The following is a 138022-nucleotide window of genomic DNA, read 5'->3' on the forward strand; positions in this document are numbered from 1 at the left end:
TAAGGGCTGCAGTAATCTAGGTGTATCGGTTTTCAAGGAAAGAATTGTCTATGATATCGATCTAGCAAATCATCACCTTGTGTATGGACTGTACAGAAAATACTTGCTAAGACCGCACATTCTGTAAAGGCAAACCTGCAGTAATTGTGTCTCACTGCCTTAACTTCCACCACAACAGATAAGGGTATAACAAGTATAATATTTTACTTCTTGCAATTGGTGCAAAATCACCAATCCTACAGCACAGGCTCACCTGATGAAGCTAGCACACTCCCCATCACTATCTTAGGCACTTACGTGGCCCCCATTCCATAGAATCTGAGCACCACCCAATCTTCAATTAAATGTGTGAGGCAGGGAAGTGCTATTTATCCCCATTTTACACATGGGGAACTGTGGCACAGACTAAAGTCCCGATCATCCAAGGTATCGAGGTGCTAAACTCCCATTGAAATCAATGGAAGTCAGGAGCTTAAATGCCTTTGAGGGTTTTGGTCCACATGACTTATCCAGGGCAGAGTAGGGAACTGAACGCTGGTCTAGCAAGACTTAGGTGAGAGCCCTAATCACTGGCCCATCCTTCCTTACAAGCCTTCTGGCACCTTTAAATGGTAGTTTTAAAAAAAATCTTTTAGCCATCTCAGGCCTAATTCTCCTTTTCAATGCAGTTTGTGCAGTTACTTACACCAGTGAAATGGGGGTGTTACACTCACTTTGCCCTGCATGCTTGCTGCCTGGGGAGCACAGTTTGAGGCACCATCTTGCACCCAATTCTCTTGCTTAGCCATGCTAAAGACAGGGATTCTCTGGCCCATACTCTGTTAACTTGTCATTATGTAAGCGGGGGAATGGTCCCGCTATTGTGGGGAACTTTCCTGGCTTCTGCACTACCCCGGTGAAGAGGGCTAGCGAAAGGATCCGAGTCCTTGCTCCCACTTCCTTTACCCAGAGGCCTCCCTGCCCTTGAGGACTTCCCTTCCACTCTCCTGTCTGGCAGAGTCCTCATAAACCCCGACAAGGCTGGGCCCAGGATTCCTGGGGGGCTCGACCCCCAACCCTGCGGTGGTCACCCAGGACAGGGGCTAGGGTGTCCCCACTCCGGGGTACTCTCTCTGCACTGGGCACCTCCCTGACCCACTGATCATTTCATACAATTTAAAGCAAATACAAGTTGTTTAATTAACAATTAATTTTAAAAAAAGAATAAGGAAAAATGGGAAAGGTTAGAGGAAAACACATCACCCTGCTCTGTGGCAGGGAACATTACAACCAGTGTCTCTGGAACGTCAGGGCAGTTCAATCTGTTCCTTGTAGGTCCCAGGCCTGCTTCTCAGGCCCTGTCTGTGCTGCAGAGACGCTGTGGATTGGACACTTGCTCTGGCGGTGGCCACACGCTCTCAGGCTCTAGGTGGCAGGACCCTTTTTCCCAGCGTCGCCCCTGCCCAGTCGGGGTTATGATCCCCCTGCAAGTCTGGCCTGCAAGGCCTCTTGGCTGAGGCGTCTCCCTGTGCTGGGCCCACTGCCCAGGGTCCCCCTCACTCTCCCCAGCTGCTCACCGCACTCGGACTGCACACGGCTCCGGACTGCCCCAGCCCCAGCTCCGGACTGCTCCAGCCTCAGCTCCAGCTCCGGACTGCCCCAGCCCCAGCTCTGGACTGCTCCAGCCTCAGCTCCAGCTCCGGACTGCTCCAGCCCCAGCTCCAGCTCCGGACTGCCTCAGCACGGCTGCTGCTGCTGCTCTGCCTTCAGCTCCCTGGGCTGCTTCTCTGGCCTCTCTGGCTCTGGTTGCTGCAGCTCTGCTCCCAGGACAGCTCTGCTCTGCAGGCTGCTTCTGTGACTCTGCTCCCAGCTCTGACCTGCTTCCTGGCTGCTTGTCTGGCCCCTCTGGCTCTGGTTGCTACAGCTCTGGTCCCAGGGCAGGTCTGCTCTCTCCGGGCTGTGCTCTGGCTTTTGGGGCTGCAACTCTGCTTCCAGCAGCTTAGCTCGGGCCCCTGCACTCTCCTTAGCTCGGCCCCACTCTGTCTGACTCAGGCCATTCCAGTTTCCACGGAGGACGGGACCCACCCTGGCCTCCTGACTCTCTGATTAGCCTGCCCGCCCTGTCAATCAGGCTGATCTGGAGCATTGGCCTCTCCCCATTGCCCCTGGGGACTGTCAGTCTCAGGCTCCTGATTTGCCATCGACCCTTCCCCTTTCAGTGCTGGGAGCTAGCCAACCAAAACACCCCACTGAATGTTAGTAAGGGGGCAACAGTCCCCTTACATTTATATGATTGTGATTAATTACTGTAGTTAAGCTTTTTTCCCTTTTCATGTACAGTCAATGAGAACTTGATTCTAATGACGTTCTCTGGGTTTAATATTGTTTTACCTAATAATAAAACTAGAGTTTGTTCCAGTAGAAAAGCTCTATTGGGGGTTATGCCTGAATGTGTTTCCACCAAATAGTATAGCAGCACATAGTCTTGTACCCATTAAAGTTAATGACAATTTCTATTGGCTCATTAACAAAATGGCATCCATATTATCATAACCAGGCCAGGAGATTATGATGGGATGTAACATTTATTCACTGTTTCTGCTGTTGGTAAAGCTGCAAACACTACAAAAAAGCCAGGCTAATCAGTGACCTGTAAATTGGGTACTAGATGTTAGACTGTACACTGTATGAGTGTGTGTGAGAGAGAGTATGAGACAGCATCTATTCATAGCATATGCAGCTGTAAAAATGTCAGAGGGTCAAAATATTGCAAACACACAATGCAGGACAATGTTGGCACAATACTAGAGTCAATATCCTGAGAACATGTTTACAAACACAAAAAGGCACTAGGTGGAGGTGCTTCTTATGAGTCTCATCTGAGGTGATAATTGGCTGGTGTAAAAATGGTCTTTGCTCAGTATGCTAAAATCCAGTACAAGCCAAATGGTCTGTTGTACTCTTCATTTGCAGACAATGAATTTTGGCCTTGTTTATCTAAAATAATTATTGACAGAGAAATTATTAAGCTAGATTTCCCCCCCCCCCCCCAAGATTGAAAAAGCTTTACCCATCTTGCTGGGGTTTCATTGCCCATTGTTAAGTCAGCAGCCAGACACCGCTGGATTGTGTCTGAGCATCTGGATTCCTCTAAGGGAGAGTCAGAGCTTCCCTGTTGTTCTTCCTCTATAACTTCTCTGACCTTTATTCAGTCCCCAATCTCCTGGCCACCAATCCTTATTTGCCATTTTCAAATTACCTCCTGAAACAAATATATTAAGTGCATGTAAGACTACATGACTGTTATGAACATGTGCTTTGGAGACCACATCACTGTAATCCTATGGGGTATGTAGCTATCAAGTGGTGATGATGACTGTACTACACCTTTACATTTCTAAGTACTCTGTGTGGGTAGAATTCAGCAGCCATTTTTATTACCAGAGATCAGGGTGGACTGTTAGAGGAGGCAGAGGCTTTGTCTAAACACAAAAGTTGCACCAGTTTCACTAAAATAGATGTTTAAATCCATCTTATTAAATGGTGCAAACACTGTCTGGACACACAAACTGGTTTACAGATGGCTTATATTGATTGATTTGAACTAAATTGATATTGGCCAGTCACAAACTGATTTAGATGTGTCCATACAGAGGTTTGCACTAGCGTGACAGATTTGGAGAATCTGTTCAATTTATTTCAGAGTGGTAGCTACGTTAGTCTGTATCAGCAAAAAAGAACGAATTCTCTGTATGTATCATCAAGCTACAAACTCCATTTTGAATGTGCAGCTTGTTTTTTTCTCTGTGTGTCCGCCTATTCTTTGCCTCCATTTTTGACTAAAATTCCAGCATGGGTAATGGCAAAGGCCTAACAATAGAATTGTTAAATGTTGAAGATTAGCTGTCTAATGACACAGAAGTGGCTGCTGCCCCAGGGCAAACCAGTTTGTCAAGTCTGAATTCAGGGGGGAGGTTGCCTTGGCAACAGTCACCTGGCAAAGGTCCATGATAACCTGGGGGGGCTGATTAGGATGTCACCTGACAAAGGAAACTGAAAGTTATAAAAGGGCAGGAGCTGCTCAGGGACCATTTTTCTCCAGCTGAAGAGATAAGGAAGAAGCAGCCCAGCATGTAAGACCCTGCCTACCTACTTGAACCCAGATGCCACACCCAGGGGAAGGCCAAGCCAGCATGAAGAGAAATATTTGTAGGGTTTATTATTATTTGTGTAGATCTGTGTAATTCTCGTGTAATTAAGAGCAAATAATGTATTAAACTGGGCAAAGCTACTGTGTGCGTTATATGCTTTACAACTAACACATGCCTCCTGTCACCTAGAAAGCTCACACCTCCAGTGGGAGTCTGTCAGAGCATGTCTTTAAGTTGCTAGATCTCCGGGCCTAAGGCAAATGGGCTGGGGGGCTCCATTTCTGCACAGGTGTAACAGACTAAGGCTATGTTTTGGTTACACTAGAGAGTTTACAGTGGCACAGCTGCATCGGTACAGCTGTGCTGCTGTAAGCTCTCTAGTGTAGCCATTCTATGCGGACAGGAGAGAGCTCTCCCAGTGACATAATTTAATCCACCCTCAACAAACAGCAGCAGCTATGTCAGGGGACAAAGCACTCCCGCCAACGTAGTGCTGTCCACACCATTGTTTATGTCAGTGTAACTTATGTTGCTTAGGGGGGTGGTTTATTCACCCACCTGAGCAACATATGTTATACCAACATAAATAGTAGTGTAGACATAGTCTAAGAGTTGATGCCTAGGAAATGTGCCAGAGAAGCCAAAGGAGGAAACCATGCTGCAGCTTGCTGAGACAGGAAGCTTAAAACCCCAGGGATCATAGGCTTGTCTTCCCCTCACAGCAGTCTGGAGGATGCTCAAGCAGAGCTGTGACAATTGGTGTATATAAAAGATGGATTTACAAACTTTAATTAAGTCTATTGTGTGTAGACAAGACCCACTCTTGGAAGAGACATGGGCACTCTCATAGAGACTATATATATGTCTTCTTGTTTTGGTCTCTTAATCTAAAATAAAAGTTTTTCTCCTTTTTCAAATATGTAAGAGCCATTTCCATGGCTTTCTCAGACACTTTTCAATAGAAACAGAGGCTGAGCAATTATAACCTAGATAGGAATTACCTCCTTGGGCAAACTATATTTAGAGGTGTCACTGAAAGCCATTAAAAGCACTTAAGTCAATGACCTATATGAGTCATGCTGAAACTTCTGCTCTGCTAAATTTCTCCTTCTGGAAGCAGAAACTAAAGCTATAAAAAATTTTTCTCTTTCATACAGAAAAGAATGGAGGGGAAATGTCATGTCATATCATCACATTAGGTTAGAAATTAGGATGAGATGTGTAGAATTTATTAAATTGCAGTTGCAGAAGCCATTTATATATAGGTGGGATGTTAAAATTCCAGCTCTCATGTTCTATTGCCAAGGTGCCAAGGCTGCTATTGCAGAGCTAACTTGACTATTGTGAAGAGTCCCGTGGGATCACTAATGACCACAAATGGTTGGGATCTCAGTCTTAAGTGCCACCTGAAAGACAGCACATCATGGAATCCCCTAGCAAAATGCTGGGGCATTGGTTCATTCCTGACTCGGAAGAGGAGAGATGCTACCTTGAACTCAGAAAAATGGTCTGTCAGTTTAATTTTTTTTTAAACAAGAAAAACAAATTAATCTCTCAACTGCCTATGACTAATTGTTAGCATGGGAAAGAATCAACCTATTACAGCATGTGAATTAAAAATGTTTGCAGCTAACAAGACACAATGTTCTTCACTGTTTATTCATTCTAGCTTTTGTTGCCTACCTTTCCCATCCCTGGATTCATATGATGTCTATCTAATTGTGAACTCCACAGGGCAGGACAGTGTCTTTTTACTGGTCCATAAAGTATCTATCACATTTTATGATGAATAAATAATATAAATATTAATGGTTTTGTCAGGTATTTAAAAATGTTGCTTGTAACTTTTAGTTTACTTTGCTGTGTGTTCTGTTGAAGCAGTCTGCAGCTCTGTTCTGTGTCTATGCCACCATTTTAATATAGCATTAGTAGGTAATTATGCATGTAAGTAACATTAATTGCAGGCACAACCCCATTGATGACAATGGAACCCCTTGTGTGAGTAATGTTATTCACATGGGTAAGTGTTTGCAGGATTGGGCCCTTAGCAATAAACATTGCTTTGTGTGATGGCATTTATGACAATGCTTATCACCCAACATGAAGAAAGAGGGGGAGGAAGAAAGCACACTATTTCATCTTTTAAGTTGCAGGAGACCTTACCCACTCCATCGCATGTCACTCTTTTTTTTTCTTTTCTTCCCACACTACTATCCTCCCATTTCCTTCCGCTACTACAAAGCTCTTCAAAGATCAAAGTCGTCATTGGCCATGAGTTTGCACAGCATTTCTATTCTGACACTGGATGGAGGCCAACTGGCATCTGTTAAAACCATCGTCAGAATATGCTTAATTAATGCTCCCAGTTCAGTAGTTTAATAAAACACTGGAATTGACATGATGCTGACTGGCTGATGCCCAGTGACGGGACACTGCAAAAGCGTAGCCATGACTTTGATGTTAGCAGCTGTTTTACTTTTTTTCACTGTTAATCTCCCTATTGTCCATTTAAAGATGCCTTTGCAAACATAATGAAAATAGGTTTCAGAGTAGCAGCCGTGTTAGTTTCATTATTTTAATGAAAATAAACTTTTGAAGATGTCTCTTCATTTATTATTACTTAATTATTAAAAATCACACAGAATGCCCTATATGTTTACATGGTGCTTTACAAGCAAATAACAAGACATGTTCCCTTCCCCAACTTGCTTAGAGCTAAATTCTGCCCTGATTTATACACTCCCTCTGTCCTCAGTGGGATCATGCAAGGTGTAAGTAAGGACAGAATTCATCCCTTGTAGTCTGAGGCTGCATGCAGAAAGCAACTTCTTACTGTGCAGCTAACTGGTTAGTGGTACAACTGGCTAAAAGCACAGTTCATTGTCACACTGCAAACCTAATAATTTGCAGCCAGTGGCTTAGAAATATGCCACTTCTGCTAGCAGCTTCGTCTGGCACACAGTTACTTTACAGTGTGGACCGGCACCCCTACCCATGTCATTGAAAAAGATCAAGTCCTTTCCCCTCCCCTAATTGTGCAGTTAGGCAACCCACAGTGTACTTTCCCATGTACTTTGTGCCTGACCCTGGTGACTTTATACCCCATGCATAAGCTAACCCAGAGGGCTTACATAGCTTGATGAGGTCTTTACAGCAGTGACTCATCAGTCAACCAAACAATGAGGAAGCAAAGACATCATTTGGTGGGAGATCAAGATCCTGCTGGTTGGCCAGAGGGAGCAGAGTATCCACACCAATTTAATTCGGCTAACAGGAAGCAGAGGGGTATAAATGGATGTCTGACCACCTTGCAAAAAGTAGGATCCCAGGCAGCGCGGGGAGAAAGTAATGTCCATAAGAGAGCAGTACCGTCAGCTGAAAGATGTGAGTGGGGTCTCTTGTAAACAACAGACAACCTGTCCCTATTTCAAGGAGCTGGCTTGCGAGTTACAGCGCAATAAAGCAGCCCCGGGCGCCCTAGCTCACTCCCCGTCCACACTGGAAAGGCACGTAGAGCGCTCTGACTCCGCAGCTACAGCTACTCCACCTTGGTTAGTGGAATAATGTTTGCTGCGCCCCAGCTGGAGCGCCGCGGCGCCAGTGTGAACGAGGTATTGCATTACTGCGCTGTGATTAGCCTCCAGAAACGTCCCATAATCCCCTTAAGTCAAGTGGCCAATCTTGTCATTGTTGTGAAATCAGCTGCAGGAATGCGGAAATGCCTTTTCAAAGCACTGTTTCAGAGAAGCTGGCTGCTTATCAACTCCAAGGAAAAAGCAAACATTTACTGTTTGCTTTAAATGAGTGGGAGAGAGGTGGAGGGGAGGGAGAGGGAGGTCTGAACTTACAAGACAGCATGCTGACACACTATCCGCACCCCAAAAACCCACTCTCTCCCCCCACATACACACAACACACTCCCTGTCACACTCCACCCCACCCAACCCCCATTTGAAAAGCATGTTGCAGTCACTTGCATGCTGGGATAGCTGCCCATAATGCACCGCTCCCAATGCCGCTGCAAGTGCCGCAAATGTGGCCACGCCAGTGTGCAAGCAGCTGTCAGTGTGGACAGACTGCAGCGCTTTCCCTACTGCGCTCTACGAAGGCGGGTTTAATTCACAGCGCTCTACATCTGCAAGTGTAGCCATGCCCTTTATAACAGCCCTTAACATATTTGAAGACTGTTATAAGGTCCCCCCTCAGTCTTTTTTTCTCAAGACTAAACATGACCAGGGGTTGGGGTTTTTTTGGTTTTTGGTTGTTTTTGGTTGGTTTGTTTTTAACCTTTCCTTTAGGTCAGGTTTTCTAAACCTCTTAGAATTTTTGTTGCTCTCTTCTGGGCCCTCTCTAATTTGTCCACATCTTTCTTATCATATCTGGACACAGTACTCCAGCTGAGGCCTCATCACTGCTGACTAGATCATGACAATTACTTCCCCGTCTTACATATGACACCTCAGAACAATATTAGCCTTGTTTTGCCACTGCCAGGGCCGGTTCCAGGCACCAGCCCTCCAAGCATGTGGCACCTGGATGGGGGCGGCGCTCACCCGGGGAGAGCGAGGCCCCGGCCGGGCTCGCCGCCCTCCCCCCAGCACTCCGGCCACTGGGGAGAGCGGAGCTGCGGCGGGCTCACCACCCTCCCCCCGGCGCTCCGGCCACCAGGGAGAGTGGGGCCACCCTCCCCCAGTGCTCTGGCCAGCCAGGGAGAGCGGGGCCGCGGCCGGGCTCGCCACCCTCCCCCCGGCGCTCCGGCTGGCTGGAAAGAGCAGGGCCGCCCTCCCCCGGCGCTCTGGCCGGCCGGGGAGAGCGGGGCCGCGGCCGGGCTATCCGCCCTCCTCCTGGCGCTCCAGCCGGTCGGGGAGAGCGGGGCCACCCTCCCCCAGCGCTCCGTCCGGCCGAGGAGAGCGGGGCTGCGGCCGGGCTCGCCGACCTCCCCTGCCACCCTCCCCTGCCGTGCTCCTGGGGCGGCAAAAAAGCCAGAGCCGGCCCTGGCCACTGCATCACATTGTTGACTCCTGTTCAATTTGTGATCCACTATAACCCTGAGATCCTTTTCAGCGGTACTACTGCCTAGTTAGATATTCCCCATTTTGTAGCTGTGCATTGACTTTTTTTTGTTCGTAGTGTAGTACTTTGCACATCTTTATTGAATTTCATCATGTCGATTTCAGACCATCTCCAATTTGTCAAGGTCATTTTGAATTCTAATCTTGTCTGCCAAAGTGCTATCAACCCCTCCCCACTTAGTGTCATCTGCAAATTTTATAAGCATGCTCTCCCACTCCATTATCAAAGTCATTAATGAAAATATTGAATAGTACCAGACTCAGGAAGACCATTTTATATTCAGAACTTTGAGTAATTTTCATGGTCACCTTTGACCCCTCAATGATTTCTCTGATCTTCTCTCTTGTGCATTACTCAGCCTTCCATGCCCTGGGGATGGGTTTAATGATGAGCAAATTTCTAGAGGCTCTTTAGCATTGATTTGAATAAGCATCAAAGCTTCAAACGCTTGGTGAATCCTATCCAAACCTCTGGGATCTGCAAAAGTGGGCAGGAAATATTGCAAGAATATGGGTGAAATCCTGGCTCCATTACAAGTCAATGGGACTTCAGTGGTGCCAACATTTCATTTTCATGCCAGGGTTTTTTTTGCAAAATTTCCAGTACTTCCTGTTGCTGATCCAGTTGGAAACACTGTCCAAGAAGTTGTTCTAATGGTGAATTGGCTTTTCTTCTTTGAACCCAGTCATACCTGGAATGTGAAAGGAAAGAAGAGGAGTAAAGTAAACTTTTCCAAAACATAAAAAATGGGGTTGGCTTGGATTCAGTACGAGAGGGACTAAGGTTCAGGTGATTTATTTTAGGTGATTAGTTCTGCCTCTCTGGATGTAGTGTATAGGGCTTTTCCCCAGAGAAATTGGACCTTCTGAAATTTAGGCTTACAGAATGATCATCCATTTAGCTATACTTCAGTATTTGCCTTCTCTGTATTCACAAATGTGGAACTAATTCCCTGTATAAGGTATTTAATGAGCTTGTCTCCTGGATCCTGCAAAGAACTTAAAATCCTTTTGATGGCATTTTCTTTTTAGCAATTAAAGTCTTATCACTGAGATTTTCTGAGAACAATGGGCCTGATTTTCCTCTTACACCATTTTACACCAGTAAACTGTACTGATTCCAACAGAACTACTCCTGGTTTACACAGTGAGAGGAGAATTATGACTATAACTTCTATCACTATTTAATTATATACCTTGAACTCATTTTCTCTGTCCTTTGCTTAGAGTATTTCACATAATTCAGTGATGCCCATGTTACTGTCAGTAAAGAATTGGTCAGTGTCTGGAATGTTTTCAGGATTCTTTCATTTCAAAAAACCTGTATAAAGTGGAAGTTGCTACCAGTCACTTTCTTCAACTTTATGGTCTTGATTGCATCTTGTCATTGATGCTTTTCTACTGTTTATCTTCCTCTTCTGTCTTGTTGCTGATAGTGTTGGTTAAAGTCTTTCATTATCTCATGTTTAGATAGGTCTACAATTCTGTTTCTCAAATTTAGATGTGTAACCTGTTTATTAGTTGTCCCATCAAAACTCTACAAGTATTAAGATATTCTCTAATTTTAAACTCAGAATTAAGATATTAACTTTGTCTATTGTTAAAGGGTTCTCTCTCTTCCTTAGTATTAAAAAGTTCTCAAACTATCAGGTTTGCAGGCAATGGATGCCCCTTTCCAGCAAACTCCAAGTAGTTCTACCATATCTCTAAGTAGATATCTCCCCGCCCCCCTTATCCCCTATAGAACTCTGAGTTGATGAGTTAATTTTTCTAATACCAGAATTTTCCAATTTTTTTTATATCAGTCAACCATTTTAGGAGTCTCTCCTCTCTTCTTTTCTTCTCTCCTCTCCTCTACCTTGCTGTGATCATTCTAGGAGCAACTAGGAGATCAGTGACCAGTTCTTTATGGCTTTCCTACAACAAGAGTTTTCAGGCATCTTAACAAAAGTCCTAAGGGTTATCTGACAGCTGACACCCAGTTATCTTCCTTATGGAGTCTCCATTGGCTTTACAAAATGCCTTATTTGTGGGGCATGTCCACCATATATAAAGAAATCCTCCCATTTCATTACCTTCTCTCCAGCATTTGCCCATCCTTGTACCATAAATTTGTTTAATTTTAACCATTGTTAAAGAATCTTAATGTAATTTTATTAATGTTTTTTATTGAGGTATGAGGACCATTGATCCATATATTTTCCCTTTCCTTAAGTCTATGCCTATGTCAACTTTCTGTTTATGAACATAATTATTTCCTCTAAGTAACAGTTAGAGATTACTTTGTATAGTGGGAGGTAAGCCTTTGTGTTCATGGATATACTCAGTAGTTTCTCAAATTAAATCAATTTTCTGCTTAGGTTTGCCTTTTTGCGGGGGTGTCTTGAAAAATGTTTCAACTGTAGATATTAGTATCCTGGAATTTTAATGTCTTTTGCAAGTTGTTGTCTTCCATGAAGTGATCTAAATGCATTGTCTCTAAACAGTTTGGCCAAATGTTGATAAACCTGCACGTTCCCAAATGTCTAAACCTCTCAGGTTTATTGTGGGATTAAAAATTCTATATTCTTTACTGTAGACCTGAGAGGTGCTGGGTATGGGCTTAGCTTTCTGAATAAATTATCCCAAATTTCTATTGTTGCTTTCATAAAAGGATGATTTATATTAATGCTGACCTCTAAGATTTCTTTATCCAGGGGATCATGTGGAATTTGATGACACCACAATAACTTTGTTCTATCTCTACCCAGTGCTTAATAGGGTTTGGTGTTAATCAGTACATCAAATCTCTAATCTGACTAGTTTGTAATAGTGCTAAATGATTGGTGATTGGTACAGTCAATCCTTGCATAAGAATGGCCATACTGGGTCAGAACAAAGGTCCATCTAGCCCAGTATCCTGTCTTCTGACTGTGCCCAATGCCAGTTGCCCCAGAGGGAATGAACAAGTGATCCTCAAGTGATCCATCACATGTCATCCGTTCCCAGCTTCTGGCAAACAGAGGCTAGGGACACCATCCCAGCCCAAACTGGTTAATAGCCTTTGATGCACCTATCCTCCAGGAACTTACCTAGTTCTTTTTTGAACCTTGTTATAGTCTTGGTCTTTACAACATCCTCTGGCAAGGAGTTCCACAGGTTGACTGTGCGTTGTGTGAAAATCCTTCCTTTTGCTTGATACAGTCTTTAATTACATGATCATTCTATATTTTCCTCAGGATCCCCTGCTTCATTTAGTGAATGGGTAGTTATTCAATATATGCTTTTATCCTCCTCATTCAATCTGTGGACTTCAAGCCTCATTTACTTTATGCCAGCCAAAGCCTGCATTGAATACAAATTAATAAATTTCCTCATGAGCAATTTTTAGGCTGTCATCACTAGAATATCTGAATGCTTCACAAACATGAATGAATTTATTTTCATAGTCCCTCTCTGAGGTGAGGTCATAGGTGCCGGAAGTGCAGTAGCACCCACTGGCTTGAAGTCGTTTCCATCATATACAGGGTTTACAATTTGGTTCAATGGCTTTCAGCACCCCATTATGCAAATTGCTCCAGCACCCCTGGGTGAGGTGATATTATTATTTATGTACTTATTATTAGTAAAACTACCGTCCTTCTCCAATCCGTGCCCCTCCACTGGATGCTGTCCACCTTCTGGTACCTGCAAGCCCCCTCTCCCTGCATTCTAACCAGACTACCTCTTCCGCCTCTCACTGCCTGGGCACCATCAGTAGGAGCACTGAGATCACAGGAGAGACAGTCTCCCCGCTCTCAGTCTCTGTGCCCAGCTCCACAGCAGCCCTTAGCTGCCAAGAGGAGCAGATGCAGGTTAAAGTACTGTTCCATCCCTGCAGCCCTCCACTGAAACATGCTCAATGTAGTTAGAATCTTTGGAGAATTTAGCTGCCAAATTTTAACAAGTCTATCCTGAGGATTTTTGAGCGGTGACTTTTTTTTGTTTGTTTGAGAATTATAACTTAGCCAAATAAGGATGAAGTTTAACAGGAAGGGTAAAAGGCACATTCCCAATACCAGGGCCAACCTCCATGCAGAATTTCAAATCCTTGCACTGCTCCAAAGCCTGAAGGTGTTAAAAATTCTGAAAGTCATTGAAAGACTATTTTTAATATGGGCAAAACAATGTATTTTTCCCTAATCTGATTCTTGGTCACAGCGGATCCATTTTAGCTGAAACTTTGAAGAAAAATAATGATGAATTTTAGCCTGAATGGTTAAAGTCTGGCAAAGTTAAAAGCAACTGACAATAGGGTCTTTTAATGCGAACTATCTGGCAACTTTAACTATAGGCAGCCTTATCAGTTCCAATTTGTGAATCCTACACTTCTTAGAGTGAATGGGAATTACTTGTGTTCATCAGGAATTGTGAATAGATAGCTCTGTTATTACTTCCATTATTGAGTTAGCTACAGCAGTCAAATGTAGGTCTAATTGATTTTCATTAACTTCAGCAGTGCACCTGAAAGAAAAGGTCTTTCAGCCAAGCCCTTCTGTATTTTCTTTGATGTACTGCAGGCAAACAATATCCATGCTACAATCTTTCATAATAATAAGCTGAACCAACAATGTTTCATTTGTAGGGATTGTAATGTATGAGAAGGTATGCTAATTTCTTTGCAAATATTGAGCAGTGGTTCTAAATTAAATGTTCAGACACAAAGAATCATCTTGTATTTTAAGGATACATTTTTGTGGTTATAAAAATTAAAGCCTAATAGCATTGATTATACCCAGGCAGAATGGATAAAATTTACCCTGTTTGGAAGATAAACCAAACGGATGCATTTAAGTCCTGTGGTATTGACTATTCAGTTTCATAGGGGGGGAAGATAAAGTTTACTTTCTATGCCTCATGATTTTTGGTGACTATGGCCACTGGGATACTTCTTTCACCATTTCTGTTTTATTTTACTAGAGTCTCCAGTAGAACACTTAGGCCCTGATTCAGCAAAGCACTTATGCATGTGCTTAATTTAAATACATTTAAATGTTTTTCCTAATAAGAATGGAATTAAGCATGGTGTGCAAATAGGGGTTTTAGGGCAATCTTTGTATTTGGATTAGTGAATAGTTTTGATGTTACACTCATCACAAGCCCAACAACTTTCTAATCTTCTTAATGCCCTGAGAATATGTATTCATGACCCTTCTGCTGTGTATAGGACAGTATTTCAAAATTTCAGTTATATCACCTGAAGCATTAGCTTCCCCAACTTTGTCCCCAGTCTAACAAAGCACTTACGTATGTGGTTTCTTTAGCCAATAGGACTATTCACATACCTAAAAGTAAATACACGATGACAAACGCTTAAGCAAGATCTTTGTTATTAAGTAGCCTGAATTTGCTGATCTTCAAGGCATGCTGCCAAAACCATCTATCTGAGGAGGACTGAGGGTATGGTGCTTTGGGTTGTGGGGATGGGATAGGATGGATGTATTCTGTTGTATTTACTGGCTGGTATGTTAATTCTCTTGGCATTATGCAACTGAATCACCCTTCTCTACCACATCAAACACAAACTATTCATCTTCATTTAAGGTTCTTCAAAGCCTAAACCCACTCTACTTTTCTCTTGTATACTACTGAGATGTTCCCTGTTGCCTCTGCTCTGCCATTGATGCTGGCCTTCATAGTTTATTTGTTAAATTTCAAAGGAGCACCTCTGAGTTTTCTCCCATGCTGCCCCCTAAGCATGAGAGGAACTCCCTGTAAAAACAAGACCACCTTATAGTCTTCCTTGAAACTGTCCTTTGCCATGACATCTTTTTAAAAAATGGACAGTCGTTAGGCAGCTGGTTTGAAGTCACCACTGCTTTTCATGCTGACAGGTTTTGTCTGATTGTTTCCTCGTGACCCCCCCCCCCCCCCCCCGTCTGCTTGTTGTTTCCATCTGTTGTCTTTTTTCCCCCGATACTTAGGTTTCATGCTTATAAGGAAGCCAAAAGAACATTATGGTCCTTGAACACCTTTAGTGTTGTTCATATGTTCATAGAGAAGGACTACTTTTGTGGTCTTATAATAAAAGCATGGGACTGGGTAAATTTCATGATGTTAACTAATTCCTGGGTTGTATTAAATTCTGATATAATAATTCTTGGATTGTATTGAGCAGTTCCACTTACTTAGGGTCACATAATAGCAGGGGTATTTTTAATCCGTTTACTTCAGATAATTAATTACCCATATTGGCTCCAAAAAAATCATCTACTTTGTTTCTTGTCTCGTACTTTGTTCCTCTTTGTATAAGTTATCCAGGAGAACTTATGACCTCTTACTACTTTTAATGTGATGCCAACTCTTTTCCATTCCTAGCGGAAGTAAAGCCACCGATCGTTTTTACAACAAATGTTGGCTACAACCAACTAATCTGCACCACCTATTTTATTGCTGCTGTGAGGCGTTCAGATCTGCTCTCTATACTTCTCCAGATGCTTTCAACCTGGCATTCTCCAGCTTTTTTATAGTGTTGGCTACATCTTAATAGACAGATTGTACTGTTGGCAGTTCCTTTCCCATTCAGATTTGTATGGATCACCTCCCCTCCCATTTGTAATTGTATAACACACCTGTGGCAACTGCAGCAGTTGACCACATGAAAAATTAATATTAGGAAAGTACTTAGTGACTTTTTAAAGCTATATTTAAATGTGATTTAGCAGCTGAGCTATGCCAGAATCAGGTAACTAGATAGCTCTCTGCAGAGTCTTAGCAAGTGTTACAATTTGAGAACCATTGATCTAAGTCTTGCACCAACTTCCTCCAAAGTCTTGTGTGTCTTTTCACAGTCCCACTCTTTATACCATCTGTCTCTAAGCATGACTATTCACTGAAATACAAGAGAAACCACTTTACATCCTAAAGGAAAAGTCCTTCAAGTCCATGTCTACACTGTCAAACAACTGCACTTTAGCCTGGTTTAGGCAGATTAGCAGTTGCTTTGGTTGTATCATATTTTGACTGGCCAATGTGAATGATTCCAAGCAATGAATCCAGGATTTAGGCCAAACTTCCCCCAAATTCAGGGATTTGTTCCTCTTATGAGAGAGAAAGAGAGAGACACCTCCCCCTCCACTGAAATAATGAAGTTCAGATTTAGATCTTCCTAAGGGTTGGTGTATGTTTGGGTTCCAGTTTGGCCTTATCTCTAGTCTACAATCAGATTTGAAAATACCTTGCTCTAGTCTACCTGGGCTAAAGCACATTTAAAAAATGTCTTTAACATGATTTGCCCTTGTCCCTATTAGCCAACCAAACCATGTTATAATAACCTGGTTTGACCATTACCCAACGCTCTTGCTGTGATAATGCAGATGCTAAGGGGTCTAAAAGAGGAGTGGGTGAACTGTTTTTAACACAAAGGCAACACGGTGATTAATGACTGAGGCTTTGGATCACAAGTGTCCCAGGCCTGCAGCTTTTTCTTGGCAGCCCTGTTATGTTGCCTGTCTCTGGTTACTCTCCCATTGTAGTTCTTATTACACACTTCCTTTGGGTGAAAAACACTTTGTTTCTGCTTCATGCTGGGCCTCCCTCTTGCCTCTGTCCCTATAAAATCAGGGCGACAACAGGAGCAGGTGCAGGCACAATTGGCTATGATTATGTAGCACAGCTGTTGTGGAATAGGGCCACACATGTAAATGTTTTTGTTGCAGTATGGATGGCGCTCTGGGCAGGATAGTGTTAGGAATGCTAGAAGGCAGCAAGTGGCTCTCAGAACATACTTTTGCTATGCCTGTGAATCAAAAGAACTATTTATTTTCTTTTTATGTACAGTCACTTTTACCCCCCTTTGATTTTTTACAAAATTATTTTATATCTGCAACCTTGAGCCCCAATCCTGCAAACACTTAGGCACATGTTTAACTTTATGCTTGACTTCAATGGGATTACACATGTGTGTAAACTTAAGCTTGTGCATAAATGTTTGCAGATTTGGGGCCATAGATGCTAAATTTTAGGCCCCAAATCAGTACTAGACTCTATTGACAGACACTCAGGGCCAAGGAGGAGCCCCATTGACTGCAGGGATCTATCATGAGGAGCTCCTTGCAAGATAAAGGTCTTAGTCGACAGTAGCCTTTGTTTTGGTTTGGAGTGGATTTTAGAACAGAGTAGGTAAATCCCTGAGCAAGAAAATTGGAACAAAAATGCAAATGAAGTTTTCTAATGTTTAAAACCTATGCACATTAAGGCTAAAATAGTCCACCATAGTCATGTTTTTGGTTTTTTTTAAAAAAAAACAATACTCAGATTCCTTATGGCACTTTCTGCACACGGGTTTTCTTTCTTGCTCTTCCCTCTTTTATATTTTTGTTTTTAATGTTGTATACTGTTTTTACCATTTAAACTATAATGTACATCCATTGCTAAGGAACCAGAGAAAATACCTAACATTCCTGTGTTTTAATTGTAGCTCTACTTTCACCTTGTGCAAGTCATTCAGGCCTCGATCCTGGAAGCTGATCTGTGCAGATGGACATTTGCTGTACAGTCAGTGGAACTCTGCCTAGGTGCACGGGTCTGGCTGTGTGGATCAGCTTGCAGGATGGGAGCCTTAAACCCTCTGCCTCACTTTCCTCAATTGTAAAGGAAGGATAATACTGACCTACCTCACAGGGTTGTTGAAATTATTAATAGTTATACCGCAGTCCAGCCAAGAACTCTGAGTGGACCCCTCCATCTGTACAGAAGCCATTGGCTTCATGCAGTTGCAGGGGCCTTCCCACCCACATCACATCACAAGATCAGGGCCTTAATGTTTACCGTGTGCTTTGAAAATGATGTGATATATTATGCAATCAGTTTTTATTCAGAACTGTCTATTGATTGGTTAATGATTGTACAGCACAAAGCTTTGAAGATATAAAAAAAATAAAAAAGGCCAAAGTGGATTTCAGAAGGGAGTGCTATGTAAAAAGTGATGACAAGATATGTTCTGAAAATCAGTATTTAGATGAGTATTACTACTATTATGTTCTCTCAGGATCATATCCACACATGGAGGGAGGACACTCAAAACAGTTGCTCTGCTCTGGTATGGAAGAGAGTTGCTCCACAGCCCAGTTGCCTCAGTTCCTGCCTCAGGGCCCCTCTGTGGATCTATGTGTGAGGAAGTGTTGATAGGGATTTGGTGGGGAAAGGAGCAGAGGTTGCATTTGTACTGCATGAACTTTTGTGCTGATAGGGGATATGCTCGTGGAAAGCCATGAGACCAGGGAGTAGCGACTCAGTTGAACCGGGGTCCAAGACTCGATTCTTCAGAGTTTTTGTTGCAGTGTAGATATACCCTCAGTGTCCAAACCATAGAGTGCGGGGAGGAGACACAGGATTTGTGGAAAACTCTGCAAGGAGAACCTCACTGAGTTTTCTTCTCCACCATCCTGAGTCTTTAGAGATTTTTAAGGCAGAAGGGACCATTATGATCATCTATTCTGACCTCCTGCATAATACAGGCCACAGAATTTCAACCATCTGTTCTTAATTCAGGAACTAGAGTACTTGTGGCATCTTAGAGACTAACAAATTTATTTGAGCTTTCCGGAATTAAGTCACATGGGGCAATTTGTAGAAGGGGGTGAAACTGTGTGCTTTCTCAGTTAGTATCCAAACACCCCATGTCCATTACAGTTCATGGATACGACTTGCATCTGAAGAAGTGAGGTTCTTACCCACGAAAGCTTATGCTCCCAGTACTTCTGTTAGTCTCAAAGGTGCCACAGGACCCTCTGTTGCTGTATATTCAAAGTATGTATTCATAGGGTTGTCAGGTGTTGCAATATTTATCCAGGGCTCACTGTACTATTTGTCCTTTTTAAAGCCCCAGTTCCTGGATTTTGTATGAATACAACTGAAGCTCAGATTTCATTTTTGTTAAAGTAAATGTCTAGCCCTCAGTCATAGAGAAAACCATGACAATCTGAACCCCAAAGAGCAAATAAAAAACCTCAAAATGCTAGTCTTCAATAATCTTGTGTTTTGTTTTGTTTTTGAGCCAATCTCATGATGTTGGAATGCTCGGGGTTGGCAATACCACATGCCAATATGTAACATATTGTAACATGTAATGAGGGATGGGGTGAGGGAGATCACCACTCCAATCAAGGATCTGAAAGCATAAAAAAAAGTCAGATTGCAGAGTCATAAAAAAAGAATCTTTCCGAGTTTATTCTTTTATATCGGCCCAATTCTCACACTTAATAGCAAAACCGTGCTGAACGTTTCCCCTTCGGTTGCCCCGCGGCGTTGCAAATGGTTTCCATTTGTATTAAAGGGGGCAAAAAAAAAAAACAACCCAAAAACAGAAGGGGGGGCACCAAAAACAAAAGTTGCTTGGATGTGTGGAAGGAGAAAGGAGAGCTGCTGCTGTTGCAAATCTTCCCTCCTCCCACTGGCTGCCTGAGCTGCCAATCGGTGCTGTAATCCTGCAGGAATTTCTCCTGGGTTTAACTAGGAGTCGCACTGCTGCCTCCTCTCACACGCAGAGGAGGAGGCAGACGCTGGACTGAGGGAGAAGGGAGCAGATAGCAACCTGCAAAGCTCTGCTCTCCCAGCCGCTGCCTCCGCGCTCCCAAACTTTTGCTCCCTCATTTATTGATGCAGCTGAAACTGTGCCAGGAAAAATAAAATCCTCCCCGGGCAGGAGAGAGACACCCCCCGACCCACCAACTCCGCCCTGTGTCTAGTGGGATTCCTGCCTGCAGGCAGCCAACAAGTGAGAAGCGGCGGCGCCAGAGGCGGCTGCGGGAGGGAGGGAGCGGAGCGGAGCGCCCGGGGTCCCTGCTGCTGCTGCTGCGGGCTCTGGTGGTGGCAAAGTAGCCGGGGATCGCTCGGCGCCTGGGTTTTGCCTGAAGCGGCCGCTGCCTCGCCTGCACCCCGGGAATAATGCGGAGCGCGTGGATACTGCTCACTTGTGGCTTGGTGGCCTACGTGTCCGGGGAGTCGGTAAGTTGGGTGGGAGTGGGGGACGGGGTTTCCCTGGGGGTGGCAGCACCAGCCCTGCGTGGCTTTCTTGGGAAAGCTGCAGATAAACAAGCCTGTACCCCAGCCGGGAACAATATAGTTCCGAGAGGGGCAGGAGTCACTCTGCAGATGTACAGCGATTCCTCCCTCCTGTGGAGTCTTTGCAGTGACTAGGCAAAGTCCTGGGGAGAAAGGGATTGTGCATTAATACCGCCCCCCGTTCTGGTGGGAGACTTTGGTGTGTGTGTGTGTGTGTGTGTAAAGAGACAGACGAGCCTCAAAGCTGCCTTGGGGAGAAACGCGCTTCTTCCATACTGGCTCAGGAAAGGGGCTTTAGCCCTGCTGGGGAGAAGGGGGGGGGGCAGGAAGAGCTGCTGCTACATCTGCTGAGCAGGAGTGTGCTGAAGTCACTTTGATGATCTGTCCAAGGGTGTGTTTTTCCCCCTTTGCGGGGGCTGTACATCAGGATTCGCACAGACATCTGTCGGTAGCCAAAGACTCCCCCCCCCCCCTTAACAACAAAAACAAACCCTAGGCCAGCCCGTGGCTGGGGGAAGCAGGGGGAGAGTGTGTGTGGGAGACTTGACTCTCCTTGGTGTGACCCTCGCACCCTAGAAGATAAAGTTTGGTGTTTTTTCGGGCTCTGCTGCTGCAGAGTTGTTGGTGGACTCGAGGCGAACGTGATAGGATGGAGCTCAGAATTCACACAGCCTTGCCCTGAAAAGAAGTTTGAAAATCGTATTGCATTGAGATTAACCTCGCTGTGTATAATGATAGGTTCTGACCGAAATTACTGTCCTATCTTTTCGGAGGGTTGTAACTTGCAAAAATTATTTCCTTCTCCTGGTTAATACATTTTGGTGGCGCGGAGAGGGGCGTTTGGTGGCACAGTTAGAATGTAGAAAATATGTCTGTCTTGTGCTCTTTCCTGCTTGTTTTCCAGTCAGTAATAGGCTTTTCAGCTGTAGAAACCACCCGGGATTCCTCTGGGCTGTAACAATGGTGCTCAAGGCAGTGGAAGACTTTTTTGGTCTTTAAGTGGTTGCACTGCTGTCTCCTGCTTTTCCTCCCCCCTTCTCCTACCCAAGTAGTAGGAGTTTGGTATTCAGTTGACTCCTATGTTCTGGTTTAGGATCTATATGTGTTTTCTGATTTGCTTTGCAATACACTGCTCTGCCTCTCATTCTTTCTTCGGTTCTTCTGCAGTGAAGGGAATTGTTGCCTTACAAAAAACACAAATCCCTGTTCCTTAAAATGCCCTTGTGAGTTGACGGATTTAGTTACAGCACTTACTTGCCCCAGAAGGCTGCACTTTGTGTCTCCACTACCTACCATATAACCTAAATAAGTTATAACTTTTGAGGTAAAAGAAGACTACAAAAAAAAATGCTCCCATAAGGCATGTTTGTGTTCTTCCTCCCTCCCCCCCCCTTACTTTGAGGCTAGAAGTAATGTTCTCGAGTTTGTGAAATTTGGAGTCAACATGACTCCCTGGAGGGATTTGCTTGCATTCTGTATTCCCTGTGCAGCTTTCTGTGTAACACTTGCATCACAACTACCGGGAAAAAAAATCAATAGCTCAGCAAAGTTGAGGTCTTATACCCTCATTTCTCTAGCACATAAAGTGACGTTGTTTATCTCAGCTTGCCTCTTTTCATTTAAGTATTTTTTTATTGAGAATTTGAGCTTGTCAGACTATTTTATACTTTTGAAAAAAGAGCTTCCTGGCTCAGACTGAGTATTTACCCTTGAGAAACATTCCAGGCAATCTGGTATCTCAAATCACAGTAAGGGAAAACAAGAGCGCCTCTGTGAGAGAAACATACAAGTGGAGCCTCCTCAAAACATGGAGAGGTTTAAGGATGACTCTTCCGCTGATAACACTTTACAGATGTTTTTCTCTGAGAAGCTTAGTATAATGTTGCTGTGTATGCTTTCAAAAACCACAAATGTATTTTCACTAACTTTGGCCCTCTAGTTAATTAAGTCAGCTGCAAAGATTTGAATCTCTTGTAGGGAAAGAGTCACTTTCCTTCTGTCTTACTCTCTCTCTCCATAAAATGGGAATAAGAATACCTTACTAGCATTTGAGGCTTTCACTAATGCTTGTAAAGTGCTTTGAAATTCTCTGAGGGAAGGTGACATGAAACTACATTGCTGCTGCTTCAGTATTTTTAGGGTCTTCAACATTTCTCAATATGAAATTAAAGTACCCTGACAATTTAATTCAATCATGATGAACTGCTCCACGGTGGTAAACAATCTTAACTCATATGCAATATCTTTTGAAAGTGTTTTAGATATTATTTAAATATGAACACAATAAAGAATCTCTGTTTAGTGGTGAGCCAGTTGTTCATGAAAGCCATTTAAGGCTGATATATTCTAAAATAACTAAAAAGATACAACCCAGCATAACTAGTGATTTTAGTTTGTATTATGAAAAATAAAAATTTGACTCAGTTCATTATAGCAAGTCTTTAGTGAGGTACAGTATATTTTAATCCTTTCTATTTAAAATTTACAGCTATAATTGCTTTTAGAAGTGCCATAATTGTGAAGTTCTGTGATGGTGTGGTAACCATTAAAATGCCACAGCAATTAGTAAAGTATTAAGTTTTATGTTTTGCCTTAGGACTATTGCCTTCTTCCGCTATGAGCCATGAGGCCAGTTTGTGGGAATGTATCAGTGCTGCTTGGTTTATGGGTTAATGGAAATGCAGCATAAAGTATCTAGGGGAGCAGTGCTGGCTGCTTGCCTTTAGTGTAGTGCCTTTGCAGCTGGAGGAAAGTTGTGAAACTATTTTATAAGTAAAGGAGGAATAATTGCTCTTTCACTGTGTCTCTAGTATCTGGCTGTAAGTATGTGCTGTCCTCTCTAGTTAAGTTTTCTTAGAGCTATCTTTAGGATTTTATAAACATTGTTCTTAATAAAAATGAAGGGATCTTGGAGATAAGAGGAATTAGTATAGATGTTTAAAAATCTACCATTTCTCAGGGGGCACTATCAAGTAGTTGTTTGTAAGTCTGATTCTAGTAGCTTTCTGGAAAAAAAAGAAGACAAGAATACACAAGAACCTCCAGCATTCCTTTTTTATGGAGATAAATTAGGCAGAATTTTAAAAAGGAGTGATTCTGTTTGCTCTGCACAAGAAATTAACAGTATCTTTTGAATCTATGTGCTGTGCTTTATTACCAAAAGCCCAATGATGCACATGATTGGTCTCTTGTTTTTAGTACAAAATAACACTGTACAATGACATATCAACATTAATTTAGTAATAGATCTCTGCAGTGTGTTTTCCCTCTTATAGTCTGAGTGCTGTGAAGTAAAAATACAGCACAGACTATGACAGTGTGTTTCAGCCATTAAAAGGATAAATATCAGAGCAATATCCAGTATCATTTGAAAAATATTGGATCTCTTAAGAGCTTAAATCTAAAATCTTTTCCTGTATTGACTTGTTGTGTCCTGGTTGCCCGTGAGTTTTGGGCTGTTTGGTATTGAATTGAGAGGGAATAATGATATGGACTTTGGAGACAGATATCTGAGTGAGAGGAAAAATGAAGCAATGAGTCACATGTTAGGTTTATCTACCTAGAGTGTCAATTTTCAGTAAATTTAGTTTAATCTGCTGGGCTACGCTGAGTATCTCACTGCATTTCTAAACAAAGGTTACTTTTAAATCTTGCTTTTCCCGGTGTACATACATAGACTGTAAAGACACATCAGGGGGACCATATTTACTCCAAACCAGAGGGTGGGGTATTTCCTTATAGTGTCTTGTTAAGTATCTGGCGCACCCACGAAAGCTTATGCTCCAATAAGTTTGTTAGTCTCTAAGGTGTCACGAGAACTCCTGTTCTCTTTGCGGATACAGACTAACACGGCTGCTACTCTGAAACAATGCTAACATAGTGTGTCATAGCTGCTCCTTCTTACTTTAGCTACATTTCTGACTAGCCCTATCCCAGTGCTTCATCCATGTATATTTAAAATACCTTGTTAAACATCTGAAATTACTGAACCACTTTGGGTACATCTACACTACAGCGGGGAGTCGATTTAAGATACGCAAATTCAGCTACGTGAATAGCGTAGCTGAATTCGACGTATTGCAGCCGACTTACCCCGTTGTGAGGACGGTGGCAAAATCGACTTCTGCGGCTTTTTGTCGACGGCGCTTACTACCACCTCCGCTGGTGGAGTTAGAGCGCTGATTCGGGGATTGATTGTCGCGTCCCGATGGGACGCGATAAATCGATCCCCGAGAGGTCGATTTCTACCCGCCGATTCAGGCGGGTAGTATAGACCTAGCCTTAGATACTGGCTGTGCTTTGACAGACTTATGCTGGTATGTATTTTTAATATATTTTTAGCACTGTCATGTACTTTGAAATATTTTCATTTGTCAGAGGATAGTTGGGGCTGAGCTAAACTTCCAGGCTTCCTAGTTCAATACATGTTGACTATTTGGCCTTTGGTCATAAACCAATTTCCGTTTTAAACATGGTAGCCATGAAGCCAGCATTGCGTCTAATTTAATACTTGGAAGTCCTTAGGGGCAGAGACATTGTCTTTTATGTCTCTGTAAACCCTAGTCACTGAATAGATAATTATTAGAAAGTAGATGAGAGCCTAATATTCAGGGACAGATTAAGATAAACTCCTTGGCGTTTTCGGATCTGGTCCCACAATTGGATGATGCTTGGACATAGAGGCAGAGGTGTTAGTGCGGCTTGGCTGCCTTCTGTGGTGTGTTTGGGCTGGCTAGGCTGCTTCAGATGGTGTGATGAAGATGGACTTTGACTTGCATGGATCTTCCTCACACCACTGAAGAGCAAATCTGCCTTGGGTGGATCTAGACCTCATAATGATGTCCATACTGGGTCAGACCAAAGATCCATTTAGCCCATTATCCTGTCTTCCGACCGTGGCCAATGGCAGGTGCCCCAGAAGGAATGAACAGAATAGGTAATCATCAAGTGATCCATCCCCTGTTGCCTATTCCCAGCTTCTGACAAACAGAGGCTAGGGACACCATCCCTGCCCACCCTGGCTAATAGCCATTGATGGACCTATCCTCCATGAATTTATCTAGCTCTTTTTTGAACTCTGCTACAGTCCTGGCCCCCACAACATCCTCTGGCAAGGAGTTCCACAGGTTGACACTGTGTTGTGTGAAGAAATACTTCCCTTTGTTCATTTTAAACCTGCTGCCTAATAATTTCATTTGGTGACCCCTAGTTCTTGTGTTATGAGAAGGAGTAAATAACAATTAATTATTTACTTTCTCCACACCTGTCATGATTTTATAGACCTCTATCATATCCCCTGCTTAGTTGTCTCTTTTCAAAGCTGAAAAGTCCCAGTCTTATTAATCTCTCCATGTGACAGCTGTTCCATACCCCTAATCGTTTTGTTGTCCTTTTCTGAACCTTTTCCAATTCCAAAATATCTTTTTTGAGATGGGATGACCACATCTACATGCAGTATTGAAGTTGTGGGCGTCCCATGGATTTATATAACACTTCCTGCCTTTCCCCCCAGTTATACATGTATATCACTGAAACTCAAGATGACCAAAACAAGGCCAGACTGGATAGTAGAGGTGTGGATTTTTAAAAATCCCCAGCTTGTGTTTTGCATCCTATTTTCCTGTGGTTTTTAGCATCTCTGAATGTTGGATTGTTCTCACTTTTTTTAACAGTCCATTAAACATAAATCTAATAGCATTGCCTTTGAATGCCCTACCTGGCTGCTGACAAATTCCTTCTTGATTGGAGATCATTTCTTTATACTAATCAGCAAGGACTCCTCCAGCTAATTAAGAGGAGAGACCTTATGGATGTCTTTTGAATCCCACTGATCCAGTCCTTCATCAGAAGAGGATTGCTACCTTAAACGTTGTGTGTAACTTGTAAAGCAGGGAATCTTGGGCATGCGGAGGAGCCTCTTAAAGGGACAAGCAGGGGACTTTAGGAACTAACTGATACATTGAACAGATTTTTGTATGCCTCTCTTTTCATCACCAATTGTCTTAAGATAGCAGCAGCGGCATATGGATGGCATTTATTAATCAGATTATCCCACCAAATTGACTTTTGCCATTCATTCACTAGTTCAAACATTTTCCTTATGGCCAAGAATTACTAGCTTTATTGAGGCTCAGGCTTTGAACAAAGAGTGCTTGTCTAGTTCTGGAAAAGCACCTTTTTGTAATCTTATTAGATTTGACTGACTATATTTTTTTTAACAGAGAGATGTTGTTTTTTTGAGAATGGAAAGCTTATTCTAGACCCCTGTAAGACACTGCTTGTATCTAATCCATAAAGATGTCTTTTATGCTGTGCCTCTTGTCTTAACTGCAGCAAGCAATAAGTGAGCAATTTGGTCTTGGTTCAAGTCACATTACTAGAGTGGCATGACATGGTTTCCTGTTGTAGCAAGTATGGGAGAACTACTTTAGGCTGTTCTGTGAACAGATTTTGTTTAGTTGTCTTTAGTTCATGCTTACAAGACAAGTGGTAATCTTTACAGACCTGGTAATTTATGCATAGATTACATTGCATGACTGATCTGAGAACATGATTTCTCTTGTTCAGATTGAAACATGATTTGAAGTCTTTTGAATAAAGAGAGTGCATTAATGACTGACCCTGTAACAATAACCATCTCTATTTTGAGTGGTTTTGTTTGTTTGTTTTTTTGAATAGTATGGACCTGAGGGATAATATCAAAAGGATGCTAGATTTTACAGGCAGCAACCTGAAATGTGTGTGCTCTGCAACAGCAGTGGAAAAATTATTGTACTGGAGGACATACTCATACTGAGTGAATTATTTTTGTCTGGATCTAGAGCAGTGGGTTCATTTAGAGTGAAATAATGACTAATGGTGCAGTGATGAATTTGTCCTTGTCAGTAAATAAGCTATTACAGTGCCACATAAGCAATGTTTAACTCAAGTGTGAGTTGGGCATTTCATTCTAAATCCCTATTTTTAGTGCTATACAACAACTTCCCTTTTAGGCTAAATTGTTTCAGCCCAAAGATGAATTTATTTTGGGAAGTTTAGATGAAATCTGTTAATCTATGTTTGAATTATGTGCATGAAAACAAATAAACGCTCTGCACTCTCTAAAGGTGCAGCATGATTAAGTGATTTGCCCAAGATGAAACCAAAATTCTGTGGTAGAGCCAGGAATTGAATCAAAATATCCATTAGGATTCCAATCATTTAACCACAAGTCTAGTATCATCTGTATTTTAAATATTATATGATGTATCTCATGTTCTTGTTGCTATTATTTCATTAGTTTCACAAGCTTGTATTTTTTTTCCCCCGGAGGAGTTTGTATATGATTGAAGGTTGCTTGTAGTCTTTCAGATCTTTTTGTGTATCTAGTAACCATCCTTAACTTCTCACTTGCAAGACAATTCAGAAATGTTAAGCTAATGGGCTAATGTAATTTTAAAAAATACTGCAAATGCATAAATTATGGGAATTGTAGTCCTTTTCAGAGAGCATCTGGATGCTTGACCAGCCTGGCTTTACAGGCATCGGCATCCTAAGTGAAGAATACTTTTCCTGCACTGATATGTTATTATTATCATAGAATATTAGGGTTGGAAGGGACCTCAGGAAAACGAGTCAACAAAATGAGTCCTTCATCAATGTAAGAACAGTTTTCCGGAGGTCTTTTTCAGTCTTCCTCTCCTTCCTTGGGGAACCTGTTTTGCAGGTCAGCCTGCCTCCTTCTGCTGCCTTTAGCGACAGGGTAGGTGTTCAGGTTCGACAGTGGTGAGCATGATATAAATGGCTAGCTAGATAAATAGGTGAACTTCTGGCTGAATGGAACACCTCAGTTGAGGTTTGTGCTGGTCCGAATGTGCTTTATCTCATCTGACTTTAAAAGCAGATCTTGGTTGGGCTTGGTCAGTATTTAGATGGGAGACTGTAGAGGCAAACTATGAGACAATGCTTGCAGGCCTGTGGATTGTCATTCAAAGTGCAGATTTTTCTTTTGCTCAGTTAAGCAATTCTTCTCCTTTTGGATGGAGAGATCCCTGGTTCAGAGTGTTCTGTAAATTGATTCCAAACCAAAAACATCCCCTTTCATTTAATGTCAAACCATTTTTGGTATTTTTCCATATTGTGTGATCCCACAGTCAAATATGGAGTTATAAATACATCAGTTTGATGGGGTTTTTTTTTGGTATTTAAAAAACAAACAAACAAAAATCCTGCAAAGAAGATATAGGAAAAAACTAATTCAGTGTAATGTAAACATACCATAAGTCAGGAATCCAAAGTTTAAGCTTCCCACACTAATATTAAATCTGCCACGCTGCACATGCATTTTGAGGCACACATTTAGCATCATAAACAGTAATGCAAAATACTGTGTATGCATCAATGGGCCAGGCTAACATTGCTGGGAGTATATTACACTTTGTTTCAGTGTAGCAGCCGTGTTAGTCTGTATCCGCAAAAAGAACAGGAGTACTTGTGGCACCTTAGAGACTAACAAATTTAAGAAGTGGGCAGTAGCCCACGAAAGCTTATGCTCTAATAAATTTGTTAGTCTCTAAGATGCCACAAGTACTCCTGTTCTTATTACACTTTGTGAATTTCCTGTGGATTAGGGACATCAAACATATATTCTGTGATTTTATTGAAGTGGGAATTCACCTCGTATTATATAATTAAGTCTGGCAACTCATTGATGCACAAGACTTACATATGGGTCTCTTGTATCAATGGTGAAAGTTATCAATGTAAATTTTTGTGCAGCAAGGGGAGGAGTCGTCCAGAATAGGATGTATGCATATAAAAAAATTAGTGACATGAATAGATTGCTTACATAAAGTTGATGTTAAAAAGTTCTCCAAAAATGCAGTAGCGGCAGATAATGTGTATGGAGAATACATTTAAAAGGGGAGTGGGGGAAGAGAAGAAAACAGTGTCTGTCCCAAGGAAGAGTAGTACAGAATGTTGGGGATGAGATTGGATGTTGCTGCTGCTTTATTAACTCAGTGAACGTTTTATATCTGTCTATTGTATTAAAATGCCATATGCAGCTTCCAGTCTCTGGTCTTCAGTGGGGTTGTTTATAATTTCCTCAGCATGTTATTTGGTTATTTCTCAGCAATGAAGCTATGTTTTTTGACTGTAACATTGAGTGGTTTAAAATGAAGCTGCCATGTTTCTGCAGAAATGATATATTCCAGAGAGTGTTTTATGTTGTTGAGTGTTGAACTAGCTGTGTTTGTTACACTCTCACTTGTGGCTCAAAGTTGGAAGCTGTTTTTGTTTTTAGAAATGTTGTAGATCTTTAAAGTACCACAGAAATCCCCCACAGAACATTGGAAAGACTGCTAGTTAAATAGGCATGGAACAAAATTGCTTTTGAAAAATTGCATTTGGTCTTCATAGCTCTTACCTCTAGCACTCTTGGAAGTTAGAGACAGCATCAGCATCTTTCCTTTAATTCCACAAGGTAAATACATTATACACAGAGGGTAATTTTTGAGAATCTTTTTTGACATACTTTTAAAGTTTTGGTTAAATTACAATGTATATTAAAAAGCCGTATTTAATTGTATGTTTAAAATGTTATCCAGTCCTGTCTAGTTCCTGCTTCTTCTCCTAGGGCAGGTCTACACTACTGCTTAAGTCGATCTAACTTGCATTGCTCAGGGTGTGAAAGACAACCCCTGATCAACGCAAGTTACAGCAATCTAAGTGCTATCTACACTGGCACTGTGTTGGCAGGAGACGCTCTCCTGCCGACATAGCTTCCGCCTCTCATGGAGGTGGAGTAACTATGCTGATGGGAGAGTGCTTTCCCGGCCGCATTGAGCATCTTCACCAGACGCACTACAGCGGTGCAGCTGCACCAATGTAGCGCTTCTAGTATAGTCCTGCCCTTAGAGTTACCCCCTTCTTCAACATCACCTCTGCCCTCCTGAGCTGTAGTGACAGGATAAGTGTTTCGATTACACACTGGTGAACATGGCATAAGTGCCTAGGTATATAAATAGGTGAACCTCTGGCTAACGGAACACCTCAGGATCACGTTTAGAGTGTAGGTTCTTATGGCTGTACCTGACACTGCCTTGATTGATTGAAAGAGCATAACTGGATTGTGCTGGTCTGATTGTTCTGATCTAACCATGTGCATCCTGGACTCAGTCTCCAACCTACTCTATAATATTTGGATCCTCCCTGGGAACTGTTGAAGACTGCAGGGATTGAGGTTAAAGGAGAAGCAATGGGAGCTTCGTTCAATGGTTACCATTTTAAAAACTAAACACTATCACCACAGTACTCCATTCACAGCACTGTATCACCTAAGAATAGTAATGTGCTAGGGTTACTGTGGGGACCTGGGTCTGTACCAGTGGAGTAGGGCTGTGTAAATCATACAGCATGTCTTATTGGTTGTTGTTTGAGACAATGGACAATACATATTTCAAGGATAATATTGTTTTCCATGATGTAAGATAGTTCTATGTATGTGGGCATTAAGGCTCAGCTCCTGTACTGACATGTTCATGGGCAAACTCCTGCATTTATGCCAGTCTCCATTTAAGTACATGGAACTCTGCCTGTGTGAATGCTACTGTACGATCAGGGCCTAAATGATATGTGAGATCACCCTGTTTTACACTACTGCCAAGCTGAAAATATCACTTACCTCCACCGTGATGCTCTGGGGGTCTTTTGTTGCTGTGGTTTAAATGCAGAAAATCTTCTTGTATCCTTGGCTGCTGCTGGATTCCCAGTTACCACTCTTAACTCATACTGTTCTTCCCGCACCCCTCCCATCTGGCTAAGAGATTATGATCTTTCTTCTCTGGTGATGAATATCTGTAGCTGGATAACTGGATTATAATTTTGCATTATAACAAACTTTATCAGGAAGCTGCAATAACCGCATAGGGTCAGATTCTTGTACGCTTACCGATGTAGCACCTTATTTCACGAATAGTCCCATTCAATTCAGTGGAATAAGTTAATGAACACAAGTGTGTCAGACCCTGGCCTTTAGTGAACTCAGCCACCCTCAATACCTCCTTTATAAGATGTTGAAGTATCTTTTCTGAGGTTAAAGTACACTCATGCCTGTGAACATCTTGAGCTGGTACAGTGGTCATACCCTGCCACCTTCCCATCATCACTTGTTTTTATTTTTTAAGCTCCCCATAACCACTTTGGACCTTTGTAGTCTATGGCTGTGGAGACTTCTTAAGTTAGTACTTCTCAGTTTACAAGAAGAGTATTGAAACTAAGAGGACTAATTTCATGCATAAATGACTCCATGTTCAGTATGATATTCCTTTACCATACCAACCTTCGCCCTTTCAGGTAAGTGTTAGAATTTTATATATTGATATACTAGCTGTGCATGTAGTGACATTTGGCACATGGAATCTCAAAGAAGAGTGAGAAATGACCACTTTCAGGAAATGCTATTTGTTCAACCAGGAATTTGTAAAGTACATCTTTCTGCACTCTGTGGCTGTAAAGAAGGCTGGAGTTGGCATAACTACTGTATGATTAAGAGTAACACATTCCAGTTTTTGTGGTCCCTAAGATGAAACTGTTCTGAGATACAGTTGTTCAGTAGTTTGTTTTTGTTTCCTCAGGATTTCTCTATGGATCTGTACAGCCAAAAAAAAAAAAAAAAAGTAAAAGCTTTATTTCTGCTGAGTTAGCTTAATCAAGTTAGTTAACACAATTGAATTGGGAACCCAACCTAACACCTCTGCAACTGTGTTAGCCAGTAGTGCTAGGGGAAGTGCCAAAAAAACAAAAACAAAAATAAACCCAAAAGATGGTGGGTAACCAATGGTAGATCTCTTATGTGTAGAAATAGCTAAGGTTCTCTTGGTGAATTTAACCGTGAATTTTCATACTTTAAACATCAGAATTCTAAGAAATTTTAGATCTTAATTCTGAATAGATTGACTTTGTAATGATCATTGTTTTTATAATACAAATCTAATATAAATTATAATTTGCTCTAAAATCAATTTTTTCTACAATCATAATCCCGGTTAAAAACCCACCTGTTTTGTCTGTCTGAGAGTGTGATTTATTTATTAACTGTTGTTGGTGTATTTGGGGCAAAGAATTAACAAAAGCTGTCCGTAGCTGTTCTATGCATGGGAGGAATGAAGACCCAGGTCGGTCACTTGAAGGTTAAAACTAATGGTTGTGATCCTGATCTTGTAAACTCTTGGGTACATGCACAGGTCTGTGGGAAGACTTCTGTATGTGAGGTTAAGCATGTGTGCATTTGTCATAATGGGGTCTGTAATGCATGAGTGGAACAAGGTAATTTGAAATATATGGCCTATTGTCCATACTTGTTAGTGGTTGCTATGAAGGATGAAGCTGAGTTGGGAAGATGATGTAATATATAACTTGGTGCTTTAGATATCTGGGAACAGATCTAAATTGGGCTACTGAAGTGTGCTTTATGTGGGGATATCTTTGAAGATTACTCAGAACAGAATTTTGACACTGAATGAAGACGGGATTCTCCAAATCCCAGTCTTTTTCACTTGATGCTTTTCCAAACTGTGTGGTAAGTGAGGCAGGGATCCTGCAGAAATAATAGGATTTGATCATATAATTAAAGGCCGTTCATGAGCACAGGGAGCAGAGATAAGGTCACATGTGTATCTTTAATATTGACATTTCCTGACTTTGAACTGTTCACTGCAATCTTGATGCGTAGGTTTTTTTTAAATTTTTTTAGAGAATGTAAGTATATGTAACATACATATTCTTCTCTCAAATATACAGAGGGCCTTTAACTAATTTTCCAATTTTTCTGTGGCAGGTTTCACTCACCCTTTTAACTGAAATGCTGCTTCTTGAATTATGTTCCCCACCCCCTTGTTGGAATCTGAAATATATACAACTCTTTGACTCAGTGACTTATTCTGGGGAATTTAGAAATATAGGCCATTTAATTTTCCACAGGTGGAGAAGCAGGCATATATATATTACTAGTAATAATTAGTGGTATATAAATTCAACTCTTAAACTGTTAGTTCTAATCCACTAAAAAGTCTGGTATAGTCTTCAAATGGACCCATTCAAAGCAATCCTGACCTAGTTTTGTTGAGGAAGTGAGCAAGCCTGCCTTGTCCTGCTAGTCTGTTGCAAAAGGTTTTGATGGTAGATTCTTCATGTCTTAAACACCCGCATCTCGCTGCCCAGCATTTGAACAGAAGCAGCCATTACAAGGCTAGTGTTAAATATAGCATACAGCTTAACAGGAATGACCTTCAATTAAGTGGAAGCAGTCTCTTATTTTGTACTCTGCAGTTGTCAATTAGCTTTTATTATGAGAGACTTGTTTGCTTGAGACTTTTGTGAATGGAAGCCGAACCAGAAGTGTGGTACTTACTACATGCATGAGGAGGAGGTTTTTTAATGTTGTCATGTTGCTCTTTATTTTAATGAGTCTCTCTGAAAAATGGTAAGTAGTTAAAATGATGGTTACTTCATTTTCCACTGAAGTAAAGCACCAAATTCTGGAATGTTAATTATTTGCAGAGTAAGGTCCCCTTTTCTTAGTTTTGTTGTGCATGCTTTAAATTTTTTGATTTCTTGCTAAATAATTCACAACAGTTGTGATTTGATTATGTGTCTAAATATTGCTCAGTTAGGCCATGTCTAGAAAATTTTGTCCCACTTTTCAATAATGGTACGGTTGAATCAGTGCCAGAGTTGGCATAGCTCCGGTGTTTGTTACAAGATGTTTCAAAATAAACACCAAAATCCCAGACTCTTCAACCCTGTCTAAGCTAGTGTTGGTACTGTTGCTAGTAGCAGCCTAGCTGCCAGGCTGTTGGAAAATTATCACAAAATTTTCTATCATAGTCTCAGCTTTATTGTGGTGCATTGCCTTGATTTAGGAATTACCAGTAACCCCATAATTTATAGTTATGAAGGCAATATAAATACTTAATTATTGTTTACACTTTGGTGCTGCTTCACGTCCAGTTTCTGTGCTCTCCCCTTTTTCAAAATGTGCTTCCTTAGGATACCATAATCACAAAATGCCAGTGCTCTATGGTTTGGCTGTGGGGAACTGTGAACTGCTCGATACTTCTGCCAAGCTAATCATTACCAGAATTCAAGGCTGCTCCTTACTGTGCCAGCTCTGCAATATTCATGGGACTGATAGGAGGGAGTTTACAGTGCTCAACCAGATACCTTAACCCTGTTTCAGACCTGTTTCAGAATGTCTTCAGTCTTTCTCCTTGGCAAGCATGGATATTTGATAGTGTTAAATCATGTAAAGCAAATTTTTAAGCAGAGTTGGGTCCCAACCTTATTTGAACACCTTAACCCTTCATCTCCGTCCCCTCCCACAAAAAACTGTTGGAAAATTAGTGTGCAGAGCCAGCTCTAGGTTTATCTCAAATCTTAGGATTTACTGAATAATGACTTTTTGGGGACCAGGTGCAATGTTTTGGTCGAGATGATATTTTTCAAATGATGCACAACACGTTGGGTGCCCTTTGAAACATAGTCTGACTGCACTTGACTGTGTAAAGGATAAAAACAATAACTGTGATTTCAAGGTAGAAGGCACAATGTAAATAAAAATTGATTAAAGCAAGAAATAGTAAGTTAAGGGTGCCTAGTATTCGAAACTAACCTAATTGTAAATTCACTTTAATCACAGTTATGTTACTATTGCAAGCTAGGGCGGGGGAAAAAAGACAAAACACAAACCCCAAACAAACATAGAACCCCATGCCAAATATTTTAATCACAGTGCTTCAATATTGGCAGCATGGTAGTGCAGTTTACTACATCAGTTTTTCATTGGTTATCTTTTTTTCCATGGATATGGCAAGGAAAAAATGACTGTTACTCTACTATGACAGCCTATATAAACATGCATGTGCACTAAAGAACAAATCTAAAAAGAAAAAGATCCTGACTTTCTCTAAGTCATTTCCACACCAGTCACCTGCGTAATGTGTCTGAAACATACGGTCCAACCAACACAGGCTTGCTGCCAAGCAATTTCACTAGGGTAGAAAGAAGAAGGGTTCTGTAGCAGAACTCTCCAAGGATTATCCTCAGCTCAGCAGCTGCTGTCTGAGAGCTTGCTTATGCACACCCTGCATCATGAGCAACTTATTAACCCTCAGACCCCCCCTCAGACACTTACACCTACCCTTAAGTGACATTTCTTACTTTGGCTGCCTAAAAAGAGACACTCTTGTAATTCAAGGGTAAAAATGGCGAGGCGCAATCCGAGATAGGATTGACACGCTTCTCTAGAGGACACTTATTTGAGGAACAATCCTATAAGGGTCCATAGGTCTTTAAACTATATTTACATGTCTGAGCCTACGGTACCCATACATGCAGTAGATTTTTTTTTTTTAATGCATGCTATATGCCTTTATATTTTTGTGCAAATCACTTAATAGGGAATTCCCCGATGATGATGATGATTTAAATGAATGCACACTTTGATCTTGTGGCTTTTTTAAGTCCTTGGGAACTAAACCTGTTTGTTGTGAAGTTTCAGTTGGAACTCCATAGTTGAGTAGAAAGCTAGCTGCAGCCGTAAACTCTGTTTTTGATCACCAGCTGCTCACTGCAACAGCAAGCACAGGTAGTTGAACTCCAGCTTCCTTCAAAGAAAGGAAGATCTTCCTCCTGTTCTCCTTAGAAAGTCTATTGCGGGCAAAGAGTGGCAGAGAAAATTAGAGGAAGGAAGGCCGAACTGGAAAACGTGTGTGTGTGAAGGACTGAGGCATGAGAGCCAGGGAATGGAGGTGAGCCACCACTACCTTCCCATTCATTTTTCAGCAAGTTTAACTCTTGCAGTGCTGTCACTGTTTCTTTCTGAACCCCTGACTAACTCTGCACAAGATGTAGTTTGTTCCCTGTCACATCCCATGCACCATTCCCCCTCCTAGCCTAACAAGTTTTGCCAGTCAAACTTGCCAGAGCAAGAAGCTTGTTGTAATAAGTTTAAATCAAGGTATTTTATTATCATGCATCAATGTGTTTAAAATACTTCAGAAAGAAGGAATTCTAGACAAACTCTTAATATATTGTTTTAAAATACATTACAGTTTAAAATAATGGAATGGTTTAGTTAATAAAACATGTTGCAAAACCAGGAAAAATCTGAGGTTCATCTTTTTCTGCAGAGCCTTAACTCTGACCCTGTCATCCTCCTTACTCATGACTACCATACTCTATCTATATTTTCAATAGTGACTTCAGATCCTTGCCTCATATTGGCCACAGACCCTTCTCCAGTCAATTCATGGAGGAGCACATGGCATCTCATTTCATTTGTGATCAAGAATGTGAAATATTGCCAAAGAGCTACTTCAGAATTGAGAAATGTTATTCCTATTAGGCAGAGAGAGTGCAGGGGTACTGGATCAGAGTCAAGGTCTTAGTAGACTATGAACTCCAAGTTCCCTGGCTTTCAAACATGTAGTTGTTATAAACATCCAATTTAGCCTTTTGTAGTAGCACCTAAGACTGAACGATTGAGACACTAGATTAGAAGGTTTGCTACCATGAAAGCGAGGAAGCTGTTTCTGGAGCTATACTAGTACAACATCTGAAACGGAGCTCTTGTATCTAAGGAATTCTGCTCTGCTAAAGTCTGGAGAAGGCAGGTGGGCCAGCAACAAATGTTCTCTGAAGATTATTAGGCAGCCAGCTTAAAGACAGTGAAAGTAGCACCAATACTTTTATAGCAGGAAATATTTATCTCAAGCTTTTCTAGGAATAGATGGTGAGGTGTTTTAATCCCTATTAATATGGTGTGAGTACAGAATGTCGCTGCCTTTGGAAACCTTTAGTTTACTTTCAGAGCGATTAAATCGTCCAGTTGCGAGGCTGGCTTTTCTTGGGAGGTGTTAATTTTTTCCAAGGGGGGAAGAAACAAACACAAGAGACATGAAGGGGAGAGGAGTTAAATAAGAATATTTTTCTTTCCTTCGGATTTTTTTTTGTTAGTTTTTAGGAATTGGCAGTAGCAGAAGAGTCTGAATACTGAATATTTAGTAGATGATGCTGTTTTTGTTGAGTCTGAACTAAAAATGAACAGGTGGCTTGCCCCATAATAAATGTTTGCTTCAGAATTAACTCTTTATTCTTTCTAGAGGTGGAGGGACTCTTTTTCCTTCCAGTTCCACTTCTATTAGAAAAATAAAATAAATATACTGGGGATATAATTTTTTTTTTTTTTTGGAAGCTTAGGGGAAGAATGCTGTGATTGAGAAACTGTTGTGGTGGTTTACTGTGAAACTCTCTTTGTATGTTTGATGTTCATATCATGCTGCTTATACTGACAGTTTGGAAAAAATCCACAATAAGTAAAAGGAAATACTTTTTGGGAAAGTTGTAAAATGGGTGGTATTTCCCGAAAGAACGGAATGTCTCTCTTGGTGGCGTCATGGTCTAACAAGTAAATATGTATTTTGGTAAGGAGCCTAATGCCGAAAACAACTATTGGTCTGTCCTTAGTGTGTTTATGATCCCATAGGTCTCTGATAGATCACAGATGTCATGCTGACCCATTTTCCAATGGCTGCTTTTTATGGGTGTTTGGCAACCTTAAAATAAAAAATTAAAATACACCGCAGTTCTATCACCCTGGAAACTGAAACATACTTTGTCCACAACACATAGCAACAATACAAGTTAGCACAGCTCTGTCAATGGAACCCAGCATTGTTCTAATGGAACCACTTCCAGGGGTGAGAGGACAGTTCAATGTCCATGTTTTTTCTATCCTTGGCCTCTCTTCTGAGGCTGCCAACAACTGTAAAATTGCAGGGTTCATGTTGGATTGCATACTTGACTGGAAATTTTACCTGCATAGAAATTATGACTCTTGCTAACACTTGTGACATGGGGGAGTACACCAAACCGATCAAGCATTTTAAACCTCTCTTCTCCCAAATCCAGTCAGAGGAAAACACTAGTTAAACTCTGCCATATGGTGCTAGAAGACCATGCTACTGCTAGTGTTAAGTGCTAGTAGTATGTGGGAATAGAGGAGAGCAGCAAGCAACTTGGGTGGGGTTGGGCAAGAGGGGAAGAAGAGAGAACTAGGCAAAAGTGAGGATTTACCATGTGGGAAACGGGCCTTGGAAATGGGTAGAGCGGTAGATTAGGGCCAGTAGCTTGAGTTAAGGTGAAAGATCTTGTCATAACTCTAAATTTTGATCCATTTTTTCCCCCCAGAATTTGTAGGCTGGTGTAACTAATGATCATGTTGGGTTTCTTGTGATTATGATTATGAATTGGACTAAGACCTCAACTTTATACAAGTCCCTGTAAAGCAAGTGGAAGTGGTGACCTGAGCTAATTCAGATGAATAACCTAGAGATGAATTGCTTCAGATCAAGTTACCAGTCCCCTGAGCCATCAAAATCCTAGAAAAATAGCTTTATAATGGAAGCTGTAATTAAGGTTTAACTATAGGGTCAACAGCACTACTGTGAAAGATGGGTGCAGAGTTAATACTGGATTTATGTAGGAGTATACAAGATATGGCACTTAAGTCACACAACCAAGTTGAGGACATATGCAAATCAAACTACATGCATCAGTTTATGTATGGGGTGGGCAAACTTTTTGGCCCAAGGTCCACATCTGGGAATAGAAATTGTATGGTAGGCTATGAATGCTCACAAAATTGGGGTTGGGCTGCCGGAGGGGGTGAGGGCTCTATGTGGGGGTGTGGGCTCTGGTGGGGCTGGGGATGAGGATTTTGGGGTGCAGGAGGGTGCTTTGGGTTGGAATCGAGTAGTTTGGAGAGCGGGAGGGGGATCAGGGCTGGGGTAGGGGGTTGGGGCATGGGGAGAGGCTCAGGGGCGCAGGCTCCGAGCGGCGCTTACCTCAAGCGGCTCCCGGAAGCAGTGGCATGTCCCTTCTCTGGCTCCTACGCGGAGGCATGGCCAGATGCTGCCCGCGGGCTGTAGTTTGCCGACCCCTGAGTTATGTAGTGGTAGGAGAAAACTACTTAATTTCAGTGTGAGGATTAGGGCAACAAGTTGTGCTGGATCATTAAGTTGGGGAAAGCAAAGTTATAGCATTTAGCAAATCTGACTGTCATGAAAGTGCCCAAATTGTAGGTCCACAATGAATATATTTCTACATAATGTAATTCTATAATAAGAGATGGAAATTAGAGTGGTGATGTAGCTATGTTGGTCCCAGGATATTAGAGAGAGAGAGAAGGTAGGTGAGGTAATATCGTGGTCCAATAAAATGAGATGGTACTATCTCATCCACTGTGTATCTCTTATTATAAACAGACAGGGATTAACTGCTTCAGCATGTGTCCATGCAGGAAGTATTCTGTATATACCTGAGCTTACTATGAATCTATGATTTTTTTTTTTTTTATACACCTGTGCACTTTTCAGTGAGATAATTAACTATTTCAGGGACTTGGACATAGTTTGGGCTATCCATTCTAAATGCTTTCGTATAGTAAATATTAGCTATCAACATTTCATAACATAGTAAATGAGATTCTTCTGGGTGCAGCATCAGTTAGGAAGGAATCTCCCCGCATAGTTTTACATAAATGGAAAAATACTTCCCACCTGCTGCTTTTTGCCTGAGGTTGGAATTTCTCCTTTTCCCTGCTTGTCACTTTAAGTTTGGATGGAGATGTGGGTATCCTAGTATTCTCCAGGCAGACAGAAGCTGTGTAGCTCTTCAAGGACAAATCCTCTTAGCAGATGTGAATTCAATTGGTTCACAGTGAGGATTGAAATGGATCATCCATTGAACTGATGAAATAATTTCTTCCCTAGATTTCAAATGCATGAATGTATAAGCTACAAAAATATGGCTTAAAACTGGATTCCTGAACAACTTTTCATTAAAAAAAATCTGCTTTAAGTCTAAACATTCAGAATTAATTGTTTAGGTTTTTTTGAAGGGTTAAAAAAATTGTATTTCTTCAGAAATTGATTCCTTTAAATTAAAGAAAATCTTATAGTAATGCAAAATGGATATTCAGTATTGTTCGTGAAATCTAGTCTCAGTGGGATGGGTTTATTGATCATACAAATCGCATTTTCCAGGATGACCTGAAGGCTAAGCAAGCCCCATACAGACAGTGGGCATTTATCTGTTTTTATGAGGGAAACCTAATGTTTACTTTACTTGACAAAACTGAAAAGGTGATTCGTTCAGTTGATCATAATTTAATTTTGGAGTGATACAGCTGCAAACAGAAATTTTAGGTGTGGGAGCTTAAAAAAATAAGATTGTCTAGGACACTGTTTCAATGACTTCAAAGCTCTGACAATCAGATATAATACTTGGGGAAACATCATGCCTGAAAGTAGGTAAAACAGATAACTGAACTTCTGTTTATAGTTTCCTTGGGCAGCGGTACATCACATACTGTACCAGTGGTATCTGCTAATGTGGTGTCACTGATAAAAGGAGAACCCAGGGGAGAGATCTCTAGTAGAGGTTTAATAAAGATCTCTCCTGGGTTCTCCTTTTATTTTGTAAGCCATCACTTCATTAGTAGATACATTTCTGCAAACCTTTTTAAAAATATACATTGTTTACTTTAGTCACACACACGAATGTTATCTTATTCTTTCTATCAAAATTACATTATGATCAACTGATATTCTTTATAGTTAATCTAGTAAAAGCACAAGAAAGAAATTGGTGAGAACTACTTAAAACATGCCAGCGATATGTATCATTTTAATATTAGTGTTATCTAAGTTAGTGGTGATATTTTTGATGGTTTCAGTTGTCTTAATGCTTACTAAATAATATATGGTTTTTGAGTGAGACGTTTTCCCCTAGACTAAAAGATGCAAGGACCCACATACAGAAAACCTTATCTTTGTTTTTTTTATTGTTCTCTGGATGCAGAATGGAGCAAGTAGCTGTAGACCAAACTACTTTGTTTTTGTAGCTTCCAGTGAAACAAACATATAGAAAATTTATACCAAAGCATGGTCTCATTTAGTAAAGCATTTGCTTATGGATGTGTTTTACCCTAGAATACTTTTTTTTGGAGGGGGGGAGGTGGGAGGGGGTGAAGGGGTTGTTGGGAGCGGGAGAAGAATAGAATTTGTCAGAATTTTTGTTGTACTGTTGTCAAAACCACCCAGACTTTTTAAGGAGTTGTACAAATGTTGGCCTGTAACTGGCACCCCTTGTCTTAAGCGAGCGTATTCCCAAGGTTACCAGTACAGTTTTGCTGGCATTTTAAAGAATGTGGTTTTATTTATTTATTTATTCATTTATTTATTCATTCATTTATTTAAGGCAACTGTTTGCTGGTAACTTGGATGGTTGCATGGAACAAGATTTCTTGAACATAAATTTCACTTCAAAATGAAACCAGGTTATTGGAGTTCACGTTTAAAATGCAAGGAAGTACCTTTTAAACCCTTTTAGCAATTCAGGGACTTCCTGTGCTGATCCTGAGGCTGAGCACGGTAGCTTCCATTGCATTCCTGAAGTGTAAGAGCAAGTCCTTGGGATTTATGGATGCTCAATCCTCTGTCTTACTCCCTCTATGTAAGGGTTCAGATAATAACTTGGCCTAGTGAAATCTTTCTCTCAACATTCTCTCACCTCAACCCACTCTCTTTAAAATAGCTAAGAAACAACTGTTATGTATTCAAGGGGAAAAAATTAGAGAATTGTGCAAGATGTAGTGTTCAGTTACTGGAAATTCAACTTGGGTTCCCTTCATCTCTACAAATTCTGTTAAACTATACAGTATAAAGCAGTTTGATCTTTATAGCTGTTATTAAAGATTCTTCTAGTCTAGGGGTTCTCAAACTTCATTGTACAGCGACCCCCTTCTGACAACAAAAATTACTACAAGACCCTTGGAGAGTGGATTAAACCCTGAGCCCCGCCACCCCTGGTGGGGTGGGGGTGGGGGGACAAGGCCAAAGCCCAAGCCCCACCGCCCTGGGTGGGGAGGCCAAAGCCCAAGGGCTTCAGCACTAGGCAGGGGGCCTGTAACCTGAGCCCCGACACCCAGGGCTGAAGCCCTCAGGCTTCAACTTCGGTCCTAAAACTTGGACTTGGGCCCTGGGCCCCAGCAAGTCTGACAGCCCTGATGACCCCATTAAAACAGGGTCACGACCCACTTTGGGATCGTAACCCATAGTTTGAGCACTGCTGTTCTAATCAATTAACTACATAGAATGACTAAAGTGCTAATTATATAATGGTCACCATTTTTCAAAAAGTCAACACTTGCAACATAGTCTTCTTTTAGATATTGCAATTATTTCCCTTTTCTATCTCCTAAACAGTTGTTTTGTAGGTGTTGTGTTTTTAATGGTGACTATTGTATATTTATTAAACTTTGATCATTACAAATAATTTTGAAGAACGTAGTTATAATTTACTTAGTTCTCACTACTTTTCACCATCCAAATTTTATTTGTTTTGTAAACTGCATCAATATGTAGCTTTGTTTGTCCTTAGAATGAGGCATTATGTACAGCAAAAGTTAATAGTTAAACCAAACCACCTGTTTAAAATTGGCTACCCATTACAGTTCATTCATTCCTCTCACCCGGAGGCTTCCATTTATTTTAAGTCTTTTTTGCTCTAAGAGATTACATCAGGGCTTATGTCTTCAACTGCACATGACCATCTGAACACAATAAAAATAGAAAATGCATAATTCATACTGTAGTTAACATGCATTCACAGCATATAGTATATTGTAATGGTGGCTTTGGAGTATGCTGTGAACTGGTATTCAGAGCCATAGACAAAATAGAATGCATGCTATTGTTAACCCACATTCATAGCATACACAATGATAGCCCGTAAGTCCTTCCCTATTGCAAATGCTTTGATGGTATATTGAGGATAATACACAACACTTGATAGGCCTGTTGGATACACATTGATGTTTCTAGATTTGAAGGAGTCAGTACTGGATCCAATGCCTATTTCATGGACATGAGACCTATCCCTTAGTAGTGTGTTCAATAAAGTGAACATAAAACTTGATTATAGCAAAGGCAAATTGTTAAATGACAAAAAGACAACACTGAAAATGTTTGTTTTTTAAATGGATTCATCTGTATGATTGATTTAAGTTCTACAGAAAGTGAAGATGAATTGGAACTCGGATGTAAAGTAGTTGCATATTGGGTTTGGGGATGGATTTTTGTTTGTTTGTTTTTTTTAATAGTGGAATTTCTGGGAAGAGAGTTACTGTAGCCCTTTAAATGGGTGTATTTTGCTTCTTCCCCATCTCACATCTGGGTAGCTACTTTGGCCAGACATTCAACTGCCTGAATGGGGGTTCCAAAGAGGATGGAGTTGGCTGTTCTCAGTGGTGACAGATGACAGAACCCGGAGCTCATGCTTTATTCATCTAGGGTGAAATGAAAATGTTTCAGAAGGGATTGATTTTTAAGTTCTATTTAATCAAAGTCACATATGCCTATGGAATCCTTTCTCCTCAAGTGCAAATATTATTTTAGTTTCTTGTCCTGTACAGCTGTTCTTAAATGTAGGGCACTTTTTTTTTTCTGGGATGGGGGATGACGACACACACTTCTGCTCCTTAGGTGAAAGTGGCATGAAGACAGTATTGTCATATTGGTTAGTGTTTTACTTGGCGAGAGCCTGCACACAATTCACTAGTGGAAACAGTCAGGAACAAACTGAGCCAAGGAAAATTGAGAGAGTGGAGCATACCAAACAGCTGGAGATATAGGTACTCTAACAAGAAAAAATTATTTCCTGCAAACCTGTACTGATTGGACATTGCTTCATATATGTGATTGTATCAGCAAGCAAGGAAGTAGCAAGAATCACCCAGAGGTACAGCCCCCTTCTCATGCAGAAACACACTTCATCTTATTACCCTGAGCTAAATGTCCTGAGGATATTAGCCATTCAATAGATAGGCTTATTAGAAGAATGGCAGCTCAACTCAGGAGAAATCTGCGGTTGCCATGCCCAACAGGGCACACAAATTGAGCAGCACAAGGCAAATAATGTATCTGAAAAATATTTCTCTACTGGGATCCAAACAAAATCTTTCCTTTTCATTCTGCCTGTGGGATGGGAATACTCTACTATGGGAAGTGAGCCATATTCTCTGCTCAGTTACATCCAGGCAAATCTCAGTGACTTCAGTGGAGTTGCATTGTTGATACAAGGAGAGAATTCAGCCCCGTATATGTTCCAGGAGAAAGTATTTTCATGTTCTAATCTAGTACATGGTTTTTGTAGAACAAGAATATGTTGTCTTAAAATATTTAACATGATTCAGGTGACTGGTACACTAGTCTGTAAGAAATTAATGGATAAAATACCATTATCATGGCAAAGTTCCAAGTCTTAATCAATGATTAGGAAACAGTCTCTCATTTTAAATTGAGTAAATGTCTTTTTTATTTATTTATTTTTTAAAGCTACTGTAGGTTGGACTGAGGAGCCCTTACAGGTGTAGAAGAGCAGTTATTCATGAAAGTAGTCCCATAGGCTTGCTTCAGTGGAACTATTCCAGAGAATGAGTGCTTACAATAGTGAGTAAAGGCAGCACAGTTAACCCCTGTGTTAACATTAGTTTTTTGGAACCTCAAATTACAGTGCTTCCCTGTATCAAGGCAAGAGGACTGGCTAGATGGTGTCCCGCTTAATAAGATGCCATTTAAGAGTGAGTAAATATATTTTAGGGTGTATTGACTAACTTACATACTGGTTTAATTAATTCACTGCAGTAAAATGTGTATTCCCTTTAATAATAAAATATATCAGCTAGCAAGCTTGTCTGTTCCTATTAAAAAACAGCATCTTGAAAATCTCTTTTCTGCCTGAAAAAATTCTTCCCTACTATTGCTGCAAGTAACACCTAAGATGATCATTTGACAAGTATTTCTCTTTTTTTTCATTGTTTGCTTTGGGCACTTGACTATGTTTTCTACATAATCAGTTTCATTGTTTCACTATAGACCTTTCTGATTTGTTTGGATCTATAATGTAGCAAGAAAGGGAAGAACACCACCATAAAAACAGGAACATGCTTGTAAAACCACAGAAAGTGGCAGGGGGCCTAAGAAACAGATGGAATAGTCAATTTTTTTTTTTAAGCTGACTACGTTTCAAGTCAAATAGTGTCCCTTTAGCATATGTCAGAAAGCCTACCAAGCTTAATTGTGTGGGGTTTTTTGTTTTGTTTCACTTTCACCCTTTGAGGTTTAAAAAGTGGTGACCTAATTATCCTGACATGGAATTCTGTTACAAAAACACTAAATGCACATAGAGCAGAAAAAATGTCCTTCCTTTGTCTAAACTTCGTGTTCACGTCACAGATGTGAAGTGATTAAGGAAATTAGAATGTAGGCAATGAATCACTAGGGTTTGATTATTGTAACTTGGGGAAATACTCTACTTGTACATTTGCAATAGTGAATTATCCACACAAGAAACATTTGATCTCTTGCGTTGACAAACGTTTGGAAATATGTGTGGTATCTACATTTATATATTTTTCCTTAATTACTTCAGTTTAGAGTAATTAGGGTTTTCTTTTTACTGATTATTTAAAAAAAAACATTTAAAACTTGAAATAGAAGAACTTGGCAGTAGTGGATATGTTGTGCAGTAAATGGGTGAAGAGATGTACATCTTTAAAGACTGCAAACTTAAATAATCAAATAAAATCCTACTGAAAATTTCTGTTCTTTATTGCATGTTTCGTAATGTAGTTTCCTTTCTATTTCAATAATTTCCTGGCTGGATATTTTATAATTCAAGTTAGTCAGTTTCTTTGGGTACATCTACACTACAGGGGGGAGTCGATTTAAGATACGCTATTCACGTAGCTGAATTTGCGTAGCTGAATTCGACGTATCGCAGCCGATTTACCCCGCTGTGAGGACGGCGGCAAAATCGACTTCTGTGGCTTTCTGTCGACGGCGCTTACTCCCACCTCCGCTGGTGGAGTAAGAGCATCGATTCGGGGATCGATTGTCGCGTCCCGACGGGACGCGATAAATCGATCCCCGAGAGGTCGATTTCTACCCGCCGATTCAGGCGGGTAGTGTAGACCTAGCCTTTGACTCTTACCACCCTTTTGATTTGTAGTAATCACTAACTGTGTAATTTTGGTACTTGCAAATTTGTTCATATCTATTACGTGTGTGACACTTCTCGCTGTGAATAAATACCAGTCAGTTTTTATTGTTTAAGTCTCAGAGCTTTGTCAGCTTGCCAGTGAGAAAAAGGACCAATATAGTTAAGGTCACAGATATGGTCTGGCATTTGAATTACTTGCACTTACTGAGCTAGTGTGATGTATATGTCTTTGACAGAAGCTAACACACACTCCTAAAATAAGCTTTTGAACTTGTAACAGCAAGGAATACAGTAAAAATCAAAGTAGGCCCCAATCCTGCAGTGTACAAAGCATGGGCAGACAGCTGTGCCCAGGCAGGACTTTGTTGAGGTCAGTGTGGCCCTACCTGGGCACAGCAGTCTGCCTGGGCACTGTCAGTTGCGGGGTCAGGGCCTTAATGATTAGGCAAACTGAGAAAATAGTTCCTTTATGAGAGGTTGCACCACCTAACCTTTTGAAATAACTTTTAAATCAGTTTGAAAAATTCTGCTATTGCAGTGGAGAATAAATCACAAAGATAACCCCCTCCTTGCACTCCTCCTGAATTGTTTCCTATTCAGTGTATAAAGTGACATTGTGATGCTCTTGGATGGCTCAAGAGCTTTCTTAATGGCAGGTTAAAATAATTTGGACTCTCTTCCATAACCAAGAGTGACTACATGCAGGGGCTGTACCTGTATGAGTTGGTGAGTACTGTCCAGTTTCATGTGTTCATATTACAAAAACATTTGGTGTCCTTATAGGCAGAAATATTTGATGTATTAATCATAGCAAGAGCGTTTCCTACTCCTCAGAGGTAGGAGCAGAGGTCTCTTTAGATCCCATCTGAGCCAGAATAGTACAAGGGAATTTGCACTGTACCACCTCATTTTAGGGTTGTTGACCTGTTACCTTTCTTGAGCCCCAAATTAATCTAAATGAATGAAGAAAATACAGCACCACTGTAGAGAGTTTTGAGCTCAGTGAATACCATTTTTTATTTCTTCCCCTGACTAGGACAATTTGAGCAGGACAGCTGCTGCCAGTTGACTAGATTTTACCTGTCTCCTATTTGACTGGAGAATAAACTATTTTGCTCTGCTCTGTACTGCAGGAACATTTAATGGCATTTTAACTGATAACAGAATGCACTGTAGGCAGTAGAAATAGATGACTTATACTGTAAAACAGAAGAATCCTTTTACTTTGTTTTTTGTGGCTTCTAACTGAATGTAGTTCCATCTATTTGTGACAAAGGGCAGCTGATTTGTGGGGTAGTTTCCTAGATGTAGCCTTTCCATGTGAAAATCTATTTTCATGCTTTTTGTTGGGGGGAACAAGGAAATGAATGGTAATGGCGGGGAATAGATTTCAAGCATGATATGATATATAAAGAATGGTGGAGTATATTTTAGTGGCCTCTCAGTGAAGAAGGGCAACACTTCAAAATCCAAATATCGTCTTACTTTTTTTTTAATGGCCTGTGCATTTGTGGATTTATGGACCTGTTAAATCTTTCTTTCATTGGTGTGAATTTCAAAAGATTTAAGATGTTCATAAAGTGTCACCGACAGGGCTGTCCTTTAAAAAAGTCAGCTTAACTCGCTGTTACTACACATTTGTATCTGAGATGCATTAATTAATCTTATTCAGAGCATTTCTGCGGTACCCATTGCTATAGTATCTGAGCACCCTGAGAGCAGAGTTACAGCAGGTCTCATCTCCACTTAGAATACTGCATTAAAAAGAGTGTACACTAGAACCTCAGTGCTACGAACTAACTAGTCAACCACACACCTAATTTGGAACCGGAAGTACACAATCAGGCAGCAGCAGAGACAAATATTTAAAAAAAGGCAAGTATGGTACAGGACTGTGTTAAATGTAAACTACTTTAAAAAAAAAAGGAATTGGCACTTTTCTTTTGCATAGTAAAGTTTCAAAGCTGCATTAAGTCAATATTCAGAGGTAAACTTTTGAAATAACCTTAAGATTTTGTTCAGAGTTATGAACATTTTAGAGTTATTAACAACCTCCATTTCCAAGGTGTTCGTAACTCTGAGGTTCTACAGTATATACTACCGACCACCTGACCAGGATGGTGCAGATTGTGAAATGCTCAGGGAGGTTAGGTAGGCTACAAAAGCAGAAAGCTCAATAATAATGGGTGACTTCAGCTATTGTTATATTGACTGGGTAAATGTCACCTCAGAGTGTGATGTAGAGACAAAATTTCTAGATTCCATAAATTGCTGCTTTTTGGAGCAGCTAGTCCTAGCACCTACACTGGGAAAGACAATTCTTAATTTTGTCCTAAGTAGACCAGAGCTGAACCACTTGGTACTAGAGACCATGATGTAATTAAACTTTAAATCTTTGTGGGGGATAATACCAAAAAACTCCACCAGAGTAATATTTAACTTTGAAAAGGGGAACTACACAAGAATGAGGACACTTGTTAGACAGATTAAAAGGAGGGTTAAATGCCTGCAAGGGTTAAATGCCTGCAAAGCAGCATGGGGTCTATTTAACAACACTATAATAGAGGCTCAGCGTAAATGTATACTCCAAATCAGAAAAGACAATCAGGAGGACCAAAAGAATGCCAGCATGGCTAAACAGCTGAATAATGGAGGCTGTTAGAGGCAGAAAAGCATCCTTTAACATTTGGAAGTCAAATCCTAATGAGGATAAGAAGGTGCACAAATTCAGGCAGGTTAAGGGTAAAAGTATAATTGAAGAGCAACTAGCTGAAGATACAAAAACTAACAGCAAAAATGATTTTAAGTACATCAAAAGCAGGAAGCCTGCTAAACAAAGACGGGGGCCACTAGACAATCAAGGTGCTAAAGGAGCGCTCAAGAAGACAAGGCCATTGCGAAGAAGCCAAATGGATTCTTTGCATCGGTCTTCATTGCAGAAGATGTGAGGGAGATTGCTACACCTCAGCCGTTCTTCTTAGGTGGCAAACCTGAGGAACTGTCTCAGATTGAGTTGTCAATAGAGAAGGTTTTAGAACAAGTTGATAAATTAAAAAGTAGGTCATCAGGACCAGACGGTATTCACCTGGGAGGTCTGAAGGAACTCAAAGATGAAATTGCAGAATTACTAAAAGTGATGGCTAAATTATCATTGAAATCAGCCTCTGTACCAGATGATTGACGGATAGATAATGTAACACTGATTTTAAGAAAAAGGTTCCAGAGGTGATCCTGGCAATTACAGGCCATTAAGCCTAACTTCAGTAGCAGGCAAATTGGTTGAAATTATACTAAAGAACAGAATTATCAGATCTATTTGAACACAATATGTTGGGAAGAGTCCACATGGCTTTTTTAAAGGGAAATCATGCCTCATCAATCTGTTAGAATTCTTTGAGAGGGTTCACAAACCTGTGGACAAAAGTCATCCAGTGGATATAGCGTACTTGGGCTTTCAGAAAGGCTTTGACAGGGTCCCTCACCAAAGGCTCTTAAGCCAAGTAAGCAGACATGGGATAAGAGGGAAGGTCCTGTCATGGTTCAGTAACTGGTTAAAAGATAGGAAACAAAGGGTAGGGATAAATGGTCAGTTTTCACAATAGAGAGGTACATTAGAATGGCCATACTGGGTCAGACCAAAGGTCCATCTAGCGCAGTATTCCGTCTTCCAACAGGGGCCAATGCCAGGTGCCCCAGAGGGAATGAACAGAACAGGTAATCATCAAATGATCCAATAAATATATGGTACCTCATCAGGGTCCCCCAAGGATCTGTCCTGGGACCAGCATGTGTGTTCCTGGGAATCTGGGGAACACAGTACTGTTACACTTAAATGAATTCTGTGTTCCACTTACAACTGCTTTATTTTCACTTTCTGTGATACTTTATAATCTATCTTAGTTCAATTTAGGTGCTGTAAGTAAGAAGAGCACATGGGTTAAAAAGAGTTAATGTATACACACCGTGACTGAAATTTAATTCCCTCATATATTTACTCAAGTAAAGATTAATTTTTAAATTAAAATTAAGTGTAGAGAATCTGGTATGTTTTGAACATCATGAACCTTTAAAAATTAAAACCTGGGCCTTGACCTCCAAAGACTAATGTGCACGCTTAACTTTAAAGTGAATAGTCCCATGCATCCAATGAAGTGGGCATTCACCCACGAAAGCTTATGCTCCAATACATCTGTTAGTCTTAAAGGTGCCACAGGACTCTGTTGCATTTTACAGATCCAGACTAACACGGCTACCCCTCTGATACTTAGTCCCACTGGGACTCCTCATTTTGCAAAGATGTGCTTAACTTACACACGATCAACCCTACCATCCTCTGTATTCTACCTAAAATTGTGCACAGTGTTTTTTATGATAACATTATCCAATACCTAAATAAAAATTCATATGATGAGTAACGAGCTGAGAATGTGAAGACATACCCATCAGACTTATATTTTTAACAGTTCTTTAGAATCAGGAGGTTTTTACCCATCTAACAAGAAGTCATCACAGATGGCACAAGTGGTGGAAAAAAAATTGTTGCCAATACACTTCAAAGTCCTCATTCCCGTGAGAGAAATGGGGTCAATTTCAGGCTGCGGCCTGTTTCAGGCTCGGGAAGACCATGATTTACATTGTTAGTGTTTTTGAGACTTTGCAGCCGTAAGTGCTAGAAATGTCACTTTTTTTTTTTTTTTTTAGAGTTCAGTCTTAAATTCTAGAGTACAGTACAGTTCCATGGCTAAGGGTTGATTCTGCGACCACTTAAGGTCTTGGTTATTGGCCCTTTTGTTCAGCACTAACTTGGGTCAGAAAGCAGTTTATCTTATTCCCTGTACTTGAAGCCATCTATCACCCCCATCTTATCTACCTGTAATAACTCTGCTATTCTGAACATACCATGGGCTTTCACTGTCAGTGTTAAAACTAATAAATTGGGGAATGAGATTACAATGCTACTTCATCTCCAGTTTCAATCAGCATGCTGTACAAAGTGTGTTCCCATTGAAATAATTAAGGAGCAGTAAGACTTAGGAAAAGAATGATGTGAGCAGAGAAGGAATCCTTCTGACTTCCAATGAAAAGATGGTAACCCACTGTAACGCTTCTGAAGATGGCAATAATATGCCTAAAAGGAGGTGAAGCAATAAACTGACTTTTGCATGTGTGTTCCCTCTACAATGAATTCAATAGAGCTACACTTCACCAGCTTGGGATCTGGCATGTCTGTAGTGATAACTGAAGAACAAAGATGAGACTGGTGTTCGCTCTAGTAGGTTGGAGATGAATTACTGACTGGCTTTAGAGAGGAAAAATTAGTGCGTAACTAGAACATTTTTAAACTTTCTGCTGTGTTGCAAGGAAGGGGATAGGACTTTTAGCATATATAGCAGAATATTTACGTGGAGTACGTCAAAGAAAACCTAAACCTAGCATGACGTCTTTGACATAAGGATGGCAATTTAAATGTGACCATTGGGAACTATTCAGACCATTTTAGGAGAAACTTTCAAGTAATGTACGTGTTAATCATTGTTGCATGTAGCTGTGGATATTGAGGTAGGAGTTCCCATCATGGATTTGTATTTTCGTGGGCACTTGTGTTTAGCGCCCACTGAATTGAATTGGGTAGCTCAGACCTCAGAGCTATTGTTTCAGGCTTTCTGCAAACTCAAGCCAACGTTGCTGCACTTGTTTACATTCTGAACATGGCAAAGATTTCTTGATAACTATAACAGTTAGGCTCGATTTAAACAAAATTAGAAAGCAAGCAAACAAAACAGACAAAAAAGAGTTGAGGTGCTGGAGACCAAGTGAGAAGCTTGCCAGTGTCTCTTGGCTGGTCATTCTGTGCCGACTGCCAATCTCTCTCACCATTTTTGGAAGCACTGACTTAATCCTTTGCTCAGAAAAAGTGCTGATAGCGGAGTACCACTAATAAATAGTTAATAACTTATCATTAACAGTTTTACTGCTCTGATTTATTCTGTTTGTCTGCACATCAAAAAGTGGTGTAAGGTTTTTCTCTTGGATGCATGAGCAATTAAGATTATCCAGTTTATAGCAGTTGTCTTAGGCACAGCCATATGGCTAGTGTATTGAGTATAACCTTTTCTGTGATCACAAGGCATGGAATAAACACATCTAAGTTGTCGAATATTATCTCAGGCTGTGCCTGCCCTGTAATTCTCCTCCTCCTCCTCCCCTCCCCCACCTTGTGTGGTGCTGCAGGCATTCCTTGCCTCAGTTTCCCTTCTCTCAGGGCCCCTTAAGAACTCCACACAGTCAAAAAGGGTGTAAGACAAAATTCCCCTGCTGGGGTTTTAATTTATTGAATAGAAATAAATGTGAACTAAAGTTTCTCCCCTGGGGCTCAAGAGTTGCACAACGCTCTTCCCTGGGGCCTGTGGAATCTGTGAGCTTCTCTGTGAGCACCTCCCTAACTGTGCCCTATGGCCTTTTATCAGTCCCAAGGTGCTCATTATTCAATTAAATGCCTAGATTGGCTGCTTCTCCTTAAATTAGTTCATCACTGGTAGCCTGGACCAGACTCACCTTAACAGGGCCAACAACCATGTGACAGGTACCTTAAGAGATGTTTCGCTGGGAAGCAGTTCATCTACCTAGATTCAGTAAACTGATGGATGCGAATTTTCTACATTGCAGTTCTTATTCAGATTGAGACACATCATGATCAGTGGTGAGATGAAATGGTCAAGGAGAGTTGTAAATTTCTCTCGATACGTTAATGATAAAATTCATAAGGCAAGTAAGGGTCCAGACATGTGGCTTTGAGCAGTGGTTCTCACCCAGGGGGTACATGTACCCCTGGGGGTACACAGAGGTCTTCCAAGGGGTACATCAACTAATCTAGATCAGTGTTTCTCAACCTGGGTGTCAAGGGATGGATTTAGGGGGGTTGCAACTGCAGGGCTAGTGTTGTGGCAAGCAGGGCATTTGCCTGGGGCTCCATGCCACATAGGACCTTGCTAAGCTAAGTTACATACCTCAGTCCTGGGTGGAGGGGCATGGGCTTCAGACTCCTGAAAGGGGTACAGTAGTCTGGAAAGGTTGAGAACCACGGGCTTAGAGCACTAAAAGTGACACTAACTGGATATGTCCCCCTCATATATAGTGAAATTGAACATTCATGTTTAAAACATAAGCACAAAGTTTATTTGATCTGTATAGGAGGGCTGTTAGAACATTTTAAAGAAAACATTTCAAGAAAACATTTTTATGAATCTTGCTTTTTTTTCCGCCCAGCAGTTCTCCATACAAACTGTAGCAGGATATGAATTAATATATTAGTGAATAACAGAAATTCCTGGATTTACTGTTATTTTGTTACTGAGTTACACAGTGCTTAATACTGTGGTCATAACTGGGGCAATGGTACCCTAAGATAGACCTGTGTCTGTATGTCTATTTCAGGGGTCGGCAACGTTCGACACGTGGCTCGCCAGGGTAAGCACCCTAGCGGGCCAGGCCAGTTTATTTACCTGCTGACGCGGCAGGTTCGGCTGATTGCAGCCCCCACTGGCCGCAGTTTGCCGTCCCGGGCCAATGGGGGCGGCGGGAAGTGGCGCAGGCCGAGGGATGTGCTGGCCACGGCTTCCCGCCACCCCCATTGGCCCGGGATGGCGAACCGCGGTCAGTGGGTGCCGCGATCAGCCGAACCTGCCGCGTCAGCAGGTAAATAAACTGGCCTGGCCCGCTAGGGTGCTTACCCTGGCGAGCCGCATGCCGAACATTGCCGACCCCTGGTCTATTTGGTTACCTTGAATACAGCAGCTCTATTTACAGTCTGAGTTGTGGGGAGGGGCTTGGAGCTAATGGCCTCTCCTGGCTCAATCCTAATGGTCTTTCTTGTTCCCTTTTCACCAACCTCTGTGTTCCACCCCAGAAATGGAGGACTGACAAAGATTTGTAGATACACACTCTTAGTTTGTACCTTAAGCCAGTATAAGTTATGTCTCATTCCAAAGGATCCGCAAAAGAACTTTGGACTGTTCTCTCTCTGCTTTAAGGTCTGACAGATTAATGTGATTAAAAATAGGTCTGACTGCTAAGAGTTTGAACCCCCTAGGTGGCTGACTTTCCATGTAATAAGGCTTTCACCATAATTTATCCTCTCAGCAGTATTAGCTGTGAAAGACCTTCGTTCTGCAGTTGCAGGATTTTTTTTCCTGCAGTTGCTCAGTCTGGTGCCACTCCTCTCAAAATTTTATGATAGCAGAAGTAACTTTGCTAATTCTAAGATCAGAAAGACCTATTGGGCCATCTAGTCAATCTCCTTGGCAAAAGAGGATTGCTCCCTATTATATATTTTCTAGTGTATTTTTTTTCCCTTCCCCATCCAGCCCAATTTCAAAGATCTTAAAGCGGTGAGATATCTATCTGCCACTTCCCTTTGAAAGACTTCCACAGATGTCACCATTAGCAATTCGCTAGCATTTGCTTTAGTAAAAGGTCAGCGAGTGCTTCGGATCCAAGTTATATAGCCCATTTTGGGCCCACTCTGGAAGGGTTCCCAGCACCTTACATGGTTCCTACTGAGCACATCCGCACCTGATCTTGAAGGTCTAGACCTCTTCTGAAAGTGCCTTCCCTGGTAAGGAAAGAGAGTGGTGATGTCTTGGAGTTGAAAGAAATGGAGGAGGCTTGATGGTCTGCAAAAAGATTTTCTTCTGTTAGCTGTGTTCTATCTGACTAAAATGTCAACAGCGGCATTGTTCCAGCCTGAACAAGGAGGTCGTGCTTTGAGTCTTGAAAATCTAATTTCCAGGTGGATGTTAGTACAGTTTCTACACTAAGTATGTAGGTGTGTGTGATAAATATATTTTACAGCTTTTCTGGAAAAGCAGGTTAAGATATGTAAGGGGACTTCAATTGACGTTTCAGCCTATGGACTGCCTGTTTTAAGAAATGTAAAAGCAGTTCAAATAATACTTTCTCTGAACCATGTGTAAAAGACACATTTTTTCCATCGAAAATGCAAAGTCTTCACCTGCAGGCAACTACACCCTATTTTAGAAAGGATTCCCACAAAAGGCTTTGCAGGGGTTTGCTTGCCTTACCATTGAGAGCACATAAAATAGTTATGAAAATATGTGCGATTAGGGAAATTGCAATAACTTTCAATAGTAGTAATTGACACACATTCTTAACTATATTTCTATAACTTAGTATGGACAGCCTACCTTCTCCACCCTTTACATATATTTCTTTAATGTGTTTTTAACTTTTCTCAGTGATTTTCACTTGTGTGAAATATTGAATGAAAATTCCTCCTGTTTCTTGAAGCGTCTTGTCTTTGTTAGGGTATAACGTTTCTTCAATTCATTAAGCTTATAAGAGTTTCTTGGTACTGAATGAAAAGAATTGTAGGTATTTCAGGAATCTATGAATAGCTATTTCATAATAAAGAGCTAATAAGGGGAGAGCATTTTTCTCGGTAATCTGAGTTTCAAGAGATGTGAATACTAAGAGCTCAGTTTATGTGCTCTTTGCTAAAACTTGATACTCTTAACTTTACAAACTATAAAGCTGTGATGTGAAAAGGTAAAAATACAGTCTTTGACAAAAAGATTTAAGGTGAATGTTGAGGTTTAAAAAAAAAAAAAAAGTTGAAAGGGATAGTGTTACCAGAAATAAATGGAGACATTGAAATACCCTCCCCCCGGCAATTTGATAACCAATTTCATTTTTGTTATTTAAACAAGTCTTTTGCAAAATCCATAATACGCCATAAAGTCATAGAAATATCTAGTGAGTAGCATAAATTCGTTCTGATTTTTTTTAAAAAGCAGCTAGAGATGATTATTCTTTCGAAAACCAAAAATGTTCTCTTAAACTCATGTTTGTTCCACATAATGAATCCTTGCTGTAGCTAAGAGTTCAGTAACTCTAATGACTTCCTTTTAGGAAGTGATATTGCTAATAGGAAGTTGTTCAGATAGGTTGGGTTATATCAACGTCTGTCATCTTCTGAACAGCTTGTGCATTTGGCAGGAATTGCTGCATACCCTAGTAATTAGGTGCTCTAATAGTTTATCTCTTTAAAGGAACCACAAATGATAAGGAAAAGGAACCATGATTCTACTTTTTTATTACAGCACTTCATTATATTGTCTTTAAATCAAGAGGGTTTACTTGTTTAATTTTTAAACAAAGATTCTCTTGAGCTGGGTGTTCAGTTTTACTTTAAACCTCATAATAAGCTAATTGTTAGACATTCCTGATTGGGTTGTTTAACAAATATGGATTTTCACTGTACAGTGGTTAATAGTTTTCTAAAGCTTATTCCTTTTTATAATTTTTGTCTTCTGTTAAAATTCAGTATGCCGTAACAATATAAAGCATCCCACTATTTTCCGATTCCACAATTAACATTGATCATTTTAGGAAAAAGTTGTGTTTTGTGGCATCAGGAAAACACATTTTGCCTAAACCTGTAACCTTACTGGAATATGTTAAAAAGCCTAAAACTTGTTGAGACTTTATTCTCCCCCTTTCTCTCCCAAACACTGATCAATAAAAGATTTTTCACAACCCAAACTGGCTGATAACAAGGGAGAAGTTTACACACATACTTTGTAAGTGACTTATAGTTCAGATGTCCACAAGGAGGGCTATATTACAAGTATACCTAGGAAAATAATCTTCAGTTAAATGCTTCCACAAATACAGTACTCATGCCTACATCAGCAACAGATTTAGGCAACAAAATGTTAGTTTGCTTTGTTACCTTTCTGAAAATGCATCAGAAAACTTTTTTTTTTTTAAGCTCAGTTTCAAAAACTTTTTAAAAGATGCCAGCCAAATAAAGGAAAGCTATTTAAAAATAACATTTCCCTGCTTGCTAATAGCACTATTCATTAGAATTTACTTGGTAGTAAAGATCCTATAATTAAAGGAGCTGATCCTACAAGATGCTGGGTGCCTCTTGTGAGGTGCAGAGCACCTTCTGCTTCCACTCAAGAGTGCTGAGTAATGGGTATGCTCGCTAAGAAGCATCTCAGATACTGGAAACCTTGCAGGATGGGGCCAAAAGGTATATAACTTGGATGTGAAGCACATTTGGATGTACACTCTCATTTACCTTTTACTAAAGCAAGTGTCTTGGGTAAGTGCTGTGAATCCTCCTTAAAGAGACTACTCCTTGAAACAGTAGTATGCTAACAAACTCTCGCTGTGTGAGTTCATGCCTATATGTTAAGGCAGGGGTGGGCAAACTATGGTCCCTGGGCCACATCTGGCCCGCCAGCCGATTTAATTCCGGCCCTCGAGCTCCCGCTGGGGAACTGGGTCTGGAGCTTGCCCTGCTCCTGCACTGCAGCCAGGGAACGGGGTTGGGGGCCGCTCAGCATGCCGCAGCTACCAGAAGCAGCGCCATGTCTCCCTCCGACTCCTACGTTTAGGGGCAGCCAGGGGGCTCCGTGCGCTGCCCCGTCTGTAGGCGCTGCCCCCGTAGCTCCCATTGGCTGGGAACTGCGGCCAATGGGAGGTGCAGGGGCAGTGCCTGCAGACAGGGCAGCATGCAGAACTACCTGGCCGTGCCTCCAGGTAGGAGTCAGAGTGGGGACATGCTGCTGCTTCTGGGATCTGCTTGAGGTAAGCGCCACCCAGAGCCTGCACCCCAAACCCCTCCTGTGCCCCAACCCCCTGCCCCAGCCCTGATTTCCCCTCTCATCCTCCGCCCCTCAGTCCCTTCCTGGAGCACCCTCCTGCACCTAAAACCCTTCATCCCCAGCCCCACCCCAGAGCCCGCACCTCCAGCCAGAACCCTCACCCCCTCCTGAACCCCAACCCTAATTTCATGAACATTCATGGCCCACCATACAATTTCCATACCCAAATGTGGCCACCCCGCCATCCCAGGGCTGAACCCCAAAGCCTGAGCCTCACCGCGCCTGGGAAAGTGGGGAACTCACTGGGTGCCTGCTCCTCCAGCATTGTGCCCCAGATGTCTCCAGAAGGGGGAAGGGTCCAACCCCTGCTGGCGGCCACAGCAACCAGCACTAAGGCAGGGCATCCAGGAGCAACAAGGAGGGGAAAGGAGCAGTACTTTGGGGGGGGGCCCTCCCCACGCAGGAAGCTGTGGCCACAAGAAAAGTCCCTGGTGGCAGCATTTCAGAAATGCTGACTAGACCACCTAGAGATTGACGAATCTTGGCTAGGAGCCATGTGGCTTTTAGCTCTTGTAGAGGATGCTCATACACTAAGCTTCAGAGGTCCTAGGTTCAATCCTACCCATTGAAGACCCAGGTCTGTCGGCATTACAAATAGCAAGCTTTATTAGCTTTACTTAGTTAAAGATATTGTGAGTCTTACACATTACTGATATAAAAATGAACTGCATCTGTCTTAACTTAATCAACATCTGAAGACTACATAGGAATTAATATTCTGGGGACCCATTTTTCTATTTCATTTATGAAATGGATAAAAGGCTACTTATTTTAAAATCTTTTTTGCCCTAATCCACTTTATAATCATTACAATACAGCAACATGTCTGTTTTTAATAGAAATAAATGTAAAATAAATCAGTCATGCAGTGATTCTTATACTGCTTATGCAAATTTACAGATTGTCATGGTGTAGTTGGTGAGTAGGTGATGGTTTATGTTTAAGAAAAATGTTTGTTAGGTGTTTCCAAGAACTGGGAAGGAAGGAACTGGTTTCAATGCAGCCATGGTCTGAAATGTCTGGCCTGCAGCATGAGAACAAAAGCCTTGTTATGAATTTTGAGTGCCTTGGAATATGCTTCTACCTTAAAATATCATGCTAGGGTTTGTTTTGTGATTTACTAGCTGAGATCATCAGCACCTTGTTTAGAAGAATGAAACCTACCCCATCTCCACTATCAAAGCATAACATAATCTGGCCAGTAGTTTAAAAACCATTGCCCAGCACACCCAACCTCTCCAGGTACCACCTTATATTAAACTTTCCATTCCTGAGTCAAGTGTCTTCAGAAGTTCACCAAGAATTTCTTCTGACCTCCATTTATATATTGCCAGTATCCTGGATGATCTGCATTCTGTGCATGCCTGATACCCAGGCTGAATTTTATTTTTAATTCTCTGTACTTGGGTATGAAATTCCACAAACTTGGGAGAGTATAGTTGGTTCACAACAGTCACTGAGAGCACTTTACCCCAGTACTTAGCTCTCTTCACTGGTTCCCTGTTTAATATGGAGATCAGATTCAAGATTTCAGTCCTATGATTCTGTGATTCAAAGTCTTCCATGGAATTGGCTCATTGTTATCTGAGAGACCATCTCATCTTGTGTGACCATGACCTCTTATAACTGCTGCAAAAGTTAAGGTTGCAAAGTGTAGCACCCAGATATCAATAAATGGCATTTTTAAATCTTGACTGTCCTCTTTTGTGTATGTTTCTTACGCTTTAGGGTTTTATTATACAGTCATATACTGGTAGGTTTTTTTTAAACACAAAATATTAGTCATTCATTTTCTATAAACTTAGATGCACTCAAAATATATTTTAATCAAACAATAGAGGATTGTTATTTTATTTCTATTATAGTGGCACCTATGGGTCCCAATCCATATGAAGGTTGTATTGCACTGTGCACTATTATTGGGTAGTATAATCTACTCTAGTTTAGATATTTCTAGTGCCACCTGTTTGTAGAGGTGTAGAAATGAAAATGATTCCTGTTAATTTGCACAGCACATAAGATCTCATTCCAAAGTACTTATAATCTAAATATACAGTGTTTTAACTGTGTTTGGTCCCAGGATATTAGAGAGAGAAGTGGGTGAGGTAATATCTTTTATTGGACCAACTTCTGTTGGTGAGAAGGCAAGCTTTCAAGCTACCCACAACTCTTCTTGAGCATTGGCAAGGGGTCTCCGGACAAGTGCTTCCTGTCAAGTGCTTTTATGTATATATATTTTTTAATTGATTAGATTTCATACTGACAATGTCCCTTTTAATTGTTCATAAACACATGGCTGTTTAAATTATTTAATCAAGTACTGAACATGCAGGATAAACTTCCAAATTGGTCATCATCACATGAGCATTGGAAAAAGAAGTTATATGATTATGCTTTGCATGATATACGTGAGGTGCACAAATCATTTTAGGCTTTACTGGTGTAGAAGTTTTATTTGGCTACATGCATTTTCCCTGTTCTTAAAAAGGGGGGGAAGTTTTGATATAAAGCCTTTGGGGGATTGTCATTAGTATTTTCTTTAGCACCTTGGACAGTATTCTTGAGGACCTATTGAGTGACCCCACATAATCTACTCAAAAACTTGCCCTGCCACTCCTGAGTCTCTCAACATTAGAGCAAAGGTTGACACAATATTCTTAATTCGTGTGTTTACGAATGTTCTTTAAAAAGTCACCATAATGTGTGTGCGTTTTTTTTATATGATGGCATATAAGCTTTGACTTGGAATTTACTCATTTGCAGGAATTTTTCATATTTGTCTGAGGTCTGGTAGGCAGGGTGTCTTTTAACTAACTAGTGGCTGGTCCAGTTGTCAGAAGACCCTTTTGCTCTCTACCCTCCCCCCATATTCTCTAACTCCATAGATACTTTCCTCAGGGTCTAATGACCAACACTTACAGGCAATGCAATTCTGCCTGTGTGTACGCTGTACATAGTGGAGCCCTCTTTACAGCAACACTTTGAAGCTGACAAGGCTGTGTATGCCCATTGTCCTGTAGCTGCTGGTGTTGCATAGGTAGTTCTGTGGTGCATGAGCACAGCTGGGATCATGCTCCTTGTAAGGGTAAAGGGCTTTCTAAGTGATTGGGAAAGGTGAGGGGAACTTAGCCTAGTGGGATTCTTGCAGGCCAATGCCAATTACAAAATTGTAATTGTTTTATTCATTTTCCATTCATGGAGTAGGATAAAAAAAACACAGCTAATGACAAGTGAGGATATCCTATACCCATTCTATCGGGTTAATGAAAAGGCCACTTTTGCTGAGGCCACCTCTTCCTTTCTCATGAAAGTGTGCATACTAACACAACTTAAATAGTGAAAATGTTGTACTCTCTCAATTACTGGGCTAACTACATCACTGCTTGTCTCCTTGAGTGCACCCCCTCTCAGGTCTCTGTCACCTTTCTGGGATGGAATCACGTGCCTCTACCACTCTCAGACCAGGCCCCGTGACTTCGGTTCAGTACTCTCAGTTGCTTCTGGAAGCTATGATAGCGGTATTCTACCACCAAACAGCCTCCTTAAAGGAAATTATTTATTTGGAACAAAAGTATTAAAGGGAAAACAGATCTTAACAATAAACCAGTCTATACCTTCACCTGCCTTTCCCTAAGGGTTACCATTCTCTTGATCAGGAAAGGCCCAACTTCTTCAATCTCCCTCCATGGAGTATCTCTGTCAGCCTGTCTCCCGGGCTGCTTCTGACAGCTGGGTGCCCACCTGACCTCCCCTCCTGAGAAGGGCTTTTTAACTGTTTAGCGTTCTTCATTTCCAGCAGTGGCAGAATAGCTGTGCCACGTCAGCCCGGGAGTATTCCATTGCCCTGCAATTGCTTCCTAACTGTTTGCTGGGAACTTGCTTCCCTGCTTGTTTTTCCGTACAGCCCTGTAGTGAGCTAGAACAAGACATTCATACAGGAATGTCTCTGACCCAATATACAATAAGTTGCCCTCATCACCAGGTCATATACAGTGTATTCTGCATTTAGATCATCACACAGCATCTCCATGTCTTTTGTGTACTCAAATTAAACTCAGAAGAGAGAGAAAGGAATACCAGACTGGAGCTCTCTTGCGTTGAGAAGTCCATTGTGGTCTGTAGGTGGAAGAGCAGGCATCAAATTACCAGAAGCTTCAAGCATTTCTAACAGGGCAAACATACCTTACTCTTAAGGGCTGGCATTCCTGTAACCCCTCTGTTCTCCTGTAATTGAAATGTATGTAATTCTTTATGCTGTTCTGTCATAGGGCATGCCTCCCTTGTAGTGCCCCTGCTGAGTCAGTGTGGCACTGTGCATGTTCCCTGTCTCAGTTTCCCTTCTCAGGAAGCCAGTGACTCCATTTTAAGCACTCCTGACACTTGACTTTAAAGCTTGTGGCTTTCAGGGTTCCTGCCCTCTAAGCTCTGCTCCCAGTCTCCTCAGGGTTATCTTCTCTGCTTTTATGCCTCTCTTTATGGCAAGAGCACCTGCACGTCTCATGGAGCTGGGTAATTCAAATGCTTATTGTCTTAAGACTACCTCTCAGTCTCTGTATCTTCGACTTATGGCAGGAGTCCCTAACCCTCCTCTTGGAGCTGGGCTGCAGTTTGTCTCCTTCAGCTGGCCCTAGTTAGTCCTCAGGCTCAGGGCTTGGGGTTTGACAGCCTGCCCCTGCTTGTGTCTGGTCCCTGCTAGCTCAGGGCCCCGCAGGAGCCTTCTTACCCTTTTCATTGTCTGCGGGCATCTGCCCCACTATGAGGGAGAAGACTACATTTATGCTGCTCCCTTTCTCCCAACTCATCCCCAGTTGGTTGGGAGAGAGAGGAGTCTTGCACTGCTTTCTCTGCAAGGCTCCTGGCACCATACCAGGGTTTCCTCCCTGCTTATTCCCCGGACCACTTCCTCTCTCCCAGTATCTCCCAGGTCTTTGTGTCTATAATTGGATCTTTCAGCTCTGAAAGAGCCATGTCACGTGGCAAGGTAGACTGACCATTCGATAGTACTGTTCTTAGGGGGAAAACAGCCCTGTCACACCCTACCAAAGTCTTACATATTTATTGCCCATCAGAGATTTTGTAAGTAGTAACTCAAGTAGTTAGGACCTATAAAATGATGATAATCAGCACATTCAGTTTTAGCAGATTCCTGTAACACAACTTGGTTTGACTCTTCTGACCACCAGCAAACTCTTTCAGTTTCTCATTTCACGTCTGGGAGATTTCTGATGTAAACTATGTTCCATATGTTGCAGTTGTTTAACTCACATTTAGAGCTTATTACCTTTATTGACTCTCTATGAAATTTCCATGGAAAAGAGAATTTTTTTTCATGCCGATTTTGCATGATTGACTGGTTTGTAGTTCATTGCATAATAGAAATGGGATGTTGAATTTTAATCCTTTGATTATACTTCAAGCGCTTTACATATTAGAATGCTAAATTTGTTTATACAGTCCTCCGGGATTACATAACATAACATCCTTTCCTATTTGGTATAAACCTAAATAGTCTTGCATTTTATGGATTTTAATGTAGATTAAATTGCAGTATGGGCTTTATAATGCAGCTACTTCCTCTTGCCTTCCCGCATGCATTCTTTATTTACTTTTAAAACAGTGCATGAGAATTTTATTTCCTCTAGGCGGCCACGTCTTGACCTTCCTAATGATTTGTTTGGGGCATTCTTTTGTGTGCTCAGAGTAGTATTCTTAGTCATTCATTGAATAGCTATACTGGATATAGCAATTGGAGGGTACATTATACTTGCTCAGAACATTACCATGTAGTAACTTTTATAGCAACCACCAAAGAGTATGTAAGTAGCAAAGTGGTAGGTAAAAAGCGTTTTTAGGTGTAGGAAACTTTTTTTCCAGACCACTAATTGTTAACAGATTGAATTGGACATCTCTGTGTGAGTACTTGCAGTGCAGTCATCACAGTGGTATCTGAGTGCTTGCACACTACATAGCTGCATTAGTTGCACTGGTCATATGTGCTCACACAACCACAAGTGTTACCACCTTCTGGTTTTGAAGGTAATAGTTAGTAATTATACCATAACTACATCTTTTCATACTTAAAAAGCTGCCAGAGAAATGAGTGCCACTTTCCAAGTTCAGTGATGATCCCACTATAGTCTGTTACATGTAATATGTCATTACAGACGAACAGGGGTCATTTACTGTGTACCCATCAATTACAAAAATACAGGGCTGTATTCTGAAGGTTTTTTTTTTTTTAAAGTACAGCTTATGTCAGCACTAGGATGCTGAGATTTCTTTTTTGTGGCCACAGTAATTGCTCCGTTTCAGATGTCCAGCGTAGTTGATATCTGAAGTGTACATATGCCACAATATTTCAACCCTCATATGAGACCTGACGGAATTTGTCTTTACAGTTTTCACTCAACATCTTAATCTGTATTTGTGTACTTGATTCTTTTGCTTAAAATTTGACTGACTATTCAATACATTAACCATTGGTTCATGTGTAGTAAAGGGCCAGGAGTGTGTGTGTGTGATGTTTGCCATTCCCTACAGTTAGAGGGCTCTAGTCTTCTGTAGACATAATGAGGCTCAGCAAAGACTATACAGTATTTTATTTGGATTGATAGTGGGAGTTTGTAAAAGCTCAGACTGTGCCTGGGGTGTCCGGTTCAGAATGGCAGGTAAAAAATATAAAGTGTTTACACGAATGTGTGGTTATGTTGCGAGGAAATTGTGCCATTTTAGGGGCAGCTATAGTGTGTTATCGATCTCCCTGATAAATGGTCCCCATGCTGATCAAACAATAGAGTGACCACCCCATTCATTTACAGGCCTTCCTCATACATCAGGCAGAAGTTATTCATTGCAATTTTAAAGTTAATTGATTTTTAAGTTTAATTTATATTTAAAATTATAAATCAAGTGAGGTTTCTAAATATTAAAAGCAACAAAAATCCTTAAGCAGACCCTGATATTCAGAGCAGTCTCAAGGATAATGCATGAGGATGGGTCAGGTGAAGAGCATAGTAACAGTACTGCTAGGGTTTTGTTTCTATTACCTAATTTCCCCCTCTTTCCCCACAGGGTTTAATTTTAACCAGTACTGTGTAATTGAAATGGAAGTTACTGATACTCAGCAGTAGATTGTATGTTTATTCAGTAATGCCTTGAGATGTCTTAAAATACATTCTTAGATCTGTTTTCCACTTCTGCTGAAAGGAGGGAGTACATCATAGGAACTGTAAGCAGCCCTAGGAGCAAAGAAACTGGATTTCATTTAAGTCTTTTGGCTGGGTTTTTATGTGTTGCGCATTAGCACTAAGGACTGGCTACACTGAAGTGAATGGTGGCTTTGCCACTGATTTTTTTTCAGTAGGGCTCTAGGTTGTGGGGACTCTTGCATATGTTGCTCATAAAATCCGTTATCAGATTGTAAGTGCATAGCCACTACCATATTATAACTTCAGATACCTAGTAGACAGTTTTTAGTATTAATCTGCTCTGGAACCCATCCCATGTATAGAAGGGGAGGATGATTTATGCAGTGTTATAATTTAGCTGGCAGAAGTTTAGCTGAGTCTGACCTCTCATAATATGGTGCCATGGCTCCTTTGGAAGCAAGCCGTCCTGAGCGCTGGCATAATTCCAATGTGAGTCCCGTGACTTGACTAGAACATTGACAGCTGCTTCTTAGCGTTAACCCATTTAAAGAAAACTGGCTCTGTGTTGCTCGGCCCAGTGATGTGGAAGTCAACAGAGTAAGTAGCTATTCAGGAGTAAACTGTGTAAAAATTTTTATATTGCAAATACATTTTTGTTGAAATGTTAGCGTGTCACATGGATAAGTGTGTCAAAATAAAAGAGAAATAATAAGTAAGCCCTTAAATCTAGAAGATGACAGTTGTAATGACTCTGGGATTACAACTTTGAGTAAGAAGTCTGGAGAAGCTTCTAAATGCTATGCATTTCATGGTATTTCAGGTCTAAAAACTACCATTGTATAGACAGCACAAGATCACAACATAATTCCCAAATTTTCATTTATCTTCTAAATGATCACTTTTTCAAAGCAGGGCATAATGGTGCACTATAAAAATGTATACCTGTATCAGGTCTCATAAACCCAGGTGTATGCATTTGAGTCATTTCGCACACAACGGGTAGTTACATGAGCTATTGCCTGCATAAATGAGGGGTTTTGTGGTACATCTACTACTGCATCCTGCTTGGAAAACATGACCCCAAGAATTGATATGTCAGCCTTAGTGTAAATGAGAAAATTGCATCTGTTTTGACTTTCCTCTAAGTAATGCTAAGAGCCTTCAGAAAAAGAGAAATATATGTCGTTGAAACTTCACCAGGTGTTGGCAGGGAAGCAATAGGAAGTTCAGCACTAGGACTGAATATTTCCTGGTTATAAATCAGCAATTGCAGATATTTTATTTTAAGTATTAAACACTTTTCTACTAGACTGGTGGAAAGGCAGATTTATGGTTTCGATCATTTGGCTCCCACACCACTGTTGCATAGTGGCACAAATTATGTCCCGTTTCAGCAAGATGATGGTCTCCAGCAGCCTGGTCTAGTAGTCACAGTAGATTAGTGTGGGAATGAGTCAGGAGACTTGAGTTCTACTCCTAGCTCTGTCACTGATCCATTTTATGAAGTTGGGCAAGTCATTTCCCTCTGTAGGCCAAGTTCAGAGGTGATATGCAAAGTGGTGCTAGTTATGGATCAGTAAGGGAGTCTACATTGATTTACTTAACACTACAGGGCTAGAAAAAGGTGTACGTTTTAAACAAGGGGATAGCCTACTTTTAATTTGTACTTTTATAAACTGTTTTTTGTTGCTTTTCTTGCTATATTGCTATACTTAGACTCAAATTCCCAGCAAGCTGAGTCTAACACAAAGGGAGGGGTGGAGGTATAGCTCAGTGGTTTGAGTATTGGCCTGCTAAACCCAGGGTTGTGAGTTTAATCCTTGAGGGGGCCACTGTAGGGTTCTGGGGCAAAATCAGTACTTGGTCCTGCTAGTGAAGGCAGGGGGCTGGACTTGACTTGACCTTTCAGGGTCCCTTCCAGTTCTGAGATAGGAACTGGAAGAAGATATAAGTTAAGCCAGTTTAGTCATGTGGACTCTCATTTGAATTTGGCTCTTAGTTTCCCTGTCATTTAAATAGGAATACTGCTGCTTACTTTTCTACTTCACATTAATCACTTGTAAAGTCTCATATATTATTAGTAGTAAAAACTTTAAAATGCAGTTTAGTCTTGGTAGCAAATGTCTCTTCCTCTGTGAAGTCTCAGAATGGCAGGGAGCAATATGAATGGAGTTTACTTTTGAACTGGATGGAGAAATCCCATTGCCCATCACTTTTAGATCTGGGCTTTTGGACATGTTTCTGGCTCGGGGAGGATTATATTTCTTCCCAAGAGCAAATACTGACAAGGCCCATATAATCTCTATCCTCTTGCTGCCACACAAACTGTAAAGCAACACAAAGATCCATAAGTAGAAAACCGCTTGGAAGGAATATCGTGGCACTTGTGTAATTGTGAAACAGACAGCATTTTGTAGCTGGGTGCAAGGTGAAATTTATTTCATCATTACTTCAACCGACTTACATGTGTAATAGGAGGCAAAAATTAAATATTTCTGTCCTCTGTCTATGCTCAGATGCAGTATGCAAAATAGGATCTGTTTAATTTTTTAAGTGGGATATCTTCTTTGAGTGATTGCACATGTCCATTCCACTTCAGATGTATGTGCGACCAGTGCAACAGCATCTGCACACACCTGAAGTGGAATTGATATGTGCTGCACATCTTGAACAACAGTTATGGAACAGGTTAGTAACCGATTCTCCCCCTCCCCCCATCCCCACTGCAGAGCCATTGGAAACTGAGTGAGTTAGGACAAGTTAACCTCCAATTTGTAGATGCTCAATAGCAAGTAGAGTTGTTTGGAAAACTTTCTATGACAAATGTGACTTTGATTTTTGAATGTTTTTTTGTTTTGTTTTTTTTTGTTTGTTTGTTTGTTTAACCAGCTTTAGCGGATGAGTAACGTATATAGAGAATTGTTCATGCTTGTTTTAAAGTCAGTCAGTTAGTGGCTTGCCCATAATACTGTGGTTAGCACCCCATTGCCATTCTATTCCATTTTTAGATCTAGACTCTGCTGGCCTATTGTGCATTACATTGCGCCACTCTCTCAGCAGTTGCTCTGAGAGTGACAGGTGGCTTCTGCTGCATTAGACTCCATAGAAGATTCAATATACTGTACCTAACCTTTTCCCTACTGCTGCACAGTATTTTGGAAGTTGAAATGACTCATGCTGGATTCCAAGCTGGGAAGAATGTTAGACTTAAGAATGTTGCTTTCACTTTTAAAGATATAAATAATCTAATGAAGAAAAATTATTTGGGTAAAAGTTTAAAGAGCAAGTTCTTACCTTGAATATTTATAGTAGATTCTGAACAGATGGGATTGTTGACAAATTAAAGTTATGTACTGCAGCTTGGTTGCATTATTCTTGGATTCAAATAAATTGTTAGCGTAATTTTTCCTGATAATTCTTTTTTTCTCAAACTAATTTTAAAAGAATGAAATAGAAGCTGGTTAAGGGTTTTAGTTACATAACCTGCTATATTTGAGCCATAACCAGTAATCTGTGCTTTGAGACCATCACACGTTTCCCCAGGGGATTGTAGTGTGAGCATATGTGTGCATACACATAATTAATGGAAGAGAAAAGAAAATCACTGCTGGGATTAGAATCAGGATCTTTATCTTTCTAAAGGGATGTGCTCTGCCATTAAGTTAAATGGATAACTTCAGAAGTATTAACTTGGACTTCAGTTTGTGGAGGCGGTTTTTTGGTAAACTAAATGCTATTATTTATCACCATTGAAGCCTGATGAGATGAATATTTACAGTATAAGTCTGATATAATAGACTTTATTTTTTTGAAGAATAAAGTGCTCTGATAATTTCACAGTATCAGTGTCATTCACTTAAAAAAAAAAAAGTTAGTCTTATTATATTGAAGCAGAAAAAAAACCTCAGTGTGACTTTATGAAAAGACCCCAACTACGCAAGTGAATTTTATTTTCAGCATAGGGTGCTTCATTTTCTCAGTCCTCTTCTTGTAGGATTTGTTCTGCTTCATTCATTAATTTTCTTTTAAAGAAGAATATGGAAATGTTTCTTCAGTTTTGCAAGGAAATTGGTGGTCGTGAATTGTTATGGGCATCTGTCAAAGATGTTGGATGAATAAGTGTCTCTTGAAACATGGTAGCCAATTGTAGAGTATTGCAGATATCTTTTTTTTAAAATCCGATAATATAAAGAGCATTCTTCTATACGGCTTGTAGCGTCCTAACGTGCTGTGACAAGTTATGTTTGAGTATTAAACCAACTGATCTAACTTGTTGAGGAGCTCTTAGCAAAAATCTAATTTTGTTCATTTTATCATGAGGTTGGTCTGTCTTAACTTCTGGAAAAAAAAATTGTGCTATGCTCTTCTAGGTGGGGCTCTAGTCCTGACCAGCTCAAAGTATTTTCTCTGTTAGACGTACCATGATGCAATGGCACAATGTTGGAGCCTACATAGAAGGTTAGCTTTTTTTTATATATATATATATGGAATATGTGTATTTATTAATATATTTCACTTACACACTTGGAATTTTAGGTTTAAGTGTTCCACTCACATTAATGCTGTCTTGCTCCCATTTGATGTTTAAGAGCAAAATAATTTCAGGTTCTTAAATATACATATGCATGTGCATAGCACTGTGTGTGTGTATTTAAAAAAAAGTCTGTTATGCAAGATATTCAATTAAACTGTGTCAATCCAAGCTCTTGTACAGTGTCTGTTAGCAGATCCCTTAGGTTACCGCCTTGTGTTGTTTGGCTTAGAAGTTTCCATGTAGTTTTATTTTTTGGTTAAACTTTGTGTAGATTCTCAGCTGAACAGGTTTGTGTGTTTCTAATAACTTCTGTTTCTTCTTCGAGTGCTTGCTCATGTCCGTTCCACATTAGGTGTGTGTGTTCGCCACATGCACCGGTGCCAGAAGTTTTTCCCTCATTGGTATCCTTAGGGGACCGGCTCTGGCGCCCCCTGTAGCGGCGTGCACATGCCGCGGTATAAGGGGCGCCATCGGCTCCCCCCACTCTCAGTTCCTTCTTGCTGCCAGTGATGGTGCTGGAACGTCTGCTGCTTTGGCTAGCTTTTCGCTTAGTTCAATGTGACTCACGAACGTTTTTTCCTGTAAAGTAGTTGTATATAGTTACCCTTAATTTTAGTTCTAGTTAGTTGGTCCCAGACGGGACTCAGCCTAGGGCCGGGGCATGCTCATCAGCAACCCACATGTTAGTTGTTTAAGGTGTCTAGGCGAAGGACACATAAGTGACAAGTGTTGCATCTGTAAATCATTCAAACACCGAACAAAAAAGGAGAGAGACATCCGTCTCAGGGCACTCCTGATGGAGTTAATGCTGACCCGGCACTGGAGCAGAGGTCTGACTCAGCCCCGCTGGCACTGTCCATGAGCTGGCACCAATCCCCCTCCCCAGCCCTGGCCAAGAAGCCCAAGAGGACCGTGAGGGGAAGATCTCCCACTTCCCATAAGGGAAAGGAGAGGGATGGAGGAGAGTCAAGACCCATGCTGGGGGGCTCAAGACCTCCGTCAGGGAGTCGGGCCCCAGCTCAAGTTGAGTGGTCTAGCCCCTCCTTTTCTATGCCTGGCACAACGGACAGTGATGAGGGCCTCCATCAACTAGAAGTTCTGTTGATGCCCGAGACCCTGCAGGCAGCACAGAAGATCCTGATGCTACCGGTGCCATCCACACCCTCCTGACGGTATCCAGGTCCAGGGTAAACTCACTTTGGGACCATTCCGCGTGTCCCCGCCTCAGCGGCACCATTTCCCATCACGGGGGACATCTCGCCCGCATGGAGCCGTCATGCCTTGAAAGTAGGGAGGCAGGTTCAGAGAAGCCCTCTTCAGGCTCTGGACTCTTGGCAGCAACAGCGGGATTCGAGGCAAGTCTCGCCAGTAGCTTGGCGCAGACCTGCGGAGGCATGTGCCTTCCGGCATGACCATCAAGACCGACCCCTTATATCTCCAATGCCTCAGCACTGATCACACGACTGATTGGCTGAACGGAGCCACTGGTTACCTGCCCGCCGGCACTTGTCGCCGAGACGCAAATCCCCACGGTTGGGGAGATCCTCCTGACGGTTGGCTCCCGGTCCCGCTCTAGGTCCTGGCACCGGTCAAGCAGTGTGAGGCATAGATCACTGATCTACCAACACTGATTGCCGAAGATCCCAGAGGGCCCGCGTGAGAGACTCGTCTCGATGGAACAGGTCGACATTGTGGCACAGATATGATCTGGGCAATCCTCGAAGAGGGCACGGCAGCAGTCAGAGCAGCCCTCCAGCAGTCGATGCAGGACCTCCCCTTCGACAGCTAGGCCCTGTGTGCAGAGCAGGTGGACAGTAAGCTGCATGGATTGAAAGACTCCCGCACTGCCCTGAAAACTCTAGGGTGTATGTCCCCGGTCCAGCCTGTAAGTGGTTCAAACCGCAGTCATCTCAGGGTCAAGGGAGCCAACCCGGAAGGAGCCACCCCATAAGAAGAATAGCGGCTACAAGTGCCGCCCGAGCCACCCACCTCCACCCTCTGCCCAATCAGGCTCGACCCGCAATAAGCAGGGGGGCAAGCGAGCATTTTGAGGGTGCGCTTGAGGGTGACCTACTAGACTATAGCCCGGATCAGTCTTTCCCGCTGTTTTCCAACCGCCTTTCTTTTTTCCTCCCCGCATGGACCACTGTATCTTCGGATCGCTGGGTCCTCAATACTGCGGCACAGGGTTACACCCTCCAGTTTCTTTCTATCCCCTTTGCCATCCCCCTTTCCCATCCGTCTTCAGGGACCCCTCTCACGAGAGTCTTCCCACACAGCAGGTAGAGGGTTGCTGCAGCTGGGTGCGGTGGAAAAGGTTCCTCGCAAATACAGGAACAAGGGGTTTTATTCCTGGTACTTTTTAATCCCGAAGGCCCCGGGCAGTCTATGGCCCAACCTGGACCTGTGAGACCTGAACAAATACCTAAAGAAGCTGAAGTTCCACATGATCTCCCTGGCCTCCATCATCCCCTCCCTGGATCTGGTAGGCCTCCCTCGACATGAAGGATGCATATTTCCATATGGCGATCTTTTAAGGTCACAGAAGCTTCCAGTGTTTCACGGTGGGACCCGACTACGGTCCTCCAGTTCGGCCTTCTGACAGCACCAACGGTGTTTATTCAGTGCATGTTGGTGGTAGCTGCTTACCTCAGATGTCGAGGTATCCAGATCTACCGGTACCTTGACAACTGGCTCGTCAAAGGCCGCTCCAGGTCCCAAGTTCAGTGACAGGCCACGGTGCTGCAGGCCACGTGCTGATCCCTGGGCGTGCTGGTAAACGACAAAAAGTTGACGTCCGTTCCAGTGCAGAGGATAGAGTTCACTGGAGTGGTGCTCAACTCCACCTGCGCCAGAGCGTTCCTACCGCAGGAAAGGTTCCAGATGACGGTGGACCTCATTGCGGGAGTTTCCACATTTCCCCTGACCACGGCCAAGGTTTGGCTGTGCCTGCTGGGCCCATGGCAGCATGGATGTATGTCATCTGCCATGCCAGGCTTTGGATGCGGCCCTTACAGCAGTGGCTGGCGATGGTCTATTTTCAGTCCAGAGGTCACCTGGAAAAGGTTGTTACTATCCCACCGATGATACTTACCTCGCTACAATGGTAGACCAATCCCAGGGCGATCCTGGAAAGAGTTCCATTCAACAGCTCTCATCACTCGATTGAGTTGATATCAGACACCTTGGACCTTGGCTAGGGAGTGCATCTCGGCAGTGTCCAGACCCAGGGCATGTGGTCCCCGGAGGAGATGATATTGCACATAAACATCCAGGAGCTCAGAGTGGTATGCTTGGCCTGTGGAGTCTTTCTACCAAACCTGGCAGGAAAGGTGGAGAGTGTGTTGACGGACAATATGGCCTCGATGTTCTAATCAGCAGGCAGGGGGGAGCACACTTGTCGGCCTTCTGCCAAGAGGCACTCCAACTGTGGGATTTCTGCATTGCTCACATGATCCAACTGGAGGCCAGTCACCTCGCTGGCATCAGAAATATGCCGGCGGATTGCAGATCCTTTTCCTCTCACCACGAGTGGTCGCTCCATCCGAAGGTAGCCTGGACCCTCTTTCAGAGGTGGGGAACTCTCCAAGTGGACCTGTTCACCACCAGATAGAACAGGAAATGTCATCGCTTCTGTTCCCTACGAGGCCTGGGCAAAGACTCCCTCTCAGACACCTTCCTCCTGTCATAGTCGGAGCGTCTGATGTACGCATTACTGCCCATCTCGCTCATCAGCAGAGCCCTGTCAAAGGTCAAGAGAAACAAGGCCCAAGTCATCATGGGTCGCCCCGGCGTGAGCGCGCCAACATTGGTTCGGCATGTTGATGAACCTGGCAGTGGCCACTCCCTGGCACATTCCTGACCGACCAGATCTGCTCTCGCAGGATCCCGGGCATCTCCTACATCCCAACGGTGTATGGTGTTCTACAGGGATAAAGTTTAACTGTGACCCCATCCGGCCTTTCTGCTGAAGGTAGTGTCTTCCTTCCATGTTAACCAGGACATCTTCCTCCCGGTGTTTTGTCCCAAGCCGCACACCACTGGGGAGGAAAGAAGGCTGCACACCCTAGATGTCAGACATGCTCTGGCGTTTTACCTGGAGCATACCAAGCCCTTCCGAAGATTAACCCAGCTCTTCGTTGCAACAGCAGACAGGAAGAAGTGCCTTCTGGTGTCATTGCAGAGAATTTCCAATTGGATCACCTCCTGCATCTGGACCTGTTATGAGCTGGCACAGATCCCGCTGCCGCCAATTGTGAGGGCCCACTCGACCAGAGCTCAGGTGTTCTCAGCGGCCTTCCTGGCCCACATTCCCATCCAGGACGTTTGCAGAGCTGCGACATGATCTTCAGTTCACACGTTCACGGCTCACTACGCCACCACTCAGCAAGCTAGAGACAACGCTAGGTTTGGCAGAACTGTGTTGCAAACTACACGTTCGTGAACTCCTACCCACCACCCTTGGCACTGCTTGGGAGTCACCTAATATGGAATGGACATGAGCAAGCACTTGAAGAAGAAAAGAAATAGTACCTTTTCCATAATTGGTATTCTTCTAGATGTGTTGCTCATGTCTATTCCACAACATGCCCTCCTTTCTCGCTGTTGGAGTTTCCGGCAAGAAGGAACTGAGGGTGGGGGGAGCTGGCGGCGCCCCTTATGTGCACGCTCTTCGGGAGGTGCCAGAGCCGGTCCCCTATGGATACCACTGAGGGAAAATCTTCCAGCAACCGTGCATGTGGCAAGCACACACACCTAATATGGAATGGACATGAGCAACACATCTCGAAGAACACCAGTTACGGGAAAGGTAACTGTTGTCTTCTGTTTGTGTTGGTCTATGAATAGTTTAGATTCTTGATGCTTAGGCTGGTGAAACTGTGATTGCTCATTCCATTTCAACTAGTTACACTTTGAAAAATGTAAATGATCATATTATTCAAGCAATAGAGGCAGGACATAAAACAGCTTTCTAATGCCTTCAGTGTACAATTTGTTTTTCCCTCTGGAATGTTATGAGTGAAATTCCTAATTGATATTCATTTAAGGTTAGCGTTTTAATATGCATTGCAATTGCTTTGGACAAAAGCAGTACAGTAAATAATCCTGTGTTTTGTTTGAAAGCTAACAAATGTAAATTACCTGCCAGATTTATAAAGCAGAGCTAGGGGAGAAAAAGAGGGCATAGGATAATCAAAACACTCGGCGAGAGTGTGTGTGTATGTGTGTGTGTGACTCTGTCTCTTGTCTCTCAAACATGGCAAGAGTATTGCTATTTTGTTTTAACCATATGGATAGGCAACCCTACAACTATTTATTTAGGACCTAGTTCTACAACATTTATGTATGCTAAGGAGCACTTACGTTTATTCTTTTTATAAGTTTTATGGTCTATTTCTTTATGAAAATCAATAAAAAAATGATCACAAAAAGGATCACTTAAGTGAGTAATCTCAAATCTGTTTTGAAGACTCCAATGTTGAAGCATGGTTCTTGAATTGTAATTGAAAAATTACTGCAAAAATGCTCTCTTGATTTTTCAGTGCCTTATTGTATCAAATTTGATAAGTTTGAGTAGGGAGATGGCTTCTACTCCTTTCTCACAGACTGAAAGTGCTGCAGATTTAACCTGGAAAACTGGAAGATAATGTATTATTTCTGAATTGTTGGTCATTACCAGTAGTAGTAATTCTGCAGGGACACTTCAGCCTTTGTTACGATTGTGTAACCCTATTCTGTTGGGAGTTGCACAGGTGGAACTGAAGGCATAATTTGATCTTGTAGTTAGAGCTTAGTTAACAAGTCTGATACAGAAGTCAGACTAGAATCCAAGTTAACGCTATTAACAGAGTAACAAGTAGTATAAACTTACTTTTGTCACCAAAATTGGGTGTGATTCTTGCTCCACAGAGGCAACTTAATACCCTCTTTTTGGTACGAGGGTATCGTTTGAACATAGCTATTTTTCTGAGTAAAAGTACAGTTTTAGTATTTGTTCTGAAAACAAAATATGTAGCTTTCTACAGGCTGCAAAACCAGGGGCCTAAGCTAATTGATTATCAGGCCTGGTCTACACTACAGAGCTAGATCCAGGTAAAGCAGCTTATGTTGACCTAACTCTGTCAGTGTCTATACTACAATGATGCTCCCACTGATGTAAGTTGCCCCTACATTGTCTTAACTCCACTTCCAGGAGAGGTGTAGCGCTTAGGTCAATGTAATTAGGGAGATGTAGTGTCTCTGTAGACACTCTGTTACTTACATCACCTGTTGGCAGTCAGCCACCCTCTTCCCTGGTGCTGATAGCCAGAGTTGGGTGCCAGGACTACAGCTGGAGCCCTCCCCCATCACCAGCGCTGACAGCCCGAGCTGTCAGCTGGGTGCCGGGCTTACAGCTGGAGTCCTGCACCCCGGGGTTTACAGCTGGAACTCCCCCCGCCCCAGGTTCTGACAGCCCCAGCTATAAGTCCAGCACTGGACTCAATTTCACAACAAGGAGCCTACCATCAGTGAAATTGACATTCTTGTCAGTTTCACAGCTGCTGTTATTTCACATTTGATCTCAAGCTCCACTGTCAGCCGGGGGTGGGGGGATTTTAAAACAAAACAAAGAATAATTGGTGTAAGTGTGAGATACAGTGCATTTTTTTTTCTTACCATTCTGGTAGTGCAGGTACCAGATAATGCTTTGCTTCTCTTCAGTGTAAAGAATTGCCTAAAAGACACAAATGTGCAGTGTGATACAGAAAGGCAATATTCTGATTTAGTCATATAATTTCTGTCTAACTGAATGTTCTGGGTAATTTATTGTTTACACAGAACATTCAGCCACACAGAAGTTAAACAGGATAGGTAGCTTTGATATTCAGCCATATTTCTAACCGCTATTTTGCAATGATCTGTAGAGAAGAGAAGGATTGAAAACGGTCGGCAAAAAATGAAAGCTGACAGACCTCTTTCTTGTTGCCACGTAATAGTTACCTGTTTTGTGTTGTATTGTAAGCAGGGCTTGTGCAGTGATCCAGACAAAGCCTAACAAAGAGATTTCCTTGCTCACAGAAAGTTGCCTAAAATAACTTCCTGAGGATAAACAGGCTGCCCAGGTCAGTAATGCTGTGAAATCCTCAAAGTGTAACAGCTCCAGGAGGGTTGTAGACATCTAGGCTTTAAAAAGATTTAGTCCCTTGATCAGTTAGTGTTCATTGGCTGTGCAGAAACACCTTGTGTGAAGAATTTTCAGATAACTTGGATCTGGATATAATAAGATTCCAGGATAGTCACTCTGAAGCCTATTATGTGCAAGTGTGAAGTGATGGAACAGCTCCAAAAGCGTGGTTGAGGGCTCTTTATGTGCAGAATATCACTGGTTGAATCATCACTGGATTTCGTGGGCTGTTACTATCCAATTTTTAAGTTCTTAGCTATTTTGATTTACAAAATCACACCTGTGTGATGTTCAGTTGCAGTAAAGCAAGTGTCTATGGTCTTTAGACCATTGTTATATTAGAAGTAACTCAGCCAATCACCATTATTCCTCTGTAGCTAATTTTCATGCAACAATGTCATTAGTGGTGTGAGGAAGACTGCACAGATTGTAGATCACTTGGCCCATCTGCCGCACCTATGTGCTCACCTGCACAAATCAACACAGATTTCCTTGCACAACCCGACCATATACACATCAACACAGCCACCCCTACAACAACACAACCAGCATACACAGTAACCAAACACACACAGCCCCTTACCGCAGCACACATTCCCTCATTTGCCATCCACACAAATTGACACAACTATCTCAGTACACCCCTTCCTACCCACAAATGAACACAATCCAGCAACACAGTTAGCACACACAATAACACCAGACATCACTCTGAAGCCTATACTGTCTGTTGACTTAGCATGAAGTGATGGAAACGGCCACAAGCATGGCTGAGAGATCTTTGTTTAGAATTTCACTGGGTTCAATTATCGCTGGTATTTCTGGTCTGTTACCTTTCAGTTTTTAAGTTCTCAGCCATTTTGACTTTATGAATTACACTTGTGCAACAGCATGGGCTTTTGTGTGCATGTGTATTCGCACTCTCACACAACACTAAAACAAAACAAAAAAACCAATAGAGGATAGGCTCTTTCAGGCTGAGTGAAACTAAGTTTGGGAGGTCTGCAGCGGCCCTAGATAAGCTAATAGCTATTTATCCCTCCTCATGTTTCCTGGGAAGATATCCTAATAGAAGAATGGGGATTTCCTGCCATACTTAAAGCTCAGTATTGGCCTGTTTTCACCAGTTACCACAGTGGATTGCTATGTCCCAGCTAGTGGCCTGTTGTCCCCAGCTATCACTTTGGGACTCTTCCTGGTTTGTGGTAATATTAATATTGGGTTTAAGGAAAATGGAAATTCACTCCTGGAAAATTCTGCTGATCGGGATTCTGAATAGAGAGCACAAGCTGGAATGCATAGTGATGGGGTTCCCGGAGTATCTTGGACTCATGGTAAATACATGCATATAGTGCAAGGGAAGTCAAACATAGGCCTAGGATTCATCTTCAATTCAAGGACTGGTTACACCTCGCATTGGGCCTTTCAGTGTCTCTTCTTCACAAAGGAGGTCTGCTATTGCAAAAACCAGTCTTCCATCCAGCACCAGACAGGTTCAAAATAAGATACTTGGATGAAGTGATTATCACTCTAATGGAGTAGAGAAAGAAGTCAACAAATAGAACTAATTCTACTGGCTGAAGCAAAGTCCAAGGTTCAACTAGCACATTAAACAAATGAAGCACAGCCTTGAATTCCTCCAGGTCGTGTAAGTTTGAGGTTGTACAAAACTTGCTTTTCTTGAACATGCCGAGAACATTATACTACGGTGACTTGACCTTTTTGCTTGGACAAATCTCAACATTGAATGCTTCCATAGGGCAACTATCCTGATCCCATCCCCATAAGGTTATAGAACTCCACCTTGGAACCTAAACCCCCCCCTCCCCCATTCTTTCCTTCAGCATTTGAGCACATTCTGAGGGCGGGACTATGAAGGGGGCACAGCTGCTGCCTCAGTTCCTTCAAACTGCTGACCACAAATGGATATGAGCCGCCTTTGGATTCAAGAGTCTCATCAATTTAGTTAAGTACCTGACTCTTTTAATAGTTAATTGTTAATAGAGTTAGTGTTGAGTTTTACAGTTAGTAAGTTAGCGATGGTGGATCTGAAGATCAAGAAACGTGGATTTAAAAGACGGTGTCATGTCACAGTTTTCCCAGCATAAGATGCTGTGATGGACGCTGTGTGCTGGCGGTATTGTCCAGTGGTTAGGGCACTAGGGATGCACTTTCCCCTCCTCTGTCTCTCTTGGACCCTGTCCTGCCCCATGGCGGTCTGCTTTTTCGTGGGTGTTGACTTGACTTGACCCTCCAGTCAGGTCACCAATTAGCTTTATCCCTTTCTGGGGTAACAGAATCTCAAGGAAGATATCGGCTCTTCTTCCCTCACATTGGGGCTATGGGGGGGAGGAGGTGCGAACTTTCATCTGTCTATTAACACCTGGGGATCTCCAGTCCCAGTTGCGGAGTTTAAAAATTCTTTACCCTCCCCTCGCTTCCCCACAGGTGCAAGGGGTCTGGAAATGGGGTGGGGGAGGTTGAGTTCTTTTGTAATGGGCAGTTTGTAGGGGAGCCCAGGCCCTCCCACTCCACCAGGCAGCAACTGTCCAGAGGAAACACCGTCCAGCACCCAGGCACGCTTAAGGCTGCCTCCCTGGACTACTTCATATGACTCTCTCCCCTGCTAAAGTCTCCCAGTGCAACACAAAGTAGTAAAGAAAATGAGAGTAATTGAACCTTCAGCCCCTCTGGGCTCAGCAGGCAAGCTCTTCCTCCCTGGGGAGAGACTTCTGCAGCATCCTTCTCCAGGAGCTCTCAGGCTAGGTCTCTCTCTCCCTATCCTATCAGCCCCTTTTTGAGCTGTCTCGCTCCATTTTAAGCTCCACCTCCAGCTGGAAAATGCTCTGCAGGTGGGGATGGGTGGTGTCACCTGGACCTAGAGTTGCTCTTTAATCCCTGCAATTCCAGTATGGGGTTTATTCACCCCACAATAGATGCCCATGCTTAGCACCTACAATTCTTAGGAGAGAAGCACTCCCCATCTTGTTGCACTATCTGCTGGACTCCAGACTTCCTTCTGCAAGAAGTCTCATCACTTAAAACCTTCAGATGCAAGGTTTCTGAGGCTTCGAAAAGAGAGATAAAGGCCTGAATTGACTCTGGGACATTCTGGTTCCTGAGCCTTCTGCTTCCAAACTGTTGGCCTTGGCACTGAGCGCCGGATCCAAAAAGACTGAGTATTCAGTAGCAAAACCCTTGGGCCCAGTTCCCGGAAGGTACCGATGATAAATGAAATAAGCTTGGACAACAGTCAGTCTATACCTGAAGCCTCTGCAGAACTGGGACTTTCAGTCCCAAGAAAAAAAAAAGGCAAAGACTAAACATCTTTTGGTGCTTGGCATTGTTTCCCATTCTGGTGACTCATCAGATCCTTTGGATTGTAAACATGCAGATCAGAGATCTTAAAATAAATAAATAAATCCCTCCCCCAAAACGTCAGAGGATCATCCCTTCTGGGAGGTTCATGAGAAATTGGCAGATCTGAGTACAGTATTCTTTTGCCACAGATACCATGTAATGTGGTTACGCACAGGTACATGTGGAACCGCATCCCTCGAATCCTCTCAGTTCTTCACCAAGACGAGAAAAAAGTGGTCGGATAAGGATCCGTCACAATGTTCTCTTCCTTGCAAAAGGAAAGACAAAGCTGATTCCTCACCATCAGTCCTCGGTCACATTATCTCCACCTCCCAGGATCCCTAGGAAAACTGTATCCTCTTGTTGCTGTTGTGGATCCCTACCTCAGCAGAATCCCCAGTTATTGGGGGGAGGGATAGCTCAGTGGTTTGAGCACTGGCCTGCTAAACCCAGCGTTGTGAGTTCAGTCCTTGAGGGGGCCACTTATAGGGATTTGGGGCAAAATCAGTACTTGGTTCTGCTAGTGAAGGCAGGGAGCTGGACTTGATGATCTTTCAAGGTCCCTTCCAGTTCTAGGAGATGGGATATCTCAATTAATTAATTAAATTATTATTACACCAAATAAAATTAATTAATTAATTAAAATTAATTTTTAATTTCCTTGTCAGATCCCAGCTCAGATCTGCATTCAGAGGAGGAGCCGGATCCACCCATTTATCCAGAGCCTCAACTTCCTCAGGGCTTTTCTTTTGAGATGGGCTATCTTAAATACACATATCCTCCTAACTGACATTGTCTAGGAAAGTTGGCAGGAGTGGCCAAACTGGCCAACTCCAGGGTTTCCATATCAACCTCCTTCAAAAGCTACAATCTCTGTTCTGCATCGAGGCAGGGATGTTTCTGTGGATCTGCGGCACTCAGATTCCTATGCCAACAGACCTGATACCAAAAGATGAGTCCCTTGTGCTGATACAAGATATCTTGCATCAGGACCAGGAATCCATAGGGGGCTCCTCTCCCAATTAAAATGTGACACTTACTCAGCAGAATAGTTTCTACTTTAAAACTACCTTCAATTTCACTGGAGAAAACTCCTCATTCTGTCTCTGGCACCCTTGGAAATACCTTAATATTTCTTGGCCAGTTCTGGGGGTTCTCTGGAAGCCAGAAAAATCTGAGGGAATAATCCATCTTCCTGTCAACTAACAGCTAAAATGGTGGATAAGCTTGATCAGCTTCCATACAAGGAGTCTTCTTGTGTCCACATACTTCCTCCCTCTAATTTTCTAATAGTAGTTGTAACAATGCATCAACCAAGAATGGAATATTTATGTTCCACTCCCGGTGGTGGGGGGAGGGGAGGGATTAGATTTTTTGGGAGGAAAATTAATTTCTTCATCTTCTTTAAATGTGAGGATAGCTAGTTACCGTACCAAGCCTTCAGGGCAATTTCACCTGTGGGACAACATTTCACTTTTTACCAGGAATCTTCCTGATCAACACGGCAGACTGATTAATGCCCTCATTAAGGAGGCTGTAACGTGATGGCTCTCAAGCCATCATGTATAAAACATTCAGTTTGCAAATAGCTGGAGGATGAAGGGGTGATCACTAGCAGCCAGCATGGATTTACCAAGAACAAATCATGCCAAACCAGCTTGATTTCCTTCTTTGACAAAGCAACTGGTTTGATGGATAGGGGGAATGCAGTGGACACAATATACCTGGACTTTAGCCAGGCTTTTGACACATCCCACATGATATTCTCATAAGTAAGCTGGAGAAATGCGGGCTCAGTAGAACTACCATAACTGGTTAAACAACCGCAAACAAAGAGTATCTGTTAATAGAATGATGTTGGATTGGAGGGAGGTCTCAAGTGGAGTTCCACAGGGATCTGTTCTGGGTCAGGTATTGTTCAACATCTTTATTAATGACCTGGATGTAGGAATAGAGTGTGTCTTGATCGAACTTGGAGATGACACAAAGCTGGGGTGTAGAGGATAGAACTAAAATTCAGAGGTATCTTGATAAATTGGAGAACTGGGCTACAGACAACAAAATGAAATTCAACAAAGACAAATGTAAGATGCTGCACTTAGGAAAGAAAACCAAATGCACAAATACAGAATAGGGGAAAACTGGCTTGGTGGCAGCACTGCTGAGAAGGATCTGGGAGTTGTGGTGGATCACAACCTCAGTATGAGTCAGCAATGCAATGCTGTTGCAAAAAAAGACAAATGCAGTTTTAGGTTGCATTAACAGAGGCATAGCAGTTTTAGGTTGCATTAACAGAGGCATAGCATGCAAGTCATGGGAGGTGATAGTACCTCTTTACTCAGTGCTGGTTAGGCCTTAGTTGGAGTACTGTGTCCAATTTTGGTCACCTCAGTGTAAAAAGAATGTAGAGAATCTGGAAAGGATCCAGAGGTGAGCGACAAAGATGATCAAAGGGACGGAATGCAAACCATATGAGCAAAGGCTGGGAGGAACTGGGTATGTTTAGTTTGGAAAAGAGGAGCTTGGGGGGGGGGGGGGGGGCATGATAGTGGTCTTTGGATACTTGGAAGGCTGTCATAAAAAAAAAAATGGAGAAAAGTTGTTCTCTTTTGCCACAGAGGGCAGGACAAGAGGCAATGAGTTCAGACTACAGCACAGCAGTTTGAGATTAAATGTCAGGGAAAACTTCCTAACGTAAGAACAGAAGGACAATAGAACAAACTGCCTAGGGAAGTTGTGGAAGCTCCTTCACTGGAGATTTTCAAAAAGAGGCTGGATAGCCATCTGTCTTGGATGGTTTAGACCAGTGCTCTCAACCTTTTTAGACTATTGTACCCCTTTCAAGAGTATGATTTGGCTTGCGTACCCTCAAGTTACTCCTCACTTAAAAATTACTTGCCTACAAAATCAGACATAAAAATACAAAAGTGTCACAGCACACTATTACTGCAAAATTGCCCACTTTCTCATTTTTACCATATAATTATAAAATAAATCAATTGGAATATAAATACTGTATTTACATTTCAGTGTATAGTATATAGAGCAGTATAAATGAGTCGTATGAAATTTTGGTTTGTACTGACTTTGCTAGTGCTTTTTATGTAGCCTCTTGTAAAACTAGGCAAATATCTATGAGTTGATGTACCCCGGAAGACCTCTGTGTACCCTCGGAGATGCACGTACCCCTGGTTGAGAACCACTGGTTTAGACTGGATGACCCTTGCAGCCCCTTCTTATCCTGTGGTTCTATGATTCTAACCCTGATTACAGGACAAGCTACACTTGGGTTCAATCAGGTGATCCCAGTGTAAAAAGAGCAGGGAACTTTCAAAAGAAAGATGGAGGTCTTTGTCCAGTCCTACATCTGAGGAAGCTGTACCTCTGGAAGTTTTGCTTCAAAATGTAAGCCTTAGGATCCATTACCCCTCTCTTTCCTATCTAGATTGGCTTGCTCATCTCAGTCTGAAGGAAACTTACTTTCATATTTTGACAAGATCATTACACAGGAAGTATCTTGTGTAACCATAGGGTAGAACCATTTCTGATACATGGTCCTCCCCTTTGGCCTCACTGCTGTGCACCAAATCTTTACAGAATGTCTATCCACAGTGGCAGCTTTTCTTAAAAGACAAAGGGACTTTTGTCTTTCTGTATTTAGACTGTTCTTCGAGTAATAAGATCCACAGGGTCCAGTCTACCCTGGAGGAAAAATGGATCATCAAGAATACAACTATCCAGTTGTATCCAAAGATTCAGTTTTATTTAGTTAGGGGAAATTATCCCATGTTCTGCAGTAGGAGAAATTGTTTTTTCTTTACAGGTTGTGTTAGCTAACTCTAATGTAGGAAAACAAAGTGTAATTTAATTTGGCTGTGAAAGTTTTCTTGAGTGAGGGGAACTTCAGGGAATGGACTTCCCTGTTGTTGGTGCATGCCAGCCCTGATTCTGCTATAAACTGCAAGCAGATTTAAGTACCCATTGTAATGGATCTGTGGATCTTACTACTTAAAGAAAGGAAACTTTCAGGTGAGCAAATTTTCCTATTGTGCTACAAATTAAGAATTAGAGATGCAAACTTTCAAAGCTGAATCTGGCATATCCTTTGGCAATACACAGTTTTTACAATGACCACTGAGTTTTAATCAGTATTTAATTAGTGAATTTATTCAGCTACTCTGGTTTTATTTTTTCCCCACTTGCGTTAAGGGATGTAACTGGGATTTTTGTAGCTGATATGTGTTCTGTTATTTCTCTGCTTACAAAAATATCTTTTAATTTAGATTGTTTCACGTTAGCGTAGTCTGGAAAATTGATTCGTGGTTCTTAGCATGGGGTTATTTTCTTGAAAACCATGAACCAGAAAAGAATCAATACAGGGCTTTGAAAATGGTAGATTTTTGCAGTGCCCCAGTACGATTGATTACGGCTGCTTTTGTAAGGCTTTAAAAAGAACAATCTGTATTAAAAACATCATTCTTTGGTATGAGCTTCAGCAGTTCCAAATAGGTTTCCATGGGGGCTGCCCTGTAATTTGACCACTCCAAAGGATTGTAGTAATCGCCAGAGGACCAGGGCGGTGAGGCAGCGGAAAGGCTATTAGGTGAGGAGTTATTGGCATGCATGCCGAAGAGGTTACCCTGGCAGCTTTAATCATTCAGCCACATTCTCTAGAGCAGTAAGGAAATATAAGTGTTCTTCTAAATAATATAAAAATGGGTCAGCAAAGCCAGAGGAGAGTGGAAAAACTGATGTACATTACATTCAAAACCACTAACTGAAAGCAGGTATATGCTTTTGAGTTTTTATATATATAATATATAAAATAAATAAAATTCCCTGCCCCTCTCACTGGTCTCAAATGGGCACCTTGGTGCTATAAAGAGATGTTAGCATCTACATTAAGTACTTTAAAAGGTATTAAATTAGTGTCTGTGCCACATCTGCACCTTTGATTTATCCTGTGTGCACAAGGGCTGATCTACATTTTTAAAATCTGATTAGCATTTTTGATCTGTGACAACAATTTGCATGGTGTGTTTCATTCTATTTTTGGGTGAAACTCATCAGTGCTTTTTGGAAAATGTGCAGAAAATTGCTATGCTAAGTAAGGCAAATCAATCTGATGCATATTGTCTGGGTAGCTGGCTGCTAATGCTGTTCAGAGTGCAACTTGTCCTTTAAAATTTCAAACTGGAGTAACATTTTGGAAACTGAATTACATTTAGTCTCTGTAAAGTAGCTTCCCTGTTCTAGTTCCTTCAAAGACAACTGCTCATACTCCAGCCATGTCAAAGGGGTAGTTGAAGAATAAACTTTTCTCAACACTGATTGATGATGGCTTTGCATGAAAGTACTGCAAGGGCTCTGAGCACTTTAATTCTAGGATTGTCAGGGAAACTTAATGTTAAAGTTATGCTTTTACATGAAATGCTATAATTGTTGTGTTGTATGCTTGGCTGAAAAGCAACCTTGGAGTTTCCAAGGTAAAGGAGACAGCTAAGCTATAGTACTCAATTCTACGTTGTTTGTGATTTAAAAAAAAAAAAAAAAAAAAAAATTCTGTCAGTGCAGAATACTTCTAGGTATGAAGAAATGTATTAACACATGTTTTACATTAACAGCTCAACAACGTGATCTATTTCAGTTAATATATTGCATTGCTGTTTCCCTCTAGCACACACAGGTAACTTTTATTTTGCTTAGGAAGACTAATTGATCTTAACCTATGGGTTTATATACCTAGCTAATAAGGGAAAAAGTGACACCCCCCCCGCCACGCCCAAGCAAACCAATTTATTTCTGCCTCCTTAGCTGTATGCAGGCTTTTCAAGATCTCCCACTGCAGAATGTTGACAAACGTATAATTGTTTACTATAATAATAATTAATTAATAATATTTTTAAAAATATTCTGAATCCTATAATCCAATCAGTTTTTATTTGCCTAGTTGTGTAGCTAGACTTTGGGACTTTTTCCTAGAGGTTCCCCAGCTGGGAGATGCGCCTGTTTCCCTGAGGTGCAACAGCATTTTGTGGTGGGTAATAATGGCAGACAAGCACAGGAAAAAATGGGAAGGCAAAGGTTTGCTCCTTTTGCAAATTCCACATAATTGAATGTGTCTATGGAGCATCTTCTGTAACACACAACCAGATCTGTATACAGGGTCTCAGCCAGTCAGTGATTGTCAGCTAGGCAAACACCAAATTGGGCATAGAGACCAGAAAGGCAAATTAGATCAGCTATTGAATATCCTATCTTCAGCAACTGCCAGAAGAGAACAAACATGAGATCAGCCATCAACCCGTGTATAATCTGTTACAGAGAATTAAGTCCACTTTATTCCTGAATGAGAGCATCCCTTGGGGGTTTAACATGCTTTATCTTTAGGTGCATTGGTTTCACATCTTTAGCTGATTTGCCTTAAATTTCCTGAGTATTCCCATGGAGACATGGCCTTAGAGAAGGACCTTGTCTGTTCTTGAAGTCATGGTGATGACAAATCCCATTGCCTGGATCTGTGCAGGAGAACAGAAAAACTTGTCCATTCTTACCTGATTGCTTCCTTCCTTTTAATAGGAAGGCCCTAGGATCTTGTCCATCCTAGGCAAATTGGCTTTAGAACAAGAGATCAGATTCTTCAACAGAACGAGAACCTGTTTGCATTCTCTTTAGCAACTTAGGCTATGTCTACACTTGCCGAGTTTTTACGCTGTCAGTTTCAACGGTGATAGTGAACCAGTGAAAGAAAAGTGCTGGTTTGTGTACTCGCTTCCACAGGCATCAGAGAGTGTTCACATTTGCAGCACTTCCATTGCCGATGAGAGCAGCGCACTGAGGGCAGCTATTCCACAGTGCAGATCTCTCCATTTTGACGATAGGTCTTGTGGGAAGGGTGTGGGTGTGATCACGCGGCATCCTGGGTCCCTGCACAGCCTCCTCTCTCCAAACACTGATCAGCTGCAGTAGCTCAGCATTGCTTCAAGCAGGGGGTCACTTGCTCCATGGAGCAGGCATTGTCACCTGGTCAGATAAGTGAGCACTTGCCAAGAAAACAGGAAGGGGAGTTTCAAAGTTCCGGGGGCTTTACAGGGGGAGGGGTTGATGTCTGTTTACCTGGCATCAGAGCAGCAGAGCTGCTGGCCAGAGTGGTCACCTAGGCACTGTGGGATATCCTCTGGAGGCTAAAGGCTCTGTAAACAGGAAGAACGTGCCTGCACTTGCACATCACCGCAAAGGCATTACTGGTAAGAGCTGTACGCCTCTCGTGGAGATGGTTTTCTTTTTGCGGTGAAACTTCTGAGTTTTACCAGAAAAAGTAATTGGCAAGTGTAACAAGGAGTACGGTGGCACCTTTAAGACTAACAGATTTATTTGGGCATAAGCTTTCGTAGGTAAAAACCCACTTCTTCAGATGCATGGAGTGAAAATTACAGATACAGGCAAAAATATATATTGACACATGAAGAGAAGGGAGTTACCTTACAAGCTCCCACGGTTTTTGCGCAAAAAAAAGGACTTTTTCCGCTTTAAATGGCAAGTGTAGACATGCCCTAAATCTAAGGCCTTGGCTACACTTGTGAGTTACAGCGCAATAAAGCAGCCCTGGGTGCACTAGCTCACTCCCCGCCCACACTGGCAAGGCACGTAGAGTGCTCTGACTCCGCAGCTACAGCGCTGCTGGTACTCCACCTTGGCGAGTAGAATAACCTTTGCTGTGCCCCCGCTGGAGCGCTGCGGCACCAGTATGAACGAGGTGTTGTGTTACTGTGCTGTGATCAGCCTCCGGAAACGTCCCATAAGCCCCTTAAGTCCAGTGGCCACTCTTGTCATTGTTGTGAAATCGGCTGCAGGAATGCGGAAATGCTCTTTCAAAGCTCCTTTCGGAGAAGCCGGCTGCTTATCAGCTCCAAGGAAAGAGCAAACATTTACTGTTTGCTTTGAGTGAGTGAGAGCGAGGCGGGGGGGAGAGGGGGTCTGAACTTACAAGACAGCATGCTGACACACGCTCAGCACCCCAAAAACCCACTCTCTCCCTGTCACATTCCACCCCCACCCCAGCTCCATTTGAAAAGCACGTTGCAGTCACTTGCATGCTGGGATAGCTGCCCATAATACACCGCTGCAAGTGCCGCAAATGTGGCCATGCCAGTGTGCTTGAAGCTGTCAGTGTGGACAGACTGCAGCGCTTTCCCTACTGCGCTCTCTGAAGGCGGGTTTAACTCTCAGTGCTCTACATCTGCAAGTGTAGCCATGCCCTGAGTGACACCCAGCTTCACTTCTAGCTGTTTTGGTTTCTTGCTGCATTGGAATACAGTAGCTTTAACAATGGAAGTTACCTCATGCTGGGCAGATCGTTAGTGGTTGGCGGGGATGCCCCTTTCTGTCATCGATGCAGATCTAGTTCTGCTCCCAAAACTACAAACAGGTCAAAAACCTACTTTCAGGATCTGTGAACTTTCATATTAGAAGAACAATTTTCATATAATCATGGATAAATATTGTCTCTTTAAGTCCTGTCATTATATAAGGTACTATACAGTACTTATACGTTAGGGGAAGATTTTCAAAGGCACAAAGGACCCTACTGCCCTTTTTGCCTTTGAAAAATTTCCCCTTAAGTGCCCAAGGTGCTTTTGTTGCTGTGTTTTTAATTTGAGCCATCAGACTGAAGAAACTTCTGTGACAGTAATGTTTTTGTTCTGTATTAATTCTGCCTGTATCAACTATACTTCTAGTTGCTAAAAACAATCTGGCAACTGGTTCTATTTTTTTTCTATGTGTATCTTAAAAACAAACCAGAAGTACCAGTTTACACACTGTCTTGTGATCATTCAGACTGGATTGAGAGATTTGGTCCAACTTTTATATTTTCTGACTCCTATATCTTTGTCTTTTCCTTTTACCACCTGGAGTGCAACTGGCTTTCAGTAATTCTCTTTATTTTGGGCTCCATGGTTTTTTCAGCAGCCAGAGACAGTCATACTGTTTCTTTATCTGCAGTGAGAGATTCAGGGCTTGAAGCTATATTTTTTTATGCAGCATCAGGAAGTTCTACATTAGAAACAATGAGCGTGAATAATCTTTCTGGCATGTTTTCTAGACAGTATAGTAACTCTGGATGAGAGAGCCAAACCAGCCGTTAGTCCAAAATACTTTTCAGCACCAAGGTTGTGCGCTCATTGCCACAGGTAAATACCAGAGTTACAGTTCTAGGGCTGATGGACATACAAATGCTGAATAGTTACTGTTTCATGCTTACATAAGGAAGAGCTGCAAATGGCCTCCATTTTAAAGCACTTTTAAAATAAGCTCTTCACTCTGTCGTTAAGTCAAAACTTCTTGTCTAATCAGAATAACTGAGAGACAGCCTAATAAATTCAGTACTAGTTCCTATCACTCTTTGCACAAAAATACACCAGACCCTCTCTAGAATGCGGGATTTGGGATCTATGCGCGGTACCGCGTTAACGTGGGGACGCATTAAAATTAATTGTAATTAAAGTAATTAAATTTGGGATCCATTTATCTATTTATAACACATTTATTAGGTAAAACTGGTGGATAATAACCACAGCAGGGGTACAGTAAGTGCAGATGCAAGCTTCTGTATGATATGGGCAAATTTCTATTACTGTAAGACCTGTAGCTTTCAAATCGTTGGCTCACTGCTATGGAAAGAATATCTTACTATGACCACAATTCTGCAGGCAGTTGCCCAGAGCAGCCTTATTGTAGCTATTCCAGTGCTTGCCCAGTTATGTAGAGAGGGCAAATAGCTTGACCAAGGGAAAAAAAAAAAGGTGGAATCTCCAGTATGGCACACTTAAATACCTTGTTTATCTTATTAGTAAAATATTGCAATGCAAACCCAAAGATGCTCCCCCCTTGCCCTTCCCTCCCAGAGTCAGGATCAAGACTCCATTGTGCTAAGCACAGTGCAATACATTCAAAGATGTCCCTGTCTTAAGGATCTTACTGTCTGTCAATACTTTAGGTTCAAGTGGTACAACAAAATGTTTGGAAGATGAAGAAATGAATTCTAATTAGATTTTTGAAGACCATTCATCCCCTTTAGAAGAGACATTTTTCAGACAGATGTCCTGGGCCTTTGTTTCCTCTGCCCTACGATATGGAGGGGAGTGAATGCTCAATAAATTTCACTGTGTCTGGAGCAAAGATCTTAGGAGAAGATCATTTTCTGTCGTATTCCTCTCCCTTATACCTGAGCCAGCTACAATGCCACCAACATTTCAAGGAAATAAAGGCATCTATATCGACAGAACAAAGTTACTTTTAACGGACAACACCTCATTAATGGTTCAAAATCCTGCATTTGATACAAATGCAAGGTATAATCATTTGCCTAAATATGGCTAGTAAACAAAACACTTTTTTCTAATCAAAAGCTGCTTTGTAACTACTCATTGGATATGACAGGTTTCAGAGTAGCAGCCGTGTTAGTCTGTATCCGCAAAAAGAAGAACAGGAGTACTTGTGGCACCTTAGAGACTAACAAATTTATTAGAGCATAAGCTTTCGTGGACTACAGCCCACTTTTTCGGATGCATATAGAATGGAACATATATTGAGATCTATCTATCTATCTATCTATCTATCTATCTCTCCTCAATATATGTTCCATTCTATATGCATCCGAAGAAGTGGGCTGTAGTAGATATATCTCCTCAATATATGTTCCATTCTATATGCATCCGAAGAAGTGGGCTGTAGTCCACGAAAGCTTATGCTCTAATAAATTTGTTAGTCTCTAAGGTGCCACAAGTACTCCTGTTCTTCTTTTTTCATTGGATATGGATTGTGGAACTTTAGGCATTAAGGGAAGCTCCTTAAAGTGCAGGGATAGTTTGTCACCCTAGAGCCGGCAGAAGCCTGTCTCTCAGAACAGTGCCTAATGTGAGAAGTTTTGGTGGGGCAAAGCCAGGGAGAGGGTACTTCTAGAGGGAATGCCTGGGAAAGCTCTATACCAGGGGTTCTCAAACTGGGGGTTGGGACCCCTCCTGGGGTCGCGAGGTTATTACATGGGGGAGTTGCGAGCTGCCAGCCTCCACCCTAAACCCCGCTTCACCTCCAGCATTTATAATGGTGTTAAATATATAAGTGTTTTATATAAGGGGGCGGGAGAGGTCGCACTCAGAGACTTGCTATGTGAAAGGGGTCACCAGTACGAAAGTTTGAGAACCACTGGTCTACACTTTGAAGTGGAACGCAGTCTACGCTTAAAAAGCTGCACTGCTCCAGTGCAGCTGTGCTTCTGTAGCGCTTTAGTGAAGACACTGCTATGCCCTCTGTGAGAGGCAGTGGCTATGCTGACAGGAGAAGCTCTCCTGTTGACGTAGCACTGGCTGCACCAGGGGCTAGATTGGTATAACTGCATTGCTCAGGGGTTTGGTTTTTTCACATCCTTAAGTGACATAGTTATACCGATGTAACTTTGTAGTGTAGACCCGGCCTAACAATTCTGTTCTCTGAAATGTTTTGTCAATGACTTTTATTCCTCCTAGAGGAGATTGGGGTTAGTGCATTCTTGAGGGTGGAGAACTGAAACCTGGCCAGTGAATTGGCTATGCTGCCGTGAGGAGGGAGCTCTAGGAAATTGTGCAGAAGCCACACAAATTCCCTGAGATCCACAATTAAAAGACCTAGGATTTAGGCGCTGTTCAGTTGGGCAGCCACAGACCCATGTCTTTTTCTCCTGCAGTCCAAGAGGTAAGAGTTTTCTCTTATGCACTATATTTTTGCCAGCCTTTCTGTGGGTTTCTCTTCAGCCCTGCTATGGGTTTTTCTATAATGGTCCTCGTTTTCAGATGAGCGTGTTCCCAGTGTCTCTCCCAAATACCAGAAAGTGCACAGTACCTAAGTTTTAATTGGTTTCACAAAATTACTTATTGTGTACAAGCATGTAGAGGACAGACCCAGATGGCCTAAAGTTTGTCGTCATTTTTTCTTTTTCTCACACACCGTGACCTATTTCTAACTGTACTATGACTGTAATGCCTGCATCTTTCTAGTGTGTGAGACTTGGAGACGGTGACATAACATCACTTCTTAAATCTGTTTTGCATGTGGTCATATGGGATTACATATAAAACATTTCAGTCTGCGAAGAGGAGCGGCAATATATCAATAATTAACGTTGCTGCAAGCTTCAAATTCTATATCACATAGTTATACCAAAAAAGGAGAACAGAAATTTGAGTGCATCTGTAAATAAGTTTTTCCCACCATGTGTCATACTTGCTCACTGCCATTGCACCCAAAGTCCAACGTGCTTTAAATGTTCTAAGACGCTAGCAATCAAACAGAGCTGTTGCCTACCTTCAATACATGGAGAAAACTGTCTGCAACAACAGTATTGTAGAAGTGAATGTTTATTAGGATAAGTAGGAAATAGTTTTCATTTCTAATGACTCTTTATCCTCCTTTCATCCTCTTCCTATTGCTTTGAAGAGCTTTTTTTCAAACTTTACAGCCCTAATTTTGATAAATGAGTATTCTACAAGAGAAACAATGAACCAGAAAACCCTGTTTTTAACTTTTTCTTCTTTGTATCGGGGACAGGGAGAGGCTTTTTATCAAATAGTTATCTGCCATAATCTGATTCCAATAAAATATAATTATTTATATGTTTCTATTTATTTATTCCAATAAAATAATTTGTAGTGATTTACAATGAACTAATGACTTTCAGATTTACAAACTCAACATGTATTTGGAACAGAAGTATCTAGTACAGTGGTGGGCAACCTGCAGCCCGTGGGCCACATGCGGCCCGTCAGTGTAATCCACTGGTGGGCCGTGAGACAGTTTGTTTACGTCGACCATCCGCAGCTCCCATTGGCTGGGAACGGCCCACCAGCGGATTACCCTGGCAAGCCACAGGTTGCCCACCACTGATCTAGTACATAGATGATGTAAACCTATAGTACAGGGGTCGGCAACGTTTGGCATGCGGCTCACCAGGGTAAGCACCCTCGCAGGCCGGGCTAGTTTATTTACCTGCTGACGCGGCAGGTTCGGCCAATCGCGGCCCCCACTGGCTGCGGTTCGCCGTCCCAGGCCAATGGGGGCGGCGGGAAGCGGTGCAGGCGAGGAATGTGCTAGCTGCGGCTTCCCGCTGCCCCCATTGGCCTGGGATGGCGAACCGTGGCCAGTGGGGGCCGCGATCGGCCAAACCTGCCGCGTCAGCAGGTAAATAAACTGGCCCGGCCCGCTAGGGTGCTTACCCTGGCGAGCCGCATGCCAAACATTGCCGACCCCTGCTATAGTACATTCACTAGTTTTAGGTGTGTTCCAGTTAATTCAATAACCAGACTGGGCTCCAATGATCATTGGCTTGTAATGTGTTTAATTATTTAGACCACAGGATTTAGTAGCATATATCCTTGGAATATAAACGTAAGTGGGGGGTAACAACTGATGGATGAGATCACAATCGGGATGTAATGAGTGTTTTCTGTGGCTTCAGGGTTAGATTAAAGACCTGATATAAGGAACATCCTTGCCAAGTATCGTTGCCATTTAATAGTTCTGGAAATGTTGTTGTTGCATATAAGTGACGACATGTCTATTGTGTAGCCTGGGATCAATGTAGGGTGCAAAGTGCACCTGTCACAAATAAGTGTCATGGATCCACAGGATTTGGGCTATGCCTCAGCTTTTAAACAGTCCCTTGGAAGAGCCCTTTCAGTGTGGCAGGCCTCCCAGGAGTCCCACTTCTCCTTCAGGATAGGACCTGCAGCCTTACCTCTTCCTAGACTGGAGTCTCTGGTTCAGCCCGCTTTACTCTGTGAGCTCTACTCAGCGAACCCAATTGAGACAGATTCCTTGCAGAGACTTGTACACTCTTCAGGGACTAATGCATCCAAGCAAGTGTTTGCAGTGACACCCAACCAGTGTTTTCAAAACAGTAGGATTTATTAGTCAACTGGAACACACAGCATTGGAAGTCCTTAGGTTACCACTGAGAAAGAAAGGTTAAAGCATAGCCTATTCTGGTCAAGCCAGAGCAAACCACCAGCCAAGCTGTAGCCCAGTGGTTCTCAAACTTTTTTTTTCCCATGGACCACTTGAAAATTGTTGAGGGTCTCGGTGGACCACTTAATGATCTTTCCGAATGTTATCTGTACTGTTAGCTAACTATTGTAAAGCGCTTTGGATAAAAGCGTTCTAAAAAACACCTAAATAATAAACGTTTTTTGTTCTACAAATAAAAGCAAACAACTCGTATTTTAATATCCGTAGTCTTACCTTTCTAATGCGATGGATGTGCCCTCTCTCCCCCGCCGCAGCAACCCCCAAGCTGGGACTGGGAAGGAGGGGTGTCTCTCCCTCTCTCCCCTGCCGCAGCAGCCCCCGAGCTAGGGCTGGGAAGGAGGGGGCGTCTCTCCCTCACCACAGCAGCCACAGAGCTGAGGCTGGGAAGGAGGGCCGTTTCTCCCCTCCAGCTGCAGCCCTGGAGCTGGGGAAAGTCGCCTCTTTCTCTGGCCGCTGCAGCCCCGCACATCCCAAATTGCTCCCATTCCCCCCAAGGCCACCACCTCACCTTACATCTGCGTCTTCTCCAGGGTCCAGGCACCTAATTAGTGGAGCCATGTCTGCACAGCTCCACTAATTAGATGGGTGGCTCTTCATTCTCTTGTGTGCGGCTGCCCAGGCGTGCACCTTAGAGGGAACTATCCGCAGACCACCTGAATGGAGCTCACAGATCACTGGTGGTCCACAGACCACAGTTCTGAGAACCTTTGCTGTAGTGGATTCCATGTCAAGCTCTGTCTCTCTGACTTCTTTAGTCAGTCCCAGATGAGAGCTGCAAGCTTCTGCCAGAGCCCAAGCTCAATCCCCTCCTGATCATAGCTCAGTCCTTTATTCCCCAGGCCAGCCCATGCTGTGTTCACAATCTCCCTGGCTGGTGCTTCCCACTGCTAAGTTCATTCGTGAGTCATTTGAGCTTGCATTGTCTCTCCGGTCTCTGTGTTGATCTGGGTTGGTTTCAACTAATTCTTTAACAACTCTATTCATTCTACCCAGACAGTGAGGCCAGATGGATGGACGGACACACAAGCATGCACACACGTCTCTTAGTCTGCCCTGATAGCAAACTTTAGTCCTTCTCCCCCCCCCCCCCCCCCCCCCCCCCCCCCCCCCGATAGCAATTCAAAGTATAGAGGGAAACTAAGGTGCACATGGGATTCATAAAAATATTATAGAAAATTCCCACTTCTTCACAAACAAGTTATTTATTCATGCAGCTACTTAGTTAATTAAGAAGATGAAGATGGTGCACACAAGCTTTGAACTTTACTTAATACAGACAAATATAAGTGAAATAATAAAAATGTAGATAAATATAAGAATAAGATAAGTACAATAAAGTGGTTTTCTGGATTGTTCATACTTTCTGTGCATACTTACCACTTTATGGAGACCATTAGAAACAAAGATGGAAGTAAAATTTAAGAGGAGATCATCCCAAGAGGAAGGTGCTGGGCCAGGCTTCCTACCTGGTGGTTCTACGTCACCATCCCAGTGTCACAACTGGTCTTGATAACCTTTTTATACACCTCTTCCCATTCCACCCACATACATCTGGGATCATATCTGATCAAGTCAAGTCACAGCCCCCTATACATTCATTTTGGTTCTTCTACGTGCTGTTATAATGTCAGTAATTTCCATTATTATTTTTGTAAGTGTGCTTAGCAGATAGATTATATTTTACCGAAAATTGCAAACCCTCCAAGATCAGGTCAGGGGTCAACAATTGTTTCACATATTAGCCGAGGAAATAGTTTCTACAAAGGCCAAACTTTTAAAGGACTAGTGAGATTTGGATAGTACATCTCTGCAATGAGAGGCCTTCACTGCATGAAACAAAACTGTGAGATCATTGCTGCTTCTGCACTTGACATTCATTTTGGTCACATGAAGTATCTAAGGCATATCGGCCCCTGGAAAAATTATTTTAGCTTTGAGGATAAGTTCTATTTTCACTAAGTCTAACCTTGATGTTAGTGGCTACACTTTTTTTGCTAAGTATTGACATTTAAAAATAATGTTTTCTATGTTTGAATTCTGAGCATGATGCATATAACTGTATAGGGAGCCATGTTATCAGAGGAAACCATTTATATTATGGTGGTCTAGTGAGTGACCCCATCCTGCTCTGTATTTCCTCTTCCTACAAATAGCCAGTCTACTTTTAGAAAATCTAATGCATTGTGTTCCTTGACTTGAGATCGTAGGGCCCAAGAGTTGACACTAGGGTAATGTCCTTCCAAAGTTTTATATTAGAGAAGAATTGTTTGAATGGGTAACAATGGCTGGATCAAGAATCTCTTTCCTCATTCAAAACAAGTTGCAGGCCCATTCATCACAGAATTTGATGTAAACTAGTTGGGACTCCCTGAAACCTAATATAGTGTGTAGTATTATGGGAAACCATTTTTTTCTTTGAGTGAGCTGGTCTAGAACCAGTACTTACAAAAGCTTACTTGTTGTGAAGTTATTGGTGCTCATCCACAAATACTTGAATATCAAGGTGCTTATAACAGAGTCCTGGGTGAGTTAGGTGGCCCAGTGATTAATGTACTTTGTACCTCCTTCCGTTGGTTGATCTTATAATTCTGGTCCTCTATTCAGAAGTGCGGTTAGGTGGATAGGCGGTTTGAGCCCCTCCTGTCATGGGGGCAGAGGTAGGGGAGCCCAGGCCCACCCAGTCCACCTCTCTGGCTGCTGAAGGTGCCCTCTGAGTTACACTCCCAGGGTCACTTCCCATCACTGTTTTTCTCTCCTCGCTTTCAGTCCCAGATAAGGTGAAGAAGAAGAACAAAAGGTAACCAAACTGTCAGCCATAGCCGTGCTCAGCAAATTGCCTTACTCCCTCAGGGAGGCTTTTCCGGTGCTCTTGTCAGGAGCCTTCAGGGCAGGTCTGTCCTCCTCCCCAGTCACCCCACTTCTGAGCATGGCTACTCCTTTTTCAACCCAGTTGGCGCATGCTCGGCAGGGCTGAAGGGGTGGGGTCCCTGGGCCCACTTCTGTCCTTTAACCCCTTCTTACCTGGTGTGGGATTTGTATACTCTGTCACAATGCTGCATATTTATAAGGTGCTTTAGATTGGCATTTCTATCACTAGCAGAAGAAAATATAATGAAGTTAAAATTGCTGCTGAATACTATCTTGCTTTTTTCCATCTTCTATGCATTCAGATGGTATAAAGCTTTAGCTTCTAGCTGTACTAGTCCTCAAAATATTAGCAGACAAAATATCATTCCAGGAGGTGGGGGAAGCCATATGGTAATTAGAAGAAGTGGTTGGCAAAGCACTCAAATGTTTGGATGTTTTATATAACATTGGATGGGGTCTGCAAAATTGGGCAGGAAATCTCATCAGAATAAGCTTGCGTGATTGACTTTCAGTATTTCCTGCTTCCAGTGAGGCTAGAAGCATCAGCAGAACAGCTTTTCTTGCAGAATTGAACTACTTTTGCTTCTGATTTCAGCCAGAACCAGGATATGAAGTGGGGGAAAAAATGAAAAATAAGTTACTCAAGCTTTCTCTAACATTAAAAGTTCTGGGCACAAGTTTGGGTTGTTTCTTATTTTATACAAACCAATTCCCATCCTCTTTAGTGTTGTGTTTGTGTTTCTCACCTGTTTGTTTTGAGAAGAAACCGATTTCTATGGCAACATTGCCATGTAATAAAGTTACAGGTGAATATTTAAGTATTCTCAATTTGATGCTGTTGGATTTTTACACTTTCTGATTTTTTTTTTTTAATAATACTATGTGTATTTTCTGCAGCAGGATTAGTTGCCGTTTATTCTTAGTTATAGTCATAGGCAGCAATTTTTCTTGAAACACGCTGCCACTTTTCTCTAAGATCAAAGAATGTTCTTTTATGCATGGTGGCTTCTGTTTATGGACAGCTGGGTTATCACTCAAGCTGTCTCTAGCAGGAGCCAGAACAGGCAGGACATGCTGATGTTTTTCAAGATGCTTTGGAGCTTGGATGAGCTGAACCTTCCATTGTTTCTCATTCTCCGTTCTGCTACTCACACAATCGAATGTTGTCATTCATTATGTTGTGCTGAGTGGTTTTTGTATTTCATACTATGGTATGGCTGAAAAATCAAAAAGAAAGGCATATGAAGACACATCTGTTCCTCTTCGGCAATCATATCAGTAGCAGAATGTTTGTCTTGTGACAGAGACTCGTTCCTTTATATGAGATGCGGCTTCAACCGATTCTTACTCCCCCCACACCTTGTCATCTAGGATAATGGCAGTCTGACTTTCCCAGAGACATCTTGCAGCAAAGGAACTCTTGTGGTTGTAGGACATACTGTTTCCTCCACCTTATATGCTTGGCTGATGCAGCTTTAAGCAAATGCCATTTAATTAAAGGGGCTGCTGAGAATAGGTCTTCTACAAGCCATATTTAAGCACAAATTAATTCGCAAATTCCACAGATAAAAGTTGCAATCCATGGTTCTTGTTTGAGTCCAGTACGACTCCTCTCCTCCTTCCTGGAGGAAAAGTAAAATAGCACTTTTCTAGCCTAGATCCTCCAGAAGAAGTGTCAGGTAGGTCTAGTGCATCTGAACCTTCATCAGAGGATATGTTCCCTGATGTAGATAGTTTACCTAAATAAGCCCACCTCAGTAAAAAGGATCCTGAGAAGAGCTAGATTAGGTCACATTCTCAAATCTTAGGTGTATTTTCATCCAAGAAAGAGTAGGAGCAGAGGCCAAGGTTTTGATTCCTCCTACTCTAAAAGGATCCTTGTGCCATGTCGGGGTGGCCTTTGCACTTTCCTCTAGGAGGTGGATTTTGATATTTTAGCTCAAACTGAAGATCAGTATGTAACAAAGTAGGTAATTGTGCCAAAAGGGTGCTTGGTAGATTGGAAGGGGAATCAGTTGCCAAAAGTCTCCTTAAAATAAATAAATAAAAAATCCAAAATGTATCCTTCACAGTTTTCCAAAAACAGTCCTGGAAAAATTTGTATGAGAATATTAAAAGCTTTTTGGCTTCCAGCAGAAGAGAAAAGCACGGCAGTGTGCCTGCTTTTTGCTTTCTGTTACCCAGTAGTTCAAGAGGGATCAATCAAGTACTTTTGGACTAAAATGCCTAGATAATTATCTTTTAGCTTAAAATAAACTCCAAAGGAAAACCTTTGAGCGCAGACTGGAGCAACAGACTCTGGAATTAAGCTACATGACTTAGGTTTGCATTACGCCTTTGTGCATAATACTTTCCACTGATTCACAGTGATCTGTAATTTCAGTTTATAATTGGCAATCAACATTTTGCTTCCCTTCTGTCTTGGCATCTTCACAGAAGTGCTAGTAGTATTAGCAGTAAGCAACTTTTCTGAATGATCAAAAAAGCTCTTTTACTAGCTCAAACAGCTGTGAACAAAGTGTTGGAAATGTTTCACAATCTGGGGTTTATAGTCAACCTAAAAAAAGTTACTGGTACTTTGTTTCATTATCAAAGCCATTTTACCATATGATCAGTTTGGTGAGGAGACAGTACATATAGGAGTGGAAAAGATAACGTAAGTTGATGGAAGACATCAAGAAAATTGAGACAATGGGTATTCTGATAGAGCCAGTATTTAAGAAAGACATGGTACTTCAGTAATTGGAGCCTCTTGTCTGAGAATAATGTTGTAGGCACAGTTCTTGTCTAACCACAAAGATCATAATGCTCCATGAACAAACTGTCTTACTCAATATTTCTAGGTGCAATTCATCTTGCTGATTTTAACCTGTCTTTCTAGCTGGAAACCTTTCTAACCTAGGGAGGTTGTGGAATCTCCATCGTTGGAGGTTTTTAAGAACAGGTTTAGACAGACACCTATCAGGAATGGTCTAGTTATTATATAGTCCTGCCTTGAGTACAGGAGACTGGACTAGATGACCTATTGAGGTCCCTTCCAGTCCTACACGTCTACGATTTTGGGAATATATACAATTGGTGTACCAACATCAGCTTTGGAAATAAGAATAAAAGTGAGGAAAACATTGCATTATATAAATAGATACCTTTTTAATGGTTTGTTCTTACCTATTTTCCAGAGAGCAGAATTGACCTCTGATAAAGACCTGTATCTTGACAACAGCTCTGTTGAAGAAGCATCAGGTGTCTATCCAATTGATGACGACGATTATTCTTCTGGGTCCGGCTCAGGTAAGACATGTGTCTCTACATTTTTTCATCGCATTGTAACATTTTTTTTCTTCTTCAGTAAGTACAAGAATGTCTGTCTAAACCTGAAAGCTGTTCATCACCTTGAAATTATTGCTTTAGTCGGGATTCCAGGGCACTTGACTCTATACATGCATTGTGCTGAGCATCTCTCCAGATTTATCCCCTATCTATTAACTTCCTGCTCTTATGCTTTTACTACTCAGTTTGTCCAATAGCTATATCATTTTACCGAATTTCTCTGCATCTCGTCTATAGTGTGCTGAGCTTTCTAGAGTTTAGAAAGTAGAAATTTGGGCAGGTGTTCTCTCCCCCATGGGCAGATTTGATTCCTAATTGGGTATCCTAATCTTTGATATTAAATGTTTGTAGCAAGATACTAGTTTAATCTAGTCTTATATTTTTCTTGTACACACACACATTCAGATAAATATTGTTAATAAATTTACTTGCAACTTTTTAATAGAAGTCCAGATATTACCAAACAAATCTGATAGCTTTTTCTGATGTAATTACATCAATTTAGTGGATAGAAGAAATGCAATGAATATATTTATATTTGGATTTCAGTTAAGGTGTTCTACATAGTGACACTCACCCAATTTCTTTACAAGTTGATTTAAGTGTCAAGTATATGAATTTCATCACATGAATTGGAGACTGGTTGAAAGGCAAGCAACAGAATAGTGATCCAAGTGGGAAATGTGTCAGGTGGGGTACCATGGAGATCAGTTTTGGGGACTCATGTCATTCATATTCTTCAGCACAGTAAGATCCACAAATCCGACAGTGGGTCTTCAGCCTGTTGGCTATTTTAGGGTTAGAATTCGTACTTGTCGAGCACTGGCCAAGAAGTGTTCCTCTCCTGCTGACAAGCCTGCTAGTCTTGCTCTGTTTCCAAAGCTACAGTTGAGATAGACAGGCCTTCCTGATCCAAAGCTTCTAGGATCTTTAGAAAATAAAGTATTGGATTCACGCTGAAACAGGACCTAAATGTTACATTGTGGTACATTTTATCTATTAATTTAGTTGGACTTGAACTAAAATTTGTGCCTTGCTTTTGGGGTTGAGTCGCTTAATGCCTGCTTTCCCTCTCTTCCTGAAGAACTACGGTAGCATATGGCCATGCTTGATCATGGCTGGCAAGCAAGCTAATGGAAAACCTGGTCCCCTTGAACTTTTTCCAGAGTGTATGCATGGATAAGAGCTCTACTGCTTACGTGGCTGGGGAGAAGCATCCCCTCACACAAACTTTGGCCCAGCCCAGTAGTAAACCTGGTGGTATGTGAGAGCAGCTTATATTACCATTCGTGGTGCAGAGAGGGAAGTACATAGTAAATACTTTGATTCCATGTTAGGCAGTAAACTTTCCTGGAGAATATCCATTGCTAATTCAAGGTACAAATAAAATCAGATTTCCTTTTTTTACATGGATTTTCTTCCCCATCTTTCTGTTATCCTGGTGAGTTGTAGGGTGAACTGTCAACTCTAGTTATATGCTTTCATACTTCTTGACAGCACTGTAGTTGAGTATAGATATAGTAAGTGATGTTTACCCTTTGTACCTGATCCAGACTCAGCTAAAAGAAGAACTTTGCTTAATGCACACTTGCTACTGCAGTACCCAGTCGACCTTGAAATTTCTGCAGTTTCTTTCTTTGGTGTTCATGCTCACGGGTTGCTAGGACAGGCAACTTTTTAAAAAAAGAATATTTTAGGAAGTCTAATTTTGTTCAATGTTTGCTTCAATCTGTGTGACTATTTTCATGACCGTATTAAAAACTGCCTCTCCTTTTCTGCCCCATTTTTGCAAGTAGAAATAATTGGGTGCATAAATAAAATGTAGATGTCTAAGTATTTGATTGCTCCTGCAGATCAGAGAATTAAACATCTAAAATCTACTAGTGATTATAAGGAAAAATTAAGTTGCAGGTACAGACTGAGAGGTCTGTTTTGAGGCCTTTTGGATACTAAACAGAAAGAACACTAAGATCAGGGAAAGCTTCCCTTAAGTTCCTACAAGACAGGTCTATGCAACCCACATCAGTGCTGGATGGGCAAGACCCTTCTCTGGACCAATGGGGACCAAGTCCAGAAAATACCCAGTGAGCTGCAGAACAGCTAGCTCCTGAATTGCTACTTCTAAACCTGTCCTCCTATGGGTTCTGGTAGGGCAGCATGCTCCTCTGAAAACCACTAGGACAGATCCCTTTCAGCTGATCAACCCAAGAAGAGTGGACTTCAAGGCCTGAAATGGGTATCACTGGAGGCCTGAAGGAGTACAATATTGGACTTCCAATATTGTCTTGGGCACTGAATATAACTACCTCCGTTATCAACATCTCATTTGTCACCATGTGCCATAGCACCATCACATTTGGTGTTGACTACTTGGGCACCACTGACCTCTGCACCACTTATTTTAGCACACTGTCTCTGTCTCTGTCTCTGTTCTGAGATCATACACAGTACCATGGGATCTGCAGATTACAACAGAGCCAGAGTTGCTGTTGCTATCCAAGGTGCTGAAACGTTCTTTGAGTAGTGGCCCTATGAATACTCCATTCAGGTGTGCATGCATGACGTGCACCTTTAATTGGAGATTTTCATGGTCAGTGCCTGTTCAGACCATGCATGCACTCTACACATCCTCGTGCACTGCATTCAGGCTGTATAGGGCTATGTGGGTGAATTGCCCTCTGTTCCTTTTCAACCACCTTGGCCTGAGATGGAGCATTCAGCATAACTGTTTTTGTCGGTCAAGCTTGCCTGGGTTAGTATGTTAGCATTAGAGTTTAGATTAGTTTAGTGTTTTATAGTTAGTGTTAGTTTTTATAGAGCATTGTTTTGGGGGATTTGTTGTCCTTTCAATTCTCTGTCCCCACACCCTTCGTGGGGAAGTATGCCAGGATCACCAGGGTTCGAATGTTTTTTCCTCAGCTTCCTCAGCTCAACATTCCCTTAGACCCTTTAAAGGAAAAACTTTAGAGATTTCTGAAAGGGGCTCTAAGAAAAGGAACTCTGGATCTCCTCATAAAGAACCCTCACCAAAAAGACTGAAGTCTCCTCATAAGTTGACCATCTCTGAGCCTTTAGGTTCTCAGCCCAGTACCGTTGAGTCTCCAGGCTCCTCTGGGACAGATGGCACAGCCAAGTCTCTGGGCTCCTCTAAAAGCCATGGCTCCAGCCACACTCTGGTAGCTAAAACATCTTTTGATACTGTCAGGACATGATCAAGGCATTAGGGAGAGACAGTCTGCTCTCAGCAAACCAGTACTGATAGACATACTCCAGCCTCTGGTACCCAACATAGTGGGGCCCTTGGGACTGCAGAGGGCTAAGTGGCCACCTGAGCCTATTTCTGCCTCAAAGCATACCATCTGCTTCCTCTCCAGAGACCTGCCTAAATAGACTTTCACCGTGATACCATTAGTTCATCTGGTACCACCGGAATGTAGGTACTCTGAGGACCTATCTGTGTCAAAGGAACTGGAGTCTCCCCTATTGATGGGTACCAAGCCCTTTTTGGTACTGAGATCTGCACAATCACCAGAATTGCACCTTTCTCTGGAATTGCCTGGTTCACCACCATTTTCTGGTGAAGCTCCTCCTATGGATGATGATGATGAGGAGGAGGAGGACCTCTCTCAAATATCTGAGCAGGGTTCTCCTATTTACCTCTTTCTGACATCTACAAAGAAAGAGATGATGCTCGGGGGAGACATTATGAAGGCCTTCCTCGGTGTATGAGCAGCCATGGATGCCACCCCTTATGCCATGTGGTTCCCCTCAGCGGCCATATTGGGACCCTTGACGGGCCGGCTGTCAACGATTCTCTAGAGATTCTAGCCTCGCTTGCCGGAACTGTAGAGACTGACAGTCCCCTTCCCATCTTTCTCCTTAGTTACCTGAACAGTAGAAGGAAACATTTGAGGAGCAGGAGGCTAGAATAGACAAGGTCAGGCTGCAGACTGATATCGCCTCATCTGCCCCTGAAGAGGCTGTCATGAATCTCCCACTCTCCCTGGCTAATGACTTTAAGCAGTTCAAGACTTCGTGAAACAGGTGGCAGATTCTTTACAGATACCCCTAGAAGAGGTCAAGGAGTCATACCACAAGCTGCTGGATATTTTACAGGCAGCGTTGTCTGCTCAAGTTACCCTGCCCATTTAATGAGGCACTTTTGGATCCTGCCAAGACTATCTGGCAAATTCCAGCAACAGTACCACCACTTGTCAGAGGGCTGATAAAAATACTGTGTCCCAACCAAGGATTCTAAATTATTTTCCCACCCTTCTCCTAACTTATTGGTCATTGAAGTTGTCAATGAACATGGAAGGCAGCATCACACTAAGTCAATGCTGTATGACAAGGACCAAAAATGCTTTGACCTTTTTGGACATAAGAGCTACTTCTTAGTGACCCTGCAGTTTAGGATTGCTAATTAGTAGGCTCTCATGGCATAGTATAATCACACCAACTACTCTAAGTTTCAGTCATTTATTGAACACCTTCTAACTGAGCATCATGAGCATTGTCAGTACATTATAGCAGAATGTCAGCTGCTAACTAGAATGTCCTTACAGGCTTCCATGGATGCTGCTGACAGTGCCACTTGTTCCATCTCCAGGCCAGTTGTCATGTGGTGGGCAAGGGGCTCCAGCTCTCTGAGTTCCGAGATCCAAAAATACAGTTGAGGACCTTCCCTTTGATGGCTTGAAACTCTTTGTGGACACGTCTCTACATACTTTGAAGGACTCTAGGGCCACCTTGCGACTTCTCAGGTTCTACATAGCCGTAAATAAACTGAGATATAGTAGATCCCAAACAGCCCAGAGATCCCACCTTGTCCAGTTCCCTGTGTTTCAAAGATGTACAGAGCCCCCAAAGGGGAAAAAAAAACTAGATTCCAGAGAGAGAGAACCACCGCTATATCTGGCCTAACCACACAGCCTTCATCATAGTCAAAACACCAGTTTTGACAGGCTGGTCGAGGGTCTGAATTGTCTTTACTTTTTGGGCTTCCAGGTGCAACAGTTCTCCACCTTCCTTCTTGAGCAAATTACTACTGACAAATAGGTCTTGGAGATTATAAAATCAGGCTACTCCATTCTTTTTACCTCCCTTTGTCCACCTCACCCATTTCCCTGTCCCTCTTCAGGGACCCCTCTCATGATCACTTGTTGACACAGGAAATCAAATTCCTTCTGTGCACAGGAGCCTTAGAACCAGTTCCTGCTCAGCACTGGGAAAGGGATCTTACTCCAAGTACTTCCTGGTCCCAAAGATGAATGAAGGGTGGAGACCTGTTTTAGAGCTAAACAACTTTGAGAGCACAGAAGTTCAGGATGGTCACTCTTGCAGCTATAGTCCCTTCATTGGAACTAGGGGCTTGGTTTTCAGCCCTTGATCTGCAGGACCTGTATTTCCATATCTTGATTCACCCATCTCTGATATGATTCCTTCATTTTGTGATAGGCCAAGATCAGTTCCAATACTGGGTTCTCCTGTTTGGGTTTATCTCTGCGCTGAGAGTATTTTCGAGAGTTTGGGCAGTGGTCACTGCCTCTTTGTCCTGTGGTGATAGTCTTTACATACGTCGACAATTGGCTGATGAAGGAACAGTGTTATGACAAAGTTCTTTCAGCTATACAGGCAGCCGTGGCGCTGTTCCTCAGGCTAGGTCTCAAGCTCCATATTGAGAAGTCTATATTGGCTCCTGTGCAGAGAATAGAATCCATAGAGGCATCCCTAGATGCTATAACAGCCAGAGCCTACCTTCCCATGGACAGGTTCATGACACTATCAGATTCTGACCTCTGGATTCAAATGAGCCCACAGACCTTCATGAGAAAATGTCTCCCAACATTTGGGGTACATGACAGCTTGCAGCTTTGTAACAAGTCATGCAAGATTATGCCTTCATTGTTTCCATGAGTGACCAAAAACAGTCTACCGAACAAACACAGTCTAGACAGACAGCTTTCATTCCCTTGTCATATGAAAGATTCCCTCAACTGGTGGAAGGATTCTTGCAACATCTGTGCAGGCATCCACTTTATTCAGCCACCCCCAACCATTACCATAACATTACCATTATTCATTCCAGAGGTGGACCTCTTCACCACCATCACCAACAAGAAGTTTTGTTCAAGGGGGTGAAAGGGCCTTCACACACTAGAAGATGCCTTCCTTTTACCTTGGATGAAAGGACTTTTGTATACTTTTCTCCCAGTGCCCCGAACATTAAACGTAGTGAACAAGATGAAAACGGACACACCCCAGGCTTCCTGCTCCCATAGAGCCCTGGTTGCAGATTTGGGGTCCAGAGGGCTAGCAGGCTTCCTGATGGAGCTGCAGACCCTGCAACGTGGGTAGGTTTCCAGTGGATATCCTGCTTGTGTTTTGGCAAAATTTTCATTGCATCTGTAATAGATTTGGCAACACATTTCACTACAACTCCTCAGCATTTTCCAACCAGCTGTAAAACCTGCCCTGTGCCAGGTTCCCTTGAAGCAGCACAAGAAGGAAACAAAGTTGACACCAAAAGATAAAGAGCCCAAAAGCCCTGGCAGCAAGAGCGGTCCATCAGCTGGTTTTAAATTAAGAATTGCTGCCTACCAAGCCCTCTTTGCAAGGTATGAGTATCTCAACTGGTAGAAAAGCTGAGTTTGCCGACAGGTTGCCTCAAGAGCCTGAGGAGTTCAAGTTCCTGATTTCTGAGGGGCAGTAGATAGCTAAGATGTGTCTGCAGGCCTCTTTAGATGCACTGTGGTCCATGGCAACCTTCGTTGTCCTGAGGAGAACGTCTTGGTATCAGGTATCCGATTTCAGAGCCCTCAAAGGGGAGGTCTTCACTCTTTTTAACTGAAAGACGGATGACTCTCTTCACTCATTGAAGGACTCCCAGGCTATTCTGCATTCACAAGAAGAATTTACAGCAACTCCTAGAAGGAAGCAGGGAAAACCTTCATGTTCTAGGCAGAGACCATCACCCGTACTTTCTACCACCAGAGGTCCACTGAGCCTCCAAAGAGATGGCAGTGCTTTCAAGAAGAAGACCTCAGGCCTCTACATCAGTGACCACTTCCAAGCACCCCTTTTGTCAGGCTGGTTGAGAGTTGTGCTACTACCAGTCTACAGAACCTTCCCTCCTCCTCCCTCCCCCCCCCCAATTTGGACACTACCTCCGTTTCTTTCAGGAAACGTAGAACTGTATAACATCAGACTGCTGGGTGCTAGAGAGAGTCTCTGTGGGAAACTTTTTAGTTTCATACCCTTCCCTCCTGCTTCCCTGTCTCTATTCAGGGTCCCCCTCTCGCAAGAGACTTTGCTTCAAGAGGTGGAATCCCTTCTTGCTTTAAGGGCAGTAGAGGAAGTTTCACTACAATATGGGAGGGATTCCCGTACAGTTTCTATTTCAACTATTTCCTAATCCCAAAGAAAAAAGGGGGATGGTGTCCTATCGTGGACTTGTGGAGACTTGATGCCTTTTTTTGTTGCTTCAGGTTCAAAATGATAACCTTTGCCTCCATAATTCCATCGTTAAGCCACAGGACTGGTTTGCAACTCTCAACTTGCAAGATACTTACTTCCATATCTCTGTCCATGCTGCTCACAGGAAGTACCTGAGGTTACTGGTGGGACAAGCACATTATCACCACACAAGGTACTACCCTTTGGAGTATCAACTACATCGAGAGTTTTCATCAAATGCCTAGTAATGGTGGTAGCTCATCTCAAAAAACAAAGGCTAATAATGTAGCAATACCTCCACAGTTGGCTGATTTGAGGAGTCACCTTAGCAAGTGGAGATTCTGGTCAGCAAATTCTCTGACTCTTCAAGTTGGGGCTGAAGATCTACACAGAGAAATCTTTTGACCCCTATAATGCTGGGCCCGCGAAGGTTAAACAGTCAGCAAGCTGGGGGGCCTGTAAAGAAACCCTTAAGGACATATCAAAATGATATTGCAAGGTAAACGGGGCCATTCCTTGTAGATAGTCATCAAAGCCACGTTGAGTAGACTAGAATCTTTAACATATTTGCTTGTATTGTTTGAGAATCGAAGAGTAAGTGCTAAATATATCTGTTTACCTGCATTCTGTTAGAAATCTAACAATGTGATCTAATTAGTCTATAGATGCTAAATCCTGTTCCTGTCTTGTAATGCTTCATTACTATATTCTATTGACTCGGAGATCAAAAGGGGATATCATTTATATGGAACTTGTGGTGTCAGAATATTGTCCTAATCTCTCCTGGAAGCTTGTAATTCCACATAGTAAACTACTTGTGTACTGTCTTAATAGTTTGAGTGGCTATTGTTAACTGTATTGTTTGAGAAAGAACCCATTGAATAGAGATCAAACTGTCGGTTCACTTTCATCAAAGCCCATGTGGTGGAGTTACCTGTGAGCGTCCAGCTTGCTTCAACTGTAAAGGAAACTTTGGGCCTGATCTTTTTCATCTCCGGTCATCTTAAACTTTAACGGGGAAGGTCTAAACCTTAAAATTGAGGCCTTCAGGTGTACCTTGGATCACCCTGGAATTCTCATGGAAGAACTTTAACAAACTCTATACCTGGACTCTCTATTGGATTCTAAACTTTAGAACTGATTCCAGAAAGACTTTTACAAATCAGCAACCTCACCATCTCTGCTATGAAACTGACCTAAGGACTTTACACACATTTGTATGTATATTGATCTCTTAACCGTATATAACTTTTTTCTTTTATTAATAAATCTTTGATTTTAGTTAATAAGGATTGGCTGAAAGTATGTATTTGGGTGAGATCTGAAATATTCATTGACCTAGTGCACAATGTATCCGGTCCTTTGGAATGGGTAGAAATTTAAGTATGGTGAGTAAGGTTTTTACTAACCCCTCACTGTATTATATTTGGATGTTTAGATAGGATCCAAAGGCTGGATTGCCTAAAGGGGACTGTAATTAGCTTCTGGTTAACCAGTGTGGTATTACAGAAGCTGTTTTGTTACTGGCTTGGTAAATCTAATTATAGAATAAATCACCAGTCTTGGGAATTGTCTGCCCTATTTCTTGCAGTCTGCCCTGAGTTGGCATTCTCAGCGTGACCCATCCAGGCACCATGATCACAACCCTACACATAGATTAGAGTTGATAGGGGCAGTGACAGACTCCATGACAGCCACAACTTACCTGTCACCAGACAGATTTAAACACATGATCATGATCATCTGCCAGCTGCCAAATCAACCAGCTGATTCTCAGTTGGTGAGAATTCACTAAAGTCTCTCTGGATGTGTGGCTTCCTGTATGTTCATCATGCAGCATGCCAGACTACATCTACGTTGTGTGTAAAACTGGCTGAAGTTGGTGAACTACCAAGCGGACATCATGTCGTATGCAGTATCTATGCAAGTTCCTCCCAAAGCCCTTTCCTCACTGAACTGGAAAGGAGTACTATTCCCTTAATTCTCCCCACCAAGACTCTGGTGATTGATACATCTCTCCTAGAATGGGGAGCACATCCAGACCACTGTCAGGTTCCTTAGGGCATCAACCTTATTCCATTCCTATCAGGTCATAGAGAACAACTTCATTCTGTTCCTTTAGTGCACTACTCAGATGAAACCTAGGCAGACAGTGTTGTCATACTTCCTATCCATTAGGGTAGGCCTTCTGATGGCTGCTATTTCCAATCAGATGGGGGGGAGGGGTAGTTGAATTTGGGAGCTTTCTCTGAGACCCAGTATTGTACTGTTAATTCAGACAAGTAGTCCTCACAGGTATCCTAGCATTCATTCCATAAGTAAAACCAGGAAATATTCCTCCAGTTAAGCATGCAAGTTCACTCCTTAGGAGCACTGACAGTCTCAAGGCAAAAGAGTCATGTTTCCTGTATTGAGATCTGCTAGATAGCAACTAGTAACCAAATTGTGCATATTGACCAGCTAATCTTGGTCAACGTCTCTTTCTGTTGGCAGAAGTCTTCTCTGGGCATTAGTACCAGGGAGAGAGGAAGAAGATATTTTTATATAATCTACCTTGTTTTGGGTGTCCATATTTAAAGGATGATCCTGCTTCCCACCCTGGAGGCACGCTACTATGAAAATACCATCATAACAGATCTGCCGACCTTAGCACAAAGAAGATTATGAAAATACATCAGTGCTTACCTGAAAAATTCCTTTCTTTTGAGTAATAAGGTCCACATATCCAGCCTATGCTGGAGACAAATGGATCATCCAGAATAGAGATTGAAATTGATATCTGAGGATTTGTGTTTGTTATCATTAGGTGGAATTTACCATATTTGTAGTAGGAATGTATTTCTCAAAGTGTATTTATCACATTCTGTAATTTAAGTAAGTAGAATTGGAATTAAATTAGCTATGGAAGTTTTCTTAACTGGCGGGACCTTCGGGGGTGGGACAGTCTCCTGCTGCCAGTGCATTACAGGCCCAGTTCTGCCCTCAAGCTGCAAGCAGGCTGAAGTACTTATTGTAATGTATCTATGGACCTTATTATTTTAAGCAGGGAAATTTTTAGGTAAATGTGGATACCTTTTCTTATTGGATGCTTTTCCCCTCTTTTTTTTCTTTACAGGATATTGTTTTCAAATATTTGACAGTGCAGTCTTTTTCAGAGGAATTGTCTATGCCTTAATTAGGGTGTTTTTTTTAGAATTCCCTTAACATCCTTTCACAGTGGTGATTTTAATATACTACATTGCAAGTTAGATTTTTTTTTTTTAATTCCTTCACTTTTGCTTTCCTTGAATCCAGTATCCTTGTGCTTAATTATTGTGTGAACCCGTTCCTTACAATGCTGAATCCAAATAGTTCTTGGTCATGGGATCCAAACTTCCCTATGACTTTCGTGTTGTCAGTAAGTTCATGTAATTGCCAAGAAGTCATTCTGGGATGACCTATCTTCTCATTCAAACTTTTACATCCTGTATTCTATAGCTGTATTCTGAAAGCTCTCTTCTTTAAAAAATATATATATATATATATATATACCAAAATGTTTCTGCCAAAGCCTGGTAACTGACAGAAAATGGCAGAAACATTTTGGTAACTACAGTGGATTGTAGCAGTTTATCTCAAACGTTTTGTGGCAAAGCAAGGTTGTTATGAATAATCATGGGCAGAACATCATTTATTTTTTGGTTGGAACTCTACTACAGTTAAAATGTAATGCGTACGAATGATTTTCATGCAGAGATTTCCTGAACATCATTGTTTTGTTTTAGGAGCTGAAGAAGATGAAGATAATACAGTGATAGCAACGTCTAGAACACTTCCAAAGATACCGTCAACTAGTGATGCGCCTAAAGCTGACACAACTACACTGAAAACACAGACCAAGATTCCTGCACAAACGAAGGTTTGTGGGCACTTACTTTTTACTGCAGCACAGTAATACTTTTTACATGGTTTTAATCAAACATAATTCTGTATGCCTTAAAAGGTTATTTGAAAATATACTTAATGAATAGTTATGCCTATAATAATCATAAAAACCTTACCTAATATTTCTACACTCTGTTAAATCAAATGTAGAGCTGGCCATAGAGATTCTAATTCCCAGTATAGAACCAGTGTACCCACTCTAGATTTCACTTCCAAGAAGAGAGTATCGAGACCAGGACAGCACATCATCTCATGAACACATAGGTATATGTGAACATGCAATATAGTCTTAACCCTTCATTATGTCTCCAAAAGGGTTGCTAAATAAGCCATGTATTAAGCTGCCTCCCCCCACTCGCCCATAAAAAGGATAATTTTGTTTGTTTTTGTGGTATGCTTTGTGCTTTTCTCCAGGTTTCTCTTGAGAAAAATACCATCCTTAAAATTCTAACATGGTATTTTGCAATGCTTACTATGTCGTTCACCGATTCCATTGGCACGCAGATAGAAAACAGTGTAAATGACAATGTTTAAAAGAATAGTTGACAGGTATTCACATCACAGAACCACTGTTATAAGTGAGACACATGCTGACACAAGTACCAGAGATACCAGGATTGAATGCTTATGACAAGAACTGCTCCTTCGTGCTTAGAGATGGTCTTTTAGGTCAGAGACTTGTTGGCCGAGTACTCTGGGGAAGTTTGTGCTGTTGCTGCCCATGCTAAACATCTGTGGCTGGGAGTCAGCTTTGGTCAATATTTTCCAAACGGGTTAGTGAATCTTGGGCCACGTCTACACTACCCGCTGGATCGGCGGGATCTATTGGGGATTGATTTATCATGTCTCGTCTATACGCGATAAAGTGATCCCCGAATCGATGCCCGTACTCCACCTCGGCAGGAGGAGTAAGCAGAGTTGACGGGGGTGCCGCGGTGGTCAACTTGCCGCCGTGAGGACGGCCAGGTAAGTCGAACTAAAATACTTCGACTTCAGCTACGCGAATAGCGTAGCTGAAATTGCGTATCTTAGATTGATCTCCCCGCCCTCCCCCCCAGTGTAGACCAGCCCTTGGGTGCCTAACTTGACATATCTTGAAAAGGGTCTGATTTGCAGAGCACATGCTCTCTGTAATTCAGACTCTTTTCAAGGTATGTCTAGTCACTTTTGAGCATCTTTCCTTTTGGTTGTGAGGGCTGTCAGCCTATCAGTTTACATAAGGACTATATTTATTATTTGTATAGAGGGAGAAAAAAGTAAAATAAAATACAAAGAAGGGCATGCAAAAATAAGGTAATTAAAGCCATTTTTAATAGAAATGCTTGGGCATGCTGAATCCAGTGCTTATTAAACTATGGGGCAGAAGCTTTGAGTATGAATGTTTCTTTCAAAAAAGAGCTGATCACATATAGCTTTTAGGAAAACCGTAAAATAACCAGTTCAATTAGTTTCTGTACATTGAAAAGATTTTGCTAATGTTTTAATAGCTTATTGTATGGATAATATTTAAAAAAATATTGAAAGCAATGTGGAAAATACTCTTGGAAAGAGATAATTGCACTTAGTATTAAAATATTGACGTGGAGACTGCGTGATATAGGGAAAAGCAGGGAAGGGAGAGATGGCTCTGTGAAGGGGCTCAGAGAAGAGGACCAGAAGCTTGATCTTCCTTTATTAGCGTATTAATGTGGAATAGAGAAGACTGATTTTTATATGCTGCTGTTTCAAGTTATAGATCTATTCCAAAGACAGACTTCTAAATCTGAGGGAAAGATTAATTTGCTCCCTTATCACTCAATGAAAAGGGGATGGCTCACCCTGAAAACAGCAGAGAGCACAGTACCACTAATTATCAGGAGTTGAGGCTTGGTATTATTTGAATGCTATGAAAACAAGGTCCTCCTTAATGATTTAGTCTGTCTCCCTATATCATTGCAGAGTATTACTCATAGGTTTCTGCAGAATCACATTAGCTCAGTGGTCCAGGACTAGGGCTCTTAGGTGCTATGATAATACAAGTAATAAATATATAATAATCTTGTTTCCTTTGTCAGTCTCCAGTAATGGTGACTCCACAATCTTCTTAATGAGGTCTCATTGACCTCATTATGATAGCGATTACTAATTTTTCCTTTTGCTTCATTTTAGATCTTTGCTGCTTTTTAAAAAATGTGCTTTGACTACTACTTCCTTCTTGCTAGCCTAAGTAATACATGAGGAACTATCATAAAGACACGGTCTTTTCTCTAGACTGTACAGACTCTGTTCTCTCTTCATAAATCACGTTTTCTACACCTTTAATCACTTGTTGCCTTTTTTGGATTCTTTTCAATTTTACTGTAAGGTGGAACCTAAAACTGCCTGTAGTATGTCAGAAGTAACTTCACAGGTGTTCTACAAAGAGAACTAATAATTCTTTGGTCTTGCATGTAAAATCTTTGATACATTTTGTTACAACATTATCACTATTATTACGCTGGGGGACTGATATTTACACACCCATGATTTGTTTATCAGCATATAATCATTTTGTGTGCTAATCTTCATGCTCTTGTTTCATACATGTGCATAATATTCTCTCTCCCCATGTAAAACACATTCATCTATCTTTATTAAATCACACTGTATTGATTTCTGCCAAATTCTGTACTGTCTGTAAATCCTGCTATATTTTTACTCGATTTTCCCTGCGGTTAGCTGTCCCTCCTAACTGGCTTATCAGTGAAACTGCATTTGTTGTTGTTGTTGTTGTTGTTTGGTTTCATCAGAATAACCTATCCAGGGGAATGATGTATGAGAATCAAAGCAATATAGATGCTGAATGTTGATCTGGCAGTGGTGTGGCCACTGAACAGATGTAGTATTTTCATTGGCTTTATTTTTTTATGTTTAGTAATTCTGTGGGCATTTAGGACTTTTCATCTTGTAATTTAACTCAATGCACTTTTACAGATGTGGAAAATATAATTGTACAGATCTCATAGGTACAGGTTTCATGTTTCAACATCATGATGATTGTATCAGTTTTATATAAATTTACTACTGCTTCCCTACTTTGTTTTTTGTGTTGGAATGTGCATGTTTAGATATGATTTTCTGACTACCTAGGTTAAAGAAGTGCCATTTAAAGTGCAGAAATGTACATTTTTGTAATGCGATCATTGCTTTTTTAAATGTATTGTAGTCACCTGAAGAAATTGATGACAAAGAGGAAATTCACAAGACTAACTCTAACGCTAACAAAAATAAGAACGACCCAGGTGATGACACTGATGTATTTACTGAGAAGCACTCAGAAAACCTCTTTCAGAGAACAGAAGTACTTGCAGGTAAGGAGCAGCTAGTTAAGGACTATTTTACAAGGTAATAGGAAAAAATGTAGAAAATACAAAGATGTTACCTGCAGAATAATCTAAACATCAAAATTCATATTGTCCCTGGGATGTTACCCTCCGCATTGCTGTGGGGTCCCTGAGGATTATACGTTTCTGCAGAGCAGCGAGTATTCCTTTGTGGAGAATTAGATGGGCTTCGTCCAGAGTTATTTAATCTACAGCCTGCCCTTTTGCGGATTATTTGCAAGGTATTCCATCTCCCAGAAGTTCAGTGCTTCCTCCTGGGGATTCTTAGTTTTCACAACCCAGGAAGAGAGAATTGCAATTTGAACTTGGGTTTCCATGATAACTTGTAGGGCAAAGATCTATGCCCAACCTGCCTGACCTTCAGTCCCTTCTCCTGGCAGGCTCTATCCCTCTTGAGTGTTGTTTGGGGGTCAGGGGAGATGATGTCATGGAGGAAGCCGCAACCTCTCTTTCCACTGAGAAGCAGGGATGTCTGTGTATGGAGGGTCATCTCCATGTGTGGACCAGGGAGACACAAGCTGTCCCCTCATTTTGTGTAGCTTGTAGCAGAGCAGCACCAGATAGCGTCACACTGGTATAGCTGTGCTGTTTTTCTTATAATCGGCACTGATTTCCAGGAATTTATAACTGTGAAATCCTCCTATCCATTGAAATTTGGCATCCAAACTGTTCTCAAAGTGCATTTATTTTTGTGGCGTATCCCAAAAAGGGGATGGTGTTTGAGCCGTAGAAGTGAGCTCAAGCCACAAAATTCTGAATCTGAATTTCCCTGAAGCTCAAGGGGTTTGGATAAAAGAGAACTAGCATTGACATAGCATATCCAGTGGAAATACTCAGATTTGATAAGTGTCGTTTGAATTGTTAGCTTGTGCACGCTGGCAAATACATGACAAATGAAATGTCCTCATTTTTTGGGCTACATGAAAGGGATACAAGGTTTATCATCAGGAAATGTATTTTAGGCTTAGGTCATGGAGTAACAGACTGAAGGAGATGTGGCATGAATCAATTTCTTCCTTGGTAAAACAGAATAGTAATCAAGAGTAAATTATATGTAATTTTAATGTTAGAAAAGTTACTTCCCTTTGTTAAAAGTAAGTTCAGAAGCAGCTAAGATTTTATTGTTATATTTGATCATGTTGTTGATATGTTCTGGGAGCATTATTGACTTTTTGTTAACTAAAAATATTACTACTTTGAGCTGTACTTTTTAATTTCTTTAGAATTATGGGCCATATTGTTTCTTTGACTTTTAAACAAAACTCTTTACTGAAATGTTTTTCTGTTTAAAAATCTATTTACAATGATTTCATAAAAAAGCCAATCAAGATAATCATTTAATTGGAGACAGTTTTTTAAATTTTAAAAGGATAGCAAATGACTAGTAAATATTTTGTGTACCGGAAAACAAATGTGGAGCTATGGATCTTATTTTGGCATATTGTGAATGTTTGTTCATTTTATTGCAGCTGTTATTGCTGGTGGAGTTATTGGCTTTCTCTTCGCAATTTTCCTTATCTTGCTGTTGGTATATCGCATGAGGAAGAAGGATGAAGGCAGCTACGACCTTGGTGAACGTAAACCATCCAGTGCTGCCTATCAAAAGGCACCTACTAAGGAGTTTTATGCATAAAATTCCTACTTAGTGTCTCTATTTATGAGATCACTGAACTCTTTTAAATAAAGCTTTTGCATAGAATAATGAAGATCTTTTTTCTTTAAAGAGCCATTATGGCACCTTTATGATAAAATCCCATTGTATTTAAAACTTTTCATGTATTCCTTTAAAAAAATGTAAAATTAAAACTTAACTTTTGCCGTGTTCTGTGAATAACAGTGGTAAAGCATTATTTTATAAAACCATTGATGTTCACTGAATCATTTTTAAAACTTTATGCATAAATATAAAATAATGAAAATGATTGTTTTATCCTATGGCTCAATGAAAGTTGTTTAATTTTTGTCAGCATGTCTCAGATCTTACAAGTTAGTTTTTATTTCATTAATTTATCTGTTTCCAAAAAAATGCCTTTTTGTAGTTGTCATGGTGCAATTTGTCTTCGGATAATTCAGATAACAGTAATTTTTAGTGTAAATGTAATTTTTCAGCTATGTAAACTTTAATCTCCACTTTGTATAAATTTGTGTCCAAATAGCAATTTTACACTTTGCATTGTTTCTCAATGTAACTGTAGCTTCAGTGAAATTTGTAACAGCAAATTAATGTGTAAAATTGGATTATTACTACAAACTGTATAGTCATATCCTTACTAAACAAATCTTTAAGGAAGATTTGAAGTAAGCTACTGACAAGCCTAAGCAAACCCAAAGACTCTAACAGTATTCTGAGAAGTTGCTGCAGATTTCTATGGCCACTGTATTTGTTAATTTCTTGCAATTTGAAGTTACAAGTAGGGGTTTAAATATCAATTTTTGTTCTTAAAAATACATTTAAGTTGTAAACGTCTTTTAAAGCCTTTGAAGTGCCTATGATTCTATGTAACTCGTCGCAGACTGGTGTTAATGAATATATAACAGTAAAAGAAAATGTTGGTATTTTATAAGCACAGACAATTCTAATGGTAACTTTTGTAGTCTTACATGGATAGACATAAATTGTAATTTGGGAACATAAACACTACTGAATAAATCATGTGGCCTAATACTGAAATTTCATAGTCATATACTTTTGTACTTTTTTCATCTTATTCCTACTTGGTTATGTTTAATTTCACAAATTATGTCTATTAAATCTTGGAGGATGTTCTTTGGAAACCAAGACCAAGAAAAGCTATTGATGAGGCTCATGCTTTGAACAGAGATTCAGAAGTGGCACGCTCAATGTTTCTTTGTGTACATGCTTGGAACTTGCCTGTTAATTATGAGGATTTCAGTCTTTGCATTATATACAATGGCAACATTGGCACAGACATATACTTTCTGCAAATTTAATTTCAGGTTGTAAAACTCAAAGGACTACACAGAATTTCATTTATTATGGATATAATTTCTTTATTCATTCTTCTATTCCACCTTTGGAGGACCTCCGCTTGATTCAACTCAGACTCCAGAAGGAGAATTGAGAAGTGGAATATCTTTATATGAGAAGACAGACGTATTCCAAGTAGAAGAGAAAAGGCTTTGTTGGTTAGGATCCAAGTAGCTTTGCAACAGATAGACATATGGAGATGACAACAGCATGCTTGCCTACGTTAGGCTCCGTCCTCAGGTCTGTTAATTTCTTCTTTTCTGATTTCTTAATTTCAAAACTAGGTGGGCAGAAGATTGAACTGAACTACTTCTCACAAGTATATATCTTTGTATATACATATCCAGAGAAAAGAATCACATAACTTATATTTGCTGCTGCCCCAAGTTCAATGGTCATCTAGGAAAAATTAAAATTATTCTGCACTATAATAGTTGCTTTTTAACTACTTACACTTCCTGGCAGATTTTCTGAAGCCATATGTCTTCACTAATTAAAAACAGGGTAAATATTTAACAGGTATATCTCATTGTGCAATATTTAGTGAAATTCAATTCATAAAATAATTGCTTGAAATAACTGTGCCAAGAAAAGGAAATTTCAGGCAAATGCTGTGCCACTGCTGTAAAATAAAATATTTGTTAAAGTGCCAAAATAAAGTCTATCATGCCTAAACTAATATTTCATTTGTATAGTCTGGCATCCAGTCTTCCCCACGCCCATATTACTTACGGTAGATTGAGTTTTCTTAAAGGTGCAGTAAATGCTATTTAGTTTAGTTGTAAACATTAAATGCATGACAAGTTGTCTACTTTTTCTTCCTGAGCAGATCATTATCAGACTGCTTGAATAACCAACCTTTTCACTTGTGAATTTCAGATCCTATGCTTTCCAGCTACTGTAAATATTGTATACAGCATTTTAGCATATAGAATATAGATGTTCATTATTTTTGTTAAAATTGTTCTACACAAGTTCTCTATTATGCATATCTCAAATTTGTTTACAACCAGCAGCAATGACTAGTTCCTGGTCCTATTTGAGTTCTCTTCTTTTCCCTAGACATCACCCCTTCAAACACACCCCATAATATGCAGCGGAATTTGGAAAGCTTTAACTGTGTGGGCATTTTAATAGAGCCCCAAACCCTCCTGAAATGTCATTTGTTTAACAAAGCAATCTGCAGTGGGAATGAAAGTAACAACATTATTTATTGCCTTGAGTCACAATCTGACCTTTCCTCCTTTCCACTGCCAATGCCAACACTGTGCTATTAGAACAAAATTCTAGCAAAGCTCTCATCTTGATTACAAACATCAGTTTAGTTTTCATTCATAAATGTAGAGATCAGGCTTCTGTCAACATCATCTGTTTTCTAGCAATGGTATTAAAAAGGAAATTGGCATCTGTGCACAATTTCAGTCTTCTCTTAGGCCGAAATTTCCAAGTGTCTTCAGTTTGCTGCCCTTTGTTCTCCTCCTGGATGTGTTCTAGCACTGGAGCCAGCACTCTGGCTACTAATGAATGTTGCTTGGCAGCTGCTAGACTCAGATGCCAAGCTATGGAACACTTCCCCCAACCCCACGCCACCCTCTCCAGAAGTGGCATCTATATATATGGGTTGGCTTCTTAGGCCTTTTGGCTAGCCTCCACTAATGCTTTTGTAGCAACTGTGAAACTCCTTAGAAATCTGATACAGCATTTCCTTGTGACTGATAAATTATAGTATTTGTCTCAGTGCAGTTTTATTGTGACTCAATATTGATGATAAACATTTTGCTTCCTCCTTATATTTTTGCAAATGAAGTCCTATGTAAATAACGTAAGTGTCTGTCTCATGTCATTTCTTTTATGGAAGAATATTAGTTATACTTTGAACTGTTGATGTCTTGGAACCTCTGCTTCTCCATACATTTTGCCATTTCATATTTTTAAGTTTTTCTCTTTTTGGTGAGTGTCATATTAAAAAAAGTAATTGGATAAGTAAGAACATGTAAAATGTTCTTATAGTTTCAGAAAAATAGCTTACTGTTTAACTACTGATAGATATTTGATTCATGACGTTGGGTCATATCTTACCATCAGTTTTTAGCAGAACTCCCATTGAAATCAAGAGGGAGTTCTGCTTAAACAGAATTTTTATTTTTTAAACAAAATCCTTTTCTTAGACAAATGGTAAGAATTTAGAAGAATATTCCTGTCAAATATAAGCTGTTGGTATTGGAAGGATTGTGCTAGCACAGTATTGTGTATGGAAGGGCAAGTCTACACGACAAAATTAAGTCAACCTAAGCTACGTTGACATACAGCAACCACAGTAATTAAATCTTCACCAGGAGCGCTTGCACCAGTTTAACTGTCAGTGTGAGGCATTGTGGGATGGCTTCTGAAAGGCAGCAACAGTTGATGTAAGCACTGCAGTGTCTACACTGACACTGCATCGACCTAACTACATTGACCTAAGCGCTATGCCTCTCTCAGAGGTGGAGTTAAGTCAGTGTACTGGGCAAATTACATTGGTGGGAGCTGTGTTTTAGTGTTGACGCTACAGAGTTAGGTCAGCATAAGCTGCCTTATATTGACCCAACTGTAGTGTAGATAGGCCCTAAGAGAGCAGGAGAGTGGGGGTTAGGGAAAGAACAAGCATCTCTAAATACTAACTAGCAGTTCTGTGACAGGGAACTCTTATTCATATTATGTAGAGGTGTCCAGGGGGAATTAAGCAAGCAGGAAAATATTTTTCTTAAATTTGTAATCAGTTATATCCCTTACCTATGCTTGACCAAACTGCGTTATTAAAACTTCCTATAAATGCAAGTAACTTTTTTATTCTGTTGGTTTCAATAATAAGTAATATGGGGACTCCAAAACTTGAATGTATTCATGCTTTACAACTTGGTTGTCCCTTCTGTTTTTAAAAGAACTTTCTCTTAAATTAATTTTGCTACAATTTTAACTCTCACCCATGCATTACAGGCAACTGATAAAAAACAGATTTACTGGCAAACCATGGCTTGATACTGTTGAATTTGTTTTATGGTAGCATTGTATTGCTCCAATTCTCTTCTGGGCCATGAAGCATTTTTTCAATAAAAACAAACTGATCGGGTGAGTGCCCCCCCCCCCCCAAAAAAAAAAAAAAAAACTGGACCAGCCATGGCTCCAATAGAGACACATTGCCCAGAGCTGGAAAGGGCCCCATATGGATTTGGGGACGGAGAAGTGAAATGATTCAGCAGTTGGTTTGGAAGCGTACAGATGAAAGGATTTATGGAAACATAGGCATCTAACTCTCCTCTGTATTTGGTACGATAGGGTTTAGCTTTTGGAGGTGGTGTGGGAATGACCCCAAAAACAGAATTTTGGGCAAGTAGGAGGAAAGAGAGAAAGGGAGAAGAAGTCCTGACAGCATATGTTCTTCACTGGAAGTTACAAAGCATTCAGCATTTTGAGTTGCTGTCAAACTGCAGTGACTTTCCTTCCCTGGTACTTAATGAAGACAATATTTATGCAGGAGAGGAGGCTGATGTTAGTGCTACATAGCTGAGAGGATCATGAAGCCAGGGAGTTGCTGTGCAGAAGGCAGAGGAGTTGTTGTCTGCTGCAGATCCCAACCTTAACTTCTTTAAGCTACTCTCTCTCCCATTTGCACAGAAACAGGCCCAGTCTCTGAGAGCAAACATGCTGTGGACTTGCATCTCCTGTACCTTTTATCATACACATGGGAGGGATTATGGGGGCATTAGGTATGGTTATGAGGTATCCCATATCTTGTTATTTTCTTACTTCTAAAGTTTGCATTAGATTGGGCATGTTTGGCTTAAATACTAACCCTTTTGAAATAATACTTGTTTACGGAGTAGCCTATGGAGTTTGGAGATTTTTGAATTAAAGTGACAGCATGTTGTGGTTGTAAACTGTTGTAAGTAGGCCAGGGTTGAAGTCCACAAGCTCTCTTGACCACAGGTCAAGCTGAATTAATTGACGTGGTCCCTAGTTCTGACAACTCACTTCCAACACTGAATGAGAGGAAGTAGGAATGTGTATTTAAAAAAAAAATCCAGGAAAAATATTACAATACATCTAATTGTTTGTTTTAAATAAATAGACCTTAAATTCACTGTAGGGTGTCATTTTAATGCTCTAAAATTTCTAATGTAGTTGTTCTGTGATTTTTTTTTCTCATAGATCTTCTGTTACTTTGCTGTGTGCCAATGACATTTTTGGATTAAAAAATAAAATAAAATGAATCTAACATTGAAGTATATAGAACAATAATTTCCACCAGACAACAATTGTAATCCAAGAGCAGCTTGGGGCTTCTCTTGTTGTGGGAAACTGAGCTTGCTGTTAGAGAAAAATTCTGTTTCCTAGTTATCCTCCCACTCGATGAGTCCCCTTGCGGTCTGAGGGTGTAAACAAACCTTGGTGCATTCTTTTTAGTATTCCTTAGTGGAATGGAAGTGTCTCTCTAAACACAGCAGCTTTTAAGAGCTCTGGGAGGATATTTAAGAGAATGGGAACAGATTCTTTTTCTGTTTTGACTGTTGTGTCACAAGAGTGGTATTAAAACTTGCCTATCTCTAAATACAACAATGAACATAGTTGATTTAGCAACTTATACACTAAATGGTATCTTTACCATGAATGTAGTATTCCCATGGGAAGATATGATGACACTTTTTAATGTTTGAAGCACAGGAAGTGCAGAAATAGTCTTGGTTCAAAGTTCCTGTGGAAAACTTTTTGACACACACTTGTTTCTACTCTCAGCCCTCCCACGAAGAAAAATTTAATTTTTTTTTGTCTTTCATCCTTACGATTTCTATTACTACAAAATTAAAGAAAGCAAGTTTATTCTAGAAAGAAAGAAAAAAGTGCACAAAATTAGCATGCTTTCTTCTGAAACTAACAGATCAGCCCCAAAGACAGGCAGCTTAATGTTTTTGTTTTTGTTTTTTTAAATCCAACTGGGAAGGAATTGCTTCTGTGACTCAGTCTCCCTTTGCTAGTAATATTTTTCTTTTCTTGGGCAAAGAAAATGAAACTCCAGCAGAGCAGTCTTTTATCTAGTTCTCCACTCTCAGGTCTGCAACCCTTTCTTGGATATATGTGAACCATCTTCCCATCTGTCAGGGTTCTCCCCTCATGGTACAGGGGCTCAAAATTAGCTCTTCTCCCAGATCCTCATTCTCTGAGCTGCACCCAAGCCCCCATCCCAGATCTGTGCAAACCTTCTCCACTTCTCTGAGGGTTCACCACTCATGGTCTATAAACATCACCACCTAGCTGGTGCCTTAGTTCCACATAGTGGACTCTGTGCCCTCGCTCTACTACATGCTCCAACCCTGAAACTCTAAACAACTTTAGAAGTCTATTTCATCCTCACATGTTCACTTCATACTTCCCTGAAGCTACTTCCTGTGTTTGCTCTTAAGCATCTGAATTCTAAAGGCATCTTTGCTCCAGCCTAGACCATCCTGGGTTCCTTCTCCAGCTCCCTCTCAAACCAGCTTCTTTCCCAGCACACATGCTTCTAACCTACAGTTCCCATCCTCTGTCCAGCAACTATAGCCTGCGGAATACATGTCCTTAAAGGGCTGAGACACAGTAAGAAGTGGTGGGCCTGCCATTTAAAGGGCCAGTATGTCCTGTTACACCAACCCTCTACACCCCATTTCATGTGTTTGCATGTATATAGCATCTTTAGTCAAAGCTCACCCAAAAATACTTTACAACCATTGACTAATTCTACAGACTGCATCACACCATCCTCTAAACTGTATGATGTGGAGGCAATGGAAGGGGTGAAAAACCTTTTCCACTGTCTCCAAAGTTGTTGGAAACAAGACAATCCAAAGCTGCAACATCTTTTAAATCTCATCCTGAAGGTGCCTTTAATAGGAATAATGATGATGATAAATGCTACATAGATATTTTCTACGTCTTCACCGAGAAGTCTGAAGGAATGCCTAACATAGTGAATGCTAATGAGAAGGAGGTAGGTTTGGAAGATAAAATAAAAAAAGAACAAGTTAAAAATCACTTAGAAAAGTTAGATGCCTGCAGTCACCAGAGCCTGATGAAATGCATCTTAGAATACTCAAGGAGCTAATAGAGGAAGTATCGGAACCTCTAGCTATTATCTTTGGAAAATCATGGGAGAGGGGAGAGATTCCAGAAGACTGGAAAAGGGCAAATATAGTGCCCATCTATAAAAAGGGAAATCAAAACAACCCAGGAAACTACAGACCAGTTAGTTTAACTTCGGTGCCAGGAAAGATAATGGAGCAAGTATCATACTACGCGTCCAAGATCGGAAGAGCGTAGTATGATACTCTTCATACTACGCGTCCAAGATCGGAAGAGCGTNCATGGATTTGTAAAGAACAAATCATGTCAAACCAATCTGATAGCTTTCTTTAATAGGATAACGAGTCTTGTGGATAAGGGAGAAGCTGTGGATGTGGTATACCTAGACTTTAGTAAGGCATTTGATATGGTCTCGCATGATATTCTCATCAATAAACTAGGCAAATACAACTTAGATGGGGCTACTATTAGGTGGGTGCATAACTGGCTGGATAACCGTACGCAGTAGTTATTAATGGTTCCCAATCCTGCTGGAAAGGTATAACAAGTGGGGTTCCACAGGGGTCTGTTTTGGGACCGGCTCTGTTCAATATCTTCATAAACTTTGCATAGAAAGTACGCTTATTAAGTTTGCAGATTATACCAAACTGGGAGGGATTGCAACTACTTTGGAGGATAGGGTCATAATTCAAAATGGTCTGGACAAATTGGAGAAATGGTCTGAGGTAAACAGGATGAAGTTTAATAAAGACAAATGCAAAGTGCTCCACTTAGGAAGGAAAAATCAGTTTCACACATACAGAATGGGAAGAGACTGTCTAGGAAGGAGTATGGCAGAAGGGGATCTAGCGGTTATAGTGGACCACAAGCTAAATATGAGTCAACAGTGTGATGCTGTTGCAAAAAAAGCAAACATGATTCTGGGATGCATTAACAGGTGTGTTGTGAGCAAGACACGAGAAGTCATTCTTCCACTCTACTCTGTGCTGGTTAGGCCTCAACTGGAGTATTGTGTCCAGTTCTGGGCACCGCATTTCAAGAAAGATATGGAGAAATTGGAGAGGGTCCAGAGAAGAGCAACAAGAATGATTAAAGGTCTAGAGAACATGACCTATGAAGGAAGGCTGAAAGAATTGGGTTTGTTTAGTTTGGAAAAGAGAAGAGTGAGAGGGGACATGATAGCAGTTTTCAGGTATCTAAAAGGGTGTCATAAGGAGGAGGGAGAAAACTTGTTCATCTTAGCCTCTAAGGATAGAACAAGAAGCAATGGCCTTCAACTGCAGCAAGGAAGGCTTAGGTTGGACATTAGGAAAAAATTCCTAACTGTTAGAGTGGTTAAACACTGGAATAAACTGCCTAGGGAGGTTGTGGAATCTCCATCTCTGGAGATATTTAAGAGTAGGTTAGATTAATGTCTATCAGGGATGGTCTAGACAGTATTTGGTCCTGCCATGAGGGCAGGGGACTGGACTTGATGCCCTCTTGAGGTCCCTTCCAGCCCTAGAATCTATGAATCTATATGATATAAATGGAATGACTAAATATGTTCCAGGTCCTAGACAATGGCATTGCGTAAGTGTGACTTAGGGCAGCATCTGCACTGAAATCTTTGTTATAGCTGATGATTTCCTATGAAAAGAGGAATACTTCTGGGGGCACCGTGAAGAGAATTTCATCTAATGCCTATCTATGCTCCAGGAAGTTGAAGTAGTGCTTTCTTTGTATATTATCGTCTATTTGGAGTTTTAAATTTGGGGGTAGCAGGTGTTTGGCGGGGAAAGGAAAATAACTTGAACTGTGCCTCTCTATATAAAATAAGCACAAACACTGGGATTGATAAAAGTGCTTAAATTCTATGGAGATGATGCATTACAGATGCTTTAACACAGAAAATGCATTTGTAACTTTCTTCAGTATAGTGAAAGATTATTCTCAGTTGTCATTCAATACATACTCTGTGCTAAAAGGGGCACATGCAGAACATGTGGAAGGAGCATGTACTCCCTCGGGGGTCTGGTTGGACTAGCAACTCTTTGGAGCAGGAAGAAGAGCCTGACGAAGATTTTCTATTAACCTGGAGACCTGCAGAAATATAGAGGGAAGACTCCATGGATCTCATGTTATTCATGAGGTCCCCGTGCTGTTTTTGGGCCTCACAAATTAGAGCACAACTCATACCGTGTGTGGGATACTAGTGCATGTTCCTTCCCCTGCACATGCCCAAACCCTTTCTGTGGTATGTGAAAGCAATGGACAAGAAGTTACTGACACTCCGACCTACAGTAATTTACAAGGGAAATCACAATGTCAGTGACTTGTGACTCCCAGGCAAACACCCCATACTGAGCAGCTGTTTCCACAACTCATACCCCTCCCAAACCTCCCTTAGATGTATAAAATGAACTCCTGTGTATACCTGTGGAGGGGCTGGAGGTGGTTATGTGATAGGGTAAATTTTACCATACATCTGCTGCTTTCTTTCATAGTTCCCTTCTGCCCCCCTTTGCATCAATCTTGTGCACTATTAGGACGTGTGTTCTCCATGGTGTTGCATGAAGGGAAGGAAGCACAAGGCCTTAAGCAAGCAAGGGCAGAGCTCCAGCGCTTTCTTTAAATTCCAGTAGTAGCTGAATGCCAGCATTTGTTGGGAACTTTAGAACATTTCTCTCTTCTGACTGAATTGAAACTGCAACGACTGACGGAAGGAAATAAAATCTGAAAGCTCAGTTACGTATTGGTCTGTCTACATATACACACAAGTATCTGCCAACCGTAGGAAATGTTACATAGAGACCTTTGAAGAGGAAAACAGGGAAACATCTTTTAATGCCATTGAAATACATTGAACCCAGGGGAACTTTTGGAGAGACAGTGGAACAAATAGTAAATAATTTATTAAAAATAGGGATTATCTTTCTAAGCAGGGATAGCTGGCACATGGGAAATCTGTCCAAGCCTATCCTGCTTACTCTTATTTTAAACATGCCCCACCCCTACATCTTCAGACGTCTCCTGGCAGATTCTAGGGAATCTTCACATGCTTTTTTTTCCATTCATACTTTGAGCACTACAAAAAATACTGTATAGGGAATGCCAGTGCTTTATTCTTAATTATTTGTATTCCCCAGTAGCACCTTGGAAGCTCCAACCAGAACCAGAACCCCACTGTGGTAAGCAACACAAAATACACATAGTAAGAGACAGTCCCTACCTCAGTGAGCTTACAATTTAAATAGAGGAGGCAGACAAAGGGTAGAAAAAAGGAAGTATCATCGGCTGCATTTTGGACATGGAGATCTGTGGCACTGAGAGATTAAGGAACATAGGAATTGCCAGCCTGAATCAGAGGTAAGGTTCATCTAGTCCAATACTCTGTCTCTGATGGTGTCCAGCACCAAATGCTTCTTCAAAGGAAGGCGTAAGAACCCTTCAGGAGGTGGATGTGGAATCTTTCCCCATATTACTCTCATCCTGATCTCCAATAGATCACCATTTCATCTTAAATGGTCCTTTGAAATATCTGACAGGTTTCAGAGAGTAGCTGTGTTAGTCTGTAGCAGCAAAAACAACGAGGTGTCCTTGTGGCACTTTAGAGACTAACAAATTTATTTGGGCATAAGCTTTCATGGGCTAAAACCCACTTCATCAGATGCATGGAGTGGAACATACAGTAGGGAGGTATAAATACACAAAAGAATAAAGGGACACAAATCTGACATCAGGAATTATAACTTTCAAAAACCAGTAGGAGAACACTTCAATCTCCCTGGTCACTCAATAACAGACTTAAAAGTGGCAATTCTTCCACACAAAAAAACTTCAAAAACATACTCTAAAGAGAAACCGCAGAACTGGAATTAATTTGGAAACTGGACACCATCAAATTAGGCCTGAATAAAGACTGGGAGTGGATGGGTCACTACAAAAACTAAATCAATTTGTTAGTCTCTCAGGTTCCACAAGTACTCCTTGTTGTTTTTACAAAAACTAATTTTCCCTTGCTAAATACTCACACCTTCTTGTCAACTGTTTAAAATGTGCCAACTTGTTTACATTAGCCTCATTAACACTACAAAAGTGATTTTCCACTCCCAGTCAACTGCTGAGAATGGCCTACTTTCAACTTCATTGAATTGGCTTGTTAGCACTGATCCCCCCCCTCCCAACTTGGTAAGGCAACTCCCATCTTTTCAAATGCTGTGTATTTATACCTTCCTACTGTATGTTCCATTCCATGCATCTGATGAAGTGGGTTTTAGCCAGGAAAGCTTATGCCCAAATAAATTTGTTAGTCTCTAAAGTGCCACAAGAAGACATATTTCAAAAACAATGAGGAGTCAACTACTTATGCTAAACAATCTGTTCTACTTTGTAGTTAGCTGTGAGACTCTTGAGTACATTTCCCAGACCTGAAGAAGAGCTATGTGTAGCTCAAAAGATTGTCTCACCAAAAGAAGTTGGTCCAATAAAAGATATTACCTCACCCACCGTGTCTCTCTAATATCCTGGGACCGACAGGGCTACAACACTGCATACATAAAATCCCTCAGGCAGACCTGCCCCATATCTCATCTTTAATTGGAAGGAAAGAAGGGAATCATTCACTGGCAGTTAATTTTAAAGTGCTGTGTGTGCCACAGTCACTCTTAGAGATAATATTTTGTTGTTTGAGTTGCAATAAGACTTTTATGATCTCATTAATCACTATCTATACTCACCACTAAGAGACACCAAACCAGCAGCAATGTGTGACACACAACTTCTTGGGGAAGGATATGCAATGACTACTCAGAAACCACAGGAAACAAACAAGACAGACAGTCATGACAACAGGTTAGTTTTGTAACATTTTTATTAAAACAGTTACTTCCTATGCCTAAACAGAGGTTTCAAAAACTGACAGTTTAAATGTGGGAGATGTATTAATGTATGCTGTTTATGTGCAATTTTCCATATATTGAGGAAGACGCAACTTAACATATTGAAAGATACAAACAAAATAAGCAGGTGGAGGGGCCAGTCTGGCAGAGATGGAATGACTTTTTATAGTACTACCTTCTCCTCTTTCAAATCTCTCCTTAAAACACACTTCAGTGAGGCTCATCAGCATTATTTCCATTCCAACTAGATGATACAATTTATGGGAATCATATTGGATGGTAGAGGGTAATTCTTCACCGTTATGTATTGGACTATCACAAAATTGCATACTAAGGCTCTGGTCCTACAAACACTTGGGCGTGTGCTTATCGTTAAGCATGTGGGTAGTCCCAATGATTACACTGGGCCTACTCATGCTTAAACACATGCCTAAGTATTTGCAGGATCAAGGCCTAGGTTTGTCTTCTAAGACCTTGTCTACATCAGTGGCTCTCAGACTACTGTTTCCCTTTCAGTAGTCTGATTTGTCTTGAATACCCCCAAGTTACAAAAATTACTTGTTTACAAAATCAGACAAATTCAAAATGTCACAGCACACTATTACTGAAAAATTGCTTACTTTCTCATTTTTACCATATAATTATATGATAAATCAATTGGAATATAAACATTGTACTTACATTTCGGTGTATAGTATATAGAGCAGTACAAACAAGTCATTGTATGAAATTTTAGTTTGTACTGACTTCACTAGTGCTTTTTACGTAGTTGTAAAACTAGGCAAATATCTAGATGAGTTGATGTATCGCTAGGAAGACCTCTGTAAACCCCCAAAGGTGCACGAACCCCTGGTTAAGATCCACTGGTCTAAACACATAAATTGCATCAGTTTAAGCAAATCTGTTTAAAAACACACACATTTAGTTAAACCAATGCAACTTTATGTACACTAGGCCATAGCATAATGAACGGTGGCTATACATCATAGTTGTCAGAGAGAACTAATGCAAAGACTGTTCAGAGAACCTTGCAACAATCAACCACTTATATTCTATTATTATTACTGAAATATTTTGCAAGAAGGATATGAATGAAGAGGAGCTTATTACATAGGGAATTCTGATGTAACTTCTTCTGACATACCTGCCCGTTCCATTAAAAGGAGCATCTCTCGGTTGATGGAGGTGTTCACTGACATTTCAAAATGACAATTATTAAAATAGGCCATTCCAGCAATTCCCTTCATCCAGTAATAAATAAGGTAGACATTTTTAACAGTAAGGGTAATTAACCATTGGAACAAATCACCAAGAGTTGTGGTGCACTCTCCATCAGGGGCCAGTTTACAATCAAGGAAGGGCTGCAGCCTTGTGTAATGCAGGAGGTCAGACTAGCTGATCACAATGGTCTGGCCTTAGAATCTGTAACAACCCAGGAAATAAAATCATATTTCAAAGGCTAAATTCCCTTCTGGCATGGGCAGTGGGTGAACTCCCACTTTGGGGAGGTCCTGCCCACCAGAGCCCCGAGTGCCAGGCTGGCCCTAGCACCAGGCCGAGCCACTGGCCCTCCGAATATCAGGCTAGCCCCAGCGCCGGCCACCCAGGGCCGGTGCAAGGAAGTTTCGCACCCTAGGCGAAACTTCCACCTTGCATCCCCCGCCCCCCCCAGCTCTGCGGCAGCTCCCCTTCCCCCCCCTGCCCTGAGGTGTCCCCGTGGCAGCTCCCCACCCCAGCGCACCTCTGCTCTGCCTCCTCCCCGAGCACGCCGCCCTGCTCTAATTCTCCTCCCCTCCCATGCTTGCGGCACCAAACAGCTGATTGGCGCCGCAAGCCTGGGAGGCGGGAGAAGTGGAGCAGCGACCGCGTGCTCAGGAAGGGGGCATAGGAACGCTGTAAAAAAAAATTGGGGTCACTGCTTTTTGGCACCCCCAAATCTTAGTGCCCTAGGCAACCGCCTAGTTTGCCTTAATGGTAGCATCGGCCCTGGGGCCACCCACCCGAGCATTGGGCTGAGCTGCTGCCCCCCCCAAGTGCTGGGCCGGACTCAGCCGCCAGCTCGACCCCCAGCACCGGTGGCCCAAGCTCATGGCTGCCAGCTGGAGCTGACCCCCACCGGCTTCTGGTACAGGGGTAGGGAGGGCACGGCCTCAGGGCGCAACGTGGGCAGGGCCACGGCATGGGTGAGGGGAAGCCTGTGGTACCCCTTGCCCATGCTCCTGGTGATCTCCCCAGGAGTCAGTGGCAGGGCACCAGCAGAGAATGTGACTGATGACCAGTGCTTCATTTGGAATGAAAGAGGTGCCAGGGCTCAGCAATTTTCTACATTCATAACTAATGCAGCAAGCCCAGGGATGCGGGGGCTACGAACTGCCAAAGCTGGCGGTGCCGGGGCTCAGCCCTGGGGCAGAGCTTCCTGTCCCCCCAGCGAGCCCCTCAGAGCTAGTGGAAGGGCAGCAGCCTGCGGCAAGAAGCCGGGGTGGTGGTGGCGGCGGCGGCAAGCAGTGGGGCTTGTGAGGAGCCTGCTCCCCGGGCCCGGCCGCGTGGGCCAGGCCCCGAAGGAGAGGCGGCCGAGCTGGAGCTAGCTGCGGGTCCTCCACAGGGAGGAGAAGGCGACTTCGCTCTTCACCCTCCGTTAGCATCGGTTCTAGCGGCCGGCCAGGGTCTGCCGGCCTCCCCCGGCGGGACTCGCAGCGGCTGAGCCCGGCGCTCAGGGCGGGCCAGGCTCTGAGCTCGGCCGGATGGGGCAGCGCCGCGCGGGAAGCTCTAGCAGCGCCGAGTGGCTCAGTCCCGCCGCCCTTTGATCTGCCGCGGAGGTGATGCCGCCTGCAGCTGCGGGCTCCTGTCCGAGCCAGGGCGTCCGGCTGCGCCGCCGCGGGGCTCTGGGACCGGCGGGTCTGCGCGGGGAAGGTGCGTGAGCCGCTTCTCTCTCCCGCTGCTGCTTGCGGGGGGGCGGGAGGCCGGGCTGCTGCTGCAGAGGCCAGCGCGGGGCCTGGCCGGCCTGCACGACTCCTGGGGCCCCTGGGTCGTCGCTGGCCTGTGCCACTGGGCCCCCAGACTTCCCGTGACGTACAGAGCCACCAGGGGTGCCTGCATTGGCGTTAGGGGACCCCCCCCTTCCCAGGGCTGCGTGGGCGCACAGCTGCTGCCCTGCTCCTTGTCTGTGCTTTCTTAGTGGGGCTGGGGCAGGGGACACTGTCTGCCAGCCTGGGGGGGCATTAGTGCTGCAGAGAGTCTTTTGCACCCCATCCTTCCTATGGCTCCTCCACAGGTCTCTGTGCAACTGGGCCAGGTTGCACTTAGGGCTCTGCTCAGCCACCCCCGGCACCCGTTAAAATTACTCCTTTTCAAGCGAGTTCAATGGGAATTGAACATTGCAGCAGTACAAATGTTCAAATTAACATCAAGTTGATTGCGCCCCGGTTAAAAAGACAGCGAGAGAGGGGGTACGTAAAGGGCCGATGGGAGGGCAGCAGAGGCGACACGTAACTGACCACCGCCTAGCGCCTGCCTGCGCTCACCAGCCCCCACAGCTCACAGCCTGCAGCCAGTGCCAGCTGGAAATGGGACAGGGGGCGGGGCCCTGCTGGCCGACAGCCCTCAGGCAGCGGGGGCTGCGCTCACGGACCGGCAGGGGGAGCGACTGGCCCTGCACACTGCATCTTTGCCGCGCCACCAGCCTTGCACACTCACTCCCATCGTCGGCCACAGAACCCCCCTACTCACCCCAGGTGGCTGGCAAGCAGGGTTCCGGCCAGTACAGATACGGGTGGAGAGGAGACAGAAAATAGTGGAAAGTTTTCCTGTTTATAAGAAAAAGTCGGGACAGCTGCAGGACAGTGCTGGGTTTACAATGGCGCCATGGAGCCAGGCCCATGCCCAGAAAGGGCCCCGGCCTGCTCTGCTTGCACTGCATCCCGAGACCCCGCTGGCTCCCCTCCCCGCCCCTGCCCACCACTTGCTCCTCCCGGCCTGCCCACCAGCCAGCCGATGGCTCCTCTCCACTCCCCTGGTTTAACTTGCTGGCTTCTTTCTGCCTGCTGGCCAGACCGCAATGCACCTCTGGCTCAAGGCAGTCTCTGTTTCCCACCGCCAGTGGGGCCCCACCTGTCTCCCTGGAGCTGAGCCGCCTGGGACTGATGCAGAAGCCTGGCCAGTCTCAGCCAGTTGGGGTGGGGGGAACAGTGTGGGTGGCTTGGCTGGGCCCTTCCAGGCAAGTGGGTCCTGAGGGAGCCCGGGTGGGGCAGGCCCTGGCCTGGCTGATCGCACCACTCCCAAGGGGCCGGACTGATTCCCTGCCCCAGGACAGAGGTGGCTCAGCCTGGCAGACATAGTCGCCTCCCAGCGGGGCCAGTGATTGAGGCCAGGAGGCAGGGTGTGGGGGAGTGGGCCTCTGGAGGGCCTGGGGGGGGATGCTGGGCTGTGAGGGGGCAGGGAAGGTCTCTGTGTGTTGGGGCACTAGGGAATGGGGGTTCTGTGTGGGGTGCTGGGCAGTTATGGTGTTATGCAGGGCACTGTGCATTTGTGGCAGGGTTGCGGGGGGAGCTGGGCACAGTGGGTCTGGAGGGGCTCTGGCCGTAGGGAATCGGGGTGTGTGTGTTCTGGTGTTGGGCAGGAAGGCTGTGTGGCACCACACGGACCCACCCCCGAGGGGAAGGGGCATGCTGGCAGCACAGAGCCAGGCGGGCCATTGTGCGTCTGGCAACTGCCGGTTTGTAAATAGTGCCCTCACACTGGGCTGGGCGAAGCGGGTCCGCCCCTGCCATGCCATGCCCCATTGCCCCTGGCTGGCCCCTCGTTTCGGGGACTGAACCCCCTGCGCCATGCTCCATTGCTGCCATGGAGGCACACAGATATGTTTGGCACTGGGCCCACAAAAGGTTAATCCGGCCCTGCTGCAGGAGGGCTTAAATATGGGATTGTCCTTTAAAAACTGGACATCTGGTCACCCTATTCATGGGACACTGTGTGGTTATTTGACTCAATGGGTGCAGTGGTTGCTCTTACCAACCTGCAGCTGAAATGGTTCTACCAATGAGTCTTCTGTTCACACATGGCTGTATATGGTTCACATGGTAAAAATGGTACCAGGCACCCAGTGCCTGCTATCAGTTTGTGCCACTCTGTTGCCTCTTTCACCTGTTCGGTTGTGTTGGTGGTTTGGTGCAGATATCCCTAGTACAGTCCCAGCAGTACATTCAATTTTTCAAGTCCCAACACGCCCAATATAGCTTCAGCATTGCTCCCTGCAGCTCCAGCGTCTCTCACTGTGCTTCACCCCAGCCACTGTAGCTGGGGTGCTTCTCCACCTTATTTTCTTTCCAGGCCTGGCTATAGCTCTCCCATGGTTCACCCCTTTATCATTCCTCAGACCGTAGCCTTCTCTGGCCCTCCAGCTTCAGCTCTGTAACTCAGAGAGCCAACAGGCATCTCCTGCTTCTGCTCTCAACCTTCAGCTTTCTTTGGCCTGGGGAAGTTTGTAGGAGACCCATCCTGACTGTTCTCCTGTCTTCTGCTTTAAGTGGCCTGATCTGGCTCCACTGCTCACTAGGGAGTTCTTACTGCTCCCTCCTTCAAGGAAGCCCTCAATTCCGTTCTGCTTTTCTTAGTGAGCTTGTGCTCAAGCTCCTTCTGTGGGTTCGGAACTCCTCCTTATCTTTGGGCTGTCTCTCATTTCTAACTCCCATGGCAGCCACACCCTCCTCAGACTGGAATAGGAGTATTGGATCCCATTTCACTTAAGGGCCTGCTACCATGCTCAAAGATTTCCTTTTTGAGAACTATGCAAAAGAGAGGCAAGTATAGAATAGAGAAGAAGAGAGAAGTGTACATCAGGATAGTGGAAAGCTAAGGTGCAGCTCTTGCATATAAATGTACAACACAGAATGATTCCTGTGAGTGATACAGAGTTACCCACATTGTTCTAAGAAGGCATTATACAGTTTGGATACTTTTTGTACTTCAAGGAGAATAATTAGAAAACCAATGGTTGTGTCTTTTGAGAAGCAAAAAATAAGCTAGTCTCAAAGAAGAGCACGTTCATACACTTTTGAGAAAGATTAAGGACAAAACTTTGAAATGCAACCACTTTGGCTTTTTTTTATTCTTTTTTATTTATTATTTAATTCAAGGGCCCCAAAGGAGTTCCAGATTTTTGGAAGTGCGGTGGTACCATCCATAATGCCAATTGAAGGTAATAGGAGCTGTGAATAACACTTCTGAAAATCAGGCCCAAGGTATCTTCAGTTGGTCATCCTCAGCTGAGGCACTCAAAATCAGTAGCACTTTTGGAAAATGAAAAGTAACATTCCCAATGTCTGGTTACTATGGGCCTGATTTTTCAAAGGTACTGAACATGTGCAGTTTCATGTTGATTTCACCAGGAGTTGTGAATGTCTAATACAGTGGTTCTCAAAGTTTTGTACTGGTGACCCCTTTCACATAGCAAGCCTCTGAGTGTGACCCCACCTTATAAATTAAAAACATTTTTTTATATATTTAACACCATTATAAATGCTGGAGGCAAAGAATGGTTTGGGGTGGAGACTGATAGCTTGCGACCCCCTGTTTGAGAAACCCTGGTCTAATACCTCTGAAAGTCAGGCCTGATGTGCCTGCCTGTTATAATAAAACACAGATCCTCAGCTAAAGGGAAAGTGTGTGTGTTATGCTCCCCCCCCTCTTTAATTTCCTTCTTTTTAACACACTGAGATTTGTGTCTCCACAAATGTACTTTCAGGAACACACTATATGGGATAGCACCTGTGTAATGTGCAATTCTCGGTATGACTATGAGCAAGACTGATTCCATGTGTTGGGATGGAGGACTTACTAATACTCTTATCCAGCATATAGTCCTCTCTGCTTCAACCACAAAAGATTTATAAGGTTTAAAGCTAGGATGAAAAAGGCCGGTCAGATTTTGTTTGGGTGGTGTTCTGTTAGGATAAAGGCTCTTATTGGAATTCATTCCTAGGGTGGTCTATTGTCTCATGTTCTTCAGAAATACTTCATAATCTGAATAAAAAGCATCCACTTCATAAAATGTAAGTTATGTATTGTTGGTCTCTTGAAAACTTAAACTAATTTTTTCCAGTGTTGCATCTGCTGTGGCTTAAATGACATCCATGAGTAATGCCCACGATACAGTTCTTTTAAGCTGGCTGGACACTGTTTTATAGATGAGGTTTGTGTCAAGTATAGACAGACCTACGACTTGGCCAGCAGAAGTTTGCAAATTCACGCTAAATCTTTGGATTGCGTTGGCTAGTTCCTTGGTATCAGGGCCGGCTCTGGCTTTTTGGCCGCCCCAAGCAAAAAAAAAAACAAAAAACGGGGTGGCCAGAACGGCAAAGCAAAAAAACAAATAAAAAAAAAAAACATGCGGCGCGGCTGGAGCATGGGTGCAGTAAAGAAAGTGGCTTATAAGGCCAAGTTTATTATTGATCTAATTGCCCAATTATAGATGCACTGGGGATTCATTTATTCATTTCTGCTCCAGAGACTAGAACAGGGGTCGGCAACGTTCGGCACGCGGCTCGCCAGGGTAAGCACACTGGTGGGCCGGGCCAGTTTTATTTATCTGCTGACGTGGCAGGTTCGGCCGATTGTGGCCCCCACAGGCCGCGGTTCACCATCCCAGGCCAATGGGGGCGGCGAGAAGCCGTGGCCAGCACATCCCTCGCCCGCGTCGCTTCTTGCTGCCTCCATTGGTCCGGGACGGCGAACCGCGGCCAGTGGGGGACGCGATCGGCCGAACCTGCCGCGTCAGCAAGTAAATAAAACTGGCCCGGCCTCCCAGGGTGCTTACCCTGGCGAGCCGCGTGCTGCACGTTGCCGACCCCTGGACTAGAACATTTTTTTACTTTCTTTGTTTGAAGGTTGCAAGTTTGGTCTGATCATTTATGCCTTCCCTTCCAATTGTGAGAGGTTGAAGGAGGAGGATGGCTGCACACTAAAGAAGTGGCAGCTGCAGGGGAAAAATATCTCACTTATAAAAAGTACCAAGTGATTAGAATCTTCAGATGTAATGAATAACAGAAGGTGCTATGTGGCCTATGCATGAAATCTTGTCTGTCACACACTGTGTTTCAACAATTTTAGATACTTGTTTCTATGCACATGGAAGAGTCTCAAAATGTGAAATTAAATAGAAATCTTTTTTAAGCTGACCTCTAACGGATGTGATGAAGTCTTAACTAACACATCTGTAATGTTCTAAACCCTAATTTTCTGATGAAGGAAAACGTCCTAAAGTTGAAATTTATGACAGAATCTGTGGAAAAAATACTGGTCTTTGCTTTTGGTGTTAAAAGGGGAAAAATGTTGTGTCATTTAAAAAAATGTATGCCTACATTTTGAAAGGTGACTAGCGATTTTTGGGTGCCCAAGCTTAAAAGAGGCTTTTTTTCCTTTTTACATTTCTCTCCCCCTCAAAGGTCCAGTGCTCAGTACTTTCTGGAAATTAAGCCCCCATTAAAGTGTCTCAGCTTGAACACCAAAAAATTGGGGCACAGAAGCATTAGTTGGTTTTGAAAAATTAGGCTATATTTTTTTAATGGGTGGGTTTCAAAACTTAATTTTGAATTACTGTCCCAGCATATGCAGTGGTCTCCATTACAATGCCAGCATTTAAAATCAGGTATCAGACATCGCACAGTTTCCTCCTATATTTAGAATAGAAAGCTTATGTGGTAACTGTTTGGTAACATTTGACAAATAGTGATTCTGATATTTTCTAGGTTTCAGAGTAGCAGCCGTGTTAGTCTGTATCCGCAAAAAGAAGAGGAGGAGTACTTGTGGCACCTTAGAGACTAACAAATTTATTAGAGCATAA

At 42.1% G+C, this 138022-nt stretch overlaps 2 protein-coding genes across 2 annotated transcripts in view; both read left to right on the plus strand.

Annotated features, from left to right (window-relative positions):
- The first annotated feature begins 19687 nt into the window (after window positions 1-19687).
- SDC2 (syndecan 2) lies at window positions 19688-117895 on the plus strand. The gene is made up of 5 exons (XM_034763341.1): window positions 19688-20167; window positions 100333-100444; window positions 111703-111836; window positions 115047-115191; window positions 116694-117895. The coding sequence occupies exons 1-5, from the start codon at window positions 20108-20110 to the stop codon at window positions 116855-116857; spliced, it is 615 nt and encodes a 204-aa protein (XP_034619232.1). The 5' UTR covers window positions 19688-20107; the 3' UTR covers window positions 116858-117895.
- Window positions 117896-131720: 13825 nt separating this feature from the next.
- The window catches only part of CPQ (carboxypeptidase Q), a 275759-nt gene continuing 269457 nt past the window's right edge, over window positions 131721-138022 (plus strand). Inside the window, exon 1 of the mRNA XM_034763342.1 lies at window positions 131721-132096. Within this exon, the coding sequence (XP_034619233.1) occupies window positions 132006-132096 (91 nt within the window). The 5' untranslated portion in view covers window positions 131721-132005. The remainder of the gene's footprint in view (window positions 132097-138022) is intronic.

The sequence above is a fragment of the Trachemys scripta genome, chromosome 2, assembly GCF_013100865.1.
Source record: "Trachemys scripta elegans isolate TJP31775 chromosome 2, CAS_Tse_1.0, whole genome shotgun sequence".
NCBI classification, from domain to species: domain Eukaryota; kingdom Metazoa; phylum Chordata; order Testudines; family Emydidae; genus Trachemys; species Trachemys scripta.

Bases quoted from the DNA above. Each gene is read 5' to 3' on its own strand.
- SDC2 (XM_034763341.1), top strand. From the start codon at position 20,108: ATGCGGAGCGCGTGGATACTGCTCACTTGTGGCTTGGTGGCCTACGTG. The intron at 20,168-100,332 runs GTAAGTTGGGTG...CCTATTTTCCAG, and splicing joins CCTACGTGTCCGGGGAGTCG to AGAGCAGAATTGACCTCTGA. The intron at 111,837-115,046 runs GTTTGTGGGCAC...AATGTATTGTAG, and splicing joins AGATTCCTGCACAAACGAAG to TCACCTGAAGAAATTGATGA.